The 144,179-nt window shown below is 48.4% G+C and overlaps 1 protein-coding gene and 1 pseudogene across 1 annotated transcript; one reads left to right on the top strand and one right to left on the bottom strand.

Annotated features, from left to right (window-relative positions):
• The first annotated feature begins 32,214 nt into the window (after positions 1-32,214).
• Positions 32,215-103,242, top strand: LOC120393463 (annotated as a pseudogene).
• A 15,998-nt stretch (positions 103,243-119,240) lies between these two features.
• On the bottom strand, positions 119,241-120,031 carry LOC120393403 (olfactory receptor 1009-like). The gene is made up of 2 exons (XM_039517898.1): positions 119,924-120,031; positions 119,241-119,831 (listed from the first exon to the last, which is right to left on the bottom strand). Exons 1-2 carry the CDS (start codon positions 120,029-120,031, stop codon positions 119,241-119,243), a joined length of 699 nt encoding a protein of 232 aa, XP_039373832.1.
• Positions 120,032-144,179: the final 24,148 nt, after the last annotated feature.

Below are 144,179 nucleotides of genomic sequence, written 5' to 3'. Positions count from 1 at the left end.
TTCCCAGATAGTTTATGAATAGTTTAATGCAGTTCTTTATGGAACCCTGTTGTTTACCTCTTTCCATTGTGAAAGCTGACCATTTATTCCTACCCTTTGTGTCCTGTCTTTTAACCAGTTAGTGCTCCATGACAGAACCTTCTCTCTTACCCCATGACTGCTTAATTCGCTTAAGAGCCTTAGGTGATGGGCTTGGTCAAAGGTCTTCAGAAAGTCCGGGTACACTATATCCATTGGATCACCCTAGCCTACATGTTTGTTGACCCCCTCCAAGAATCCTAATAGACTGATGAGGCATTATTGCCCGTTCAAAAACCATGTTGACTCTTCCCTAACATATCATGGTCATCTGTGTATCTGATAATTCTGTTCTTTACTATAGTTTCAACCAATTTGCCTGGTAATGAAATTAAGCTTACTGTTGTAATTGCCAGGATCATCTCTATGTCGTTTTTCGAAATCAGGGTTATATTAATTTTCCTGCAGTCATCTGATACAGAGGCTCATTTCGGTGATAGGTTACATACCACAGTTAGTAGTTGCGCAAATTTCATATTTGAGTTCCTTCAGAACTCGTGCTTGAATAACATCTGGTCCTGCAGTAAAGACTGATGCAAAAAAATCCATTGAGATTCTTCCCAATGGCCTTATCTTCCTTGAGTGCTCCTTTAGCACCTCAATTGTCCAGTGGCCTCACTGGTTGTTTAACAGGCTTCCTCCTGCTCAGGTACTTAAAAACAACTTTCTGTTTATGTGTCTTTTTTGCTAATTGCTCTTCAAATGCTTTTATGGCCTGCCTGATTCTATTTTTACACTTGGACTTTCTCTTAAGCTTGGTTTTCCTCTGCTAGCCTCAGGACTTGCTCATGCAATACTCCAGGTGCCTATGAAATGCTACCTCACTTTGAAAAGGCTGCCCCGGGTCACTGTAAACACTTCCTGGGTTGCATCACTCCGTAGGAAGGTAAAATCTCCACGGAGTCTGAACTAAGGTGGAGTTGCTATAGGAGCTCACAAGGGGGCACAGGGGGTGCTGGAGCTCCACCACCCAGTCCCAGAGCAACTGAGGCTGCATGTCCTGCCCTTGGGAAAAGTGGTGACCCTTTAGACAGAGTACTAACGAAAACAAGCTTGCAAGTACAGTGATTTAGAAATAAATTACTATGTGAATTGTTTCAAAGACTATGACACTATCAATAGTGTTTTGTTAATTCATCTTGCTCTGAAGGGAACATTTTCAGTTCAGTAAAATAGCAGGGAAAAAGACCTAAAAAGTTCTTTAAAAAAACTACCCACTGCCCCAGATCCACCCAAGACTTAGTTCTTTGGTCATTTCCATTGAGATAGGGAGGACCTGGGTTGGGTTATTTAGGGAGAAATAAATGGTTTGACACTGTTAAATTTTTAAAGGACATAGTTTTAAAATTAATTTTAACTCAGCAATTAATTAACAGATTCACTAGCAAATTCTCAGAAAATTCATTCTTTAGTTAGGGTGTAGTGCTGTAAATACGAGGAGGACGTGGCTTAAATATCTCCAGAGTCAACAACTGGACACAAGTATCAGAGGGGTAGCCGTGTTAGTCTGGATCTGTAAAAGCAACAAAGAATCCTGTGGCACCTTATAGACTAACAGACGTTTTGCAGCATGAGCTTTCGTGGGTGAATACCCACTTCTTCGGATGCATCCGAAGATGTGGGTATTCACCCATGAAAGCTCATGCTGCAAAACGTCTGTTAGTCTATAAGGTGCCACAGGATTCTTTGTTGCTTCAACTGGACACAGACAGATTAATAGGGGAGTACAAGGAAACAAGGAATTAATATGGTCAGCATGAAAGGCAGTGACCTCAGCACACCACAGTGAATCTCTGCCTAAGTGGAAGCAAACTCAGCCTTATCTGTGGCACTTCCTCCATGCTATCCAGTACATACATTGCACTTTGAGCCACATGGAAATTTGTTTCAGTGTTGCAGAAAAGTTAGTTTGTCATTTAGTTCTGCTTTACTGGTTAGAAATATATTGATAATTTTCATCTCAGTTGCATATATGTCTATATTTTGCACCAAATCCTGATCTTACTAAAGACAAGTGACAAAACTTCAATTGACTTCAAACTACCTGAACTCTAATAATGCATATGCAGAAGGGGAAAGAGTTAAGATTTCACCTGTATGTTTTACTTTGCTGTTTCCTAACTCTTGTGTAACACTGGTAAAACTGTTTGTCATCTATGTAGCCCCTTCTTTGTTTAGGACCAGAATGTGGTATATTGCTACCCAGGTCGAGTCCAGCTTCCTCTGATGTTTCATGGGGAAAACAAAGGAAACCAAACCCCAAATATTTGGGCGGGACATTTTCAGTGTGTGGTGAAATTTGGAACTAAAACCCTACAGATTTTAATAACATTTTTTCCAAACCCAAAATATTTACGTAGAGAGGAGAGATGCTGTTGTTTTGTTTTTCTGAAAACTGTGATGTTCCTGGGGGGGAGCCTCCATGATGTTTCCCACAAAATTAAAATTTAATTATTAAAATTAAATTAATTATAATTTAAAATTTCTAACCAGCTCTAATGCTGCTCCATGACTCATCAATGTATATGAATGGTGCAATCTGAGGATTAAGTTACTTCCCAACAAGAGAGACTGTCTCAGAATCTTGTCCATCATGAATAATTTCTGCATTGTTTGCTTCCTATTATTTTAGCTTTCCGTCCTGCTAGCTACATTTCACTTTAGTGGTTAGTCAAATAAGATAAAATAGGGTTACATTAAAAAGAAAATGTTTCTATCTCAGGAAAATAAAGTGGTTTACTCCATTATTTAGCTCAGCTTGGTTCAAATATAACCCTACCCGCTGATGAAAGCTAGCATTTACCGAAAGGCTTCAAAGGGTTTACATTAGTAAAAGGATGGATTTTTAAGTTGAAGTGTTTATTGCTAGTTTATAAATCCAATACAGATTCCCTGGAGTTTTCAGATCTCTTGATGACAGAATCGCACAATTAAGTAACTAAGACTCATGTTGCAGACAGCCATTTTGGGTACAGAATAACTGTCCTCAGATATATTGTTCAGTTGGGAGTGGGGGTGCGAGAAGAGATTTTTACTCATGCCCACTATTTCTATTCCTGTTTTCTTGCACAGGGATAATGGATCTTCCACATTTGGATGGAAGAAGATCCAAAATAAAGCTCCAATTTCTGATTCTATTCTATATAGACTTACATCACCATAATATCTGAGCATCTTCCTGCTGTGTATTAAGTGACACAATGCGCAATTCACGTCGCATTAATATTCTGTGCAGAATTTCCTTCACCTCCCCCAGATTTGGTAATGCAGAGCTGCTGGCTGCCACTAGGGGCAGCTGGACCCAGAAGAGCCCAGCTCGCAGCTTGCCCATAGAAGATGCTGCCAGGATAGAGAGATGGAGATGAAGGGTTCCCGGCACACCCTGAAAGGAGGAGGTGACATGCAGGAAACCCCATATAAGCACAGGGCCCAGCGTCGGGTTGTTTCTCCCTCTGGATCCCTGGGCTTTGGAAAGGAAGGAGTGCAAGTGTCTGGGCTTGGAAGGCTGCAGCTGGGCTCGGGGGGACAGTAGGGGCACAGGTGTCTATGCCAGGGGGGCCCTGTGGCTGGCAGGTATTTTGAAAAATTACCCAAATAATTGAAACCAGTGTGATTATATAGTGCTATTTTGACAAATTAAACATGCAGAATTTTAAAATATTGTTTTGGTGCAGAATTCCCCCAGGAGTACCCCATGGAGAAATCTCTGTACAGTGGAGTATATTGTTGTGGTTGAGGTTATTAATTATTATTATTTATTATGAGCTGGTTTACACAGCTGGAACACCAGAGGATTTCAGTGTAGTTCCTCTTGATTTGCGTCTGTTTATAGCTGTTTAAGAGAGACCTGAATCAAATCTGACTTCAGATTTCAATTTTCAGTGTAACGGCCTCGAAACCCGCCTGTCACAAGCACCCCCTCTCTGGCGGATAAGTGCCTACAGTCACTCAGTTTGGAATGGGGCAGAACCCACTGGTTCAGATTCTCTCTTTAGAAGGAATTTGATCTGCAGAAGCATTTGGATTCACCAGTCTTTTTATGAAACACTGAATAAACACATAGAAATTGCCAGATTGGATCAGACCTGAGCTCCATCTAGTGCAGTATGTTGTCTCTGATACTGGCTAGTACCAGAGGTTTCAAAAGAAGGTGTAATAACCTTCAACAGGCAGATGTGGAACAATCAGCCCTTCCCCACATCCTGCCATGATCTGTAATAATTAGAGATTTGTTTAAGCCCTGAAGCACGATGTTTAGTATTCCTTAAGCATCCACATGATCCATACACTGTGCCATATAAAGCTGTCAAATCCCTCCAGTTTCTTTGCAGTGCTGCTCTAACAGCTTTCCTAGGATCTACAGACATTTCCCAACTTCTCAACTCACCCAGAACAAAAGCTCAGACCAGCAACGTACTGAGCACGCTAGCCCCAATCCAAAGAAACATAAGCACAAGCTTAACATGCTTTAGACTGTAAGAAGCCCTGTTGAAATCAAGGACCCTGGGGCTCTGGTCTCAGTTTGCACGTCCAGTCACTACTGTAAAACTAACAACACTGAACTACGGGCAAGTTTCAACCACATGCCAGGCTCCTTCTAGGATCCTTTGATTTTATATGTCTGACCCAACAGGGCTCCCCCCTTCAGGAATGGAGAGATTGAAAAGTTCGGAGGAATCACAGCCTAACCCCTAGGCCCGCTGCCTTTCAGACCCATGATGCCCAATTTGCTCCCTTCTGCCTCCTACTGCTGCCACCCCCTTTCCGCCCTCTCCCAAACACAGAGGAGTTTTCATCTCACTCCCCTGCCCCCAACACAGCTCAGCCCCAGGGCCAGGGAAAAGCAATTCTAAAGGCTGGGGAGCCGGCTGTGTGGCCTACAGAGGTAACAGTATCCTAGAGCTGAGAACTGTGCAGGCAGAGGAAGGGGGCAAAAAACAGGACCACACCCAGCTACCAGCACCAGCCATCTTAACAGAAAACATCACCCAACCCATGAAAGAGTCATAGGACTGGAAGGGACGTCGAGATGTCATCAAGGACAGGCCCCTGCACTCATGGCAGGACCAAGCACCATCAAGAACATCCCTGACAGGAGTTTGTCTAACCTGCTCTGAAAAGTCTCCCCTTATGGAGATTCCACAACCTCCCTAGGCAATTTATTCCAGTTCCTACTACCCTGATGATTAGGAATTTTTTCCTAATGTTCAACCTAAACCTCCCTTGCTGCAATTTAAGCCCATTGCTTCTTGTCCTTTCATCAGACGTTTTCTAGATCTTTCAACATTTTTGTTGCTCTTCTCAGGACTCTCTCCAATTTGTCCACATGTTTCCTGAAATGTGGCGCTCAGAACTGGACACGATACTGCAGTTGATGCCTTATTAGAGCTGTGTAGAGCTGTATTAGAGCTGTGTAGAATGGAATAATTACTTGGCCTGTCTTGCTTCCAACACTCCTGCTAATGGTGGATTGTCTGTCACTTGAAGTCTTTCCAACTGGGTATCTAGCTAAAAGATGTGTGAGAGCTAAAAAAAAAAATAATTACAGGCTTGATACAGAAATTACTGGGCAAGGTTTTGCTATGCAGGAGGTCAGATTAGATGATCATATTGACCTCTTCTGGCCTTAAAACTGTATGAAAATCAGTTTTACACAATCAGGGGTGGTAAATTGTAAGGCATTATTAGGCACTAATTGTAAGGGTAGGGTGATTGCTTGGCATCTACGCAGAACAAAGTTAAAGTTGTTTGTTTGCTGTAACTGTGCTTTTTCCATAGTTAAACATGTCTGGATTTCTTTTAAGCCTAACTTTGACACCAAATTCACTGAGTCCTCCCTACGGAAGGAAAGACTGAACCATTCGTTTTCAGTGACACTGCTCTTGAGACTTCTCCCTGTGGGTCAGCAAAACATCAAGAGCTTTCCATAAAACTAAGCAAAGGCAAATAACCAAATCTACTAAGCATGTTAGGGCACCAAGGAGGGCATTGTAATGAGCCCCTCTGTGCCTGCCTTGAGACTACAATTGGAGGTGTGACTTCAGGCACGTGATCTCTAAATGACACAGAAATTAATATATAAAGGTTGTTGGTGCCCTAACATGATCCCTTAACGATAAGGAGTGATTGGACACTCTCTTCCGCCAGTAGCTGTGATACAATACTTCTTTCTTTCAGTGGAGGTGGCATAGCTATTTTCCTTTGGTTCTGATTCCTGGACATAACTGTCCATTTTCTCCATGTACTTGGAAATGTGATGTTAGTGCAGTCAACAGTTTTGCAACTTAAGACAGACATTGTTTGTTTGTTCATTCTTCTGTCTCCGGATAAATTGCAGTGGCAATGGACATGGTTCATGGAAGACCCTGAAAGGTCCAGATGGATATTAGGTAAGACTCCAGTATTATACATAGAGATGAACCTGAGTTACACACTTCAGATCTGGAATCAGATTCAGATCCGACTTCTTCAACCTTTGAGGATTTTCAGATTCTGGGCTTTGGTTCCAGCCAATTATAGAGATAAGTTCAGGGTTGTAAAATTTGTATTTATTGCTTTTTAGAGGTCAATGCCCCACTGTACTAGGTTCTCTGGAAAAACATAGTAACAGAGAGTTCCCGCCCTCAAGAGCTTACAGTCTAATAAACAAGACAGAAGAGGGTGGGCGAAAGGAAGGATTATTATCCACATGTTACAAAGAGGGAATCGAGGCAAAAAGGGAATCTTTGCTTTGTCCAAAATCACACAGGGGGTCTGTAGCAGAGCCAGGAATTGAAGGACGATCTCAGTCTAATGCCCCTAGTGCCAGTCTGACCGTTACCCAGTGTTGTGTATGCATGTGAGTGGGGGAGGGGGGAGGACGGACACTTGGAGCCAGTGGGTTCTGGTGTGGCTGATCTCTAACCATAAGGAGGAAATAACAATAATTATTTGCACTGCAGCAGCCGCAGTCATGGTCGTGTTTGTTTGAAAAATGTAACCACTGGGCAGCATTGGAAGGGCGGAGGTGGTAGATGACATTGCAATAGCAGATGAGCCTCACTGTGTTAATAGACTGGAAAGGTCCTTGGATTGAGAACATGCTGTTTGTGTTTGATGAAATGGGGAAGGGGGAGCCAGAAGAAGGAAGCAAATGGAGACAGCCTCACTTTTGAGGTGTTCCATAGTTTTGCCTTCTTACGATACCAAATTCTGAACTATAAAAATCATGCACAAAACAGAATTACACTTCCCTGCCCCCTCTCTAAACGCTGGGTGTGTTATTTTTTAAACAATCTCAAGATTTTAAGCCAATTGCATGATTTTTGGAGGCCTGATTCATGGTTTTCAAATGCTTGGGATTAGCAACACTGCCAGGGGATGTGTTATGAAGCAGCAGTAACCAAGTGACTGTGACATAACAGACATTGTGGTCATCTAAAAGGACTATCTGGAATAGTGTGAGCAGATGTCCCGATTTTATAGGGACAGTCCCGATTTCTGGGTCTTTTTCTTATATAGGCTCCTATTACCCCCCACCCCCGTCCTGATTTTTCCCATTTACTGTCTGGTCACCCTAATCTGGAAGGATCTAAAAAGTATGAATGCTTTCTAACTTACCCTCAGCGAGCAGACACTATAAAGTACCCAGCTCAAACCCAAACACATACCAGGTATATTTCATTGGAGAAAATTTGTGATAATGTACATGAATCTGGAAACTCCCTATGGAGAACTGGATGCCTAATTCCAGTCAATTTTATGGAGACTTGTATGTCTAAATCTCCTAGACAGCCTTGAAAATCTCAGCCCTGTTAAAAAGTGAGTGTAAATCTAAAGCTCCATCCCAACTCTTCCCAGACATCACAGCGGCTGGTTTCCTGTAAGATATTCACTACCTACATTCAAGACCAATGGTGTCATTCAGATTTAATTCATGCCATGAAATTTCCTTCTTCCATGCTGCTCACTCTTATTATCCCGGCAGGTATGGTTTCATGCACCCCTGTATAAATGGCTAAGCATTAACTTGAGCATGAGTTCGAACCCTGGGCTTACATTGCATGGTAGATGTACTGTGAGGTGACTGGTGCTTCGAAAATTCACTCTTGTAATTTGCCATAGCCAAAAGATTTAGCAATGGCCAGTGATTTTGGTAGCCTCTGTTTATGCGTGCCCAACTTAGGTCCCCTCGGTCCTGATTTCCAGAAACTCCACCACTCCAGCTGAAGTCAACGGGAGCTGTAAGTACTCAGCACTTGAGAAAATAAGGCCCAAGGTCTTTTACATTGAGATCCCAATAACAGTGGCATTCACAACCAACGTTGTGAAAACGTGTCTGTATATGTTTGGTCACCTAAACTACCTGCTCTTTAATTGTGTGACTCCTAAACTCATAAAGAGTTGTGTGGGGGACTTTTGGTGTGAGTACTGAAGAAATATTACATCTGACTGAGCATTCATGACATTCTCCCTTTCAACAAACACAGCTTTGAGTATAGTATCACACACACAAATGTCTCTCAAAAAACAGATGAGTTGGGCTGTGGATCTGATTGAAGCAAAATCACAAAATTTAATTGAACAAATATCTGTCAATGTTTTTGGACATTAAAACCAGACCTGGTTATTGCTCATGAATCCATTGTTGCAGTGTGAACTTTTCCCTTTTATTCAGTAATTCTAAACAATATTTAAATCAACCTCTTATATCTTACACTGAAAAAAACAATTTTAAAGTATTTTATTATAGGCACAGGGGAGCAAGCCATCATTTAATAACTGACATGGCCTTTTTATGCACATAAGGCCTCTATTCAGGAACACATCTCTCTTCAAAGCAGCACTTAAATACATGTTTAACTTTAAACATGTGCTTAAGCCCCACTGAAGTCAAAGGGAGAGATACTTAAACATGTGCTTAAGGACTTTCTGAATCAGAGCCAATGGGCAGGTCTACGCTACGGGGACAGGTCGATCTAAGCTACACAGTTTGAGTTACATTAGTTGCATAACTCAAGTTGATATAGCTTTGATATACTTACCACGGGGTTCACATTGCACTGGGTCGACAGAAGAAACTCTCCCGTAGACTCCCCTTACTTATCTCGTTCTGGTGGAGATAGAGGTGCCAGAAGAGGAGAGCTTTAGAAGTGGGTTGATATCACAGAAAAAATGATTCAGGATATTGGAGTCGCAATAGGATAATCTTAACAAACCGCTCGTGTGTATCACGGAGTTCAGGAAGGCCCATAGATATGAACCAGCCACCAGCTGCAGGCAGTGCTTTGGCGACATGATGACCATATACAGCAGTGGGTTACAGATGGCACAATATCTGAACGAATACTTTGCCTCGGTCTTTAATGAGGCTAATGAAGGGCTAAGGAATAGTGATAGAGGGACCGATGGGAATGAAGATATGGGGGTAGACATTACGGTATCTGAGGTAGAAGCCAAACTTGAACAGCTTAACGGAAGTAAATCGGGGGGCCCGGATAATCTTCATCCTAGAATATTAAGGGAATTGGCGAGGGATATTGCTAGCCCGTTAGCGATAATCTTTAATAAATCCCTAAATTCGGGGATTGTACCGACTGACTGGAGATTAGCTAATGTAGTTCCTATATTCAAGAAGGGGAAAAAGTGACCCGGGAATTATAGGCCTGTTAGTATAACTTCTGTAGTATTCAACGTCATGGATAAAATCTTATAAGAGTGAGTTGTTCCGGAGATTGTGGCCGATGGATACTGTGATTGATTACTGCATTGATTTTCGAAAGTTAGATAGTGCAAAAACTACTTGATCTCCTTCTTTGAGAAAGTAACAGATTTTTAGACAAGGGAAATGCGGTGGATCTAATATATCTGGATTTCAGTAAGGCGTTTGATACGGTACCGCATGAAGAATTACTGGTTAAATTGGAAAAGATGGGGATCGAAATGAAAATCCAGAGGTGGATAAGGAGCTGGTTAAAAGGGAGACTGCAGAGGGTAGTATTGAAGGGGGAACTGTCCGGTTGGAGGGGGGTTACCAGTGGAGTTCCTCAAGGCTCGGTTTTGGGTCCGATTTTATTCAATCTATTTATTGCTGACCTGGGAACCAAGAGTAGGAGTGGGCTGATAAAGTTTGCGGATGACACCAAGTTGGGGGGTATTGCCAATTCGGAAGAGGATCGGGATATTCTCCAGGGAGATTTAGATGACCTTGTAAACTGGAGTATTAGTAACAGGATGAAATTCAATAGTGAGAAGTGTAAAGTTATGCATTTAGGGATGTCTAACAAGAACTTTAGTTATAAGCTGGGGACGCACCAGTTGGAAGTAACGGAGGAGGAGAAGGACCTAGGAGTCCTGGTTGATCGCAGGATGACTATGAGTAGGCAATGTGATGTGGCCGTTAAAAAGCTAATGCGGTCTTGGGTTGCATTAGGCGAGGTATTTCTAGTAGGGATAAGGAGGTGCTAGTCCCGTTATATAAGGCGTTGGTGAGACCTCATTTGGAGTATTGTGTGCAGTTTTGGTCTCCCATGTTTAAGAAGGATGAATTCAAACTAGAACGGGTACAAAGAAGGGCCACTAGAATGATCCGAGGAATGGAAGGCCTTTCGTATGAAAGGAGACTTGAGGAGCTCGGTTTGTTTTCCTTAACCAAAGAAGGATAAGAGGAGATATGATTACACTCTTTAAATATATCAGAGGGATAAATACCAGGGAAGGAGAAGAATTATTTCAGCTCAGTGCTAATGTGGACACGAGGACAAACGGATATAAACTGTCAGTCAGGAAATTCAGGCTTGAAATTAGACGAAGGTTTCTAACCATCAGGGGAGTGCAATACTGGAACAGCCTACCGAGGAAACAGTGGGGCGAAGGACCTCCATGACTTTAAGATTAAGCTAGATAAGTTTATGGAGGATGGTATGATAGGATAACGGGCTTAGTCAATAGGTCAATTAAGTGCCACACTGGTAAATAGTACAATGGGTCAATGGTATGATATAACCTTTTCCAGAGGGTTTGGCTGGAGAGTCTTGCCCGCATGCTCGGGGTTCAGCTGACCGCCATATTTGGGGTCGGGAAGGAATTTTCCTCCAGGGAAGATTGGCAATGGCCCTGGAGGTTTTTCGCCTTCCTCCGAAGCATGGGGCAGGGGTCGCTTGCTAAGGAGTGGGTGGATCGGCTTATGTGGCCTGCATCTTGCAGGAGGTCAGACTAGATGATCATAATGGTCCCTTCTGATCTTGAATTCTATGATTCTATGATTCTATGATTCTATAACGGTCATATGCCATTACTGCCAGCAGAAGGCACTGAGAGATGACAAACAATATGAAGCTAAAATATTGGATGATGCACGCTGTATAGGAAATAGCTTTCCTCTCTGCTAAGAAGCTCATCAGCATCTTGGGAGTGATGACTGTGGAGTAACAGGCATCCACAAGAGACAAATTCTTGAGAAAGAAGTACATGGGGGTGTGAAGACGGGGGTCGATCCTGATTAAAACCATCATCCCCAGATTCCACACCAGGGTGATAACATAGATCACTAGGAACACCACAAAGAGGGGGACCTGCAGCTCTGGAAGATCTGTCACACCTGTGAGAATGAACTCGGTCACTGCTGTACAATTTCCTCCAGCCATTCATTCAGCCTGGGGCGCTAGCTGCGGGAACAACCATAAAGGAAGGCCTTAGTTCTTATGCAAACGGTGTATGCTAATATAAAGAACTGTGGTCATATGCGTAAAGACCCTTTGAGTTGTGGAATGGAACCAGGGGTGGCTCCAGGCCCCAACACACCAAGCGCGTGCTTGGGGCGGCAAGCCACAGGGGGCGCTCTGCCGGCCGCCGCAGAGGGTCCGCTGGTCCCACGGCTTCGGTGGACCTCCCACAGGTGTGCCTGTGGAGGGTCCGCTGCCTGCGGGAGGTCCGCTGTAGCCATGGGACCAGCGGACCCTCCGCAGGCAAGCCGCCGAAGGTAGCCTGCCTGCCGTGCTTGGGGCGGCAAAATGCCTAGAGCCGCTCCTGAATGGAACCTGGAACAACTGATGGGAAAACCCAGGACTCTTTCACTTCTTCTAAGGGAGAAAAAATCCTTTATCTCTAGGAAAGTGCATTACCCTGCCATTTAGTCTGATTTACACATTTTGACCCTGATTCTGCTGATATTTTAATTTCATTTATTAGTGTAGCCCCACAGACTCAGTGGAATGCCTCGCATGAATAACATTAAGGAATATATTCAATTTTGTGGGACTGGTACCTTAGACAATAGTAGAATCCGTGGATCTCTATTACACCTGGGAACAATAACATGGTTAGGAGGAACGCATAGTTTGCATCGCACTCTCTTGTTATTGGTTGACATACTTTCATTGAGAAAATATTTCAAAAATGGAGCTTCCAAATTTATCCCTTCTGGACACTGCAGCCATGCAATCCTGTAGCTTCTTGTTCTTCGGCCGCTGAAAAATTACCACACGTACACGTCTAATGATCAGACTAAAAGCGTGTAGCCAGGGGTGAATATTTCTGAGAAAATTAACAACAGTGAACATATTTTTAGAAACATATTCATAATAAGAAAAAATATTCTATGTATAGATTGATCTTTTAACCTGTCTTTATAGGGATAAGAAACTGCCTGTAAACCTGTTTCATCGTATGTCAATATCCTCAATGCACCTCTTTCCTCACCCCATGTCACAATAGCGATTGCCAAATCATACAATTGTTAATTGTACTTAGCTCATGTCGCACATTCCACTTTGTGAAATTATGGGGATGGCTTGGTTCTCATTCCTAACACCCTGGCAAGATGAAAGGTAGTAAACGTCCAGTGCGATCATGAGGTATGTATGTGTAGTATGCTTTTTGTGGCCAAAGATCAAGAAAAAGTATGTATGTGTGTGTGTGTGTCTGTGTGTACATATTTATACACATGACATACATGCAGCGATGTGTCATTTATTTCTTTACCCACTCTTTGATTCTGGCCAATTAGCATGTCAGTCAGTCGGCATTCAGACAAATATTATGATTAGGCAACTTCAAAGGCAGCTTGCTTAATGTGCAGTTCTACACAAAGTACCAAGGAAGAAAGATCTGACTTCTTTCATCAAATGCATCCAAGCAAACAAAAATAGGTCATTTAGGGCTTGATCCTCAGGTATTTATGTGTGGTATGTTTTTTTGTGGCCAAAGATCAAGAAAAAGTGTGTGTGTGTGTGTGTGTGTGTGTGTGTACATATTCATACACATGCCGTACGTACACACACATGTCATTTATTTCTTTACCCACTCTTTGGTGTTGGCCAAATAGCATGTCAGTCAGTTGGTATTCAGACAAATATTACAAATAAGTGGGCTGTAGTCCACAAAACCTTATGCCACTAGTACTCGTGATCTTTTTGCGGATAGAGACTAACACGGCTGCTACTGTGAAACAAATAAAATGATTATTCAACTTCAAAGGCAGCTTGCTTAACATGCAGTTCTACAGAAGATAGAAAGGAAGAGGGACTTGACTTATTTCATCAAATGCATCCAAGCAAAGAACAATAGGTCATTCAGGGCTTGATCCTGCGTGGAGCTGAGCATTCTTCCCTCAGTCCAGCAGAACATTTAAGCAGGTGCATAACTTTTCATAGAATCATAGAAATGTAGGACCTGAAGAGGTCATCTAGTCCATCCCCCAGCGCTTCTAAACCTTTCATCATTTTTATTGCTCTCCTCTGGGCTGTCTCCAATCTAGCTCCATCTTTCCTGAAGTGGAGCACCCAGAATTTTAAGCATGTTGATTTCAATGGGGCTGCTTACGTTCTTCAAGTTGCTTAAAGTTAAGCATGTGCTTATATGTTTCTTTGGATTGGGGCTAACGTGCTCAGTACCTTGGTGGTCTGAGCTCTTCTTCTGGATGAGCTGAGAAGTTGGGAAATGTCTGTAGATCCTAGGGGTGCTGTTCAGAAGAAACTGGAGGGACTTCAACAAATCTCTAGCTATTAGAAATCAGGGTGAGATGGGGGAAGGGCTGATTATTCCACACCTGCCTATTGAAGGTTATTAAACCTTCTTTTGCACCATCTGCTACTAGCCACTATGAGAGACAAGACACTAGATGGAGCTCAGGTCTGATCGAATCTGGCAATTTCTGTGTGTTTATTCAGTGTTTCATAAAAAGACCGGTGAATCCAAATGCTTCTGCAGACCAAATTCCTTCTAAAGAAAGAATCTGAACCAGAGCTCAGCTAGTTACATTATAGCAAATTTCTGCTATTTCCTACCCCCACTTTTAAAAGAAGTGCAGGATTGATGACCATAAACACATTTTTAATGCTAAAAGAGCTCTCCTGCCTGTTCACAGATCTCAGATCCTAAAAAAATCTATCTATCCCTGCACACCCTTCTCATCTATCTATCTATCTATCTATCTATCTATCTATCTATCTGCAAGCGAAAAGTGCTCTCAAAAGAGGCTGTAGAATTCCCCTCTCTATAATTCAAGGAAAGATGGAGTTAAAAACATCAGAGAAAAGACTAATGTAAACACATTCTACATAATGCTCAGTAGAGCATCTGAGCTGACCATATCAATGAAAGCCCATCCGATTCACAGAAATGATTTATTTTCATTGGACTGAGCCTTTGTAGACATTATCTCTGCTCGGCAAAGGAGTGATGTTCTACAAAGAGTTAATGAATATGCATTCCAACTTGCCGCGCTCGACACAACCAAACCTCCACATGGCACTCAGAGAAAGAGCTGAGCCTTACACTGTGCCTTGAAAACTCAGAGTTTGGATGTGTGTACCCAGGGAAATGACCTTCAGGTTTAGAAGACTCCTCTGTGAGAATGCTCGACCATCAGTCCTCACATATTTAATCTTGGCCCCATTGAAGTCTATGGCAAAATTACCATTAGTTTCAATGGCCCAGGATTTCCTCTTAGGTGAAATATCTGCTGCAATTTAGTGGACTGCTGCATTTGGCAGTAGCTGTGCTTGGGCTGAGTTTCTCATGGTAGAGGTCCACTCCAAAAGGTATGGACTATTAGAGACAATTCATGTGAAAGATTCAGAACAATCTCTTTTCGGTTCCCACATGGCTGCATTATAGATTCAAATAATCAACAAGTTGACTTCTACAAATTTCTGCCTTGAGCAAGATGACCTGAAAAGTGCTATTACCTGATGTAACTAACAAAAGGAGATTTCAGTTCTATTGTAGTGGAAATAGTGTTCACTCCTACCTTCTGAGAGATGTCGTCTTTCTTGATTTCAAAGTCTAGGATGGAAGTGTGTTCATGTTTGGCATAGCATCATTTGGGAGAGGATCCCTGTAGCACCTTTGAGCTCTGATCATCAAGACAAGCACAGGCAGACTCGTTAAAATACAGCATATTTCTCTAGGGGACAGGGGATAATCACATGCAGATGCATTATCTTTAAAAGTTTTGCAAAGGTTTTTGCCATTGGGGGATATGGGCTCTGTGGCTGATGTAGAACCCATCCCTTGCCTCCCCGACCCAGCACCTGCTATAGGAGGCATGTTGGAGCAATCCAGGGGAAGGACAGGGTGTGGCCAGACTGCACTATTTTGTGGTTCTACTATGCTGGTGTAGTTACCCTGAGTAGATTTAACATCATTCTCATCATTGATTCCCAACGGGCTGTAATAGTGTGGTGGAGAGCATGACTTGGTCCCTGGCATGCAGCATCCGCTCCAGCAATGGTACCTGTCATGTTCCATCCTGTTTACCGGAACAGGGTACTACTTGCAATGTATGTTGCTGGTTTTCCAATTTATTTGAATTCTGAGAGCATGACCTTGTGTCTGTGAAACTTCACAGCTGGATTGACGAGGCAGCAGGCATCCGGCCATGAACTCTTGCTAAGTGTCCCTGGAGTGATGTGAATGGGAGAGGCCAGGATGTGCCTTTTGAGTCTTGCCAGGGCTCCTGGAGAATCCTCCTAATTGTCCCCTGACTGGTGTAGCCCCATGTCCCATGACTGACGGGTGATCCCTCTTCTTGCAGGCTCTGCACAACCGCTATTCGCGGAGCCTGGACACCATCCTCAGGGGCCGCCTAACAGAGACCCCCACCATGGAGAAGCTGCAGCACCTCCTGGAGGTGAGTAGAATGGACGGTCTGGGGTGGAATTGCCCCTGAACCCTGTGGGAGGGCAGCAAAGGAGAGACTAGAAGAGCCACGTTTCCATTGTGTCCTCCCAGCTTGGACCCAGCCGGCCACATGTTCCCAGAGCTGCCAGTGCAGGGGGAAGGAGCTGGGACTGTCAGCCAGAGCTCTGCACAGTTGCATTAAGCACTAACAGTGAGCACCAGGCCTGGCTGGGGCCTGAGAGATTGAACCCCCTTTTCAAGCTCTGCGACCAGGGCTCGGCTACTCCACCCTGAGCACAAAGTCTCAGCCCCTTGGGGAGGGGGAGAGGCTGGTTTGTAGAGGATGTACGCCTGCCCGCTGACCCTCCCCTGCCTCCTTCTTCCGCAGCACGTCCATCGCTCTCTCCTTTCAAACAACACCCAGGAGAGAGCCAGGGCCGTCCAGACCAGCGCGGCCCTGCTCCAGTTTGCCACCTCCCTGCCTGGATTTGACGTAAGTGACCTCTGACCCCAGCGTCCTGCAGAGTCAAGTTCCTCATCCCCTGGCTAATTGGTCCCCCCGGGTCCGTAAGGGACTGCGTTCCATAGGCCGCTCGGTGGCAGGGTCGTGCCTGGCCTCAGGGCCCTTGTTATTCTGGAGCCGCGAGGCAGCGAGTGCTCAGCGAGGGCCCTTGCCTGCTCCCTTTGCTCCGAGCTCCCTTGGGGGCAGAGAGGAAGAGGGCTGTCGCTCCTCTCCCCCAGTGCCTCCTACAGAGGGGAGGGAGCAGAGCTCAGGTCCAGGGGCGCTGGGGAGCTGAAGGGAGAATGGTGATGGATTCCCCTCTCCTCCTCCTTCCACCAGACCTCCTCCACCTTCTCCAAGGCAGGTGAATTCGTGCTGCAGCTGGGTCTCTGGATATCCCACTCAGCCAGTGACATCAGTCGGCATGCCAAGGGTGGGATATACTGGCTGCACAAGCTCCTGCTCCAGAAGAGGGGTAAGAAACCCAGCTGGGCAATGGGACCCCAAGGAAATGAGCCTCTGGGAGACTAGCTCCAGCTGGCCATTGGGACGCCTCTAGAACTAAGGCCTCTCTGCTTAGACCCGCTGTAGCGGGAAAGAGGAACCCCAATAGAAACTAGGCCCCTCCTTTGAGACTCCCTCTGCTGGGCAATGGGACCCTACAGAAAGAAGCCCCCTCCTCTGAGACCGACCCCAGCTTAGATGGTGACTCTTTCTCTCCCCCTCTCTCTGAATTAGGGAGATGAGTGTGAAAGTGCCAGGGAAATTGGCTGCTTTATCTCATAGCCCGGCTCTGTCCCCCAGCCCAGGGAAATCAGCCCACCCCCGTACGGGGCAGCCAGCTCGGGAGCGGACAGGAATGGAGCTGTTGAGACACATGGAGGGAAAGAGCCCATCCTGAGGGCAGGGGCAGGAGCAGGCACCACAGGGGACGGACACAAAGCTTGTAGGGTGTCACTAGTCAGGTAGCCAGGGCCAGATTCTGACTTCAGTGGGTGTGGGGGGTTCTCAGTATTAGACACCCCCATGAACAGGCACCCACTCCCAGAGCACAATGACCGTAAGGGTCACATGGTTACGGTGATGGCTGAAACAAATCCCCCTTCTGGTACTAACCCGCCTGGCATGGACCCTGCGATTCCATTGGGCCGTGGATGCCAGGAGGAGCCTGGCCAGTGTGCACCCAGAAGGAAACAGGCACTGAAAGCGGAAGGCCAAACCTCCCCAATGGGTGTGTCTTTCTCCCCCAGGGCTCAACACCAGAGAGGCCCCAGACCTGTGGTGCCGGGACGGGCTCCATGACCCCGAGCGCCTGGGGTATAGAAACCTGGCCAGGGTGGGAGAGGTAAGGACTCTCCGCCGGTGCATTGCAGCAGCTCAGGTGTGGAGCTGTCTCCCCCTGCAGTGAGTGCGTCATGGACACAGGGCAAGAGCCTGCTCCTTATTTCCACAGAGTATGTGAGGCTCCTTGGAATGTCCGTGGGGTGAGGCGTGGGAATGAACCAGATCTAAAAGACCCCGAACCTCTAGTGGGTGACCTGCAGGAGCTATCGCTGCTGGGAGCAGCAGGGGTCCTGGGCTGTGTGTGTGAGCTGGGTTCCAGAGCACACAGACACATTCCCAGCATCTCATGGCACCTGCGGTGAATCCTGCTCCATAAGAGCTATTTGAGGCCTCAGTGCCTGCAGCCTCCTACTGACAGGGGTTCCTGGTCCATGGGACCCCAAAGGTTGGCTGCCCCAGGACTCTTCTCCACCTTGTGAGACACTCGAGGGATTTGGAGCCTGGTTCTGGGCCATTGCAAGGGCTCTGGTTCTTTTGGTTTTAGGTCTTTGGAGAAATATTCAGCGAAGAGCAGAAGAGCAGTTTCCTCCAGGCGGGCCTGCTGGCCATCCACCACCCCCTCCTCCGCGTCAGCCAGGCTGGCCTGGTGCTGACGTATTCCATCTTGGAGGAAGCCGGCCAGCTGCTAGAGGATGAGGTAACCAAAGAGGGGTCACCTGGGGAGAGACCCCCAGGGCCTTTCACCTCCAGGCCATTGAAAATCACTCCCATCCCATCCCCATGCACTGACCAGGGAGCAAGGAGAGGGTGACCCCAAGCAGGTGCCATTGGTCGGTGCCAGCTTCTCCCCTGAGCAGCTCAAAGCAGGGCAGACCCAGCTCCCCAGCAAGGCTATTTCCTAACAGGTGTCACAACAGCACGACACGCTGCCATTGCTCATGCTAGGGGCTGCCAACTCCCCTAGCCACCTCTGTGAGCCTTTCATCCCCCTCCGGGCCTCAGGCCGGTTCCTAGAGCTCTGGTATCATGTTATCCCAGCCCCCACCGGCTCTGGGAGAACTGGAGGAGTCAGTCAGCAGAGGCTGCATAAGTGCCCCATTCACCAGAGCCACTGCCCATGGCATCACGTTAAGGACATGGGGATCCCTTGGGGAAAGGTGTCCACTTCCTCTCACCCCCCGGCACTACTGCCCAAAGCCTCCAGGCCCCTCAGCTGGAGGGGGTGAGGGTGGCTGAGGGGACTCTGGGGAGCGGAGCTGAATCCCCAGATGGGTGGGGAGGTAGAACAGCTCTCGGGGGGGAATCTGAGAGGAATGGGGGAAGGAGTTCATTCCACAATGGTGGGAGAGGGGATGGAAGTCACTAGAGAAGAGACAAGATTTCGTCTCGGGGGTTGGGCGGGGGAATCCGTCCTTCAGACATGGGGAGGAAATTTTGCTGGCTCCCGGTGCCATTAATACCCTTCGTTCTCATGGGTGTCGGAGTCTCTGATTGATCCTTGTTCCCTTGCAACAGGAGGACATCACAGCCCACATAATGGCCCAGCTATTTAATATCAAGGTCTTGGGCCAGGTGCCCGACGCCCTGCAGGGGCTGTGCTCCGTGGGGCAGCATTGAAGGCCCCCCCCTCGCATGACCAGCTCAGACCCCCTGCCGCAGGTACTGCTCTGTCTCACTATGCCTCGGGGGAGGGTCTGTGGGGAGCGGCCATAGAGCCCCCCGCAGCACTGAGAGAAACCAAGGCCGAGCACCTCGCTCTGGACACCCTGCCCCACCCCAACTCCTGGAGCTGGGGCCAGGTCAGATACTGGTTGGGAAGAATCAGGCTGTGGGGCTGGCCCAGAAGTGAGAGCATCCGCAGAACCAGGGGTTATGCTCAATAGCCATTGCAGTCTGGGAGGGGTGGCCTGACATGGAGCCCCTCCCCCGTCTTCACTGCTCAGACCTTCCCATGGGATTCCCTGTCACCCCTGAGGCAGTGAATGTCCGACCATCCCCCACCCGGGGCCCAATCCACCCACCTGGTACCTGAACCCTTCCCAGCCAGGATGGAACCCCTCCCCGAACACCCTGGGGCAGGGGAGCAGCCTCCCCGTCTGGCAGGTGGGAAGTGAGATGCAGAGGAAGGGCTGTGGGCCTGGTCACACAATCCTGGGTGTAGATCTGGGAAGTGGACTGAGTCCCGGCCTAGAGCCTTTCCCCCAGGGGCACCTTCGCTTCTGCCCTTTATTCTCCCCTCCGGCTAGGGCGTCTGTGAGTGTGAAATGAACAGGGAGGGTGACGGGGTCCTGGCACACAGCCTGGATGGGAGCTCCCTTTGGCTTGGACCCCAGGCTCAGAGACATCTTTGTCATCCCTCTGTCCTTCTGTTATTGCTAGGAAGGGAGTCCCCTGATGAGGGGTCTCCAGGCCTCCAGTAAGTCATCCTCATTCCCGCCCGCATGTACCCCCTGCCCTGCCCTGCCCTGCCCTGCCCTCCGGTTTCTCGCTGTTGACTCTGGCTGGACTCTTGACTCCGGACTCTGGCTATGACTTTGGTGTGACCCTTCTTGGCTCCAGATTTGGGCTATGAACCCCGGCTCAGTATTCTCCTTGCCTTTCTCTAGCCTCGCTCCAGGCCCTCCACCCACCCCTTCCAGCCCTGCCTCCTCCTCCTCCTGATCTTCCCAAAGCCCTCTGATTTCGACCTTTGCGTGGATATGTACTTTGCCTCGTACTTCTGACCACCCGGCTTCGACCTCCGGCCTGGACATGGACACTGGCTCCGGTTCTGCCTGCACATACTCAACACCTGGCAGCAGTAGACAGGCCCCACCATTAATCAAACCCTAACCCCGCCCCATGACCCCTTAGTCCCTCCCACCTGTCACCGGAAGTCCTGCCCCATGGGGGTATTACTTCGTGGTCAAGGTGGCCACATGACTGGAAGCCAGGTGTGTCATGTGACCCCTCTAAGAATTCCTCCCACCACCCTCTACCAATCAGGATGGGTTTCCTCCCGGAAGGACCACCCCAAGAGGAGATTTGACCAATCAGGGCAAGGTCTGGGGTGGGAGGGTGACCCATCCCGACGTGTGTCTTGTGACCCCTCTAAGAACTCCTCTCACTGCCCTTGACCAATTAGGATCGGTTTTGTCCTGACAGGACCACCCCAAGAGGGGATCCTGACCAATCAGGGAGAGTTCTGGGGCAGGGTGACCCGTCCAGGAGTGGGCCGTATGACCCCACTAAGAACTCCTACCAGGGCCCTCTGCCAATCAGAGTGCAGCACCATCACCTCATAAATCCCAGTGCTGGACGGACGAGGCCATCTCTCACCAAGGACCCATGGTTTAGAAATCGTGGGAAGGCTGCTGAGAGGAAACCTGGAGTCCTTCATCACCCCCGTGAGAACTTCGGACTCTGTCTTCTCCCCGAGGGTCTTTGACCATCCGCGGAGAAAGCGCTACATCAGCGACAGTGCCGAGGAGGAGGAGGGAGCGACCGAGGGGAGCCCTTCGGCCCAGCCGTTGATGGATACGCCAGAACCCGAACCCAAAACCCAACTGCTTGTGAGACACCCCGATGAGCATGGTGGCCTCTCTTTGTTCACCCCCTTAGAGGTGGAATGCGATTGCGGCTCGGGGGAGTCACCGGCGCACAAGGTGAACACAGGTAAAGGAATGATTAAGTCAGGGGTGAAAGTAACTTCCAGGACTTACCGGTACTGCTGGAGTCCTGAGTGGGCATGGCCTCAACCAGAAGGGGCGGGGCCTCTCAAGATCTAAAGATCCTGGAGCATCGGCTGTGGCTGGGAGCCCCAGGGCCTTTAAATTTCCCCGGCAGCTCTGGCAGCTGGGTTCGAGTGTGGATTTAAAGGGCCCGGGGCTCCCATGGCTGTGGGGAGCCTGAGCCTTACCCGGCTGGAGCCAGGATTTAAAGGGCCCGGAGCGCCTGCCGCTGCAAAGAGCTCTCAGCCCTTTAATTCCCTGCCCCAGTCTGGGTGCTGGAGCTGCGTGGAGGGGAATTAAAGGGCTCTGGGATCTATGCAGCCATGGGGAGCGCTGAGCCCATTAAATCCCGACCCCAGTGCAGCTGCTGGAGCTGTGTGGGGAGGATGGGGGAGAGATTTAATGGGCTCTGGGTTCCCAGCAACCGCCGGAGCTCTGAGCCCTTTAATTCCCGGCCCCAGCCCAGCTCCTGGAGCTGCGGGGGGGAATTTAAAGAGCTCTGGGCTCCCCGCAGCCGTAGGAGTTCTGAGCCAGAGATGAAAATAAGCTGGTACGGGCCAGTACAGCGTAGCGGCAAGAGCCAGTACGCTGTGCTGGACCGCACCGGCTTCCTCAGCGGGGATTTAAAGGGCGCAGAGCTCCGGCGGCTGCGGGGAGCCCAGAGCCCTTTAAATCCCTCCTCCCCTTCCACCGCAGCTCTGGCAGCCGGGTGGGGCAGGGAATTAAAAAGCTCGGTGTTCCCTGCAGCGACAGGAGCTCTGGGCCCTTCAAATCCCGGCCCCAGCCCGGCAATGGTCTGGCTCCCCACAGCCGTGGCAGCTCCGGGCCCTTTAAATCCACACCCGAACCCGGCTGCCAGAGCTGCGGGGGAATTTAAAGGGCTCTGGGCTCCCTGTAGCCGCGGGAGCTCTGAGCCCTTTAATTCCCAGCCTCAGCCTGGCTTCCGGAGCTGCGGGGGGTATTTAAAGGTCTCTGGGCCTTAAAATCCTTTAAAAAAAAGGCCTTAAAATCCTTTAAAAAGACCTTTAAATCCTTCCTTCCCTCCCACCGCAGCTCCGGCAGCTGGGCTTGGGCTGGGAATTAAAAAGCTCGGTGCTTTAAATCCTGGCCCCAGCCTGGCTTCCGGATCTGCGGGGGGAAATTAAAGGGCTCTGGGCTCCCCGCAGCCATGGGATCTCTGAAGCAGAGATGAAAATAAGCCATTACGGTCCAGTACAGCGTACCAGGAAGAGCCAATATGCCGTGCCGGACCGCACAGGCGTCCTCAGCAGGGATTTGAACGGCTCAGAACGCTGGCGTCTGCAGGGAGCCCAGAGCCCTTTAATTTTCCCCCGCAGCTCTGGCAACTGGGCTGGGGCCAGATTTAAAGGGCTCGGTGCTCCCCGCAGCCGTGGGAGCTCCGGGCCCTTCAAATCCACACCTGAATAGGGCTGCCGGAGCTGCGGGGGGAATCTAAAGGACTCGGGGCTCTGCGGTGGCCTGAGCCCTGAGCCCTTTAATTTGCCCCTGAGCCCAGGGTTGATTTAAAGGCCCTGGGGCTCCCAGCCACAGCCGATGCTCCAGGACCTTTAAATCTTGAGAGGCCCCGCCTCTTCCGGTTGAGGCCACGCCCCCTCAGGATTCCAGCAGTACTGGTAAGTCCTGGAAATTACTTTCACACCTACTGTGAGCCCTTTAATTCCCGGCCCCAGCCCAGCTTCTGGAGCTGCGGGGGGAATTTATAGGGCTTTGGGCTCCCCGCAGCCATAGGAGCTCCGAGCCAGAGATGAAAGTAAGCCGGTACGGGCCAGTACAGAGTAGCGGCAAGAGCCAGCCGGCTTCCTCAGCGGGGATTTAAAGGACTTAGCGCTCCGGTGGCTGCGGGAAGCCCAGAGCCCTTTAAATCCTTCCTTCCCTCCCACCGCAGCTCCGGCAGCTGGGCTTGGGCTGGGAATTAAAAAGCTCGGTGCTTTAAATCCTGGCCCCAGCCTGGCTGCCGGATCTGCGGGGGGGAAATTAAAGGGCTCTGGGCTTCCCACAGCTGTGGGATCTCTGAAGCAGAGATGAAAATAAGCCATTACGGTCCAGTACGGCGTACCAGGAAGAACCAGGTTGTCCTGAGGAGCCATGATTTCTCCAGGAGCTGGGTAAAGGGCACCAGGATCAGCCTCTCAAAGGTAGGGGAGGGTCGTGTGAGGAGAGGGTCTAAGAGAGGAGGGGCATGGGCTAGGCTCTGTATTTGGGCTTGGCAGGGATCGAGAGAAGGGAGAGGGCTGTTAGAGGGCAATGCGAGGTGGGAGGGGGTCAGAGATGGGGGCAAGGCCTGAAAAGTTCAGCTGCTTTAGATCAACTGTGCCAGAGAATCACTGGTTGAAGTGACTGAAAACTCTGAGCTGGGGCTGGCCAAAATCCTCCTCCTCAGATGGGAACATCCCAAAAGTCTGCAGAAGCTCAGCCTCTGAGGTGAACGTTGTGGCCTTAACCTCTCTCTGCTCTGTACCTCACAGGATTCCAGCCGGCTGTTCCAATGCAGGAGGAAAACTGTGCCACCGAAGTCTCCCAGCACCTGTGCAGTGAAGCGCCACTTACCCCCGCTGTGATTCACAGACCTTGCCCTGGCTGTCTGCACAGGGCTGAATTTCACCCCTTCAGAGTGTAAGGAAATAATTGGCTGAAGGCCTTTTTCTTTCTGGACATCTGTCTAGTGGGAAAGAACCCATGTCTGGTGCTTCAATGATGCAGAGAAGTGCTGATGCATTGGTTGATTTCCCCACCTTTTAATCTACTCTCTTCTTCTCTTTTAACAGGTATTCTAAGGGCCCCCCATGCGTCATATGGGCGTTCTTGGGGGCGCAGATTGCATCAGACCTGCACCTGAATAAATAATAGGGACTGAAATATGCAGACACTAAAGTTCTGCAGCCAAATTCTCAGAAACCTTCCTCTTCAATGTAAGATCAGGATTTTGGTTTAAATTTATTTTTATTTAAAAAAAATTGCTAAGCAGATGCTACACTGTAAGAAGAGGAAAGAGAATCAAAAACTGAAAGATTGTTACTAAAACCAGTGAACAACTGCAGAGAATGGAGACCCGGCAAAGCAGACAAATTAATACTGTGAGTAAATAACCTGAAAGCAAATGGGGAAGAAAACCTCATCTGGGTAATTGTGGCTCTTGGGGCAAAAATCAGGTTCCTGGTACGTAGCCTGGCTGAGATCATCCCTTTTACCTGAATCCCAGACCTGGAATTCCAATGTCATTCTCTGTGTGGTGTCCTTATTTTATTCCTAGGGAAAGGATCCCCAAAGGAGGTGTAAGGATCCGGGACTCTAGTGTCTGCCAGAAGCTTCAGCCACCTTCACAGGTAGAAGTCACTGGCTTTCCTACAATGCCGCTAGTGCTCTTCCTGCTCTCCAGATCTGCTCCCTCCAGCAGGACAGAGACACCCCTTAACTCCCCGAGTCCTGATTTCCTGCCATTCAAGGGGCTGAGGGTTTGCATTGCCCCCACCCCAACCATCTGAGACTTTTCCTATGGGAATCTCCCTAGAGCAGGGGAGAAATCTGTTCTTCCGTTAGAACCAGTCTGCTCAGTAAATCCACCCACACTGACCTCATCTCAGATGCTTTGTTTATCCAAGATTAGTGGTATCTTAGGAAAACCCTTAGCGTGTTGGGGTGTGAGGTGGAGCAGGGGATGCAGGAGCACCAGCAGATTCCCCTGAAGAACACCACCCTGTCTTTCTCTGGTCAGGTTAGAGCTCACCGTCCATTGCAGAGGTAAAGACTGGATGGGAGCTGCTGGATTGACCTTGATGTGCCATGTCAGGACCTACATCTCAGGGGTGGCCAGCAGCAGATGTAACACGTGTGTCCAGGAATGGGCTAAATAACCTACATTGAGAGGTAAGTAAAATCATGACCACATGTAGACATCACAGGAATTGGTGGGGATTGACCCAGGGTTCTTCAGCACAAGCCCCTCTCACTCACTGTCAACAAATCCAGCTCCACCCACTAGACCACACCCCATTCCAGAGCCCCAGAACCCAGGAGCCCTGATTCTCAGACCCAAGCCTCACATCACAAGGCCAAACCTCCTCCCATTATGGGCGCTGCAGAAGGGACCATTGGCAAAAAAATACCCTCTGCATTCCCTCTGTCAGAGACTGCGGCCACGGGTGACAAGTGAATGAGCTGAGATCTCCCCTGTGGGAATCCGAGGGGCTGCACATTTGGGGTTTCACAGGGACGGCCTCTGGCAGCCATTGACAGAGTGTTCCTGGGAGGAGATTTTCCATCTCTAACAAAGGGTTTCTGTTCCCCCAGATCTCAGCCGCTCAGCAGAATGCGGGAGAGCCGAGTGCTGATGGGCTAGAGGGTCCCAGAAGTTGCTGTGCAGCAGGGGCAGTGTCTGCAGTCACCGTGGGCCACACCCTGTGCTCCAGACAATCCAGGCTGGTTCCCTGGATTGCAAAGGGGACTTTGGCTTGTGGAATTGGTGCTGGTGCCTGTGTCCACAACTGGGATGTTTTTCTGAGGCTACTCCATGGTCCATGAAGCGCCATGAAAGCAAGAGGAGAATGGACATTAGAGAGAGAGCCGGGACCTCTGCAGAGCTGCTGCAGTCAAACATCCACAGCCAGAAGAGAGACGATGGGAAACGCGCTTCACTGGCTGGCCACAGCCGCAGCAGCTGTCTCTGAAAGCTCTGCTCATGCTCCAGCCAACAGAGGCAGGACGAAGAGCCACACAGGGAGAGCCTGGGTTGCAATTAGCAAGTCGCGTTTTTTTCAGTGGATTATGCTGCCCTGACCATCTATTTCCTGCAATGTGCACATCCAGCCTCCCTAGCTGACCTCAATGGGAGTTAGGTTCTCCGTGCCCACAGGACAGGGCTGGCCTTACCATGAGGTGAACTGAGGCGGCTGCCGCAGGTGCCAAACTGTGGCAGGGCACCACTAGGACCCAGAGCGTAGAAAATTGTGTCTGGTGCTGGTGCATATGTTTTCTCTCTGCTGCAGATGCACAGAGATGGTGGAGTGCTGTGCTGGAGGAAGGGGGCACAAGAGACATAACAGGCAGGCAGGAGAAAAGGGGAGAGGGAATAACAGAAAGCAGCAGGAGCTGCAGGGAGAGAGAGGAGGAGGAGCCTCTAATGTTCCTCTCGAGCACCCCCAGGAGTCTGGACTAACACCAGCTTGTCAGGGAGCTTCCTATTTCCTGCTGCTTCCCTGAACCCGCTTGAGGAGAACAGGCAGTCAACTGAAGTAGTAGGAGCCGAGTAGGCCCTTAAGATGCTGATATCTTCCCTCATTCAGACCCTGCAACCAGCCCGCTTATTTGTCCCCTGCCACTCTAGCTGGCACAGAACAGCAGTCATGAGTGAAAGAAGAAAATGCCCCTGTGAGGCAGCATTCAGAAAAAGAAAGAAAGCAAAGGAAGCTTTTCTGTCTAAGCAGGAAGGAGCTCTCCTGAGATACATAGACAAAAATGTTCATGGTGAGCCTTCTGGCCCCAGTGAGGATGTGAGTGGTGAGGAGATGCCTGATCTTCCAGGTAGTCAGAGTGCAGGAGACCTGGCAGCTACTGCAGCATCCATATCTCCATCCCAGATGAATGTAACCATGCACATTCCTGAAGAAAAGTATAGCTCAGAGAAGAGTGTGGTGGAGGCACAAGAAACAGCTGCTGCTGAGTTTAGTTCCTTAAATCTAGATGATCCAGGACTGTGGACCCACTTGAGCAGTAGCCTGAGGGACTTCCTTGTACTGCCTAGGCCACAGCAAGTGAAAAACTTCACATTCCCCAAAGACAATGAAAATAGAAGTTTCCATCCAACACATTCCTGGTGTGAAATCCCCAATGGTGACAAAGTGGAGAGGCCATGGCTTATGAACTCAAAACCCCAGAATACTGCATACTGTTTTTGTTGCAAACTCTTCTAGTCTAATGTTCCAGCCACACTGAGTTCTACAGGAACAAAGGACTGGACAAATCTGGCTAGAAATGTGGCATGCCACGAGAAGGCAGCAAATCAGCAGAGAGCATTCCACAGGTGGAAAGAGCTTGAGATGAGCCTAAGGTTAAAGGCCACCAGAGATGATGAGCATCAAGAGAAGATTGCATCAGAGTTCTGAAAAGGTTTTTTGCCATTGTGAGGGGGCTTGCTACCCAAAACCTAGCACTGCGCGGCACTTCAGATCAGCTGCATGTGCCAAACAATGGAAACTTCTGCATAGAACCTCCTCACCACACAAGTTCCCCAACCCACCACCCTTTCTTTAATCATAATAATAATTCATAATAAATAAATGACTATTCATCAGAAGAAAGAAAGAACATTCTAGTTCTTACATCTCCTGCTTTCTTTGTATGTGTCAGTCTTCCTTAGATCATAGGGGCTTTGTATCAGGGAGTGTCCTTACTTTCCCTGTCTCGTAAAGCGCACACTAGTGACACTGACCAGATAAATAATGGAGACATCACATGCACACAAAAATAACCTAGCCCTTTGTTATGGAGACTGTTCTCCTCAGTAAAGCATGCTATAAACATTAGGAAATGCACAGAGGACTAAAAGGCTGCAAAGTGAAGCACTCTCAAGTTAGGAAGTACCAGAATGAGCATTGCCTGTGCAACATTAACTCTGCAAGAAATGAGGCAAGGATCCTACAGGCCAAAGACTCCTTCAATACACAACCCCAGAGCATAAACCCCTGTGCACTGAATAAGGAAGGGGTCCCGTGGGAAAAAAATACTATGGGATCATGTCATTAAAGCCCGCATCATCCTGCAAATGCACAAGAGGACGGAATTGAGGGTGCCAGGGCAACACTTCTTTGGACATTTGCTAACCTGAGAATGCTTCACTTTGTAACCTTTCCATCCTGTTTAAAAGCCTTGACTTTGTATTTCCTAATGATTTTATTGATGAAAGCAAATGTGAGTAACATTAAATGAAGGGTTTTTGTTTGTTAATTTCCTTTTTTTTTAAATAGAAAGAAAATCTTTCATCTCTGTGCTGTGTAACGGGATGACCCCCCCACACACCTGCTCCAGCCTTGAAGGGGTTGGAAAAGCCCTGCAGAGGGCTGGGCAAGGTAAAACCCTGGCTGATTGGGGGAAGTGGCTGCAGCTGGGGCCATGCCCCAAACTGAGCGACAGGGCCTTATAAGAAGGCCAGGGACGCTGAAAGGATCAGTCTCTCTCTCTCTCTCGCTCGAAGGGCCTGGGTGGAGCTGGGCTGGGGAGCTCCTGCCTGGAAAGCCCCAGGCTGTGGCCTAGCATAAGGCCAAGAGGTCCTGGGGTTTGCAGAGGGCAGCCCAGGGGTAGGCCAAGGCAGCAGGTCCAGACCCTCCTTGCTGGTGATGAGTGGCTGATCCTGCAGCCTGCCCCAGGGTGTGGGGGCTAGACGATGACTGGCAGTAGCTGTATACTGATGCGAGGTGGGGATAGTGGGTTGGAGGTTCCCCAAGGAGGGGAGACCCTGAGACTGAGGGGTTACTGCCAGGCAGGGCTGGCTCCAGACATCAGCCTACCAAGCAAGTGCTTGGGGTGCACCTTGGGACCGGGCGGCACTCGCGGGGCGGGGAAGGGTTGTTTTTGTTTTGGTTTGGCTGGGCGGCACTGGGGGGAGGCGGGGCTTGGAAGATGTGGTGCCATGCTGGGGGCGGGGACTTGGGCAGCGTGGCGCTCGGCTGGGGCAGGCTTCAGGTGCGGGGGACTGGGGTGGTGCGATGCTCGGGGGGGGCGGGGTACTTGGGCGGTGTGACGCTCGGGGGGGGCGGGGAGGCGCGATGCTCGGGGCGGGGGCGGCGCTCTTTGTTTTCGCTTGGGATGGCAAAAATGTTAGAGCTGGCCCTGGCCACGGGACTTCCGTGCTCGGCCGGGGGAGCGGGACCGCGAGGTTGAGGCGCTCCAGCAGGGAGAGCGGGACTGTGGGGTTGAGGTGCTCCGGCTGGGGGAGCGGAACGGCGGAGTTGTGAGGCTCCGGCTGGGAGAGTGGGACCGCGGGGTTGCGGTGCTCTGGCCGCAGTAGTGGGGCAACAGGACTTCCGCGCTCGGCCGGGCGAGCGGGACCGTGGGACTTGCTGCGCTCCAGCGCGGGGAGCGGGACGGCAGGGTCCCTGGGTTCTGCCGGGGGAGCGGGGCTGCGGGATTGTATAGTTGAGATTATTTTTTCCAACGTGCATCGCTTTGCATTTGTCAATGCTGAATTTCATCTGCCATTTTGTTGCCCAGTCACTCAGTTTTGTGAGATCCCTCTGTAACTCCTGGCAGTGTAATTTGGACTTAACTATCTTGAATAATTTTGTATCATCTGGAAATTTTGCCACTTCACTGTTCATTCCCTTTTCCAGATTATTGATGAATATGTTGAACAGCACAGATCTCTGTACAGATCCTTGAGGAACCCTGCTGCTCACCTGTCTCCATTGTGAAAAAAACCTGATTGTTTATTCCTACTCTTGTTTCCCATCTTTCAACCAGTTACTGATCTATGAAAGAACCTTCCCTCTTAGTTCAGGGCTAGTTAGTTTCCTTAAGAGCATTTGGTGAGGGACATTGTCAAAGGCTTTCTGAAAATCCAAATACATTGTATCCACTGGATCCGCTTTATTCATGGGCTTATTGACTCCCTCAGAGAATTCTCATACATTGGTGAGGCCTGACTTCTGTTTACAAAAGCCATTGACTCTTTCCCAACAAATCATGTTTATCTATGTGTCTGGTAATTCTGTTTTTTTACAATAGTTCCTTCCAAATTGGCCTATAATTTGAAGGGGTTGCCTCTAGAGACCTTTTTTGAAAAATTTGCATTACATTAGCTGCCTGACAGAATAATCCTTGGGTTGTAGAAAGCAGGTATAGCGAATTCCATACTATCCTCCTGCCTCCATGTAGGGGGTGTGAAGAAGCATGGAGATCTATGTCTGGGGCAGAGTGCATGGTGTGCCACCTATCCTAGGCCAGCACAGCATCTGGGCTAACCTAGGCCTGTGAGGAGTGGGTGTGAGGAGCCCGTGCAGCACTGAGAGCTGAGATCAGGCTGCTTCCATGGAGAGATTCTGTGAGCTGGATTTTGCGGCCCCTGCTACCTGTGAGTGCTGAGTAGCCCCACAGCGATCAATAGAACTGTTCGTGTCAGTCATCGCTCCCCACCCTGAGCAAGGTCTGCACAATCCAGCCCTTTACGTGCAGAAAGGACATTGCTGTCCCTGCCCAGAGCTCGCACGCAGGGTGACTGGGGTGTGGGGGGAGCAGTCTAGGCTACAGACTGCACCAGTGCTTCTCCTCCCCTCCCCCAAGTGAAACACACCCACTGGCAGTAAGTTCTGGCAGGGCAGTGACAATGACACAGATCCTGTGGGCTCTGGCAGGCAGCTGGGAAAGACCCCAGTGGTAGGCAGCACAGTGACAGGGACTGTGGGCTCAGGCATCATGTCTGCAAAGAGAATTAGCATGTCCTTTTCTCTCCTTATTTTCCCCATGGGTTCACCCATGTTGCATTAACTACAGGAATGCGGGCAGAGCTGAATGCTGTGAAAAAGATAAAACCCAATCTAGACATAGAATTATAGACAAGGTATCAAGTGGGAGCCACTGCACCAACACGGCTCTGGCCTGGCTGCCCTGCCACTAGCTGGGTCAGCAGCCAGGAACAGATGAGAACCTGGCCCTCCTAAGAGGGATCCCACCATTCTGAGACTCCATCATCCTGGGATCCAATGTGGAATTATGATTCTGTCCCAATCGCTCAGTCACTCTTTGTTGTATGTTTCTTCCTCCCACCCTTCCAGTTTTACACAATCCCACAGCTATTGACGGCTTTCTGTGTCCATCTCCAACATTTATTTATGCCAGATGTTCGTTTCTGTGTCAGTTTGGCTGGAGTCCAACCAAGCTCATGAATCAAGAACTGATGCTGTACTTCAGAGTTTGTATTTCTTGCCAAAGTTTGTTCTGTTCTTGTGCACAAGAATTTTCCCATTGTCCAAGGCTGGGGGAGTCCCAGCCCACTTTCTCAGGGTCCCAGTTTCTTATTCATTATGGTCAAAAAGCTTGTGCAGGCAGAATGATAGTTTGGGCAGCTAAAAGAGGGTTCATTTACCCTTCTCTGGGTGCTCATGGCTTTATCAGAAATGTGCTGTAGGTGGCCACAAAGAACTGTGAAGATTCATTTGGGAGTGGAAAATAAAGAAGCAGGACAGGGAGATGATTAATGGTCAATCACCCAGTTGCATGTGCCTGGACAGATGCTGCTGGCTGTTCTAATTATGCCTGGTGCACGATTAATTTAGCAGGCACAAGTGAAGACATTTACTTCTGTCATAAACAGATAGTTAAGGGTTAATGTCTCTTTTACCTGTAAAGGGTTAAGAAGCTCAGTAAACCTGGCTGACACCTGACCAGAGGACCAATAAGGGGACAAGATACTTTCAAAACTTGGTGGAGGGAAGTCTTTTTTGTTTGTGTTCTTTGTTTTAGGGGTTGTTCGCTCTCGGGACATGAGGGACCAGACATCCATCCAGGCTCTCCAAATCTTTCTGAATCAGTCTCATGTTTCACATTTGTAAGAACCTAGTCAGGAAGGCATGTTAGTCTTATGTTTGTTTTCTCAATCTGTAAATGTTTCTTTTGCTGGAAGGATTTTTACCTGTTTGCTGTAACTTTAAACCTGAGGCTAGAGGGGATTTCTCTGGCTATATACATTTAAATACCCTGTAAGCATTTCCCATCCTGATTTTACAGAGATAAGTTTTACCTTTTTCTTTTTCTTTAATTAAAAGCTTTCTTTTTAAGAACCTGATTGATTTTTCTTTGTTTTAAGATCCAAGGAGTTTGGATCTGTGTGAAGCCTCTCAAGGCAACCCAGGGAGGGAAAGTCTGGGGGGAAAAGGATGGGGGAATGGTTAATTTCTCCTTGTGTTAAGATCTAAAGGATTTAGATCTGTGTTCCCCAGGGAAGGTTTTGGGGGGAATGGAAAATGTACCAAAACACTATATTTTTTGGTTGGTGGCAGCGCTATCAGATCTAAGCTAGGAATTAAGCTTAGAAGGGTACATGCAGGTCCCCACCTTTTGGACGCTAAAGTTCAGAGTGGGGGAGGAAACCTTGACAACTTCATAGCCACTCACTTGCTCTCACAGCTACAACAGAGCCACAGACCCTATTACGCATTGATTAAAATACCCCCAAACACACACTTTGGGTCTGAGTGAAACACATAGAGCTGAGGTGTGCTTGGCCTGGGCAGAAGATGAACCTGAGCTTTATCTGGCTCTGAGCAAAATAGAGTTAGAAGAAAATATACATTTTAAAAGCAGGTCATGTGGGAGAGGGGAGGGCTGGAGATAGTAGGGGGCTGTAGCCCAAGAGCCACTTGACTAAATGAGTCCAAGTTTCAACCAACAACTCCACCCTAGCAATTTTCAGGTCAATCTGCTACTGCACATGGATTTTAAAATGCTTGGAAAAATCAGCTGTAAACTGCAACACAGGCTTAGCTATGGGGCAGCTCTTTTCCCTCCATAACTGAAAAGGGGCCTCTGGGAGAATCCTAAACTACGTTACAAAGGGTGACTATAGGTGAAGAGCCATTACACGCCCAGTGGGCACTTGTGCAGCATTCCCACACCATACGATTGTGTAAACAGAAATTTGGAAAGTCTTGAAAATAATCCTGGGGAGTGAGGAAATTGTAGGGATAGTCCAAGAACTATTGGAGAAGTTATTGGCCATGAAATCTGAGCATTCTATGCATGCAGAGACAGAATGCGATAGGCCCTGTCTGCCTCCAGGTGTTGCTTGGTGACTGATAATGCTTAGCTGAAGTGTAACTAGCAATGAGAGTGCCAAGAAGGTGTCACCCACCTGTTTCCTTATGCTCCTTGTCTCTTCTTGGCCTCTGGGGGTTACCAAGTATGTTTGTCTTGTGATTAAAAAATGTTTCTTCACTCTGAGGAGCCTACACTGGATTTTTTTAGTGTATGAATTCATAGCAATTGAAGCAGGCCATGCAGTAGATTATCCTGCTAATCCTGGATTGGTTTATATGGTAATTCCTCTGTTGCGAGGCAAGTACAAATTCTGCCCTCAGTTACATCTGTGTAATGCCTCGGATGCATAGAAGTTATGCCTGGACAAGACCCATGATCTTCCTGCCAGTGCAGGGTTGTTCCTGCAAAAGGCAAAGGGGCTGCACAGGGGGTAACTCAAGGTGGAATTTGACCCTAACACACTCTGTGTGATTCTCCCCTGCACGGCCCCATCCTCAGACAACTGCGTTTGAGCAAAGCTGGTGTGACAAGACTATTAAACCTTACTAGGGAATTTCACTCACTCTGTAGGCCTAATACTGCTGCCATTGGAGTCAATGCACATCTCATTGACTGCAGAGGGGCAGGAATGGGCTGTAACGTGTGTGTGTGTGTGCAAAATTCAAACTGGCTTAAACTGTTGTGGTCTTATTTAGCCCTTCCTTGCTACACCTGCAGAAGGAGTGAGGCTTGGAGGGAAGGGTTAAAAGGGGATTGCCCAGCTAAGGTAAGAGCTGGCTGAGAGGGAGCCTAAACCCCTTGCTCCCAGAGTGAGAGAAGTCTGCCCGGGCCCAGGACCTGACTAGAGATAGCTGCCTGCCAGAGCCTCGCTGAGGGAAGGGAGGCCTCCTGTGGGGCTAGTGTTCGATTGTTACCAGTGACTTGCCTGTGGGTGCTGAGCAGGCTGCAGGTGCCCCTCCTCATGTAACAGCCAAACACAGAGCTGACTAGGGACCCAACAGTGCTCTGTAGCAACAACTTGAGCAACCGGGTCACCCCAGCTTTGTAGGTCTGAACCAAAGCCCACCAAAGTCGAACTGAGTCTTTCCATTGATGTTAATGGGAGTTGAATTCAGTCATATGTGACAAAGGTACCTCAGGAGTAACCTTCAAGTCACACCTGCATCAGTCTCTTCTTAGGATGTGACTGGGCTGGTTCGGCGCTTACTTTGAAGATGGTGTTTTCCTCTGACTCTAAAGCAGAAGCCAGGGTGAGTCAGGGTGTGATGGTCTCGATCTTGGGCTGTGAGAGAACATCCCCATCCCCAGAGTGTCCCATGTTCTATGCAGTCAGGTTCCTCTTCCAAACAGAGCATGTGGCAACACCAGAAGATAGGAGATCCTAGCTGCATTTTGTAATGGTTACAGAGTAGGGTGACCAGACAGCAAGTGTGAAAAATCAGGACAGAGGGTGGGAGGTAATAGGAGTCTATATAAGAAAAAGACCCAAAAATCGGGACTGTCCCTATAAAATTGGGACATCTGGTAACCCTATTACAGAGTGTGCCCTGTTCCATGGCTGCCCCTCTCCCTGCGCACCCTGCTGTGATCTGTGTCCCTTTTTGTGCTCCCCCACCCCCATGGCCCTTTTTTGTAAATGATTGTTGCCTGGCATGTGGTCGGCAATGGGAACATCTTTGCCTTTGTGTGATATGGCAGGTCACCCCAGGATCCTGTTTCATTGCAGGCAGCATGTGACAATCACTGAGTGGTGCAGACAGGAGATGTGGAGAGAGCAGAGAGTGGCCAAAGCAGCTGAATGGATTAATGGGTGAAGTGGGGCCCCTCGAGAACTGGCTGGGATTTATCAGGAGGGGAGTGATGTTTTCACAGGGCACAATGTGAATACTGCATGGTGCAGATGTAGGGGTTTTCCACTGCATGTGCCATGGCAGTCAAAGCTTTTGCAGAGAGAGACCTTTCCCCTGCCTACTTTTTCAGCATTTGCCTTAGGAGCTGCTTGGGCTGGTTCTTGCTTGAAGCCAGCAGATCCCTCTCACCCCTGGTCTACTCTCGTGTTCCCCATGTAGCAGTAACAGGGCCCTCAGTTCAGGGATTATAACATCCCTTCCCACTGCACCCGAGGCAGCGAATGAACAGAGGGGAGCGCGGGGTGTTTGCAGGGCCCACATCTTTGGCTCTTTCTGATCCCCAAAGGGGCTTCTGTCTGCACTTATGTATTTCTGGTGTGAAACCCACTGGAGAATCAGGATGGCACAATTTAGGGGGTTGGCTCCATGAGAGAATGCTACAAGGTTAATTTAAACCAGATTTCAGAGAGGCTGGAATGCAGGATGATGGGTAAGTCTGATGATGAAGGGCTGGACTGGGAGTTGAGACTATTGGGTTCAGTTCCTTCCTCTACCAGTGTGACCTTGGTCAAGTCACTTTGGCTGAGGTCCATGAAGATATTCAGGATCCAAATTTCCATGGTAATCAATGGATCTGGGCATTAGTCCATCTGTGCTTCAGTTCCTCATTTGTAAAAGGAGGATCCTACTGCCCTACCTCACAGGGGTGTTGGATGAGAAACCAATAAAAATATTGTGAGTTGCTCAGATACTAGGTGGACCTGCTAACATTTGCAAGCAGAGAACCAGTAGTTTCCATTTATAGATATGTGTGTAAATATGTCAGGGGCCTCACGACCCGCAGCTTCCGCCGTTTGCCTCTCACCCCTCAGTCCTCCCATGTGTCTCTGCTGCCTCATGGTACCCATACCTGCCTGGCCCCCTCCATTTACCTGTTACAGCTCATGTGCTTCTGCTGCCCCCTCCCATTCTGTCCTTCAGCCACGTGTCTTTGCAGCCGCGTGCTGGGGGAGGTGTGGAGCAGCACTGCCCCAGGGTGAGGTCAGGGAGCAATTCTGGGTTTGCAGGAGGAGCATCACCTTCATATTGGTGCACATAATAAAATGCATGTGGTGGGGCTGGGGATGAGGAGTTTGGGGTACGGGAGAAGGCTCAGGCCTGGGGCAGGGTGCGGGGGGTGAGGGCTCTGGTTAGGGGTGAAGGCTCTGGGGTGTGCTTGGAATGAGGGGCTTGGGGTGCGGGAGGAGGCTCCAGGCTGGGGCAGAGGTGGGGGTGCCGGCTGGGGGGTGGAGCCTGGGATGAGGGGTTTGGGGTGCAGGCTGCCTCAGGGCTGCAGTGGGGAGAGAGGACTTCCCCCAGCCCTCTCTCATCGCACTAGCTCGGGGCCAGGGGAGAGGTGCCTCTTCCCCACCATGGTAGCTCCAGAAGGGCCGGGCCAAGGGAGGGGCTCCTCTTCCCCGGCCTTGGCAAATCCGGAGCTGGTCCATGCTGGGGGAGAGGCATCTCCCCGCTGCAGCCCTGAGCCCCTGCCTGGGGCTTAATAGGCAGCTGCATGGCCATGCATCTAAGGCCTGGTCTACACTGGGGGGGGGTTCGAACTAAGGTATGCAAGTTCAGCTACGCTATTCGCGTAGCTGAACTCGAAGTACCTTAGTTCGAAGTACTTACCCATCCTCACGCTGCGGGATTGAAGTCCGTGGCTCCCCCATCGACTCCGCCACCGCCGTTTGCGGTGGTGGAGTTCCAGAGTCGACGGGAGCGTGTTCGGAGTTCGATATATCGCGTCTAGATGAGACGCGATATATCCAACTCCGAGAAGTCGACTGCTACCCGCCGACCCGGCGGGTAGTATGGACGTACCCTTAGAGGGAACTTAGGTTGCAACACCCCATCAGAACACCCAGGAGGAAAATGAATAACTTTCTATTCAGTGGTTTGTGCTGAATGAGGCCTGGGGCCACACATTGAGTCAGCAGGACAAAAACACAAAAGAACAGCTTACAAGAAGTGGAAGATTGGACAAATAACCAGGGAGGAGTATAAAAGTATTGTTCAGGCATGCAGGTGTGAAATCAGGAAGGCCAAATCACACTTGGAGTTGCAGCTAGCCGGAGATGTTAGGAGTAACAAGAAGGGTTTCTTTAGGTATGTTAGCAACAGGAAGAAAGTCAAGGAAAGTGTGGGCCCCTTGCTGAATGAGGGAGGGAACCTAGTGACAGAGGATGTGGAGAAAGCTAGTGTAATCAATGCTTTTTTTGCCTCTGTCTTCACAGACAAGGTCAGCTCCCAGACAGCTGCACTCTGCAGCACGGTATGGGGAGGAGGTGACCAGCTCTCTGTGGAGAAAGAAGTAGTTCGGGACTATTTAGGAAAGCTGGACGAGCACAAGTCCATGGGGCTGGATGCGCTGCATCCGAGGGTGCTAAAGGAGTTGGCCGATGAGATTGCAGAGCCATTGGCCATTATCTTTGAAAAATCATGGTGATCGGGGGAGGTCCTGGATGACTGGAAAAAAGCTAATGTAGTGCCCATCTTTAAAAAAGGGAAAAAGGAAGATCCAGGGAACTACAGGCCAGTCAGTCTCACCTCAGTCCCTGGAAAAATCATGGAACAGGTCCTCAAGGAATCAATCCTGAACCACTTAAAGGAGGGGAAAGTGATCAGGAACAGTCAGCATGGATTCACCAAGGGCAAGTCATGCCTGACTAACCTAATTGCCTTCTATGACGAGATAACCGTCTCTGTGGATGAGGGGAAAGCAGTGGATGTACTATTTCTGGACTTTAGCAAAGCTTTTGATACAGTCTCCCACAGTATACTTGCCAGCAAGTTAAAGAAGTCTGGGCTGGATGAATGGACGGTAAGGTGGATAGAAAACTGGCTAGATGGTCGGGCTCAACGGGTAGTGATCAATGGTTCCATGTCTAGTTGGCAGCCGGTATCAAGTGGAGTGCCCCAAGGGTCGGTGCTGGGGCTGGTTTTATTCAATATCTTCATTAACGATCTGGAGGATGGTGTAGACTGCACCCTTAGCAAGTTTGCAGATGACACTAAACTGGGAGGAGTGGTTGATACGCTGGAGGGTAGGGCTAGGATACAGAGGGACCTAGACAAATTAGAGGATTGGTCCAAAAGAAATATGATGAGGTTCAACAAGGACAAGTGCAGAGTCCTGCACTTAGGACGGAAGAATCCCATGCACTGCTACAGACTAGGGACAGAATGGCTGGGCAGCAGTTCTGCAGAAAAGGACCTAGGGGTTACGGTGGATGAAAAGCTGAATATGAGTCAACAGTGTGCCCTTGTTGCCAAGAAGGCTAATGGCATTTTGGGTTGTATAAGTAGGGGCATTTCCAGCAGATCGAGGGATGTGATCATTCCCCTCTACTCAGCACTGGTGAGGCCTCATTTGGAGTACTGTGTCCAGTTTTGGGCCCCACACTACAAGAAGGATGTGGATAAATTGGAGAGAGTCCAGCGGAGGGCAACAAAAATGATTAGGGGGCTGGAGCACATGACTTATGAGGAGAGGCTGAGGGAACTGGGATTGTTTAGTCTGCAGAAGAGAAGAATGAGGGGGGATTTGATAGCTGCTTTCAGCTACCTGAAAGGGGGTTCCAAAGAGGATGGATCTAGACTGTTCTCAGTGGTAGAAGATGACAGAACAAGGAGTAATGGTCTCAAGTTGCAGAGGGGGAGGTTTAGGCTGGATATTAGGAAAAACTTTTTCACTAGTAGGGTGGTGAAGAACTGGAATGGGTTACCTAGGGAGGTAGTGGAATCTCCTTCCTTAGAGGTTTTTAAGGTCAGGCTTGACAAAGCCCTGGCTGGGATGACTTAGTTGGGTTTGGTCCTGCTTTGAGCAGGGGGTTGGACTAGATGACCTCCTGAGGTCCCTTCCAACCCTGAGATTCTATGATTCTATGAAAAGGATCCTGACTAGCTGTCCAGCCAGCAAATAGGGAAAAAATGGGATGTGATCAAGTGACGTCAAAGACTATATCATGGTGCACATGCACAAGGGGGCTGAACTCCTGTCCCATGGGCATCCTTAATTCTGGCATTTCCTATCTTTTAAGTGCTTGAATCAGTAACCTTATGTTCTTGTAAAACAGGGATTTAATATTTGTTTTAATTTAATTTGATATAATATATGTGTGTGTCATTCCTGAGGGGGAGGCCGAGGGAATCTGTGTGGGCTGGAGTTGTGAGAAGAGACTGATGGATGCAGTAGGGGACCAACCACCAGAGAGAGTGACCATAACACCTAAGTCACTAGCCTCAACATGTGAGTGTCTCTAGGGCAGTGGTTATCATGTTCACTCTATGTGCAGGGCGGATACAAGCAAATGCAGCCCTCTGTAAAGCTATGTATTTAGGGACCCGTATATGGGCCATCCCTTGGCAGTAATACTAAAGCTGACTTACACCAGCTGAGATCTGCCCTCAGGCAGAAACCCCTCTCTCTGCTTCCATCCTAAGAGGAGTCGGACCAATGGATTCTGGTTTCCATTTTTCTTACTTCTTTGCTGAAATGAACAGCGAACCTCTTGTTTCCACTTCTCAGCTGGGACAAAGGCTTCTGGCAGCTGCAAACAAAAACAAAAACACAAGAAATTCTTAAAATGAGGCAACAAAGCCCCAAATGGTGGCAGGTGGTGGGGTGTGAGCCAGCATGGGAGCTCAGAGTTGCTGCTTATTTGATCTCAAAGAAAATTGCCCCAGAAAGACGACAGAGACTAAGAATTTCACTTGGATGTATCAGAAACGTGTCCTCCTTCTTCCATTTAACAAGCAGCAATTTCCTTCTGAGTAACTGTATGAGTGACTCGTAAAACTTTCCAAGCTCACTTTTGACGCTTATGATATTTGTGGTCCACGAAGATCCAATTCTGCTTACTTCGTTTTTGTCAAAAGTTCTGTTTTCATGATTTTTTAAATATTAAAGATAGGGATTCTTTCCCCCACTCCCGAATAGGATGTAAGCCTCAACTCCTGCTGATATCACTGCTATTTATGTATCAAGATGATGCAAAGTCCAGTCCCCATTCTGTCTGCTGCTCGCTATTATACGTGGCTTGTCTTGGTTAAAGTTGCTACGATATTTTCTCCCAACATGGAGTGTGTGGGAAGGGAAAAGTGGTGAACATGTCTATGGAGTTCATAACCTCACTATTCAGAGAAACAAGTTGCTGAAGCCAAAGAGGTGAATCCTAAAGTCAATAAAAGAAATAAAAACCAACACAGTATACATACATGGACTAAGAAGGCTTTAAATCATACTGGCTGTGGTATGAGGGTTGTTAGAGAAATTCAGAAAGTGCTGAAGTTCAGTTTTAGCTGGAGATGTTTTAGTTTCTTTGTATTGCACAATAAACTTTGAGCAAACAGTTTCCTGTTCCTCTTCCTATGTTTTTTTAATATATATATATATATATATATATATATATATATGTGTGTGTGTGTGTGTGTGTTTGAACACAAAGAAGACGGAGCGAAACACATCAAACCAGGGCCTTCAGATGATGTTGATGAGAGCGTTCTGACTAACAGTAAGTCCATCATTTTCTGCATTTTCTCTTGGGATAGGCTAACTTTAATCTGAGCTAGTTGTAGTTTGTACATGTGGGTGGTGAGACCTGTCAGATTGGGTTAGTGGCAGCGGGGCTCTGGTGGCTATTTAAAGGGTCCAGGGCAGTAAAGGCAGCGGGAGCCCCGTCCCTTTAAATAGCCCCCATAGCCCCACTGCTACTATCCCAGGGCTCCAGCAGAAGGGCTCTGGCAGCAAATTAAAGGGCCCGGGGCTCCAGCCGGTGCTGGGAGCCCCAGGACCTTTAAATTGCTGCTTGGGGAAGCTGGGCCGCACTGGTACGGCGCACCTGCTCTTGCCACTACGCCGTACCGGGGCATACCGGCTTACTTTCACCTCTGCCCGACCCCATCCACCACCACCCCGACAGACCCCCGGAATGCCCACGCCTACCCAACCCTTCCCCGTCCCCTGACCACCCCCCCAGAACCTCCGCCCCCTCCAACCGCTTCTTGTCCCTTATCAAACCCCTCCTCCCAGCCCCGGTCCGGCCCCCTTACCATGCTGCTCAGGACAGCGTGTCTGGATGCCGCGTGGCCCGCTGGAGCTCACAGCCCCACCCCGTTACCATGCTGCTCAAAGCAGCAGGAGCTGCAGAGCTGCCCAGGAGCGGTCCAGAGTGCTGGTGCCGGGCTCTGCAAGAGCAGGGAAGGTAGGGGAGGGGCTGGGGGAGCCTCCCCAGCTGGGAACTCAGGTGGGCCAGACGGGTTGGTCCCACGGGCTGGATGTGGCCCACGGCCCGGAGTTTGCCCACCCCTTTAACAACCAGTTCTAAACCAGCTTCTAAATTTAACAACCGGTTTGTGCGAACCAGCTCCAGCTCACCACTGAACACACCATATGTCAGAAGTTACCACTGCTCCACCTCACTTTGCTCTGATATTCAATATACCCAGGAGGTTCTCACAAGCTAACGCTGGATCTCAGGATGCAGGGCCTGATATTCCAGGACTGTATTTTCTGGGTTTATATTTTTGAAATGTTAATTAAATTAGGGTGTCCCACCTCTATTTTCAAACCCAGTTGGCTGATAAATACTATTACCATAGCCCCTATCTTCCTAAAACCTCACTTGGCTTTACAAACATTAGCTAAGCTGCACCTCACCCTGTGCATTAGATCAGTAGGATTATCTCCATTTTACAGATGTGGCTACAAGCACAAAGAATCATTTGTGAGAGAGAAACACTGAGGAGTTATGAATCCCAGTGACCTTCTCCCACCACTAGCTTACTTCTTTCCTCAACATGGGAATAATTGTTGTTATTAATGATCCAATTAATGATTAACACCAAGATTTTACATTGCGTTTTAGCTTCTCTCTTGATGCCCAGTGATGGGAAACCAAAGCAGCAGAATCAGTGACTTTCTCTTACGAGCTCTCAACAACCTTTCTCAGGAAGATTTGAAAAGATTTAAAGACAAACTGTCACATTCTGACTTTGAGGGGAAAGGTAACATCCCCCGAGGTCGGCTGGAGAATGCCGACAGGATAGATACGAAGAACCTCCTGATGGAATTCTATAGTGGAGATGCTGCAGTAGATGTAACCATAGAGGTTTTCAGATCAACCTTCAAGATTCAGCTGCAAAACTCAGAGAGGAAAGAGAGAAAGGTAAGAAACCTAAAGTTACTGTAAAACCTGGGAGTCTGCCCCAAGAATCTGCTCCAGGGCGGCAGCAGCAGGAACAGGAGAAACAGGCTGATAGCAGGAATGACAAATTCTGAATCCAAGCAGGAAGCCAGGGGGACTCAGAGCAGAGATGCCCACAGTGGCCCAGATTCTCTCACCTACTCCACTCCCTTTTCACCACTCAGCTGGCACAAAGGGAGCAGAGACAGCCTGTAACACTCCCTCTGCGGAAATCCCCAATGTGGGGGAGTCCCCAGTGGGTGTAGAGCCAACAGAGCGGTGCAGAGGGAGTGCCATGGGCAGAGAGAGGTGCAGAGAAGGAGTAACTGGGATGCATCCCTAGCTGGGGGATCATTCTTTGGTGACCATTAGCAGCTAGTGCAAGTAAGACCAGCCCCCAGGCTGCTCTAACCTGTGCCAGAGCTGGGACAGAGAACTGAGGATCTGTAACTGGTAACTGGTCACAGCAGAGTATGTTATCCCCAAACAGCTGGTGGACAACATGAGACATTCCGGGGGTTCCAGGCAGGATCTTTATTATCTCCAAGGCTATATTTTAATGCAAGAAACAAATTCAGTGCAGTACAAACAGCCAAGGAACCAGCAAAGCTGCAGAGCTGCAGTTCCAGAGGCTCCAGGGTGCTTTGCAGTGTCCCACAAGAGTGTAAGAGCCAGTGCCAATGGGGAGCCAGTCTGTAGTGGAGCAGTGTTAGATTCCATGTGCTCAGTGATGGAGCTAAACTCAACCCTGTTACAGTCATTCCTGTTCCACTTCCCTGCATCCTACGGTGCCAGTGGAGCCCAGCTGGGCTGGTTCTGCCTGGGGTCCCTGGGATGGAAGCTCTGGGGCTGGCAGTGGGGCTCTCCCTAGAGGCCTCTGGAATTCACTGCCCTGGACAGTCCCCCAGGGGGAGAGTTTAGAAGCCTCCAGAGCGCAATGCAGGGGGCAGTTCCTTGGTTTAGACTGAGCTCCGGACCTGTGCACAGGACCTAGTACAATGGGCCCCCGATTGGGGCTCTACATCCTACCAAAACTCAGTAATAAAATAATAATTATTGAGGGGTGGGGAAAGGGTTCTTTGTTCCCCTAAGTTAGTCACAGATGCTTGGCAAAAGGAGTGGCAATATTAAGCAAACATATCTGGTTACCTGTGCGACTTTTAATCCAGGCAGCATTCTACATTCTATCAATAACTGAATCTAGTGAGAAGCTAGGGGGTGTTGGGGGGGGGAGGCCCCAAATGGTAGTTATCCCAAATGAACAAATTCCCTCGGGCTGCCCTTAGTGTCTGTTTTAGATCCCTACATTTTAAAGGCTCTCCTGGGCCACCTAGCCCATCCCTGACCGAGGGCAGAATTCTCCTTTGCATGGACCCTTTAGTTGTTTCACCTAATCTGTGTTGGAACATGAGTGTTTGTGAGGGATTCCCTCTCCCCACAGACACTCCTGAATTGACTGTTTGTCCCAGTGCCAGTTGTTCTGTGTTTCTCTGACCACGTGGCCGGCTCATCATGTAAAGTGCAGACTAGTCATCAGTGGAACCAGGCAGGGGGAGGTCCAAGAAACTGAGCTCCCTTCACAGTATTCCCCAAACTGGACTTCATACATTGACGGCTGGTAGCAGTGCTCTCCTTGGTGATTACTTCATTAACACAGGATGCAATTGCATCATTCTGTCACTTGCTGCCTCTGTACAGAACAGAAACACACTTGCATTGAAATACACTCTACATTCTTTCACTGTGTAATTTCCCTTTCAGAGTTTCATCAGAGTCAAAACCCATCAGAGTTGTCGGCAAAAGGTATGTGATGGCTACTCAGGAAGTTACCTAAGGACAGCGGTTCCTGCTTACTCAGTTGGATACGTTCACAGAACTATTGCTGTGAAACAAAAATGAACAGTTTACATGGTCTATAATTCCCCAGGTTCTTTGTTCCATCATTAAAAAGATATTTGCCCTTCTCCAGCCCACTGGGACCTCATCCGTCCTCTATGAGTTTTCAGAGATATTGGTTCAGAGAGTGCTTCATCTAGTTCCTTAAGTATCCTAAGGTGAGTTTTTAGGCCCTGCTGACTTGAATGCGTCTAACTTATCTAAGTAGTCTTTACCCTGCTCTCTCTCTATTCTGGCTTTTGGGGTTTTCCTCTTGTTATTAATAAGAATTGTCTTAGCATCTGGTCACAATTAACATATTTAGTGAACACTGAAGCAAAATAGGCATTAAACACCTCAACCTTCTAGGTATCATCCATTATTAGATCTCCTTCCCTGCTAAGCAGTGGACCTGTGCTTTTCTTTGTCCTTCTCTTGCTCCTGTTGTATTCATACAGCCTTTTATTGCTTTCTATGTCCTTTACTAGGTGTAACTCATTTTGTCCCTTAGCCTTTCTGATTTTGTCCCTACATCTTTGTTCAATCCTTTTGTTCTCATCCTAAGCAATTTGTCTGTCTTTCCACTCTTCGTGTCATGGTCAATCCCAGGAATTGCAGCCATGATGGGGAAGTTTGCACCTTCCATTTCATGTGCTCTTCTGTTCCTTCTAGCAACTGTCAGACAAACTGTGTACAAAATGGGGTGGCAGCCTCATGCCATTACAATGAACCAATCAAAATCCTTTGGTGATTTCAATTATAAACATTTTTCCTATTTCTAGAATCTCTCGGCTCATTGTCATGCCAACCTAAGACTTTACCAGGAGCCTTGCAGACCCCTCAGTACTGCTTTTCTAGCTTAAATAATCCAGTTTGTATCAGTTGTTTTACAAACAATTTTATATAATGGGCTGAGTGGGACTTTTATTACCTTGGGCAACTTCCAATACAGATGTGTGCAAAGAGTCCCTCTGGGTTAGTACTGAGCAAATGTACTAGCCTCATGCTGGAGGACACTCTGCTGTAGGGGCAGGGGCGGCTCCAGACCCCAGCACGCCAAGCGCATGCTTGGGGCAGCATGCTGCGGGGGGTGCTCTGCCGGTCGCCGGGAGGGCGGCAGGCGGCTCCGGTGGACCTCCCGCAGGCGTGCCTGCGGAGGGTCCGCTGGTCCCGCGCAGCTTCAGTGGCCACGCGGGACCAGCAGACCCTCCGCAGGCACGCCTGCGGGAGGTCCACCAGAGCCGCGGGACCAGCGACCGGCAGAGCGCCTCCTGCAGCATGCTGCCCTGCTTGGGGCGGCGAAATGTCTAGAGCCGCCCCTGTGTAGGGGCACCATCTCTTAAGTGAGGAAGGTAACTGGAAGTACTCAATTGTGGTAATTAAAGATCCTGTGATGCTCTCTCTTGTAAACCCATGTGTCCTGACAAATTCTAGTTTATGAAGTTACATTCTTTCCACCTACATTCCCAGTATTGTTTCAACTGCATATGATATTCTCTTCCACTGTTGACCTATCTTGTTGTGTAGTGTTCCTGTGCACTGTCAGACAGTAGCTGGGTTTCACCAGAGAGGTGGTTGCATTTCACTGGGGATGAAGTGATGCCTACAGTCTTTACTCAAATGAATACTTTCAGTGGGGCGACCGTATTTGAATAAGGGCTGCAGGATCTCACCCACAGTTGAGTGATTTCAGGATCCTTTTTGAAGAAGGTTTCATTATAAATGTGAAGAACCATTATTGTTGTTACAGTAGAACTATTTTAAGAGATTAGTCTGTCTGTTTTCTGAACTTTCAGTTCAATATTTCTAACGTCTCATGTTGCTGATACAGGTTACAAGAAGAAGTATAAAGAAGATATTAAAAAGAAATACAAGCTAATAAAAGACATGAACAGTCGTTTTGGTGACTATATGATTCTAAACAGAAGATACACAAACCTCATTATTGTAGACAGACCTCGTCAGGCAAAGGAGAGAGAACATGAAATAATGGCCATGGGATGGAGACATGCAGAAATCATGACTGAACGAGCTAGTTCTGCAGTTACACTGGCCACTCTCTATAAACCTGATAAAGATGGACAAACACCACAAGTCGTTGAGCTGCTGGGATTGGGAAAACAATGACTGCAAGAAAGATCATGTACGGTTGGGCAGCTGGGGAACTCTATAAGAAAAAGTTTGATTATGTTTTCTACATAAACTTCAGGGAAATGAACCTTCTTAATGAGCAGGGAAGTGTGGCTGATATGATTTTTAAAAGTTGGCTTAATACAAATGCACCAGTTAACCACATTCTAGTGAATCCAGAAAAACTCCCGTTCATAATAGATGATTTTCCTTTGATCAGCCTAAAGATAATCTGTGCACTGACCCCTGGGAGAAGAAGCCAATGGAAATCCTCCTGAGCAGTTTATTTAGGAGAACAGTTCTTCCTGAATCCTACCTGATGATCACTACAAGACCAGCTGCTCTGGAGAAACTCGGGCAATGTTTGGAATGCTCACGTTATGCAGAGATCCTGGGGTTTTCCGAAGCTGAGCGGGAGGAATATTTCCACAAGTTCTTTGGAAATGAAAACCAAGCAAAACAAGCTTTACGATTTGTGAAAGCAAATGAAATTCTTTTCACCATGTGCTTTGTCCCCTTCGTATGTTGGATCATCTGCACTGTTCTGAAACAACAGCTTGAAAAAGGTGAGAATCTCACACAAACTTCAAAAACAGTCACTGGAGTGTATATCTTTCCAGTTTAGTCAAGCCTCTCAGCAACAATACAAAGCAACACTTATATGGAAATCTGAGGGGACTTTGCTCTTTGGCTGCTGATGGAATCTGGAAACAAAAGATACTGTTTGAGGAAGAAGAAATCAAGAAGTTTGGCTTAGATCGAGAAAACTCTCTCCCTCTCTTTTTGAATGAGAATATTTTTCAAAAAGAAACTGACTGTGAATGTCTCTACAGCTTCATTCACTTAAGCTTTCAGGAATTTTTTGCAGCTTTGTTATATGTCCTGGAGGAAGATGAAACAATAGATTCAGGGATTCCCAAGAAAGATGTGAAAACGTTGTTAGAAAACTATAGAAACTCTAAAAATTATTTAATGTTAACAGTGCGATTCCTGTTTGGGTTCTTAAATGAAGAAAGAATGAAGGACCTGCAGGAAAAATGTGGGTGTAAACTTTCACCTAAAATTAAGGCAGATTTACTGAAGTGGGTTCAAGCAAACCAACAAACAGATTTAACCTTGCCCTGTGTTCATGAGGGGATTTATCAAAGTTATCAGCTTGAGTTGTTTCACTGTGTGTATGAGATGTATGAAGAAGATTTTGCAGTTAATGCATTGGATCACTTCACTGAACTGAAATTAAATCAAAATAAATTTACCCAGATGGATCAAAGGGCTCTTTCATTCTGTGTAAAGCATTGTCGTAGTCTGGAGTCACTTTGTATATATGACTGTACATTTAGTTTAGAAGACCATGAGGAAGAACTCCCAAGACGACAAAAGTGGCTACATCAGTAAGTATTATCTGAGCTGAAAAATCTGTAGTTTCTTTAACAGATTAAATGTTGCTTTCCCTCTGTCTTGATAACTACTAATTGGCTGAATGATCCACCTGAGACCAATTCTACTGTTACTGTAAGCTAATGATACAGTTATCACACTACTGAAAAAAATGACCTTTTTAAAAAAAAATCGTAATTGTTTGGTCTGCTCTATCCTCTCAATGACTGAAATGTTTGCTGTACTGTTTTGTGTACAGATAAGAAAGGGGTGAGACAAAAGAGCGGGGGAGGGAAACCTGCTTTGTGTCAACAATTGTACAAGAACGGTTGAGAGCTGCTCACTGAGACCTTCCATGATGAGGAAATCACTAGGAAACAAAACAAGCTTCCACATCCCCGGTGTACAACTAAGGCACCTTTTATAGTAGTAAAATTGCATCCACCCTAGAGATTGTACTGGTCCAAACATTTTGGTAAAAATTTGTCTCCTAACCAAAATAGTTATAGCAGTAATAACATTGTGTGTTGATCAGGCCTCAACTGAAAATCAGCATGTAGTTTTACCGTGCTGTTGTGTGTAGAAGGCAGTGTGTTTGAACAGTTCGCTGATCAAATAAAATTCAGAACAAAACCAAACTTGAAATTTCCCACAAAATTCTGAGTTTCAACCAGCCCTAACTGCAACCAGAAAACATGTGTCTTCACCAGGGGCAGCTCTAGGAATTCCGCCGCCCCAAGCAGGGCGGCACGCCGCACGGGGCACTCTGGTGGTCGCCGGTCCCGTGGCTCCGGGGGACTTCTTGCAGACGTGCCTGCGGAGGGTCCGCTGGTCCCACGGCTCTGGTGGACCTCCAGCAGGCATGCCTGCGGGAGGTTCACCAAAGCCGCGGGACCAGCGGACCCTCCGCAGGCACGCCTGCGGGTGGTCCACCGGAGCCGCCTGCCGCCCTCCCGGCAAAATGCCGCCCCAAGAGCGCTTGGCGCACTGGGGTCTGGAGCTGGCCCTGGTCTTCACCACCAAACTATGCTGCAGCACTTTAAAATAACAAAGAACAATTGTTTTCGCTAGAACTCTTCACCACAATTTGCTGCATGTGGATAAAACTAAAATTATCATTTAAAAAATCAGTAGTACATAGGATCTTAAAAAATATTTCAGAAGCTTCTTCCTATCAGTATAATTAGATTTTAACAAAAAAAAAGGTGCATTCAATAATTCGTGGTGTGTCTCAGTGTCGCTATTAACAACTGCTTGGCAGGTCTCCAAAAACAATCCTAACCCGACCTACCATGCCGCGCACATCTTGCAAGACATAACTAGTGCAATCTTCCACATAACCAGTGCAATGTCATGCAGAGAGTGTAGAGGTTTTTTTGTTTTTTTCTGGGTGAGGGAAGATTCCACAATAGTGAGTAGCTTAGCAGATGGTGCATTGAGGTACCAACTAAAAGCTTGTGAGTTCTAATCCCAGCTGTTTCTTGGCTGCTCTTGATATTTCTCTGCCTTTTTCATCCCTTATTAACATAGGCCTCAAAACCCTGCCTTAGGGGAGGTATAACTATCACCTACCCATTTTACAGCCAAGATAACAGAGCGATTGGCAAGTTCACATCAACAGAGCCGAGGATAGAACCCAGGCCTCTAATAGCATGGATCTAAGCCTCATTCATTTTGCCAACCTGCCTATAAGGTGAAAAAAGCCAAAATATCAATACATTCAGACAGAGTGGCTCTTTGTTCCTGTCTAGTAGATTAGAGGTGGGCAAACTTTTTGGCCGGAGGGTCATATCGGGGTTCCAAAACTGTATGGAGGGCTGGAGAGGGAAGGCTGTACCTCCTCAAACAGCTTGGCCCCTGCCCCCTATCTGCCCCCTCCCACTTCCCACCCCCCTCAGAACCCCTGACCCATCAAACACCCCCCCACTCCTTGTCACCTGACCACCCCATCTCTAACCACCCCCCTGGGACTCCACCCCTATCCAACCCCCCCTGCTCCCTGTCTCCTGACTGCCCTGACCCCTATCAACATCCCCGCCCCCTGACAGCCCCCAAGCCTATCCAACCCTCCCTGTTCCCAGTTCCCTGACTGCCCCCCCAACCTCCACCCCATCTAACTGCCCCATTCTCCCTGTCCCCTGACTGCCCCCCGGGACCTCCTACCCCTTATGTAACCCCCCTACCCCCTTACCATGCCACTCAGAGCAGCAGGAGCCTGCAACCACACCACTGCGCTGCCCAGCAGGAGTGGCAGGCCAGAGCGCTTGCAGCGCGCTGAGGCTGCGGGGGACGGAGGACAGCGAGGGAGGGGCTGAGGTCTAGCGTCCCGGCCAGGAGCTCAGGGGCCGGGCAGGATGGTCCCGCAGGCCGGATGTGGCCCACGGGCCGTAGTTTGCCCACCTCTGGACTAGATCATAGAGCGAGCAGTTCACAGATCTCTAATAGCCTCTGTACTCATGGGAGTGGTCCTTTAAATCAAGTGACAGATGCTCATGTGTTGAGGTTGAGAGCCCAGGACCACTCCCTGCAGATCAGCGCTGGCCAAATCAGGCAGGAAACAGATCTGACCCTGATCTCTCACATTTCAGGTCAGTGTCCTAACTACCCAGTTACAGAATCAGTCTTGTTCTCTCTGGCCCAATGAATACTTAAGGATTTGCACAAAGTGGAATAGCTCCAACAGAGAGAAAAACACTAACCATAGGGTTATTAGCCATTCTGCAATGAGAGCGCTCTCTCTCTCTTCCTCTCCCCAGAGGTATTAAGGAATGTTTGTTGAACATTTTCTAACCAGTTCTACTGAAGACAACCCAAGCAGGAGGGTTGTTGCAATGGCTGTGCTGTCTCTAACCAGCTGAGCGTAGACTCCTGAAGAGAATCCAGTCTAACAATCCTGAAACCCAACAGCCTAGTGCTAGGGATTCCCCGCTAATAGGATGTTGGTGGCCCCAGAATGAATTGAGATTGGTCAGTTCCAGCTCCCACTTCACAAACTCACCACCATGTGATGCACTAACTAGTAAATGATCACGTTTAGTCTAATGGGCAGAAGTTAGTAAGCAGGAGTCATGTGCACCAGCTGCCCAACCATTGTCAAGTGTTTTGCAGGATTCACAGCAGAGGTGAGTTTTAAGGCGGGATCTGAAGAAGGCTATTGCAGAGGAGTAATGGAGTTATGACCTGGCTCCCTATTGACCCGAGTCGAGTTAAACATGGTTGAACTGACTCTTTTCAAAGCATTATATAGTGCTGACCCCAGCTGAGAGCGAGAGAGAGAGAGCTCCAGTCCCTCCATGACAGTGACTTGGCCTGGTGGCTTTATTCCACAAGAAAAAGCAATCTGTTGACAAGGAAGGAAAGGCTCGTCTCTGCAGGAGACTAAGTTGTCACAGCTGTGGGGCCACAATGGTGGAACTCACTGCCCAATGTAGAATCATAGAATCATAGACTTTAAGGTCAGAAGGGACCATTATGATTGTCTAGTCTGACCTCCTACACAACGCAGGCCACAGAATCTCACCCACCCAGTCCTGTAACAAACCCCTGACCTATGTCTGAGCTATTCAAGTCCTCAAATCGTGGTGTAAAGACTTAAAGGTGCAGAGAATCCTCCAGCAAATGACCCGTGACCGATGCTCCAGAGGAAGGCAAAAAAAACCCCAGGGTCTCTGCCAATCTGCCCTGGATGAAAATTCCTTCCCGCCCCCAAATATGGTGATCAGCGAAACCCTGAGCATGTGGGCAAGACTCACCAGCCAGACACCCAGGAAAGAATTCTCTGTCGTAACTCAGATCCCACCCCATCTAACATCCCATCACAGGCCATTGGGCATATTTACTGCTAATAGTCAAAAATCAATTAATTGCCAAAATTAGGTTATCCCATCATACCATCCCCTCCATAAATTTATCAAGCTTAGTCTTGAAGCCAGATATGTCTTTTGCCCTCACTACTCCCCTTGGAAGGCTGTTCCAGAACTTCACTCCACTGATGGTTAGAAACCTTCGTCTAATTTCAAGTCTAAACTTCCTGATGACCAGTTTATATCCATTTGTTCTTGAGTCCAATTGGTACTGAGCTTAAATAATTCTTCTCCCTCCCTGGTATTTATCCCTCTGATATATTTATAGAGAGCAATCATATCTCCTCACAACCTTCTTTTGGTTAGGCTAAACAAGCCAAGCTCTTTGAGTCTCCTTTCATAAGACAAGTTTTCCATTCCTCAGATCATCCTAGTAGCCCTTCTCTGTACCTGTTCCAGTTTGAATTCAACCTTCTTAAACATGGGCGACCGGAATTGCACACAATATTCCAGATGAGGTCTCACCAGTGCCTTGTATAATGGTACTAACACCTCCTTATCTCTACTGGAAATACCTTGCCTGATGCATCCCAAGACCCAAGTTTTTTTTCACGGCCATATCACATTGGTGGTTCATAGTCATCCTGTGATCAACCACTACTCCAAGGTCCTTCTCCTCCTCTGTTACTTCCAAGTGACGCGTCCCCAGTTTAAAACAAACATTCTTGTTATTAATCCCTAAATGCACTTTTCACTATTAAATTTCATCCTATTACTATTACTCCAGTTTACAAGGTCATCTACATCTCTGTATTGGCAATACCTCCCAGCTTTGTGCCATCCACAAACTTTATTAGCACATTCCTGCTTTTTGTGCCAAGGTCAGTAATAAAAAGATTAAGTAAGATTGGTCCCAAAACTGATCCCTGAGGAACTCCACTAGTAACCTCCTTCCAGCCTGACAGTTCATCTTTCAGTATGACCCGTTGTAGTCTCCCTTTTAACCAGTTCCTTATCCACCTTTCAGTTTTCATATTGATCCCCATCTTTTCCAATTTAGCTAATAATTCCCCATGTGGAACCATATCAAATGCCTTACTGAAATTGAGGTAAATTAGATCTACTCCATTTCCTTTGTCTAAAAAATCTGTTACCTTCTCAAAGAAGGAGATCAGGTTGGTTTGGCACGATCTACCTTTTGTAAAACCATGTTGTATTTTGTCCCAATTACCATTGACCTCAATGACCTTAACAACTTTCTCTTTCAAAAAATTTGCCAAGACCTTACATACTACAGATGTCAAACTAGCAGGCCTGTAGTTACCTGTATCACTTTTTTTTCCCTTTCTTAAAAATAGGAACTATGTTAGCAATTCTCCAGTCATATGGTACAATCCCTGAGTTTACAGATTCATTAACATTTTTGCTAATGGGCTTGCAATTTCATGTGCCAGATCCTTTAATATTATTGGATGAAGATCATCTGGGCCCCCTGATTTTGTCCCATTAAGCTGTTTGAGTTTGGCTTCTACCTCGGATGTGGTAATAGCTACCTCCATATCCTCATTTCCATTTGTTATCCTACCATTATCCCTAAGCTCCTCATTAGCCTCATTAAAGACTGAGGCAAAGTATTTGTTTAGATGTTGGGCCATGCCTAGATTATCCTTAATCTCCATCCATCCTCAGTGTTTAGTGGTCCCACTTCTTCTTTCTTTGTTTTCTTCTTATTTATATGGCTATAGAACCTTTTAATATTGGTTTTAATTCCCTTTGCAAGGTCCAACTCTACATGGCTTTTGGCCTTTCTCATTTTATCCCTACATGTTCTAACCTCAATAAGGTAGCTTTCCTTGCTGATCCCTCCCATCCTTGTAGGCTTTCTGTTTTTTCTTAATCACCTCTCTGAGATGCTGGCTCATCCAGCTTGGTCTATAACTCCTGCCTATGAATTTTTCCTCCTTTCTTGGGATGTAGGCTTCTGATAATTTCTGCAACTTTGACTTGAAGTAATTCCAGGCCTCCTCCACCTTTAGATCCACAAGTTCTTCAGTCCAATCCACTTCTCTAACTAATTTCCTTAGTTTTTTAAAGTTAACCCTTTTGAAATCAAAAACCCTAGTCACAGATCTATTCTTGTTTATCCTTCCATTTAGTTTGAACTGAATTAGCTCATGATCACTCGAACCAATGTTGTTCCCTAAAACCATTTATTCTATGAGGTCCTCACTACTCACCAAAACCAAATCTAAAATGGCATCCCCTCTTGTTTGTTCTTCAACTATCACTAGCACTTGTCCTCCAATCTATATCTGGGAAGTTAAAGTCTCCCATGATCACACAATTTCCATTAGTATTTACTTCATTAAAAACATTAAAGAGATCTCTATCCAGATAGATGTAATAAGAATGAACCGCCTGCCCCCCCCACACACACACTGCCTCAAAACTAAATACAAACCCTACGTCTCTGACTGAGTTTTCCCACGAGAACCAGCTCTCACCAGCACCGTCACGTTACACATGTTCTTTAAAAATAATCCCAGTGATAACCTCGCTCTTTCCTGATGGAGGGGAGATGTCTTGTGGAAGGCACTGGGACACCACAGTGTTGGATTACCTTATAATAATCTGAGTCTTCAGCATAAATTTGACTGTCAAAACCACATTTTGAATGAAATTGCCCAGTGTCAAGGTGTAGGTGGAGAAAAGGAGAGGCCAAGGATGGAGCCCTGTGGGGTGCCAATGAAAGATGGAGGGGGGTGAGAGGATGCAGTACATGAAATGCTGATGAGAGAGGTAGGAGGAGAAGCAGGAGAGAACAGACTCCTGAAAGTTGAGGGAAGAAGAGGTTTCAAGAGGAGGAGAGTAGGCAAAGGTGTTAAAGGCAGTGGAGAGGTTGACGAGAGGGAGGACCGAGTACCTGAACTCTGGCTAGGGTGAGGTTAATAAAAACAAAGATGGAAGCTTCAGTGGTGAGGAAGCCAGACTGGACAGGGTGACAAAAGACAGGGATTTGGCCTGCTCTCCTTTTACCCACCATCTGCCTCAGCAATACCATCAACCATCCCATCCTATCTTCTGATCTACCTTGTTCCTAATACCCTTCCATTCCTCATGGTTTTGCCCCTCAAACTCTGGTCCATTTCCTTGGCAATTTATGTGTGATTTATTTGCCCCCATGATAAAAAACCCTTCCCGTGACCCCACTTGTCTCTCCAACTATCACCCTGTCTCCCCGAGTCCTCTACAACTGCTGTTTAAGAAAGACCTGATTATTAGAGCTGGGCAGATAATAATGAAAAATTCACTCAATGAATGTTGCCTTTTTCACAAATTATCCAAACAATTTTATTTTTTTTAAATATTATTTTTTTCTAAATTATTCATTTTGATTGGACACACAGGTCATAGATATTTTGGTTCTGTGAATCGATGAACATAAAAATGAGAACCAGATTTCTTGTATGAATGCTCAGGATTATAAATACAAATTTTGCTTTCACAGGAATATTCTGTAACAGTGACTTAAACGTGTTACTTCAACAACATTCCTGTCTGCAAATTCCCTTTGCTAGACTATTTGGAAAGTGCAAAATAAAACACAGTGGAAATAAATTCACTTTAAAATTCTTGAATTTTAGTTGATTAATTATTCATCCAGCACTATTTCTTATACAGATGCTGCTTTTTAAAATTAACGTACCATTTTACACATTCTGCTGTCAGGAAACAATCAGCTCCATTTCTGGTTCCTCCTAGGGATGTAATTTCACTAAGCATAACCCTAATTATACACTATTGAGTAACAGTTGTCATATTTACAATTTTAAGCAAATACCTTATATTTGGTTTTTAGCTTTGTGGGCAAATTAAAGACAACATTCCTAGTTAAATAAACATGATAATTTCTACTGTATCTCCAGAAATGATACTGCAGTTACTGCCTGACACACAAGCATAAAACCTCTGGAGACATTCCCATTTGTGTGAGTAGTTAGAACTGGTTTTAATATTCAGAGAATCAGAGTACCACAAGTTCATAAAATGAATGGATTAATCTTAGTCGCATGTTTTCTATTTGACTCCGTATACTTAAAATACATATCAAAGTACTAGATGTAGTTTTGAATTGGGGGACTTACAACTAACTAACTGCAGAATAATCTATATGCACCGTATCACACTGTCCAAGAGGCTATTTCAATGTTCAGGAAATAGAATTAAAATCTGTCTTCAGAGAGCAATATAGAACATTTCTATTTTCTCCTTTTCAAGGAAGCAACGTCAGGATAAGCCACAGCATTCGTCTATTTACCTGCTCTGTCAAGCACTGAAGGATCCAAACTGTAAATTAAAGAAACTAGAGTAAGTAACTATTCTTTCTTTTTAAAATCCTCTTATTACTGCTGCTATCCCAGAAATTCTACAACAGTGCAGCTCTTCACCATGGTTGGTACAGTGACCACATAGAATTGTGTAACTTCTGAGGATTGTGTTTAAATTTGCAGTTAATACATGTGGGGTTGGCTTAGTCAGCCTAGTGCTGCAATGACAGTTAACCCAATTACCTTACCCACAGATGAGCCTGAGAGACAGGGCTAAGTAGTGTGGCCAGGGGAAATTTTTGAGATCAGGAAAGACTCAGGAAGTAGGAGAGAGAAGCTAAGGTATTTTAATCCTAGATATTTCTAAGGTGCCTGTCACTAGAGCTGGGTGAAATTTACACAGTGATTAGTTGATTTGGCAAATAAAGCAGTTTCGGGTCAACTGAAACTGTTCACAAATTCAGGTCATATCTGATGAATGGTTTTGACTGAATAAAAATGGGGGGAAAGTTTCCAAAAAAGTCAAAATATTTAGTTTAGACATTTTTGAACCAAAATTTCAAAGTTTGTGTCAAAATGATGTTTTGTTAGGAAAAATTAGCTCAGTTTAATTTTAAAAAAATAGAGTTAAACAAAAACAAAACCTGAAAACTAATAATTTTGTTTAGGGTAGCACAAAACATTTCATTAGAGTCCAAGCTAATTTTTTCCTTTGTTTTCATTTAATCGGGAAAAATTGACTTTACTGTTTCAAGTGAACCCAGATAAAATATTTATTTCATATTATTGAGCTCAGGCACTGAACCAAATAATAAACTATTCGTCCAGTCCTACCTGTCACCAGGGTATCTAAGCCCTGAACATATCTATTTATTTAACATTTTTGTACCATATTGGATTTCATTTCTTCCTGACTCACAGGTATGGTTTTTTGGGAGGGGATTGATTTCTTTCTTTCTCTCTCTCTCTGCTCCACCCCTCAACTCTCTTCCTTCTTTCTCTCTCCTCTTACTACACCATCTCCATCTCATGCTAGTTGGTCTAGTTATTCCTTAGTCCTGCCTTGAGTCCAGGGGACTGGACTAAATGACCTATTGAGATCCCTTCCAGTCCTACACTCCATGATTCTGTGCTGATCCTGGAGTTGTTCCTGGAAAAGTCTTTAGCAAAGAGGTGATCTTGCATTTTGCTTTGACCATGGCCAGGCCAGGCCTCAGTCTGATCCCCTCTGACAAGGAGTTCTACTGCAGGGCTCTAGCTGTTGAGAATTCTCTGCCCCAATGCCCAAGAGTCTGAGCCTGGGCTCCTCTAGTTGGATTGTCCCTGTGAGCACAGCTCTTCTGCAGGGTGCTGGTGGATCGAGCGGTTTGAGACTATGTCTGTGCTAGAGAACTTTGACCTTACCAGCAGCAGCACATCTTCCTAACACACCTGTAACACTGCACAGCCACGTACTTACAGCGATGCACAAGAGATCACATCACCTTTGGATTTTAATAGAATGCAATGACATATTGTCACCTACCATGTCTCTCTCCACTGATTCAGCACAAGCACTGGCAGAGCAGCTGCAGTGGGGCAATAAATATTCCCAGTGCAATCCGACAATGCCCCGGACAGCTCGGATAGCTCAGAGTACTGGCATCATCGTGACAAGCTGCTCACTGAAGCTAAGCAGGCGATTTCATAATGTGGATGAATTAACAAAAGGTGATGCAAAATTAGCAACAGAAAATTGTTTCCAAGTTCCACCCAGCTCTTCTACTTGTACCCCTGCTGCATGCCAGCCCCAGAGCATATGAAGGGAGACTGGCCGGAGACTGTCCCGTCTTTGCTCTGTCTGGCCCCAAACATTTCCCCCACTTCCCCACCCAGGTTAGCAATGCCAGAAATACACTGCAACAACATCTGAATTTCAACTTTAAAACAGAAATCTTGGTTTTATTTGGTCCCTTGAGGATTCTTCTGAAAACCATAAAAGGGAAAAGCAGCAGATAGTGACATTGTCCTGGTGCGTGGTGCACGTACATTCGCACACATTGCATGGTGTGTTCACTGCCTCAGCAGCAACTTCCATACTGCTGAGATCTGCAAATAAGAACGCCGAGCAGGATAATGAACTAATGAATTAACAGCCAGACGAGCACTACCCTCTGCACTCCCACACCTCCAAGTAACTCCATGTATTTTCCCGTGGTTCTCCTTGCTCCCATCCTCCCCCCGGGAAGCTGCACGTACCCCAGGGACACCACAACAGAAGGTGAGGAAGAACTCCGAAGTCTCTGGGCTACATGGAGGAGGGGCCCTGAGTGATATTCTCCCTCTGAGCCCAGAGCACGGTCATCTCAAGCTCCCAAAGAGCTACCTGCAAGGGAACAGCTAGTTGAGCTCCAAAACAAACCACAAAACGAGATCTGAAAACATAACAAAACAATCAAAACAACTGAACAAATGACTAAAATCCAGCCCCTCACGAGCACAGACACCCACAGCTGCTGGTGCTCTTCATGATACATCCTGGCCCTGCAGGCCCACAAGCATCATGGCAGAGGGCAGTGGGAGCTGCTGACCGCATCACATCTTCTGCAAGTGAGAGGATGTTCCATTCACAACATATGTGCAGATTTTAGGGCAGGACAGAACCATTTAAAGGAGCAATGCCGCAAACTAAAAAACTGAAGTGAGAACATACACTATAAGCCATAGATGTTATGCTCCTGGTTCAGGGAGCTGTGTTAAGAAGTGTGGGTCAGATGCAACAAGCCACAGGCCTGCAGCACTTGCAGAGCGTGCTGTTTGTGGACATAGTGCATTGTGTGCATACAAAAGAAAATGGCTAATGTGGCTGCACTGCATCATTGTAGCTTCCAGTTCAGTCACACTGCTGCAAATTGCAACATGGAGTTTTCTAGTGCACATGCCAGATTGGGACCAATTTCTGGCATTGCAAATTAGTACCAGGACTTTGAATTTGGGGGGATGGGGAATGGGAAGCCAGATGAGTTGCTGGAGCATCAGACAGAGTGATATGCTCACTTTGGTCGTTGTAGATTAAGGATTGATCTGCTGCCTTCTGAATGGGATGCTTAGACCATGCCAAGAGAGAGTGAGTTGTGGCAGTCCAACAGAAAGGTGACATAGCCATGGACGACAGTGGCTAAGGACTAGGGAATAGACGTGCGGAAAAGAATTAAATGGAATATCATTTTGTGTTTCCAGGCCCCAATGGCTTAAAGTAATTCCATGTTGGGGGGGAAAAAGTTGGTCTCCAAAAGGGAGGAGGCTATAAATCCACTACAGAAATTCATGGACTCATAGATTGTAAGGCCAGACGGTACCATTACATCATCTACTCTGACCTCATGTATAACACAGACCATTACATTTCACCCAGTTACCCCTGCACTGAGCCCAGTAACTTGGGTTTAACTAAAGCATCTTCCAGAAAGGCATCCAGTCTTGATCTGAAGACATCAAGAGATGGAGAATCTACCACTTCCCTTGGTAGCTTTGTTCCAATGGTTAACCGCCCTCACTGTTAGAAATTTGTGCCTCATTTCTAATTTAAATTTGTCTGGTTTTAATTTCCCACCACTGGTTCTTGTTATGCCTGTCTCTGATAGACTAAAGAGCCCTGTTGCACCTGTTGCCTGAGTAGAGCTGGGAGATGATTTCTGGTGTGAGTATGAGGCTATTGAGCTGGCTCCAGGAAACCTTCATTACTAGCCATGACAGCCCTTCCCAGTTGTTTAGGTGAAAGGGTGTCAGGAAGCTGGCAGTGTGTCTTTTATTTTACCATTTGACATTTCTCTACCCCAGTTACAAAAAGAAATTGCTATTGTTTGAAACGTATACAGTTCTTCCCCATAACACACCTTCCTTCTCCCTCCCCCACCTCCCTCCTCTCCTGCATTCCCCAGGCCCATAAAACCACATGGCCCTGTGATGGGGTGTACAACCCACACACCAGCCAAGAAGGGGCTGACAACTTGTAGGTTCAATCAGCCCCACCTTGCTACACCAGGAGTAGGTGACAGGCCTAGAGTGAGGGGCTAAAAAGAGAGAATCAAGCTGAGTGGCTGGCTGGCTGGGAAAGGGAGTAGCTCGCTGGCTCTCACTCAGTGAGAGAAACCTGTCTGGAGCCAGGAAGCTGGGTCAGACTGCTGCAGATCAGGGCCTCCTTGAGGGAACGGCAGCCTGAAACAGGGAGGCCAGGTGTGGGTTAAGTAGAAAAAACAGAGCAAATAGAAGGGCTTGGTCCAGCCATAGGCTGGGATGGACAACTCACCCTTTTGGTTTTGTGTTATGTGTGTTGGAACTTGGCTATCCTGGAAGAGGCAGAACTTTGGTGTGAGACTTAACTGGGATGTTAAGTCACCACAGACCGGATCACATTAGAGGTAGCAGCTGACCATTGAAGATCTTGAAGGGAAACAGAAGCATGGTGAATTGTACCATGGTGGACCACAAGGGGTTGCTGCGAAGGCTGACCCGGCCACAAGCCCTTATTCACCAAACCCCATATGGCTCTGAATTCCCACCAACCCTCTGCAACTCCAGAGTGGCCTTAATTCCCCTCAGCCTTCCTCAAACCTCAGTTGACACGGACTTCACTTAATCTCCTCTTCACCCTGTTGTCCTACTGCTCTACAGCCTCGTGGCCCCACACCTCATCCAGCTCCCCAGTGGCCTCCATGGCTCCTTCTCTCCCGCACCCTTAGAATTTTGGGTGAGGGTGGTGAGCTTTCCCCTCCCCTCCGTTTTCTTCTGAGGGCAGCCAGCTGGTCCAACCCCCATGTGTTTTATAGGGCCTGACATGTGGATCCATTGTGCTCCAGTCCTCTGGGCGCAGGTACCAGGGATCTTCCTTTAGGGAAGTGTTGCTGCCCTTACCCAACTTTTCATCTTCCACTGGCAAAAATGAGGTTGCTTGCTAGGCTCCATCTCTGCTTTTTACAAGCAAAGCTGGTGAGGCGGGGAGGGACTTAATCCCCAACAGTGTTTTCCAGGATCTCAGGTTGTTCCCAGGGTGGTACTACAGGGTCCAGACAGTTTGGGTTTGCACATTTCTCTGATTTCCAATCCTTGTTCAACTGACTTTAAAGTAGAACCTGAATTTGTAATTTCCAGGCTTAGGGATGACAGTTTAGGATTTGTTTTTAAAAACCCAGCATTTTTTAATCTCTTTCTACAAGGCTGGGGGCAGGTCACAGTAACTTCAATGTCAGCATGACAAAGCCTTCTGTCCAGGAACTGTTTATATGTTGGCTGTGAAGGAAGAGTTTGCTACACAATGGAAGCCCAAACACTGAAACCTCAAACTTTGCCAACAACGGCACATGTACGGGGCATCACAGCCACCTTTATCCACAGAGCAAATTCTTGCCGACACCAATCCCAATGTGATCTGTGAAGCTAGGCAAATGCACTGCCCTTTTCTACAGCAGACTGAGGGTGACCAGAGGAATATGCATTGATTTCTCACTGCAAAGTAAAGGGAATGGAAAAACTCTGTGTAAAAATAAACAACAGTAGAACCTCAAAGTTACAAACACCAGAGGTATGAACTGACCAGTCAACCACACAACCCATTTGAAGCTGGAAGTATGCTATCAGGCAGAAGCAGAGAAGAAAAAAAGAAGCAGCAGCAAACACATTATGTGACTGTGTGTTAAATGTAATCTACTAAAAAAATAAAGGGAACGTTTTAAAAAATTGACAAGGTAAGGAAACTGTTTCTGTGCTTTTTTCATATAAATTAAGATGGTTAAAAGCAGCATTTTTCTTCTGCATAGTACAGTTTCAGAGTCAGTTGCTCACTCATAGTAAACTATTAAGTCAGTGTTCAGTGGTAAACTTTTGAAAGAACAACCATAACATTTTGTTCAGATTTACAAACATTTCAGAATTATGAACAACTTCCATTCCCAAGGTGTTCGTAACTGTGAGGATCTACTTTTGTAAAGAGAATTAACTGTAAAAATGGGACCACTTCCTCCTGGCCTTTTGAAGAGCTTTTGAAGAGGAAATTGTGTGATCATGGGAAACTTTAACTTCCCAGATATAGACTGGAGGACAAGTGCTAGTAATAATAATAGGGCTCAGATTTTCCTGGATGCAATAGCTGATGGATTCCTTCACCAAGTAGTTGAAGAACAAACAAGAGGGGATGCCATTTTAGATTTGGTTTTGGTGAGTAGTGAGGACCTCATAGAAGAAATGGTTGTGGGAACAACCTTGGTTTCAGTGATCATGAGCTAATTCAGTTCAAACTAAATGGAAGGATAAACAAAAATAGATCTGTGACTAGGGTTTTTTATTTCAAAAGGGCTAACTTTAAAAAATTAAGGAAATTAGTTAGAGAAGTGGATTGGACTGCAGAACTTGTGGATCTAAAGGTGGAGGAGGCCTGGAATTACTTCAAGTCAAAGTTGCAGAAATTATCAGAAGCCTGCATCCCAAGAAAGGGGGGAAAATTCATAGGCAGGAGTTATAGACCAAGCTGGATGAGCCAGCATCTCAGAGAGGTGATTAAGAAAAAACAGAAAGCCTACAAGGATGGGAGGGATCAGCAAGGAAAGCTACCTGATTGAGGTCAGAACATGTAGGGATAAAATGAGAAAGGCCAAAAGCCATGTAGAGTTGGACCTTGCAAAGGGAATTAAAACCAATAGTAAAAGGTTCTATAGCCATATAAATAAGAAGAAAACAAAGAAAGAAGAAGTGGGACCGCTAAACACTGAGGGTGGAGTGGAGGTTAAGGATAATTTAGGCATGGCCCAATATCTAAACAAATACTTTGCCTCAGGCTTTAATGAGGCTAATGAGGCTAATGAGGAGCTTAGGGATGACAAATGGGAATGAGGCTATGGAGGTAGATATTACCACATCCAAGGTAGAAGCCAAACTTGAAAAGGGGGCTAAAGCAGGGAGCCCAGATAATCTTCATCCAATAATATTAAAAGAACTGGCACATGAAATTGCAAGCTCATTAGCAAGAATTTTAATGAATCTGTAAACTCAGGGTTTGTACCATATGACTGGAGAATTGCTAACATAGTTCCTATTCTTAAGAAAGGGGAAAAAACGTGATCTGGGTAACTACAGGCCTGTTAGTTTGATATCTGTAGTATACAAGGTCTTGGAAAAAATTTTGAAGGAGAAAGTAGTTAAGGATGTTGTGGTCAATGGTAATTGTGACAAAATACAATATGGTTTTACAAAAGGTAGATGGTGCCAAACCAACCTGATCTCCTTTTGGAAAAATTTTTAGACAAAAGAAATGCAGTGGATCCAATTTACCTTGATTTCAGTAAGGCATTTGATATAGTTCCACATGAGGAATTATTAGCTAAATTGGAAAAGATGGGGATCAATATGAAAACTGAAAGGTGGATAAGGAACTGGTTAAAGGGGTGACTACAACGGGTCATACTGAAAGGTGAACTGTCAGGCTGGAAGGAGGTTACTAGTGGAGTTCGTCAGGGATTGGTTTTGAGACCAATCTTATTTAATCTTTTTATTACTGACCTTGGCACAAAAAGTGGGAACGTGCTAATAAAGTTTGTGGATGACACAAAGCTGGGAGCTATAGCCAATACAGAGAAGGACCAGGATATCATACAGGAAGATCTGGATGACCTTGTAAACTGGAGTAATAGTAATAGGATGAAATTTAATAGTGAAAAGTGCAAGGTCATGCATTTAAGGATTAATAACAAGAATTTTTGTTATAAACTGGGGACGCGTCACTTGGAAGTAACAGAGGAGGAAAAGGACCTTTGGAGTAGTGGTTGATCACAGGATCACTGTTAGCCACCAATGTGATATGGCTGTGAAAAAACCTAATGCAGTCTTGGGATGCATCAGGCAAGGTATTTCCAGTAGAGATAAGGAGGTGTTAGCACTGTTATACAAGGCACTGGTGAGACCTCATCTGGAATATTGTGTGCAGTTCTGGTCTCCCATGTTTAAGAAGGATGAATTCAAACCGGAACAGGTACAGAGAAGGGCTACTAGGATGATCTGAGGAATGTCTTATGAAAGGAGACTCAAAGAGCTTGGCTTGTTTAGCCTAACTGAGAGAAGTCTGAGAGGAGATATGATTGCTCTCTATAAATGTATCAGAGGGATAAATGCCAGGGAGGGAGAAGAATTATTTAAGCTCAGTACCAATGTGGACACAAGAACAAGTGGATATAAATTGGCTATAAAGTGGATATAAAGTTTAGACTTTAATTAGATGAAGGTTTCCAACTATTTCTGACTATTAGTGGTAAATATGCCCAATGGCCTATGATGGGATGTTAGATGGGGTGGGATCTGAGTTACTACAGAGAATTCTTTCCTGGGTGTCTGGCTGGTGAGTCTTGCCCACATGTTCAGGGTTTAGCTGATCACCATATTTGGGGTCAGGAAGGAATTTTCCCCCAGGGCAGATTGGCAGAGGCCCTGGGGGTTTGTCACCTCCCTCTGTGGCATGGGGCATGGGTCACTTGCTGGAGGATTCTCTGCACCTTGAAGTCTTTAAACCACAAGTTGAGGACTTGAATAGCTCAGACATAGGTCAGGACAGTGGTCCCCAACCTTTTCGTCTGGCGGGTGCCAGATGAAGGACCATGGCGGTGGTGGAGCACCCGCCGAAATGCCGCCGAATTTCTGCGGCATTTCGGCGGTGACGCCTCTTGATGACGTCTCTTGTCGGTGGCAAGTGACGTCATCGAGAGGCATCGCTGCCAAATTTCTGTGGCATTTTGGCAGCGACGCCTCTTGGTGATGTCACTTGCTGCCGACAAGTGATGTCATCGAGAGGCGTCGCCGCCGAAACGCCTCAGAAATTGGGTGGCATTTTGGCGGGTGCTCCACCGCCGGCCAGGATGTGGGCGCATTTAGATGCCCCTGCGGGCACCATGGTGCCCGCGGGCACCGCATTGGGGACCCCTGGGTCAGGGGTTTGTTACAGGAGTGGGTGGGTGAGATGCTGTGGCCTGTGTTGTTCAGGAGGTCAGATTAGATGATCATAATGGTCCCTTCTGACCTTAAAGTCTATGAGTCTATGAGCTAATGTGTCAAATTGGTTTCAAATGAAACAAAGGTGTTTTTTTTTCTAAAATGTTGGTTGGCATTTCCAAGGGCTTTAATTTGCCCCAAATAGAACATCAAGTCCCTGGGGAAAGGCCCCACTCAGATGGGCATGCAGGCATGAGGGAAAAAATTATCAGGATGGATAGACTAGTAAGTTCAAGACACACTGGGGAGGAATCTCAGAGGAGTCTATACTATCACCTTAGCTTTGTAAAATGTGACACGATGGACCAGTCACATGAGCCTGAAGCTTGTTCACTCTGAGCCAGAATCACTGTTGGTAGGAAAATGATTTTCCGTGTAAGGAAATTAAGCTCCATTAACCAAGTGATTCAAAAGGAGGTTTCATCAGCTTTATCCCATGACACCGGGGAATGGAGGTGTTACAACTTGGCCCAGTACCACTCTGGAGGATTGTCAGGCTGTTGTGAGTGGGGCCCAATCACTGGGTGACACCTGCTTCTAAGCCAGGTGAGCCTGGGTGTGGTCTAGTCCCTGTTTCCAGGTCTGGATCTTTGGGGTCATTCCTCAGCCCTCTTGTCTGATGTCCTTCCTTGGAATGTGAGGCGCTGCCTTCCCATTGCCCTAGGCCCTGAAATCAGTGTCTAAGATCTCCCAAGTCCCACCTCCAGTCAGACTCACACCCTGCTCCAGCGCTCCACCTGGGTTGTGGGTTCTCTGGGCTTCCAGCTTGTCACCTTCAGGGATAATGTGGCAGGAAAGCAAGGAACACAGGCTTGGCACAGGGGCTTATTAATCAGAGACTTTGTCTTCAAAGCACTCAGGGGTTACAGGTCTTTGAAAAGCAACAGAAGTCCTGAGATCCCTCCTCCCTGAGTCTTATTGGGTCCTTCCCACGAGTCCAAGGCATGTCAGGGTTTCAGGCTGGACAGAGTCCCTCTTGCCCTCTCTCGCTACTGTACATCCTGCTTATATGTCATGATGGTCATACCCATCCCCTGAACAGAGCAGCTCTGGGGTCTCTATCACCTTGCCATGTGACCCACTGGGTTGCCCCTGCACCATCTCCTAGTCATGCTTGCCCTGCCTGTGGCCCCGCTGTTCCATGGGGGTGGGCCAGAAGTTGAGACAATCACAGTCAATGACTCCAGAGCATAGTCCTGATGGCTTCTCAATGACAGTCCTTCAACTGCCTGTTAAGCACCTTTCCTGCTCAGGAAATGCTGTTCACTGGCTTGTCCTGGGCAAGTTCTGACATGTGTTCAACAACTAATACAAAATGGGCTTTGTAATTGTGTACGGTCACACACACACACACACACACACACATACACACACACACCTCTCTGACACAGGATTTCAAAACTGTCAAGCCCTGTATGAACCGGATAATTAGGGCTGCAGGGATGGGACTTCCTGAGAGGCTGATGAAGGAGTCAGTCAAACTGTTTTTCTGTGAGGATAATAGAGGGTGTTATGTGGACCTGTTTGCACCCTGCCAGAACCCCTTTCCACGGGTAGATGGTTGATATGACTCTAGGAGGACATGAGCCCCCTGCTCCTGCATGTGGCCTCATGCCCAGTCAGCCCAATGCAGTCGGCTTTGGCCATCTGAACCAGAGCTGAGAGCCATACCTGGCCTGGGCAGTATGAGGCTGTGAGGGTTATAGAACCCTTGTCTCTTCTGAAATGTGCCAGTGCCTGTGTCACCAGGAGCTGGTACCAAGGTCCACAGGAGCATTCTTCTCCCGGAGGTAGAGAGAGCCCCCCTTGCTAACATTATCTATTCTTCAGGCTATCAGCAGAAGGCTGGTAGGTTCTTGTTCAGGGATGTGGCAAAGAGAGACCCCCCTCTGTCTAGTGCCCTCTGAGACTGGGCTCTCTAGGGAAATTCCAGCCTTTTCTACTGTATGATCAAGAGAGGGGTGGGACTTGAGACTTGGTAAAGTGGAACCATCCCTGAATCCTGAATGTTTAAGTCTACCATAGATGGTGTCTTATTTGCTGAGCCCTCAATTGAAAAGATGCAGCAAGAGAGAAGAAAAGGCTCCTCCCATCCACAAAACTATAATAGACCTTCCAGTGCAGCAGCAGGGGCATTAATTCCCAGTGAGATTCCCTTCCCCACCCCTGTCTTTTCTTATTATCAGATGCCCAAGTGTTTCTGCTCAGAGATAGAAAACACTCATATGTGGAATACAGGATCAATGAGATCTACAGATGCACATGGATTGAAATCCACACATGATCATGTGATCTCCACCATCCATTACTACAGCTCTGTGATTTCCCCCTCCCCACTCCCACTCCCAAATAAAAGAATCTTTCTAGAAACCCACAGCAGGGACTGGACAGACAGAAGGTCTCATTTTCCTCTCTGCTTACCTGTCTCCTGCAGGTTTTCTGATTGCCATTTGACAGCTGCTTGCTGTGAGGATCTCTCCTCTATTCTTGGTACCAAACAGACCTTGGTTGAGTTGCGCCTGGCAGGAAACAGCCTGGGAGAATCAGGAGTGAAGCTGCTGTGTGAGGGACTGAGGCATGCAAACTGCAAACTGCAGAAACTGGGGTGAGTATTTACCCTTTTTTTTCTGTAAAGGAATCCATGGAGTGTGAGGATGGTGTAAGATGTTGGCTCCCTGCAGGTACATGAAGGGGGTGTCTACATTGCAAAAAAGACCCACAGCAGTGAAGTCTCAGATCCCAGATCAACTGATCCAGGTTTATACTACAGGACTAAAAATAATAGCATAGATGTTCCTGCTCAGGCTGGAGCATGAGCTCTAAGATCCACCCCCTGAGCAGGATTCCAGACCAAGCAGGAACATCTACGCTGCTATTTTTAGCTCTGTAGCACAAGCCCTGCAAGCCCAAATCAGTTAATCCAGGCCCTGGGACTCGCTGCAGTGTAGACATACCCGAAGAGGCTGAACACTGAGTGTCCCTCCAGCCCCTGGTGTCTCAGTGGCTCCCAACAGTCTGCTAGCCTGTCACATTCAGTAAATGGAATTTATCAATAAAGATGGGCACATATTGGAGCAGTAGTTCCAATCCCCCTGAATCTGAAGGATAAATCATCATATATAAATGATTCCTAATGTGTCCCTGGCATTTAAAACTATTGCAGAATCTTAATCGCTTTGATAAAAGCCCCGCTTTATCATCATTTTAATTATTTTTAAAATAATTTTACACTTGTTTTGATTTACAACTAATAAAAGCACAAGAGGCCCCAGGAGCCTGATGACCCTATATCTCCCAGTCGTCCCTTATAGATACATTCCCATGCTGAGAACGATGTGCGTCTCAGGGGAACTGTGGGAGGGATTCTGTCTCAGGAAGGAAGACTTTTTCCTGTAACTCCTTCATGTGCCAAGGGAGGGGAATTTGCCTGCAGCTAACCCCCCTTCAGGAGGTACAGCATGTTCTTTTGTTTTACCCAGTCACCTCTGCTGGCCATTACATACAGGTGTATTTTATCATGGCTCCTTTCTGCTCTTCCCTGCATCCTTTAGTGAGTCTTCTGCCCCTAACGTAGGGAAAGAAGAAGGAGACTGTGTTTATGGGGGGGGGGGGAGGGGCTCAGCACAAGACACAAGGAGAGGGAGGTGTCATCCCTTTTTGACTTGAGCATTTAGCCAAAATTTGGGGTCCTGTGTATTGTTTGCTAGAAGGAGAAATTGGTGATGGATCCAGGTATCTTTGATCTTTGATTCAGTTTTGTTTATGAAGACTGCACACAGTCCCATTTCCTCAGACACAGGAAGAATCAAACAGGAAGTAGTTTCTTAGCTCAAAGCTCACGCCTCTTTCAGCAACACAGAGATGCCACAAGCTCTCTCTGGGCTTTTTCTTAGGGAAACATCTCCAGTGCTTGTTCGGCTGCCTTGTTCTGCCCTTCTGTCTCTCGCTCTGTGGTATTTCTGTCTGTTCTTTTCTCGCACACAGACAAAATCAACCCACTGCCCTGGGTTTATCAGATCGTCATGGAACCCCCTTGTGCCACATGGTAAGCTCCTGCTCCAGCCATGCACATGGCCTGTGTGAAGCCAAAACAGAGGCCTGTATTGGCTTCAGCAGTCTATTCTATAAAGTAGCTCAATTAATTTTTTTACATCGAATAAAAGGCAGCTATTATTACGCCCAACCTATAAACAAGGCTTCCTGTGGTCTCCCCGCCCCTTGTGCACCTTTTGAGTAGCCGTCTCAGCGTGTGAACTGTAACATTCACTGTTTTCAGCTCCTGCCTGGCTGAGGTGTGTCTGGCCTGTGAGGTACTCGCAGTAGGAGGTGAAACTATTCTCAGCAGAGGGAAGGCAGGAGTTTGGGTAATAGAAAAGCATTTAGTCACTATTGTCACAATAGCACTGCAGTAGCTGTTCTAATAATAGACGAGGCTCTCTGGGTATGTCAGGTACATGTGACATTCCAGCAATTGATGGGCCTAATTTTTCAGTAACCAATATGCCACTTGATAACCATGTCATAGTCTTAGAGAAGGTGGCCACAGTCTTAAGATTCATTAGGGAGGCAGGACTGACTGTAAGCCCCGCAGAGTGTTCATGAGAAAGGTACATAGATGCTCCAGCATGTAAGGCCGGGGTGTCAAACTCACTTGAAGAGCGTTGAATTCTATGGTTACCTATAGTCCATAGGTCAGGCTATAAATACTATATTCTCTCTGTGAGGCACAGTGGAATGCCCCCCTCATGACAGAGATCCAGCCGAGAATATGGCCTTTATGTAGTAACTAAATGTTTTGTTACTATTTATTGTTTGTTTAGTGCTTTATTATTGCATTCATCATCAGTGGAAAAATCTGTTCACCTTTAAACCCATTGCTTTTCTGCCTTTGGTTTCTCTTCCTTCTCTATCCTCCCCTCTCTGCTTTCTCTTCTGCTGTCTCCTGTGTGTTCTCTGTATTTCCTTCCCTGCAGCAACTTCCAGTTTCCAACCCAGCAGGCTTCGCTCCCATCCCCTAATCCCCTCATTCTACCCGCTACAATGATAATTGATTCAGTAGTTGATGTTGGCACTGAAATCTCACTGGCGAGCAATAAAGTTGATAGTACAGTCAGATTACTGGGGGACAGGAGAGTTCCCATTCCTGAGTGATTGCTTCAGGCTCTCTGCAGACTCAGGCTGACTTCAATGTATCTGTTACAAACTTGGCTCACATTGGTGATCTCTGTTGCCATGAGGGCTGGAAACTTCCTTTTGTCTGTCGGACACTAAATCAGCCTATAGGCCAGACCCCAGTCTATGTTACTTATGTATGAAACTTCTGGGGGTCTGAGCCCCTCTTCCTGCCTCCCATGTGTAAACCATAATGCTAAATACCTGATGGAGTGGGCGATGAGAATTCCCACTGAGATGAATGGAGCAGTTCACACCTCTCTGAGCCTACTATGCTGCTGATAGATGTGTAGAGCTCCTTTCTCTACACTAGGCCCACATTTGGGGTTCCTCACAGCTACACCACATAAGAACGGCAGTGCTGAGTTAGGCCAAAGCTCCATCTAGCCCAGTATCCTGTCTTCCAACCGTGGCCATTGCCAGGTGCTTCAGAAGGAATGAACAGAACAGGTCATCAAGTGATCTATTCCCTGTTGCCCATTCCCAGCTTCTGCAAATAGAAGCTAGGCACTTCCCCTGGCCCCTCCAAGCTCACCGAGAACAGTTTCACAGCTGCATTTCGGGATTCACCAGCCCACTTGAAAATGCAGCCACCCACTACCCTCACCTTCAGCTTAGCTGAACACACACTTGTGGAACACAGGCTAATGGACATAACAGATGCCCGTAGAAGGACCCCAGTGTAAACTTTTCTTTTACAATCCCACTGCTACCAACACCAAGGTTAAGATTCATTGCTGAGCTTTTAAGAGGTGCAACAAAGATCTCACATTCCAGAGGGAGGGTGGAGCTAAGTGGATTTAAACCACCTTTATGCCTCTGAGATCCCCAGGATGTTAATGGACAGCTCTGCAGCTTACAACAGATGAGAATCCCAATAGCTCGTAAAGCAGAGTAATTGTTTTAAAGGAAAAGAGACTTTGATTCTGGAAGAGTGTGTCCCACAGGGAGCTATTCTGGTCAATGTCCTTGTATAGACAAGCCCTCAGTATCTATCCATCATGTTTAAGGCCTGATCTACACTTAAAATTTAGGTCAACATAGCTACAAGGCTCATAGGTGTGGAAAAGTCAATAAAAATAAAAATAAGTTAAAAATTCAACCACTGGTGTAAATGCAGCTAGGTTGATACAAGAGGATAATGTATCTTCAGTTTGTCTATTTTGGTCATAGTCTCCTTGATCTGGGTGATATTTCTTTCTAAAGCACTGAGACTTTTAGTCTACAAGAAAGAGAAACTATAATTTACAACTGGCTTCCTATACAATTCCATTATTCTTCATTTTCCTCACCAGTCTCTATGCATTTGTTTATTGATATGTTGCAAATCCTTAGATTAAGGGTCATGGCGACTATGGTAAATGCTTCTTGGCTTTCCATGCTGGAATTTCAATTGAGAGGAGAGGACTGGATAGTCAGATGTGCTCATTCTCTTATCTGTGCATCTATCTCCTGCAGATTGAAGGCTTGTGAAGTCTCAGCTGCTTGTTGTGGGGAGCTCTCTTCTGCTCTCAACACCAACCAGCTGCTAACAGATCTGGACCTGAGTGGTAATCAACTGGAAGCCTTGGGAATACAGCTGCTGTGTGAAGGACTGAAACAGCCAAACTGCAAACTGCAGAGACTAGTGTAAGTATTGACCAGTTTCCTTTATGTAAAGACCTTGGCAGGAGGCGTGGATGGGGTACAATAAACTTCCTGCAGGTATGTGGTGAGGTTAAAATCTGAGTCTCTCCTATTAATGCCTCAGTTGGGGATACTTTCTCCCCACCCTCAAACATGTGAGAGCAAGAAGGAGGCACTACCCAGGAGGACCCTTGCAGTGAAGGAAAATCACCACCTGCAAACCAGGACAGCTCTGATCCCTCTATGAACAATTTCTCCTTCTCTGCAGTCACCCCCGCATCCACTTCTCATTCCTCTCTCCTGCTCTGTAGGGTAGGTGGTGGGAGGGACAGGAACAGTCTCTATTCCTGAAATGACATGCCCTCCTAGAGCACCGTCTAGCTGAGGATCTCAAAGCACTTATAGAACTGAGGGAATTCACCTCCCACCCCATTGAGCCAACTGGAGACAAAATAATATAAGATTCATTTAAGTCAGTTCCTGCTGCCTTGATCCCCTCCTGCTCCTCCCTCCGTCCCTGATCCTCCCCCACCATTCAGGCTTGTGACTTCCCTGTTGATTTATACTTCCTCATATCCCCTCACCTACACCCAGGCTCCCATTGAATCTTCTCAGTTCTCCATCCCATGTCCTCCCGTCATCGTTCAGCCTGTTGAAAGCAGTTTTTGCTGCACACAACATCCCTATACTAAGGTGCTCCTCCACCCCATCTCCAAATTTAACTGTTGAATCCAACAAGAGTAGGCTTTGTCCCCATTCTGCAGACCCTGACAGTAAAAAGCTTCAAAAATCCTCTCGCCTGTGGACAGGAGGAGGTTCTCCATCAGCCTTGACATGCCATGTCTGTTCTGTGTCTAGGCTTAAAACCCAGCTGGATATTGCCAATGGACAAGTGAAGTTGAATGCAAATGTTCAGTAACTGCTTGACTAGATTGCTCAGAAATAGGAGACCTGATGATACTGGGCATTCACTTGTAAGGCTTCAGAGGGGTAGCCATGTTAGTCTGGATCTGTAAAAGCAGCAAAGAGTCTTGTGGCACCTTATAGACTAACAGACATTTGGGAGCATGAGCTTTCGTGGGTGAATACCCACTTCGTCGGATGCATGTAGTAGAAATTTCCAGGGGCAGGTATATATAAGCAAGCAAGAAGCAGGCTAGAGATAACGAGGTTAGTTCAATCAGGGAGGATGAGGCCCTCTTCTAGCAGCTGAGGTGTGAAAACCAAGAGAGGAGAAACTGGTTTTGTAGTTGGCAAGCCATTCACAGTCTTTGTTTAGTCCTGAGCTGATGGTGTCAAATTTGCAGATGAACTGAAGCTCAGAAGTTTCTCTATGAAACTTATAAGGCTGGTTGTATCAAGCAATGGATTCTTAAGTCCTGGCCAGGTTACTGCATTCTCCAGGTTGGGGGAGCAGATTTCTGTCCTCAAAAGCAGACGATGACAGTATTTGTTAGTAGGGGTTCTAGATGCTTTTGCTCAGAGCCATTCCTAAGGTACGGTGAATCGGGGAGACCGCTCCGGGCCCTGCACTTTGGGGAGCCCTGTGGGCCAGTGGAATTGGCCAGCGCAATCAGTCCCAGAAGTGACGGGTCAGTCCCGGAAGTGATGGATTCGTTACATCTGCCCCAGGCCCCACACCCCCTTAGGCTCTTGCTGCCATGCACTAGCCACAGAGATCAAGGATTGGAGTCATAGACAGAGGCTCAGATTTCCTCTAGCATATCTAGGATTCCAGTTTTGTGAATGAACAGAATTCTGAGGAGGGTTTTGTGTTGTCCCTGATGGCCATAGAGGCCATCCTGGATGTGGAAGATCTTCTCTGTGAAGTGGGTACAGTTCCTCATGCTGAATGGTGCTGGGCTCTGGAGCTAGGCGGCATCTAGGTTAGCAATGTTATTGACAATCCAGAATAGTTCAGTGGGGTGTGACTTGGGACTTGTCTACACAGCCCTGCAGTTCAGACCACAGGGGTGTGAAGTGTAGCATGCACCAAACTTCTGTGTTGTAACTCCCCCATATAGACAATGCAGGTGCAAACAAAAAGGTACCTAGTTCGTGCTAACATAGTCCTGTTTGAAGAGGACTATGTTAACACAAGCTAGGTACCTCTTAGTTTGCACTAGGACCATCCACATTGGGGAGCTGCATGCACCAGAATGCTGTGCTGTTGCAATTCACACCCCCATAGTCTGAACTGCATGGTCCAGCTGCATAGATGAAGCCTTGGTGGTTGCTACGGAAGAGAAGAATGAGGATCTCTTGGTCTTCTCCATGGCCAAGGAGCAGGCAAAGAAAACTTTGTTGTTCAGATACTTTGTTGTATCTTCTTGAGTGTTCTCAACACTGGCACTTGGGTTTTCTTGCCTTTTTGCATCATCTGTCACAGGAAGAAGAACCCACAAAGCTCTGTGAGGGCCATATGGGAAGGAAGTGCTTCAGAACCAAAGTATTCATGGCTGTGGTCAGTCAGTGACTGTGATGTCTCACTGGTTCTTCTAGTCCTTGGCTGCTGGGCTAGGGCATCAGTGCTTTGTGAGTCTAACTGAATCAATGAGTTCTCTAGGATGGATTATGATGATAAGACCTTCTTGCCTGGAAATTAATTAATTAATAGGCAGAAGATTAAAAACAAACACAAGGAAGTATTTTTTCACACAACGCACAGTCAACTTGTGGAACTCTTTGCCAGAGAATGTTGTGAAGACTGAGACTAGAACAGAGTTAAAAAAAATAACTAGATAAATTCATGGAGAACAGGTCCATCAATGGCTATTAGATGGGAATGGGTGACAAGGGTTGGATCACTTGATGATTACCTGTTCTGTTCATTCCCTCTGGGGCACCTGGCATTGGCCACTGTTGGAAGACAGGCTACTGGGCTAGATGGAGATTTGCTCTGACCCAGTATGGTTGTTCTTATGTTCTTTCTCTTTTGGAGGTGGTAATCTGACTGACATCGAGGAGTGATCCACGTTCATTATAAAGGTCAGGATGTGACCGGCTGTGTCTGTGATAATCCAAAGGAGAACAGGGCAAATAGAAAGTTTTGTGCATTGGATCAGGTGTATTGTCAGTGTGAATTGTTAAGCCTCCAAGAATGAGGAGCCTCAGGAACTGCATCACCATGTCAGTCAATGTCTCTGTCAACTCCTCCAGAAAACTTGAGCTCTCTGTAGGTAATAGATCTGTGCTATTGGGATGTCTTATTGCGCTTGTCATTAGTCTCTCAGATTAAGTAGATGCACTCAAAGGATTTTGTTACAAAGGAGCTTCTTTTGCATTTGAAGCTGGGTGGCAATAAAATTGGGTCTCTGCCCCGGGAACTGCCTAGTCTGGGTCTGTAGGGCACAGTGTCAGCTGGAAGGCATGGAATGATCCAGGTCCCAGGCTGCAGTGTCAGATAGCCAGGCTCTGGGGATGCAGACCAGGTCAGGGATTATTATTAATTATATATATATATATTATAAGGATCTAATTGAAGCTGATAAACATCTTTTAAGCCACTAACCTTGCTTTGTTCAACACAAGCTTTGATCCTGAGGTGTTCCTGTGTCTGTAGTAATTTTGCGTGCTGTGGCTGAAACTCAGTTGCACTGGATTGGTGGCTGGTGCCTAGAGTAATGCTTTCCAGAGGCTGGCTTGTATTTCTTGTTTGTCTTCCATGTAAATCTTGGATTGGGGTGGGAAAGTCTCATATTCATGAGAAACTCCCACAGTCTTTTGCCCACACGAAGGCTACGTCTGCACTCAGAGTTGGGAGTGCGATTCCCAGAGTGACTAGACACACTTGCACTAGCTCTCATCGACCCAGCATGCTAAATATAGTGATGTAGCTACGGTAGCGCGAGCAGTGGCATGAGCTAGCTGTTCCAAGTATGTATCCATGAGGGGGGTTGCAGGAATTCACCTCCCCACAGCTCTTCATGGCCTTTGCATTTTTGCTTGGGTAACTCCGGGCCCTGGGTAGTCAGCTTCCTGAATTTCCCAGACACAGTTCCTCAAATCAGACACTGTGCTTGGACCCCTAGTATCTATTCATTGATAAGTAGCTCTCTGCCCTAGAAGTCTTAGGCTTTGTCTGCAGTTGGAGCTGGGAGCTCACATACACACATTCATGCTAGCTCTGATCTTTGCTAGTGCACTAAAAATAGTAGCGTAGCTGTGGTAGCACAGGCAGCAGTGATCAGTGGAATGAACTAGCCACCGCCACCCAGACATCTTGACATCTGGTGTTCATCTGGACTTCTGTGCTAGGATAATTTGCTAGTGCATCCGGTAATGTACTGCGAAAACAGATGTGCATCAAAACCACAGGACCCTTAAATATATATGATTATTTCAGGTAGCTGCAAGCATGAAGTATTCTAAAACCTAGCATCAACACTGGGGAAAAACTTGTGGAGGCAGTGCTAGCAATTCTATAATTAAGTTTGCATTCAGATTTGCAATTAAAGGAGGACTGAAAACCCATTATTTTACAGTAAAGATTTTGAGGTAAACAAAAATCATGTTATTCCTCTAATCTCTGGACAGATGACTCCCATACCCACCTACCATTCCTAACCAAGCTACAGAGACCCCATTGTCCTATGGAGTCATGTTGTCTGATATATATGTAACCCTTCTGCCCATCTGAGTTGGCAGCAACAAGGGCCTGGTTCAGTATCCAGGGGTTCCGTTTCAATAACATAGTGCAAAACTGGCTTGAGCCCCCACCCAGTGACCTGGGACAATTACACAGCACCCCCCGGGTGCCTCTAAGAGGCAATACTTCCCCTCTCACAAGCACAGAGTCTGAGTGTAGAAAAATCCTTTTAATAAAGGAGGGAAACAATGCAGCATTATGTTGGGGAAACACCACAAACAGGATTCATAACACAAACCATGAGCAACAGACCCACCCTCAAGTAAGTTTGGCAGTGTCCTTTTCCCCTGAGGGTCTTAAGTCCAGCAACCCGAAAAATCACCCAAAGTCCCACACCCCAAAGGTCTCTGTCCCTGGTCAGTGCAGCCCCAGAGTTCAAAAATTTATCTGCAGAGTTTTACCTCCCAGCCTGGGTGGAAATGGGGGGGTGCAGGGGGTGTTAAGGGGCACCTTACATGATCTGAGGCTGACTGCCCCGCCTTTCCGTGGGGTTCTGTTGCAGCCTTCACCGCAAGCCGTTCCACCAGCCGCTCCGCTCCACCAGCCATCCCACCAGCCGTTCCACCTGTCCCATGAAATGCTCCACTCGACACTCCACTCCACCAGGTGTCCTGCAAACTGCTCTGCGCCATCAGCCACTCAGCAATATATTTTCAGCCCCTCCTCCCAACAACATTCAGTAATTTTAGCTCTTCAGTGACTTCAGCTTGTAGTAGGGGAACCTCTGTGCTGGTGCACCATTGGCCCAAAGTGAATTCAGCTCAGCAGCTTGTAACCAGATTTCTAATAAAATCAAAATTAGCTCTTATATAATTTAGATGATATTTTTACTTCAAGGTCCAAGAGACACAGACAAGGTTTTCATCTGAAGTCCAAAAGACCAAAAACATCAAGACACTTGATCACAGCCTTGGATGGCTATGAGACTACTTACCCTTGAGCAGAGGGTTGGGGTTACCCAGCCCCCCCCCCCCCTCAATTCACTGTTTTGGAACCCATGTCCCTTGTCTAGCGAATGCTACTTAGTTGATGGTCAGTCCCTTTGTCATAAAATAGTTCCACTGTCGTTGATTCATATAGTCAGGGTAACAACAGTTTATTCTTCCTGCCCCGATAGCAGAGAAACTGGGGATCCCACAGCAGCTAAAGTGACCATTTGGGCAGCTGTGGGCTCATGTTAGGCGGGGTGGGTGTGCCTATGCAAACAAGATCAGCCCCTGAAGTTCTTTTGCACAACTCGCCAGAATTCACCACCAGATGTCAGGGTAGAGCTCATCCTGACTCTGCTTACACATAATATTGTTGCCATCATATGACTTTATCACAAATTTTTATATTTGATGTTTTTTCTTAAAGTCACAGCTCCTGGAATCATGTGAATAAGTGAGCCCCTCGCTTTTTAAAAATGAAAGCTAAGTTTCTAGCCCTTGTGGTTGCAGAGAGAGCCTGAAAACCAGTCTCAAAAACCAGAAGACAAAGAAAAAGAACCAAAAATGTATTTGTAAAAAAAATCCCATGAATTTTAAGCTAATAGTGTGATGTTTTTGGAGCTTGACTCATGATTTTGGAACTTTTGGGGTTGGCCACATGCCATGAGTGCGTATTTTACTGCAACATTTTGGCATCAGACTTAATATAAAATAATGTAACAGAGTTCCACTAGGTCAACCCTTTACTATTTTTAGTTTTTCTCTGCTTGAAAGTTTTCTTCTCTCCTTTTCTCTCTGACTCTTTTTTCCTCATTGTTTTGTAGTGTCTGTTTTTACCCTCCAATTAACCTCTCTTCTGACCTTTTTACCACCCTCTAAACTTCTGCCTCCATCTTCCCCATTTTCCTCCTGCTAACCCTCTCCTAGAGCCTTCCTGGAAACACCCCTCTTCCTCTCTCTCTCTCCATCTTTATAGTGCAAGCAGTGGGGCTAATATAGGATGTCACACTCAAACCTGGTTCTCATTGGTCAAGGGATGGGGCTTAGGACAGAGTCTAGGGCTGGATTCTGGCTCATTCCCCATGCTGATTGGTCAGGGAAAGGAGATGCTGGGTTGGGCCACCTGCCAATTGCTGTGATGAGCCTTGTTCACTCTCTGATGTATCTGCCCTGCATTTGTCTCTCCTGCAGGTTGAGATTTTGTGGTCTCACGGGCACTTGCTGTGGGGATCTCTCCGCTGTTCTCAGCACCAGACAGAGCCTGACAGAGCTGGACCTCAGTTATATTTTTTCTCTGGGAGATGATGGAGTTCAGCTGCTGTGTGAGGGACTGAAACATCCAAATTGCAAATTACAGATACTAGGGTAAGTAATATTTGGTGTCCTCTGTGTATTTTCAAGTGACCTCTATGTAAAGCACTTTATAGGAGCTATAGCTGGTGTCTGGTGTCTGCCCCTTGTAGGTATAAAGAAGAGCTGAGAGTTCAATGTCTCTCCAGTACCATTGTCAATGGGTCACAACATGCACCCAGCTTGCCCTGTTTGGAAAATGGAAATATTAAGCAAAAGTGGGCCCACAGTAGACAGCTGGGAAAATATTTCAATTTTTTTAAACCAATTCTTTAATATTGGGCTTTAAAAAAAAGAGAGAGAGAGAGAGAGCACTCTCTTACCCTTCCACTAACAGCCCATTTTACATATAACTTTAATGACTTTGACATCTTTATATTAACTTTAAAACTTGTGACACTTTTCTGCACAAATTTTGAAGCCTTCCACATTGGATGGTGAGCTCTCTTGAAAATCTGCCCCAAAAGCAACAGCAAAGTGAATGTCAAAATCAGCTACCTTTTACTGCAGCTGCTGTCTATCATTGGAGGTTTGGGGTTAGAGCCACAAACCCCTAATCCAGGGACCCCCATTCTCTCCCCAGAACATCAGACTCATGGATGGAGGGATGAGATGCTTCTGTCCCCATCTTTCCCCACCAGCCCCCAAGCAGGGCTTCAAAACTCTGCCTGTCAGTATGTAGGTGGACAGGACTCATCTCAAAGCTCTTTGTTTTTTCTCCACCATCAGTGACGATTGGCCTCTCCTCCGCCACAGCCCTGCAGAGAGTGATGGTGGCACCTCTCCCTGGTGGCAACTGCCCCATCTCTCCCTCACAGCTCGGAGGAGGGTGGGAAATGAGTAACTCACTGAGAGTGATATGGGGGGGAGCGGGAGGGAAGATACACAACTGAAGTGTGTCTGCTTCACTGCTGTGCTGCTCTGACAGATCTGCTGGAATAGTCCATGGAATAGTCTCCCCCCGGAAGGGGTGGAAGCTCCATGACTTGGGCCATCATCACAGTAGACTAGACAACTCACGGGGAAATACTCTGTAGGGAGCAGGGCACAAGGTGAAATAATGGCCTTGTGAACCTGGTGCAGTGCCCACCCCCCACCAGCTTTGGATCTAATGTGCTGCAGAGAAGGGATCTCTGGAGACTGTGTTAGTGACAGATCACTCCTACATCACCACCCACCACACTCTGATTGACAGCTGCCTCAGAAGGAGGCAGCTTGTGTCACTCACTAGCAGGGCTGGTGCAAGGATGTTTCGCGCCCTAGGCAAAACTTCCACCTTGCGCCCTCCCCCGTCCCTGAGCCTCCGCCCTGAGGCACCCTTCCCTCCCCTCCCCCCCATGGCAGCTCCCCTCCTCCGCCCTGAGGAGCCCCCCCTGCGACAGCTCCCCACCCTCCGCCCTGAGCCGCAAGCCTGGGAGGCGGGAGAAGTGAAGCAGCCATGGCGTGCTCAGGGAGGAGGCAGGGCAGGGGTGAGCTGGGGCGGGGAGTTCCCTTGCGTGCTGCCCCCCCCTTACTTGCTGCAGGTGGCTCTCCCTGCCCTCCCCTGCCCCAGCTCCCTCCGCCTAAATGCCGGTGGCAACCAGGGAGACTGAAGATCTGGCCGCCACGGTTGCTGCCGAAGAAAATGCCACCCCCCAAATCCTAGTGCCCTAGCGGTCGCCTAAATGGTTTCACTGGCCCTGCTTACTAGGTTGGGGTATCTGCACCCAGCTCCTTTGATGCCATCATGGCAGGACAGTGAGCTTCTGCATTGGAAAAGGAGAAAGTGAGCGTGTCAGTGAAATAAACAGGGTCATAGTAGGGTTTGTTTAAGGCCAGAGCTATTTGGTTACTTGTAGCTGCAGCCACATACTGGCCACAGCCTGGGAGAGAAAACAAAGCGCAGGGGCAGGATTCTTGGTCAGACCTTCTGGGACAGACACAATAACTTGCAAGGCGGCTGCCCAAACCCCTGGTCAGGAGGAAGAGGGATGTGGGGTCCCTGCCCAGACAGAGGTGACAGCAACAGGAGAGTAGCTGAGAACTTTTGGTGTTAGCCCCGGATGTAAAGGCAGCTTCTCCTCTTGTCCTGGGATGTAGGAGCTTGCAAAAGTTGACAGCTTCCTTGTCAAGAGCCGAACTGAACCGCTTTCAGGTTTTCAACGTTGCCTTAGTCAAGAGGATTCTAGAATAGGTGACCACCCTGCAGAACTTCATCCATGTACATCTCCCAGCTGCTGTCGCACTAGGCACAGTGAGCGACCTGGCAGTCACACGACCCAACAACAGTGGCAAAAAGTATGGAGAAGTCAGCTTCAGCCTCTCTGTTTGGAGAGACTGCAGGACCCTAGGCTTTCTGGGTCCTTGGCTCAATAACCAGCTCTCCTGGTCTGTCCAGGTTCCCATCCAGTCTCTTCTCAGGCATCTGGGAAGCCAGGCAGCCCTGGAGCCAGGAAGGCAGCTAGGGAATCATTTTGGTTCTCCCCAAATGGAATTTTTCTGGAAGTCCTTTCCCATAAAATACTTTGAATTTTTGTCCCAATTTGGGGCAGAACATTTTCAAAAATGCAAATTTTTTTTGTGGGAAGGGATTTCCATTTTCAGGCAACTTCTCATCCAGGTCCAGGTGGCCTGTGGGGAGGGAGGGTGCTGCTGCCAAAACCAAAGAGTGTGCGGCCCAGCTCCCTCCGCGCAGGGCAGAGCTGCTGGGAGAAGGAGTTTGCTGTGGCACAGAGGGAGCAGACTGGGTCCATGTGTGATGTGTGATGCAGTTTTGGGACTTACCCTGTGGGACGACTGGGAGCAGAAGAGTCTCTGTCAAAGCTTCAGAGCTCCAAGGAGCCATGGCTGGGCAGGCAGAGCAGAGCAGCACTTGACAGGTGGGAACCAAGAACACAGGCCCCTTTGTGCTGGAGTTAGGGAGGGTGGAAATGGATCTGCTGGGACCCTATACACACCATTAACCCCACTTCAAATATCCCTGCTCCCTGTTTCCTGGCCTCTCTCTCCCTCCCCCCAAACCTTCCTACATTTGTTGTCATTAAGCCAGGATACTCCACAAACTACATCTTTGTCTAGAAATGATTACGGCTGGGTGAGTGGGGCACCTGCTCAACACAAATCCTTAAAAGCAAGGAAATGACAACTCCCAGGATACCGGTAACTGTATCCCAGTGTCCACTCAGCACATATCCACTGACTGCAACACACCACATCATCACAGGGAACTGCCTGCTATCTGAATGTCAAATAGCATCCAACCTTCTACTGCTGTATGGTTAATAGCTGTGTGACCCACTGGAAACTCCCTCTCTACAGGCTGGTCCATGCATAGGATAAATAGTTACTACGCCATCTCAGGTGGTAGCAGTCTGTTCTGTGTACTTGAAAGTCTCTGATCCAAACCTGGCTGCTGCCCTGTGCAAGGGTCCTTTGGCTACCATTGGACTAAGGTCTTGGTTTTTTCTAGTTTTCTTCTTAAACAACTAGTTTATTTAATTCACCCAGGGAAGAAACAGCCTTAAAAACAGACGTTTAGTTAAAAATCATTAATCTGCTCAGTCACGGTGCTCTGTAAAGCAAGACCCAGGTGTTCCACATTCCAGTCACTGTCACACATTTCTATTGTGTCTGTCACTCACGGGCAGGTTGGGGGCTGAGAGGTTTGGGGATTCCAGTTGTGCTAGACAGAGGCTGTAATGGGGAAAAGGTGCTGTATCCTCAACACTGTGGGGGGTTGGTTGGTTATGAGAACGATCAGGTAGTTTGTCTTCTGGGATTAAGGGTGTCTGTTCTTACAAGGGACGGGTAATGGATGCTCATGGCCCTGGGGAACACTTGGGGGCTGGAGAGCTTATTCTGGCTCCATCTGCTTAAACCAGAAGGGATCCAGAGCGCTAGCAATGAAAATGTTTGAACTATTTTCCAGCCACAACCTTCCCCCTCCCAACCCACTAAAAGTGACCCCACAACCTGTCCCCCTCCCTTCACTTCAACTGACCAGTCACTTGTGGAGTGATGCATAACCGACATAATGGGCCAGACTGTGCTCTCAGCTGCTCTGTATTTGCAAGTCTGCCTTTATTGACTGCAAGGGATGCTCCAGAGTTACACCAACATGAACGAGAGCTAAACCCTGCCTGACAGGCGTGCATGGAAGAAATCCACACTAACGGCCTTCTGTGTTTTTATTCCCCCTGGCCTCTTCCCACAGCGCTGTCGTCTCTCCCTGCACTCCCACAATAACAAATCTTTCTAGACTCACACAGACATCTGTGAGGGGAACACAGTGCATGGGTCAGAAATGAATCGTTTTCCATTCTCTCTTCATTTCATGTAGGCTGGAGTGGTGCAGACTCTCAGCTGTATGTTGTGGGTTCCTCTCCTCTGCTCTCAGCACCAGCCAGGCCCTGACAGAGCTGAACCTTTGGGGGGCGAAGCTGGGAGATTCAGGTGTGCAGGTGTTGTGTGAGGGACTGAGACATCCCAACTGCAAACTGCAGAAAATACTGTAAGTACTGGCTGGTCTGCTCCAGTCTGTGCCTGCTAGCATGGTAGCTCTGGCTGCTGGGTTACCGAACTGTAATGCTTGTGCTCCCACCAGCCCCAGGCCCTGCACCTTCCACTCCATAGAAATATACGGCTGAAAGGGACCTCGAGAGGTCATCGAGTTCATCCCACAGTGCAGAGGCAGAATTAAGTAAACGTAGGCCATCCCTGACAGGTGTTTGTCTCACCTGTTCTTAAAAACCTCCAAGGATAGGGATTCCACAGTCTCCCTAGGTAACTTGTTCCAGGACTTTACTCTCCTTATAGTTTGAAAGTGTTTCCTAATATCCAACCTAAATCTCCCTTGCTGCTGATTCAGCTGATTACTTCTTGTCCTACCCTTGGTGGACATGGAGAACAATGGATCACCATTCTCTTTATAACAACCTTTCACATAATTGAAGTCTGTTATGTTGCCCCTCAGCCTTGTCTTCTATAGACTAAACATGCCCAAGTCTTTCACCCTTTTCTTGTGGAGCTTGTTTTCTAAACCTCTTTTCATTTTTGTTGCTCTCATCTAGACTCTAATTTGTCAACATCTTTCTTGAACTGTGATGCCCCAAACTGGACACAGTTCTCCAGCTGAGGCCTCACGGGTGATGAGTAGAATGGGACATTCACCTCCCATGTCTTACCTACGATTCTCCTGCTAACACACCCCTAGAGTGATATTAGCCTTTTTCCAAAAAATACATCACACTGTTTACTCATATTCACTTTGTGATCCACTATAATCCCCTGGTCGTTTTCTGCAGTACTGCCCCCTAGCCAGTTATTCCCCATTTTGTAGTTGTGCATTTGATATTTTACCTTCCTAACTGCAGAACATTGCACGTCTCTATTTAATATGATAAATTTCAGACCAATTTTCCAATTAATCAAGATCATTTTGAATTCTAATCCTGTCTTCTAAAATTGTTTGTAACCCCTCCCCAGCTTGGTGCCATCTGCAGATGTTATAAGTGTGCTTGCCACTCCATCATTCAAGCTGTTAATGAAAATATTGAGCAGTTCCGGATGCAGGACAGACCCTTGAGAGACCCTGCATGATATATCCTCCCAGGTGTAGTTTCAGGCCAAATTTGCAGGACCAGCAAAGCTCTGAAGACTCAGCTGCAACAGCAAATGTCTTATTGAGAGTCGGGAAGAGGCAATGTGAGCAGCAGGTGTATGGGGTGGTACCATGGTCCTAGCACTGTACGGCAGCAAGACTCTGGTAATCAGGAAGGATATTTCAGCAGAAGCAAATCTCAATCAGCAAAGCAAAACAACTTAAACACATCAAATCATAAACCACCCCAGCCTGAGGCTCGCTCAGCCTGGATTTGCAGCCATCTCAACCCACAGCCATTCTGCACCCACTGGCTCCCCAACAGCTGTTTTTATAGCCCTTTCCCTGAGCACCTGTGCAAGGACAGATTGAAGGAAGCCAGAATTAACCCCTTACTTGCTGAGGACCTGGGATGTCCCTAGCCCCTAAATATTTGGCTAGTGTCACATGTGGCAGGAGCCATCCTTCCCTCCCTCCAGAATGGAAATGAAACCCTCTCCAGACAGATACCGACACCAGTGAGGGAACCACAGCCAACAGGGAGGAAACAAGTGATCACTTCCCTCTCTGTGTATTTGTCTCTTGTAGGTTGGGGAGCTGCAGCCTCACAGCTGCTTGCTGTGGGGATCTCGCCACTATTCTCAGCACCAGCCAGAGCCTGACAGAGCTGGAACTGGCGGATAACAAACTGGGGGATTCAGGTGTGCGGCTGCTGTGTGAGGGACTGAAACACCCAGACTGCAAACTGCAGAAACTAGTGTAAGTAACCGCTGGCTTCCTGCAGTCTGTGCTTATTAACAGTGACCTGAGCTTTGTCTACTGAGGCATCTGTACTCCTGGCAGCTGAGGAAAACTGTTTTCTATCCTGAGAAAACTTAATATTTCCCCCGTTCTGCATTGTGATCCCACTGGTTAGGGCACTCACCTGAGGTGTGGGGGGCACAGGTTAAAGTGACTGCTCTGCCTGATTTGGGAGGAGACGAAGCTGGGCCTCACACAGGCCAGGTGAATGCCCCAACCACAGGGCTACTGGCTATTCTAGGCTTGCTCTGTCTGTAGTTTTGCCTTGAAAATCCAGCCTGGCTAAGAAAGACCTTCCTGACAGGACTTCCATCAACACCACGACGTTCCCACAAAAAGTGTGTGACTAATCTGCATTTTCTGATGGAAAAACTATTTCACTGAAAAAAATCCCAAATGGTTTATCTAATGACCACCCAAAAACACCTACTCTCCTCCTGCGTACAGCTGAGAGACCCCACCACACTGTAGATTTGTCGTATTTTACTAGACAGAAGTTGGGTCACACGGAGCCTCTTCATGCCCCATAGATATTTTCTGTAGGTCCTCTGTTTATTGTACTCACTAAGGTTTGGTCCACACTAGAAAGTTAGGTCGACCCAGCTACGTCACTCAGGGGCATGAAAAATTCACACACCCCGAGAGAGTTAAGCCGACCTAAACCCCAGTGTAGACAGTGCTAGGTCACTTACTGAGCATAGCATCCTGCTGGGAGCACATGGCTCCAGGATCTGCACTGGTTGCCCATTGGTCTCTGGGTGGAATTTAAGAGGCTGGTTCTGATCGATAAAGCCCTAAATGACCTGGGACTGGCCTACCTGAGGGATTGTGTCTGCCCCAACTGCAGTCAGCACGGGCACCTGAGCTGATTCCCCCTTTGTTATAAAAGAGAAGGGATGGTTGGCCTCTGTGAGGGCTCTGGGACTTTCCCTTTCCCGCAGTCCAAAATACCCCACATTTAGGGACCTTCTGGGCATGCTGCAATGAGCCTGTTTGATTGGGGTTTTAAAGAGGGTTGAGAAGGTGTTTTCTGTAGCTGAATGGATAAGTTCCTATTAGAATAATTAATTTAATGCTACTGGGGTTTTGGTTGTAGCTCTAATTGTGTGTTAGAGGTCTAGAGCAGGGGTGGGCAAACTTTTTGGCCTGAGGGCCACATCTGGGAATAGAAATTGTATGGTGGGCCATGAATGCTCACAAAATTGGGGTTGGGGTGTGGGAAGGGGTGAGGGCTGTGGTTGGGGGAGCGGGTTCTGAGGTGGGGCCAGAAATGAGGCATTCAGGGTGCGGGAGGGGACTGTGAGCTGCAGTGGGGAGTGGGGTGCAGGGGAGTGAGGGCTCCGGCTGAGGTTGCGGCCTCTGGAGTGGTGCTGGGGGATGCGGAGTTTGGGGTATAGAAGAGTGCTCTGGACTGGGATTGAGGGGTTTGGAGGGCGGGAGGGGACTCAGGGCTGTGGCAGGGGATTGGGGTGCGGGAAGGGGTGCAGGCTGGGGTGCAGGTTCTGGAGTGGGGCTGGGGATGAGGGTTTGGCATGCAGGAGAGTTCTCTGGGCTGGAATGGAGGGATTCAGAGGGCAGGAGGGGATCAGGGCTGGGGCAGGGGTTGGGGTGTGGGGAGAAGCTCAGGGGTGAGAGGAGAAGCTCAGGGGTGCAGGCTCCAGGTGGCACTTACCTCAAATGGCTCCCAGAAGCAGCAGCATGTCCCTTCTCCAGCTCCTACACAGAGGCGCAACCAGGCAGCTCTACACGCAGGGCCGGCTCCAGACACCAGCATTCCAAGCTGGTGCTTGGGGCGGCATTCTGCAAGGGGCGGCAGCCCCCCTTGTTTTGCCCCAAGCAGCGTGCCGAATTGCTGCCGTGGGCGGGGGGGGGCAGTCTGTGTGCCCTTAGGGCGGCAGGCGCATTTCCGCTGTCCGGGGCAGCTTCAGCTAAACATAGACGCTGCCGCCGAATTGCCGCCTCCGCGGAAACGCGCCTGCCGCCCTAAGGGCACATGGACTGCCCCCGCCGCCCAGGGCGGCAATTTGGCGCGCTGCTTGGGGCAGCGAAAACTGTAGAGCCGGCCCTGTCTACACGTTGCCCCATCTGCAGGCACCGCCATTGCAGCTCACATTGGAGCACCGGAGGAGGACATTGGAGTGCATAGGAGCCGGAGCGGGGCTATGCCGCTGCTTCCAGGAGCCACATGGAGTGGCCCCCAACCCCGCTCCCCAGCTGGAGTGCCAGAGCGGGGCAACGTGGCTGCTTCCGGGAGCCGTGTGGAACAGCCCCAACCCTGTTCCCCGGCTGCAGCACCAGAGCAGGGCAAGTCCCAGACCCCACTCCCCAGTAGGAGCTTGAGGGCTGGCTTAAAATGGCCTGCGGGCTATAGTTTGCCCACCCCTGCTCTAAAGCCTCATGTAGGGGTCTTTTTGTAATCTGAATAAAAGTGAAATGATTTCTCTATTGCTTCCAAATTAAGAATCACTTTAGAACAGGGGTCGGCAACCTTTCAGAAGTGGTGTGCCAAGTCTTCATTTATTCACTCTAATTTAAAGGTTTCACGTGCCAGTAATACCTTTTAATGTTTTAAGAAGGTCTCTTTCTATAAGTCTATAATATATAACTAAACTATTGTTGTATGTAAAGTAAATAAGTTTTTTAAAACGTTTAAGAAGCTTCATTTAAAATTAAAGAAAAATGCAGAGCCCCACAGACTAGTGGCCAGGACCTGGGCAGTGTGAGTGCCGCTGAAAATCAGCTCACATGCCACCTTCGGCACACGTGCCATAGGTTGCCTACCCCTGCTTTAGAGTTACACACAGGTATCAAGAAGGGGAAATGCAAAGGATGGGGCATAAACAAGTCATCATTTTGCTCTCTGTATATCTTCGTGTAACCCCCAAGGAGATTCCTGGAGCTCTGTCTGCTGGCAGCTCAGGGAGGAGGAGCCAAGGCAACCTCAGAGTCTGCCCAGCAACCAATAGGGAGTGGAGATGCCCCTCCCAGGGAGTTGAGGAGAGGGAGAAGCCATTTTGAGGGGAGGCTGGAGCCAGCCAGGGAAAAGGCCAAACAGGCTTTGAGGGGAGCTGGTGAGTCCCAGGCCTGCAAGCAGGGTTCCCCCTGAGAACTGGCCTCTAGGGACCTGACACCAGATTCCCCAGCTGGGTTTTCCTTCCTCACGGATGATTCCCAATTGTTATGTTTGCTGAGAAATTTCCCCAGCCAGGCTGGGTTCGCCTCCAGCTCCCCTGGTGAGACCAGTCCCCACATGGTCAGCGCTGCTAGTCCAGGGCTGATTCCTGCCTGAGGAGGATCCCTGCCAGCGGACAGCAGCCCTGAAATCGTCCAGCGTCATCCTCAACCCTGAAGATCATTTGTGGAGTTCGTGAGTGCCTTGTCTTTAGTTAGTTAGTCAGGGAATTTGTTTTGGGGACCCTCTACTCCCTGAACTGTGTCCTCAAGCCAGGGAGTGAGGGTTTGAGGATTTTATAATTTACCGCTTATTACACCTGTGGAGGGATTCACCACCTCCTCCCACTTGTGGGTCTTTTGGGCTGTACTGAACCCAGTCAGCCCCACTGCTACACCTCTGCAGAGAATTGTATCGGTCATCAAGGGCCCCAGCAAAGTACGCGTACCAACAGGACACTAGTTTTGCATTTGTTACATCCAGACACGGGTATTTTAAGTGTGGGCACCGGTGACCCTAAAAATAGTGTTTCCCCTGTTATGTTGTATTGTTGCCTGTTTAATATAATTGTTGTGTTGAATATATTTTTATGTGTTGTGTTATTTCTTGGAAGTCTCCAACTATCTGGCAAATAAGTGGGGATTCCTCTGTAGTTAGAATTTTCCGCCCAAGCTGCCCTGGTGACTCTGCCAGGAAGGAGCGAGGGGGGTGGAGGCACCGCCAACTAATTTCATAACCAAAAAAGATTCACCCTACTGAGTGGGTGGCGGGATCCAAAAGAACCCAGACCTGTCCATCAGAACCTGTAAGTAGATTGCCAGTAAAGGAGGTAATCAGGTGGAGAGGGGCGCTACATTGGAGGCACCGCTGGGATCCCGTCTTTTAAACTCAGACCTTATATACACCCCTGCTGTCTTCCTGGGAAATTACGTAAATTCCCAGTATGGATTACCAGAAGAGGCTTGTGACTTGGTGTGAGCTGGAGGGGGCTGACCCTGAACGCCACTTCCTGCTCACGAATGTACCCACTGAATGGGACATTAGAAAAATTGAAGAGGAGATTGCTAATGTTAAAGAATGGGGAACTTGTGTGGTTCGGAGTCAGATGCAAGGAAAAGGGGAAGCTACTTTATCCCTTCTTGTAGAGAGCAAGATTATACTGTCTACTGTGGTGACTCCCCATGTAATTCTGCCAGATGGAGAGAAGGATGGATGGAAGGTGACCATACAAGCACAATCACGTTTTCCCTCCCCACCTGCCTCACCATCTGAAACTATCAATGTTCAGTCCAAATTGAGAGACTTTCTTAGGCAGGAAGGGAAGACCATGAGTGAATTAAGGACTCTTTTAGGAAGTAGTCCTGTACCTCACCCCAGTTCTACGGACCAAATAATTTTTGCTATGGGACAAGCAATAGGGGAGTCCATAAAGACAGCATATGAATCGGGCCCTTACCGAAAGCTGAAGTTCTTTTCAGGTATTAAACCAGTGCCTGTAGGGGAAGATGACTATGACACTTGGAGGCATCAACTAAATCAGGTGATGCAGGAATGGCAATGTAGTGAGGCTGAAAAGAGGAAACGTGTGGCAGAAAGCCTGCGAGGACCTGCAGGGAATGTAATCTATGCATTAAAAGCCAGCAAGCCTGTTGCCACTGTTGATGACTATCTCTCGGCGATGGAGGATGCCTTTGGGAGCCTAGAGACAGGGGAAGACCTCTATTTTCAATTTCGGTCCTGTTACCAACAGCCAGGTGAAAAACTGTCTTCCTATCTTCACAGATTGGAACCATCCCTTCAACTGTGCATCCGCCGTAAAGGCACTGAGAGGAGCAAGGAACACCGAGTACGACTAGAACAGGTCATACGAGGTGCCATTTATGATGACTTACTAATTATGAAATTGAAACTCGTGGACCGATTGGACAGCCCTCCAGAATTCCATAAATTGCTGCGAGAAGTCCGAGAGGAGGAGGAAAAGAGAACTGCTAGAGAGAGGAATAAGATCTCATTGAGCAGGACTGTTGCTCCTAACAAACCAAAGGATGACCCTTGCCTGTCCACCACTGAGGACCTCCATCAACAGCTTAATACCTTGACAGCACAGCTCACTGAATTTATGACAAGTAAGATGCCTCAGGGGTCACCTAGCGAAATTCTTCCACCACCTTTGATGGAAAAGAAGTACCCTCCTTTTTGCCCAGGGAGAGAGGACATCAACAGAGAACCTGTAAAGAAGACCTTGGTGACCCTCCCAAGGAACAAGAGATTCTGCTACCGATGTGGTGAGGATGGGCACATTTCCACCCAGTGTGACAACCCGAGGAACGAAGAGAAAGTAGCACAACGAAGAAGGAGCATACTGGGAGCCGTCACAGGCAGAGCTCCACTAAGTTGTGCTATGAACAGCCTTCCTGGAGCCCATTCCCAGAGGGATTGATAGGCCCGGAAGCAGTAGTTAATGTGATGGTAGAAGGAATTCCTTGTAGGGCCCTGCTCGACAGTGGATCTCAGGTCACCATTATTACTAGAGAGTTCCATCGGCAATTCCTGCCTCAAGTGAAGATCTATCCTCTAGAGGGACTGGCAATATGGGGCCTTAGCAATGCTAGTTATCCGTACGATGGGTATGTACTAGTGACTCTAAGTTTTCCTGCAGAACTGGCTGGATGTCTCCAGGAATGTGATACTCTGGCTTTGATTTGTCCTGAGACGCAAAATTCTGATGGCATTCCCATATTGATTGGGACCAACAGCAACATGTTCCAGTCTTTGGCCACTCTTTGTGGTCGTTTGGGCCAGAAGACCCCAGGCATGGTTTGCCCTCCAGGGCGAGAGCCAAACCTGGGCAAATCTAGGATGTATTATGACCATGATAGCATCTGTGGAAAACCACTGCAACCGATGCTCTCGGTGTGTTAAGCGGAAGACCCTGCCAAAATGGGCAGCGTCTATGGTGAACATCACTACAGATGCACCCATGCAATTGGTGTGCATTGACTTTTTGTCATTGGAGCCTGATAGAAAAAACCACTCCAGTATACTGGTAATTACTGACCATTTTACAAGGTATTCCCAAGCATATCCCACAAAAGACCAAAAAGCTAGTACAGTGGCCAAAATTTTATGGGACAAATTCATTGTACATTATGGTTTCCCTGCCCGAATCCATTCTGACCAGGGAAGAGATTTTGAAAGCAGACTAATTCATCAACTGACAAAAACCTTAGGAATAAGGAAGTCCAGAACCACTCCTTACCATCCTCAGGGAGATCCACAACCGGAGAGATTCAACCGGACTTTGCTAAACATGTTGGGAACTCTGCATCCATCCCGAAAGACGAGATGGAGTGAGCATGTCAGTTACCTTGTGCATGCTTATAACTGCAGTAAAAATGAGTCCACTGGATTTTCTCCTTATTATTTAATGTTTGGTAGAGAAGCAAGGCTACCGATTGACTTATGTTTCGGGATATCCTCTGATGAAGCTAGCGAAACAACTTATCTCCAGTACATTCAAAATCTTAGACGTGACTTGCAGGAAGCTTACAAACTGGCCTCCCAAGCAGCCAGGAAAAGCAACCTTGCCAACAAGCAGAGATATGATAGTCGGGTCCGTGAACAGGATCTGCAGGTAGGAGACAGAGTCTTAATCCGAAATCTAGGTCTCACTGGAAAGCACAAATTAGCTGACCGGTGGAATGGAGACACCTGCATAGTGGTTGATAAGCTACCAGACTTGCCTGTATACCGCCTTAGGATGGAAAATGGAAAAAATGTTTGTAAGACTATTCACCGAAACCACCTCTTGCCAGTGGGGCAGTTAATAGGTGAAGAGAACAATAGGGAATGTGGTCCTCCCGTAGACCCATTACTCGCTCTAGACTAAGGAAGCAAGTTTCTGCAGAAAGAAGCCTTCCTGCACAACTTGAATCTGCTGAGGAGGCAGACAGCGAGTCTTTAACCTCCCTTGGAGAAAATGATCCTCATTCACAAAGTAGCAGTGAGGAGGAATTCTTCCCCTATTATCCAACACCTTCTATGCTTCATGAGCTGTTACCTGAGGTAGAAACTATTAAAGAGGGAGAATCTGGGCCTCCTCTAGCTCAAATTCTTAACCCTGAAGCTGCACCATTTGTCCCCATCAGTCAACAATAGAGCATGATAACCCCTGCCTGCTGGCACCGCCTGAAGAGGCAAGTGGTTTACCAGCTAGTACGGTTCCCCCTCTAGAGGATGTGGGAGAAGCCATGCAACCGGCAGAGAGGGAAATCATTGATTGTCCTGCAGCCATTACTGATGAGAGCCCTGAGAATGAAGAAGCTCCTGTACTTCGACGTTCAGAACGAGAGCGAAAGCCTGTACAGAAGCTCACTTATGACGTTCCAGGGACCTCCACCTCTGTCCCTTTGCACTTAGTAAACAGATGGGTGCGGGTTGCCTATTATTGTTTCTGTCTGATAGTTAACAATGGAGACTCCAAGGTTAAGTCATTTATGTCAATATAGTAAGAATGTTATTAATGTACATTGAATAACAATTTCATGTTATTTTAAATTCATATTGTATGTGGACACGGCAATACATACTTATTGGTAAATTACATTTATTGTCCATTAAGCAATGTTTATTATTACCTGATGAAGAGGACCTTGCATGCTGTTTTGTGGTTAAATGACCCTTGCCGAGGACGGCAAAGACTTTCACCCAGGGAGAGTGTAACCCCCAAGGAGATTCCTGGAGCTCTGTCTGCTGGCAGCTCAGGGAGGAGGAGCCAAGGCAACCTCAGAGTCTGCCCAGCAACCAATAGGGAGTGGAGATGCCCCTCCCAGGGAGTTGAGGAGAGGGAGAAGCCATTTTGAGGGGAGGCTGGAGCCAGCCAGGGAAAAGGCCAAACAGGCTTTGAGGGGAGCTGGTGAGTCCCAGGCCTGCAAGCAGGGTTCCCCCTGAGAACTGGCCTCTAGGGACCTGACACCAGATTCCCCAGCTGGGTTTTCCTTCCTCACGGATGATTCCCAATTGTTATGTTTGCTGAGAAATTTCCCCAGCCAGGCTGGGTTCGCCTCCAGCTCCCCTGGTGAGACCAGTCCCCACATGGTCAGCGCTGCTAGTCCAGGGCTGATTCCTGCCTGAGGAGGATCCCTGCCAGCGGACAGCAGCCCTGAAATCGTCCAGCGTCATCCTCAACCCTGAAGATCATTTGTGGAGTTCGTGAGTGCCTTGTCTTTAGTTAGTTAGTCAGGGAATTTGTTTTGGGGACCCTCTACTCCCTGAACTGTGTCCTCAAGCCAGGGAGTGAGGGTTTGAGGATTTTATAATTTACCGCTTATTACACCTGTGGAGGGATTCACCACCTCCTCCCACTTGTGGGTCTTTTGGGCTGTACTGAACCCAGTCAGCCCCACTGCTACACCTCTGCAGAGAATTGCATCGGTCATCAAGGGCCCCAGCAAAGTACGCATACCAACAGGACACTAGTTTTGCATTTGTTACATCCAGACACGGGTATTTTAAGTGTGGGCACCGGTGACCCTAAAAATAGTGTTTCCCCTGTTATGTTGTATTGTTGCCTGTTTAATATAATTGTTGTGTTGAATATATTTTTATGTGTTGTGTTATTTGCCAGATAGTTGGAGACTTCCAAGAAATAAGTGGGGATTCCTCTGTAGTTAGAATTTTCCGCCCAAGCTGCCCTGGTGACTCTGCCAGGAAGGAGCGAGGGGGGTGGAGGCACCGCCAACTAATTTCATAACCAAAAAAGATTCACCCTACTGAGTGGGTGGCGGGATCCAAAAGAACCCAGACCTGTCCATCAGAACCTGTAAGTAGATTGCCAGTAAAGGAGGTAATCAGGTGGAGAGGGGCGCTACATTCATATCCTACAGACTGGGGTATTGTGATCTCACAGTTGCTTGTTGTGGGGATCTGTCCTCTGTTCTCAGCACCAGCCAGACCCTGACAGAGCTCGGCGTAAGGTGGAACAACCTAGGAGATTCAGGAGTGCAGCTGCTGTGTGAAGGATTAAAACATCCAAACTGCAAATTACAGACACTGCAGTAAGTACCAGATGGTTCCCTTTAGTCTGTGCCTGTTAACACTGTAGTTGGTGAGTTACACTCTGTTTATCAGGGTCACAATAACCTGCATAGAACCCAGCCATGGACCAGCCCCACTCTGCTCCCAAGGCAAAGAACAGAGACTCACTGATATCTTCATTGGTCACATTTTGCTAGTTAAACAACTGAATAATGAGAGAACTGCAGAACATAGGGCTAGAAGGGGCTACAATGATCAGCTGCTCTAACTCCCACCAAGATGCAGGAGTTCTGAGTACTGCAGTGGGCTCAGTCCCTGGGCCCTGTTCTGCAGGCAAAGTAGCTAGGTAATTGTCCTAAAGGGGCAGCCAAAGGTCCCTCAATACAGGGTAATCCTTAGGTGGTGCAAAGCAGGTCTAACCACATTTTTGGCACCCTTCCACAGCATCCCTCCTGCCTCAGCATAGGAAGGGCAGAGAGGTTAGGAGGGGCAGGGTGGAGCGCAATGACGCTTCACCGGATCCTAGCCTGGCACAGCAGCTGGAGTAACTTAGAGCAGCCCTGAGATTCCTCTTAGTTATACCAGAGGCTGTTTTGGCCCCCATCTGGCCCAGGATCAGTGCAGTAGGAAGGTGGGTTACAGCCAATATCTTCTCCTCGAAGTCTCTCAGCAGTACCAGATGTGAACTTGGTGCAGCCGAGGACAGAATCTGGTGGCTTTTAGCAAACCACAAATGCAGCATATTTTGACATTAGAAAACAATGATTTTACTCACTCAGGCAGTAACAACCCCACATGTGTCCACACTGCCCTGAACTGGAGCTGTCACTCCTGCTCTCCCAAAAGAGCTGGAAAGAAAAGGAAATTGAACATGGCTCTTTTCTCCCAAAAGGGCTGTAAACAGTAAATGTGAATAAATATCAACATTAATGTGTTTCCCACAAAGGGGCTGAGACTCCCCTCTGATCATTACCCATCATTTAACAGAATCATAGAAGATTAGGATTGGAAGGGACCTCAGGAGGTCATCTAGTCCAGTGGTCCCCAACCATTTTGTGACCAGTAGCACATTCATGTTTTCAGAAGAGCGTGGCAGGCGCCAACAATTTTTCAAGGCTTATTTTGTATTTGTACATTAAATAATACAAAAAACATATTTAATATTACATAATATATGAATCCAGAGAGAAGCCGGAGAAAAGCCACAAGGACAGAGAACACCGATGCCTGCAGCCCTGGAGTACTCTGTCCCAGCAGGCGCAGGGCCCCAGATTCTCTTCTCTGCTGGGCATTAGGTGGGCCTCGCACCTGCCGGGGACAGAGAACACCAGCGCCTACAGCTCCAGAGTTCTCTGTCCCCGGCAGGCGCGGGGCCGCGGCTTCTCTCTGGCTTAAGCTGCGGCCCCGCACCTGCCAGGGACCGAGAACACCGGTGCCCGCAGCCTGCAGCCCCAGAGTTCTCTGTCCCTGGCAGGCGTAGGGCCGCGGCTTCTCTCCCCTGCTGGGAACTAGGCAGGCCCCGCACCTGCTGGGAACAGAGAACACCGCGCCCGCAGCCTGAGTTCTCTGTCCCCGGCAGGTCCCCTGCTGGGCACTAAGCGGGCGCATATAAATGCCTGGGCGGGTGCCATGGCGCCTGCAGGCACCACGTTGGGGACCACTGATCTAGTCTAACCCCCTGCTCAAAGCAGGACCAATCCCCAACTAAATCATTCCAGCCAGGGCTTTTTCAAGCCAGGCCTTAAAAACCTCTAAGGATGGAGATTCCACCACCGCCCTCGGTAACCCATTCCAGTGCTTCCCCACTCTCCTACTGAAATATATTTCTTAATATCCAACTTAGACCTCCCCCACTGCAACTTGAGACCACTGCTCCTTGTTCTGTTATCTGCCGCCACTGAGAACAGCCCAGCTCCATCTTCTTTGGAACCTCCCTTCAGGTACTTGAAGGCTGCTATCAAATCCCCCCTCACGCTTCTCTTCTGCAGAGTAAATAAGCCAGTTCCCTCAGCCTCTCCTCATAAGTCATGTGCCCCAGCCTCCTAATCATTTTTGTTGCCCTCCTCTGGACTCTCTCCAATTTGTCCACATCCCTTCTGTAGTAGGGGATCCAAAACTCGATGCAATACTCCAGATGTGGCCTCACCAGTGCTGAAGAGAGGGGAATAATCACTTCCCTTGATCTGCTTGCAATGCTCCTACTAAAATGCAGCCCAATATATCATTGGCCTTCTTGGCAACAAGGGCACACTGCTGACTCATATCCAGCTTCTCATCCACTGTAATCCCCAGATCTTTTTCTGCAGAACTGCTGCATAGCCAGTCGCTCCCCAGCCTGTAGCAGTGCATGGCCAAATCTGCATTGTCACCCCAGCTACTGATAACACAGCCCAGTCAGCAAGTATGTCACTGAGAACGGGCTGTGGGCTGGCACCCAGTGCCCTTTCTGGCATATCCTTCTCATGGCAGCTAATTCAAGGCTGGTCTGCAACCCCACCGGCCAGAGCTCAGCCCTGTCATCTCTGGTCTCAGCATCCCTGTGCATTGTCCTCCTGTGTCACTAAGCCTTAGCAATTGCCTCTCGCCTCCTGCTTGCAGGCTGCTCCACCCCCACATGTCCTGGTGCTGCTGCTCCCAGCCCGCCAGCCACAGCCTGCTTCTCTGATCAGCTCTCCCCTTCCCACCTGCCTCCTTGCCCTGGCTCTCAGGATACCACTGCCAGGCTTTCTGTCCTTGCTACCTGCAGCCTGCTGCTCACCCCCACACACACTGGCCCTCTCGCTCTCCCAGCCTGATCCCTTCTGTCCACAGGATGTCACTTCTCTTTCCTCGTCATTCTGATTAACACAGCGCCCCCTACTGGTGAGATGCTAATCTAGGTTCTTCCTCTACCAGAATAACCTAGCCCAGTGATCCCCAACCTTTTTGTGACCAGTAGCATATTCATGTTTTCAGAAGAGCGTGGCGGGCGCCAACAATTTTTCGAGGCTTATTTTGTATTTGTATATTAAATAATACCAAAAAACATATTTAATATTACATAATATATGAATCCAGAGACATGCCAGAGAAAAGCCACAAGGACAGAGAACACCGGTGCCTGCAGCCCTGGAGTACTCTGTGCCCAGCAGGCGCAGGGCCCCAGATTCTCTTCTCTGCTGGGCAGTAGGTGGGCCCCGCACCTGCCGGGGACCGAGAACACCGTGCCTGCAGCCTGAGTTCTCTGTCCCTGGCAGGTCCTCTGCTGGGCACTAGGCAGGCACACATAAATGCCCTGTCGGGTGCCATGGCACCCACAGGCACCACTTTGGGGAACATTGGTTTAGTCCTTTCTCTTCCTACCATTCTAGCAGGGAACCAGTAGGGAACCAGCAGGTCATTACAGTGTATTGTTAGGACCATCCCACCCATTAGAAATAGCACCTGTAATAAGATGGCCAATGTTTGTATGGTGGGTCCTGCACTTTTCTTGGGAGGGGCTAAGACACTACCCCTTGCCCCTGCTCTTGGGTGCCAAGGGCCCCACTAGTGGCCCAGGAAGGAGGTAGAGGAGGGAAGCGGGAAAGGGGTCTGGGTTTTCTCCTCACTCTGAGTCCCTCTCAACCTCTGCAGGTTTCTTACCCTCTTCCCCCTTGGGTGGGGTTATCCTCAGTCCTTAGATGTTGGAGGAGGGAGTCTCCCTTACTTTGGTTCTCTGATCTCTCAAATCTCACAACACACCTCCAAGCTCTAGTCCTCTCTCCTTCCTCCTTTTCCCCTGACAGTCTGAAGCAGGGGGTTTCATTAGGTTCCTGATGGGGCCTTAATTGACTACAGGTGCTACAATTAACCTGTAGCAACCCTCCCTAGTCTACAGGGAACCACACCTTAATTAGCCTGAGGCTACCACTCTACCCCTGCTCCCAGGCCCTCCTGTATCACACACCTCAATCTGCCTGTCCCTTCAACTCATCTGAACAATCGCATATAGAACACATAGTAACTGACACAACACCTGCACATGGTAAATTATTCCCTCCAGGGCTTATAGTGTTTAAGAGAAGAGGGTGTGTTTCTATGGGGATCCCACAGGGATCGATTGGCCCTATGCTTCATAACATTTTTATCAATGACCTGGCAGACAACATAGTATCACTGATAAAGTTTGCAGATAACACAAAAATTGCAAAAGGGGAAATAATGTAGAGCACAAGTTACTGCTACAGAGCGATCTGTGTTGCTTGGGAAATTGGGTGCAAGCGAACAATATGTACATTTTAATACAGACCAATAGAAATGTGTGCATCTAGAAACAAATAATTTAGGCCACACTTACAGGATGGGGAACCCTATCTTGGGAAGCAGTGACTCTGAAAAAGACTTGAGAAGTACGGTGGATAATCAGCTAAGCATGAGCTCCCAGTGTGTTGCTGTGGCCAAAGGGCTAATGGCAGGGCAGCTCTAGCCATTTGCTGCCCCAAGCACGGCGGCACGCGCGAGGCGCTCTGCCGGTCGCCAGTCCCGCGGCTCCGGTGGACCTCCGCAGCGTGCTTGCAGAGGTCCGCTGGTCCCGCGGCTCCGGTGGACCTCCCGCAGGCGTGCCTGCGGATGCTCCACCGGAGCTGCGGGACCAGCAGACCCTCCGCAGGCATGCCTGCAGGAGGTCCACTGGAGCAGCCTGCTGCCCTCCCAGCGACCGGCAGAGCGCCCCCCGCGGCGTGCCACCCCAAGCACACGCTTGGCATGCTGGGGCCTGGAGCCGCCCCTGGCTAATGGATGTATAAAGAGAAGAATCTCGAGTAGGAGTTGAGGTTATTTTACCTCTGTATTTGGCACTGGTGTGATGATGGCTACTGAAATATTGTGTCTAGTTCTGGTGCCCACAGTCCAAGAAGGATGGTGATAAATTGGAGAAGGTCCTGAGAAGAGCCATGAGAGTAATACAAGGATGGGAAAACCTGCCTTATAGTGACAGACTTCGATCTACTTAGCTTAAGAAAGAGAAGGCTAAGAGGTTACATGATCACAGTGTACAAGTACCTACGTGGGGAACAAATATTCGATAACGGGCTCTTCAGTCTAGCAGAGGAAAGTATAACAGGATCCAATGGCTGGAAGCTGAAGCTAGACAAATTCAGACTGGAAATAAGGTTCAGTGAGGGCAGCTAACCACTGGGACAATTTACCAAGGGTTGTGGTGGATTCTCTGTCACTGGCAATTTTAAAATCAAGATGGAATATTTTTGTCGACAAGCTCTGCTCTAGTTCAAACAGGAATTGTTTGGGGGACGTCCTGTACTGCAGGTCAGACCAGATGATCACAGTGGGCCCTTCTGGCCTTGGAATTGATGACTAATCCCAAAGGCTCCTCTCAGAGCACTGTGGTTTACTGTGCATGCCTAGAATGAAGACTGCTGATGCCAGCGAATGGGGCAAAAATAAGCAATCACAAATCTTTGTATCTCTCTGGTTCCTGCAGACTGAGTGGTTGCCATTTCACAGCTGCTTGTTGTGAGGATCTCGCCTCTGCTCTCAGCACCAACCAGACGCTGACAGAGCTGATCCTGGGAGAGAAAACAATGGACAACTCAGGTGTGAAACAGTTGTGTGAAGGACTGAAACACCCAAACTGCAAACTGCAGAAACTGGGGTAAGTTACAAGTGGGCTCCTTTCACGAGTGTTCCTTTCACATGGGGCCAGGCTTTCTAAAGTGCTCAGCATGCAGTAGCTTGTGACTTCTATGGTCAGATTTTCAGAAAAGCCAGCAGCACCCTGGGTAAATGGGACTTCAGTCCCCTTGAACATCCAGCCCCAGTTGTGGGTGCTGAGTTCTTTGGAAAATCTGGCACATAGTGATGTGATTTAAGCTCTTTCTCCTGGGGTCACAATGTTATTGTCCATGCACCCAAGAACTGGCACCTAGTCTCCTCCTGCAGAGAAAGGAAGAGAGATCCACTGCTGTGATACCAGTAGAGCTGGGTGACATTTTTTGCTCAAATAGTAAATTTGCAGAAAAATGCACTTTCAGGATGAAAATATTTGCAAATGGATGTTGCATCTGATGAATAATTTTGGCAGAATAAAAAGCTGGCTTTTTTTAAACAAAAGATTTGTCTTGTCACTTTGAAACAATGTTTTGTTTAGAAATGTAGCTAATTTGATTAATTTGTTTTTGAGGGTAAAAAACACTTAAAAAGAAACTAAAGAAAACCACAAAAAGACCCGAATTTTTTTCAGATCAAATAAATTTTCATTTGGCACCAAAAAAATTGTTTGTTTGATTTCTTTTAACAACAACAACAACAAAAACCCTGAAAATTTGAGGTTTTGATTCAAAATGAACCTTTTCTTTTTTTTTTCTTCAGTTCAGCCACCAATCTGAAAAATGTATTATTCATGCAGCTTGACTAGCTTAAATATGGGATAATAAAGTGGCTGAGCACTTCAAAGGCAGCGTAGCTTTGTGTTAGAATTAGGGTGATCAGACAGCAAGTGTGAAAAATTGGGACAGGGGGTGGGGGGTAATCGGAGCCTATATAAGAAAAAGAGCTAAAAATCGGGACTGTCCCTATAAAATCTGAATATCTGGTCACTCTAGTTAGAATCTCAGTTATTTTACTCAGTAAGCAGGACTGAGAATACGAGTCAGGGGTGTTTCACAATTGAATTAAAATAGCCCTCCATGCAAATGATAATTTACCACCATTTCAACAAATAATTCTGGGACAAAGCCAAACAAAGAAAAAAAGAAAAAGGAAAAGAGGGAAAGGATACAAAGTCGACACCTAATTGTTTTTGTTTAATTTCTTTTTCTATCTATGATGGCAACCCCGTTTCTTCACTCTTCTCCTCCTCATCTTGGTTGTCTGTCTATTCAGTAGCTCATACAGATATTGGTAGGATTGGAAGGTCCAGCCGGCACCTTAGGCAACTGACATCTGCCTTTTCTTCCAGAACAATGTCAGGCAGTTTTAAACTGTTTTAAAGATCATCTTAGTTCATAAAAGCTACCAGAGTTTCAGCTTAAGCAGCATTTAAATCCAGCACAGCCGGACAGCCGGACAGCTATAAGAGAATGTTTTGAAATTTCTATACCACTGGCCTGAAGGGGAAAAGGCAAATCTATAAAAGAGAGAGAACTAAAAGGACCAGAAATAAAGGAAGATAAAAGACTGATGGGAATTAAAAAATGGAAGTAAGTTCTGTGGAGCATTGAGATAGCAAATACATTTAAACAACGTCCAGATTTCTACACAGTCCTAGACATCCCCCACACAGCCTTTGGTTCTGGGATGTTACAACCAAAACACATGATGGCAGCTTTCAAAATGATTTAGATTTAGAACAATAACTTTATAGATTAATAACAATTCAGAAACAAATAAGTTCGCTGAAGTCTGTTTTCTTGCTTGCTATAAATGTCACATGCTGGCATCTCCCTCCCTCTAAGTGGGCCGAGAGTTCCACATGTCACTCAACAGCAGCCTCTTCAGCAGGCAAGGACGGACCTGGTCAGACTCCAAAGGGAATCCAGTGCAGATGGTGACTGCCGGGGTGGACCAGAAATGTGTGGGATGGGGAAAGAAGATGGGCCCAAATAGTTATGTCTGAACATTCATTGCAATAGTCTTTTGTGTCCATTCCAGAGATGATTTCACTGAAACCAATGGTGTGCGGCTAACTCTGCTTCAAAGGGACTGTGTTCTCAGGCATTATGTCTAACACTTTTTCTTGACTTGTTTTTCCCCACAGCTTGAGCAGTGTCAATGTAAATGAAGACACACAGAGAGAGCTAGATGCTGTGAAAAAGAGGAAACCTGATATGGTCATACATATATGGAAGAATTGGTGAGCAGGAGCCATTGCACCGACACTGCTCTGGCCTGGCTGTCGGCCTGCTAGCTGGGACAGCAGCTAGGGACAGGACCTGCCTCTTTTAAGGCATCTCTGGCATCACCAAGGACTCTGGATGCATATTCTCCTGCTGGTGTTAAGAGTGAGAACCTCACACTGTGGGGAAAATACGCTCCCGTTTTGTGAGCTTGTTGAATTTACACATTCAGCCTCCACAGGCGCAGGACTGGAAGAGACTGTCAGGTCTGTGAGAACCAAAGGCTTATTATGTGGAGCTGGTTAGGCTTTTTAGGTTCACCCACTGATATCTGCCCACATCCTCAAGGTTGTAGACCCCTGTTGCTTATTGAAAGAAATGTTTGGTTTCAGTTTTATAAATTGTATTAAAACTATTACACCAACAAACTGTATCACCAAAGTGAAGCTACTAATCGTACTACAAAACTAAATGAAGCACAGAGCAATGCAACTATCCAAACAAAATCAAACCCCAATTAAATTAGTCTCAGTGTTAAATCAAAACTATGTCACCAAATTAGTTACCTCATCAGATTAATAAGAACTGATTATTTGTTGTATTAATCCTAAAAAGGATCTAAGAAGGTGACTGTTTGGGTTATGAATCCCAGCTAAAGAATTTTACCCAATCAACCAAATCTATAACTTGGTGCTGGGTCACTCTCTTAATACTGTAAGGAGTTTATTATTTAATGTCCGAACCACAAGCTCAGAGCCAATTACAAAGCTTTCTCCTGACATTTCAATGTGTGCTGGTGAACACTTTCCTCCCCTCACCCAGAGCTATTACAGTGTAGGCTTTGAAAAAACACACTCTGCTAAGCAGCAGTTTGACATCTCTTATTTAGCAATTTACAGCTGACAGCTTTGTTTCTCAGGCCTCAAACACACACAGACAGAACATACTTCAGCGAATGTCTTTGAGACTGTTTTAGGGCTACTTCTATCCGGGGAACTTTCTTTAAGGCGCCTTCCTGGTGTAGATTCTACTGGCGCTCGTACGCACATGCTGCATGTATGTACAAACCCAGGCTCTCACACCATCAGATTAGAGAATAAAAAGGGCTGGGACATCTCCCAGTTAATAAAACCAAGGCAAAAATAGAAAAAAGGGAAAAACAAGACATTTAACATAATGCCCATGCTTGTGCTGGGACTTATAAAACACAAAAGTCTGTACACACTAAAAAAACCCTGACTGACAGAGCAGGAGGGGGAAACACTAACCCCCCTACCTTTTAGGCTTGATCCTGCTATGATCGAGGGTATATTCACCTATGTAATTTATATATATAAATTTATATATATTTTTCCGACAGACGGGTAGGAGCACTGAGGACTCTAATCTTCTCCCTATTGCCCAATATCTCTATGACCGGGGGTGTGCACAACTGAATGATTGATCACTTTATACGTATGATATACCCTTTAGCAGTATTTTCAACAATCACGGTGCATGTCCTCCCCCTTTTGCAATTCTCCAGCAACAAATGTTATGCTTAGAAGAAGCACACGGGATTTTTTTTTTAGGGGAAAAGGCAATACGCCGCGGATATTGGAGATACAACAATTAGCATATGCATTTAATTACACACATAGACACACTGTCCCGCTAGTCAGTGTTACAGTTACCAGTTCAGAGGCTGTCTCAGTCTAGTGGCCAGCTAGGTTGATTACAAGTAGGGAGGACCCAGGTTCTGTAGGTCACAACACGATGCTCTAGGGAAGTCTTGGCAGCATGAACCCAAAATGTTATGGCAAAGAACCCTGTTTATATAGAGATTTTTGTTTTATTGAGACCAATGAGTTTTTCACCATTACGCTGTAATTAATTGCTGTTTGACAAGGGCTTGTTTTTTTAATTTTTTTTTATTTTTTATTTTGTTTTTTATTAGTTTTTTGGGGAGTTACCCCATGCTGGTTTTGATTAGTTATTTTGTCCCGGTTGATAGGTACCTGCCTTATTTTTTAGAGTTGTTAATTTGTCCTTTTTTGACATTTTAATAGGGGCATGTGGCAATTTTTTGGTATCCTTACGTTGTTTTGGGGATTTGTTTTAGAACATTTGGTTTGATAATGGCCTTGACAGTTATTTTTTTACATACACATTTTTTATTTACACACAAAACAGGATTGATTTACACAGAACATTTGAACAGGAACATTAAATTACAATGCAGGAGAAAACCATTATTGCATTCTTTTATTAATTTTAAAATGCTAATTTTAAACCTACAACAAAGTGGTGACCCCAAAGGTCTATTACTGCCTTGAAATTAGCTTTAGACACAAGATTCTGGCTGATGCAATTTTTACCAAAGGCCTGTTAGGCCATTCCTTTCTGCTTTCCGAAATAGTGGCTGGCAGAATATTGTTCAATTATTTATACATTAATACATTTAATACATGCTACATTACCAGTCTTTATTTTTTTGTAATTATACAAAATACAAACCTAAGATTTTACTACTACAAGGCCACACAGGCCAAGGCCGGTCAGTGGCTGTATAGGCAGGTGCCTAAACATCTGTTGGTAGAAGGATTGAGACAGAGGGGTTCTGAGGGTGGGAGGGGGATCAGGGCTGGGGCAGGGGATTGGGGCATGGGACCGGGTGCAGGCTCTAGCTGGGGGTGCAGGCTCTGGGGTGGGGCAGGGGATGAGGGGGTTTGGGTGCAGAAGGGTGCTCTGGGCTGAGATCGAGGGGTCCAGAGGGTGGGAAGGGGTTCAGGGCTGGGGCAGGGGTTGGGTGGTGGGGAGAGGCTCAAGGGTGCAGGCTCCAGGTGGTGCTTACCTGAAGCGGCCCCTGGAAGCAGAGGTGCAGCCAAGTGGCTCGGGACGCTGCCCTGTCTGCAGGTGCCATCCCCGTAGCTCCCATTGGCCATGGTTCCTGGCCAATAGGAGCTGCGTGGGCGGTGCTTGGGGCAGGGGCAGCATGCAGAGCAGTGCCCCCTAGCTGCCCCTACATGTAGGAGCCAGATGGGGGCCATGCTGCTGCTTCTGGGAGTCAGTGGCCCGATCCAGCTTCCCAGCTGGAGTGCGGAGTGGGGCAAGCCCTAGATCCTGCTCCCCAGTGGGAGCTCGGCGGCTGGATTAAAATGGCTGGCGGCCCAGATCTGGCCTGCGGGCTGTAGTTTTCCACCCTGCTCTAGGCAGTCCTTCACACCGACCCCAGGGATAGTGAGCTTCAGGGTGCGAATCACGTCTAAAGCTGGGCCCCTGAGGCTCTCTACTAGACATCTTCACTCTTCTGTGCCTGGTATGGCCCACTCCTGCAGCATTTCAATGGTATGTTCCAACCAGGGTTCACACTCCTCTTCCCCAGGTATTGTGATGGGATCCCCAGCAAATAACCTTAACTTACGATAGGAGCTTGATGTAGCATGGAACAGCACAACCTTTTCCAATGCTTGCCCCAGTGCTTTTCCCCAATCATCGGCCAAGGCTGCAGCCCCCAAGCTAGGAGCTGCTGAGTCAGAGCCCAACAAACCTGACTTATTAGCTATTATACAGAGTACTTTCCTCAAATATAAACACAATTGTTTTCCCAACTTAGTGAATCACTCACCAGGTGCTTACAGCCCCCAAAATGTAACCCTTCCGCTAGGTGGAGCCAGGTTCATAGAATCATAGAATCTCAGGGTTGGAAGGGACCTCATGAGGTCATCTAGTCCAACCCCCTGCTCAAAGTAGGACCAAACTCAACTAAATCATCCCAGCTAGGGCTTTGTCAAGCCTGACCTTAAAAACCTCTAAGGAAGGAGATTCCACCACCTCCCTAGGTAACCCATTCCAGTTCTTCACCACCCTACTAGTGAAAAAGTTTTCCTAATGTCCAACCTAAACCTCCCCCTCTGCAACTTGAGACCATTACTCCTTGTTCTGTCATCTTCTACCACTGAGAACAGTTTAGATCCATCCTCTTTGGAACCCCCTTTCAGGTAGTTGAAAGCAGCTATCAAATCCCCCCTCATTCTTCTCTTCTGCAGGCTAAACAATCTCAGTTCTCTCAGCCTCTCCTCATAAGTCATGTGCTCCAGCCCCCTAATCATTTTTGTTGCCCTCCGCTGGACTCTCTCCAATTTATCCACATCCTTCTTGTAGCGTGGGGCCCAAAACTGGACACAGTACTCCAAATGAGGCCTCACCAGTGCTGAGGTTGAATATCTAGGGGTTCCTTTCCATTGATCCAACACCCCTTGAGGGTATGCAGCCATTTGTGCACACACATGCCAGCATATTTTACAGAGCTCAGACATTTGAGCCCTTTTTTTTCCCAAGGTTCTTTAAACTGAAAGTGACTAGCTCCTTTGGGACAGGTTAAGCACAGTCCTTTTCTGTATTCCCACAATAATTGCAAACATTGGTAACTATATTTCACTACCCCTGCATTCAGGACTAAAATAATTTGTGACCCAACACCAGCTAAATCCATTACAATGAGCAAAACACCGGTTCATCAGCTGAATATCTATTAAATCTAAGCAAAGCAGGAGCAAACTGTATTTACCTAAACACACCCAGGGTGTATCACCTAGTCTTGGGGACTTGCTGCTCTTCAATTTATCAATTTTCTGCAACACTTCCTCCTTTGTTATTTCAGGTTGACAGTTCCTCATCTTTCTTCCTGCAGGTCCCCCCAAAGAGATTCCCCACCCTTCTTCTCTAAGCAGCCCCCACAAACTCTATCCTGCAATTCTCCTCTGTCCCCTCAGCTTCCCAGGATTCTAAACTTCCCCTCCCACTCCAGTAGTTATGGATTGTGCTGCCCCCACGTGACCCTCACTTTGCACTGGGGCAGCATGTGCTCTGGGGACTCACCCTGGTGTCACTAATGTAGATGATCTCTGAGCGAATGTCTTAATGGAGATGGGCCCTTAGACACAGCTCTGATGTCCCCAATGAAAATATCAACCAATGATTTTAGCAGAAACCACAAACTCCCAGCTCTAGTGATTGGTTTTCCCTTTGAAGGCATCTTCACACCACAGGGTTACAAAGCTATTTATTGTTTATAGTGAAAACTCCCAAATCATTGGTGATCGGACATTTAACTGCCAGAGTCACAAGTGCTCGTGTTTAACCAGTCAGTCTGCAAGAAACCCTTTAATGACTCTGTGCAGAGCACCAGTGCACAGAGCAGAGCTAATCCAGTCAGAGAGTTACATAGTCCTCTGTATGTGGCACTGGAAAACTGTGGAAAACATACTGTCATAGAGAAGGTTAAGGGGTGGCTTGATCAGTTTATAGGTACCTACATGGGGAACAGAAGTTTGATAACAGAGGTGTCTTCAATCTAGCAGACAAACGTGTAAGAGGATCCAATGGCTGGAAGTTGAGGCTAGATAAATTTGCACTGGAGGTAAGGCACACAGTTTTAACAGGGAGGGTAATTAACCACTGGAACAACTGACCCAGGATTGCACTGGATTCTCCATCACTGGCACGTTTAAAATGAGGAGTGGCTATTTTTCTAAAAGACTTGCTCTAGATCAAGCACAGCTATTGGACTCAAAGCAGGAATTAATTCAGGGATGTTGTGTTGCCTTCTGCATGAGGTAAGACTAGATTGTCACAACAGCCCTTTCTGCCTTACATCTGTGAACTGTGAAACCAGATATTGGGGAATGCCAGTGCCCTGGGGGGTTTAAGGGTGGGGCAGTTTCTTTCCCAGGAAAATGGGAGACAGAGCTAGGGGCAGGGAACCATGGGCCTAGGTTGTTTATTGGGAAGGATGGGACATCCCCTGAACACACGGAAGCCCTGTCCTTGCCCTGGTCTCTACCTATGAATGATTGGGCCTGTGACTGTGATTTCCCTCCCTTGTGTAACTTGTGGGCTGGCTCAGTGGAGGCTACTGTTTGAGGTGCTGGGATATGTGCACAGAATGACAGGGTATGACATGGAGGGGTGATGTGTGATGTCCCTGAATGAATGGGTGGAAAATGAATGGGTGCATGGAGCATGCTTCTCCCCTGGATCTGCACCAGCACAGAACCCACATTTTAGCATGCAAAGATCTTGCCCCGTCCCTCCTAACAAGCATTGGCTGTGATCTGTGGCCGGGGGGGGGCTCACTTTAGCAGCTGATCAACTGCTCAGAAGTTTAGCCACTTTTTGATCCCTCTCCCATCTTCTTCCTACACCAGTCCTCATTGAGTGTCACATGCTGCCTGCAATCAAACACCGTCTGTGGGGATGATCCTCTATATTGCACAAAGCAGAGAGATTGGGATTGCCATGGACTATGTGCCAGGCAATTATCGTGTACAGAAAAGGCAGGGAGGGAGGGGAGCATGAAAAGGGACACAGGTCTCAGCAGGGGCACAGGGAGCAGGACAGCCATGCAGCAGGGCACACTCTCTATCCTTTGCAAAATGCAGCTTGGGTCTCCCATCTTCAGGTGCCACCAGATGCTCTTTGTCTGCAGCTTAGAAGAGGTGCCCTCAGCCTGCCAGACTGCACAGAACATGGGACACCCTGGCCATGGGGATGTTCTAACACAGCCATACATACAGTGTATGATAAAATATGTGTATCTGAAAAAGTATAATAGATTTGAAAAGTATGAACATAGACTAGCTTCCTTGCTTCCTTATACAGCTGTTTTTTATGATGTCAATAATAATAATTTCAAATGATGATTTGTAAGCAAAGTCTAAATGAGCTCTCCCTGACAGCTAGTGATGAGCTGGGGCTGCGGGGATAGGGTTCAGGGCCAGATTATATTTACATTCATACCTAATCTACCTAGGTATCCAGCAAACAGAGCTGTGTTGTCCAAGTGATTTTCACTGGGGTTGGGTTACAAACCACTTGAATGTGGGGGTAAGGGGATGAAATGTTGTTCTTATTGTATGAGTAAAGGGCAATAGAACTGTACTTAGCCTGTGATGATTTGAAGGCATCAAGAGAGAGGGTGGGGACCTGTCCCTCTCCACTGTTTAAAGACAGAGCTGATTAGGCTCCATAGATAGTCTTTTGTTCTGTTAAGTGACATTGCAGCCGAAATCACTGACAATCAGGTCTAAGTGCTTAGTCCTGTTGTGGGGACAATGTTCCTGTGGGTACAGTGTTTTTGTGTAAGAGACAGCCCAGACTGCACTAGCAGCAAGGTTCCCACACTGAGAGCTCAGCTGAAATCACTGAGAGCTGGTGGAACCTCAAGAGACCAACTCGCAGAGGTCACAGTGGTAGGTGACAGCAGAAGGTGACTGTGCAGGGCCATTGGCAACAGAGTGGTGGGAGTGAACGGTGGCACAACGAACAGCCATGGCCAGAGCAAACTGTGCCTTCTTGCCCCCCACCTGGAAGGTGTACTCACGTGAAAGCACCTCTGAACTCTGAGTCTCCACTGACCAAGGACAACACCGGTGAGTGGAGTGCGGTGGAGAGGAAAAGTGAGGGCATGTTAAATAAACATTTGTTTGTTGGACTATATTTTAGTCACTTTGCTCCAGAATGCTAGATTTGTGACTGGGAATGGAAACTTATATAAATATGTTTCCCAGTAGGCCAAGATTTTTAAAATGCAGTATTTGCCAAGGTTGTTATCTCACATTGTTGCTATCTTGGGAGGTCATTATGTTGGGGAGTTTCTGTACTAAACATTTTTATTATAATTAATTTTTACATAAGAATGGTCAGACCCATGGTCCATATATTCCAGTACCCTGTCTTACAACAGTGGTCAGGGCCAAGTGCTTCAGAGGGAATGAACACAGGTCATCATCAAGTGATCCATCCCCTGTTGCCCATTCCCAGCTTCTGACAAACAGGCTAGGGACACTCAGAGCATGGCGTTGCATCCCTCTCATCCTGGCTAATAGCCACAGATGGACCTGTTCTCCAGGAATTTATCTAGTTCTTTTTAAAATCCTGTTATAGTTTTGGTCTTCACAGCATCCCCTGGCAAAGAGTTCCCTGGGTTGACTTTATATTGTGTGAAGAAATACTTCCTTTCGTTTTTTTTAAATCTGCTGCCTATTAATTTCATTGGGTGACTGCTAGCTCTTGTGTTATGTGAAGGATTAAATAAAATTTCCTTATTCACTTTCTTCGCACCAGTCAAGATTTTGTAGACCTCTATCATATCCCCATTAGTCATTTCTTTTCTAAGCTGAAAATTCCCAGTCACTTTAATCTCTCCTCCTGTTTCATACCCCTCATCATTTTAGTTGTCCATCTCTGTACCTTTTCCAATTCCAATATATATTTTTTAGGATGAGTGACCAGATCTACACACACTATTCAAGGTGTGCACGTACCATGGATTTATATAGAGGCAATATGATATTTTCTGTCTTATTATCTATCCCTTTCTTAATGATTCCCATCATTGTTTGCTTTTGTGACTGTTGCTGCACATGGGTGGATGTTTTCAGAGATCTATCCACAATGACTCCAAGATCTCTTCCTTGAGTGTTAACAGCTAATTCAGATGCCATCATTTTGTATGTGTAGTTGAGATTGCTTTCCAATGTGCATTACTTTGCATTTATCAACATTGAATTTAATTTGCCATTTTGTTGCCCAGTCACCCAGTTTTGTGAGATCCCTTTGTAGCTCTTCGCAGTCTGCCTGGGACTTAACTATCTTGAATAGTTTTGTATCATCTGCAAATTTTGCCACGTCACTGTTTACCCATTTTTCCCAGATGAATATGTTGAATAGGACTGGTCCCAGTACTGATCCCTCAAGGATACCACTATTTATCTCTCTCCATTCTGAAAACTGATAATTTATTCCTACCCTTTGTTTCCCATCTTTTAACCAGTTATTGATCCATGAGAGGATCTTCCCTCTTACCCCATGATGGCTTACTTTTCAAAAGTCAATTTAAATTAAACACATTTTTTTTAAATTATATATTTTTTTAGAAATCTAGATCTGTTATGTGTTTTGGTGTAACTTGCATTTTCCTTATGTTAAATTTGTATTATCCTAACAAAACATTTACTTTCTTCACTTTCTTCACATCAGTCAAGATTTTAAAGACCTTTAGCATATCCCCCCTTAGTCATCTCTTTTCTAAGCTGAAAATTCCCAGTCATTTTAATTTCTTCTCCTGTTTCATACCCCTAATCATTTTAGTTGCCCATCTCTGTACTTTTTGCATTTCCAGTATGTCTTTTTTGGGATGAGGTAACCAGATCTGCACACAGTATTCAAGGTGTACATGTGCCATGGATTTATATAGAGGCAATATGATATTTTCTGTCTTATTATCTATCCCTTTCTTAAAAAAGCAAAGGTTTCAGAGTAGCAGCCGTGTTAATCTGTATTGCAAAAAGAACATAAGCTTTCGTGGGCTACATCCGATGAAGTGGACTGTAGCCCACAGCTTATGCTCAAATAAATTTGTTAGTCTCTAAGGTGCCACAAGTGCTCCTGTTCTTTTTAAAAAAGCAAACAGAATGTTGGGAATCACTGACTGCCGCTGCACACTGAGTGGATGTTTTCAGAGAACTATCCACAATGACTGCAAGATCTTTCTTGAGTGTTAACAGCTAATTCAGACTCCTTCATTTTGTATGTATAGTTGAGATTGTTTTCCAGTGTACATTACTTTGCATTTATCAACATTAAATTTCATCTGCCATTTTTGTTGCCCAGTCACCCAGTTTTATGAGATCCCTTTGTAATTCTTCACAGTCTGCCTGGGACTTAACTATCTTCAATAGATTTGTATCATCTGCAAATTTTGCCACCTCACTGTTTACCCATTTTCCAGATCATTTAAGAATATGTTGAACAGCACTGGTCCCAGTACCGACCCCTCAGGGATACCACTATTTATCTCTGTCCATTCTGAAAACTGGTAATTTATTCCTATCCTTTGTTTCCCATCTTTTAACCAGTTACTGATCCATGAGAGGACTTTCCTCTTACCCCATGATGGCTTACTTTTCAAAAGTCAATTTAAATTAAATACTTTTTTTTAAATGTATTTTTTTTAGAAATCTAGACCTGTTATGTGTTTTGGTGTAACTTGCATTATTCTTATGTTAAATTTGCATAATCCTAACAAAACATTTACTTTATTCATATCTCTTTTATATATCTCATTAGTCCTGACACCCCACCCTGTAAATTCGAACACCCCCCCTAATTTCAGTTCCTGGAAACCACTGCCCCCCATGACAAACTGAGGAAGACCTCCCCGAGCTGTGTCAGGAACCAGAATCTGAGGCTTGTCAGCTACAATGCCTCCTCACCAATATCACTTCTTGCTCTGGTGCTTAATTCTCAGTTTTAAGATCCAGGGCATTTAAAATACTGTGCACTGACTTGTCCTCCTTATTGCAGCAAAAACTCCAGCTGGTTCTTCAGGGTCACCGGCAGTGCAAATCTGCTTCCTCCACCTTCATAGATGACCAAATCCCTCCATTCAGCAGTATGTGATCCACTGGGCCTTGCAGGACGATTGGCTAGTAAACTTTTCAGTTCACTGACTCACCTGCCCAGCGCGAGGGACAAAGTATTGGGCTATGGGTGCCATCGATGGCCCTGCACAGTTCGGAAACCCCATTCTCTGAAAACCAATTAGTAGTGCTGGAACTTTTCTTATGACACCCACCTGTGGGTACATCAGTGTTCACTGCCTCACAAACCTGCACAGCCACAACCCTGACAGTGGATGGGTCAACCCCAAAGTGGTTTACAATGGACCTATAGCTGTCTGGTGCAGCCAGCGTCCACAAGGTAATAGTATCAGAGGGGTAGCCGTGTTAGTCTGGATCTGTAAGAGCAGCAAAGAATCCTGTGGCACTTATAGACTAACAGACGTTTTGCAGCATGAGCTTTCGTAGGTATCCGACGAAGTGGGTATTCACCCACAGCTCATGCTGCAAAACGTCTGTTAGTCTATAGGTGCCACAGGATTCTTTGCTGCTTTACCTAAGTAATAGCCACCCACTTCTGAACTGGTGCGGCTTCCTGAATCAAGTGTTCTGGTGCTGGAGAGTTGGCACAAGCTCATCACAGAGCTCCATGTAGGTCTATTGCCTCATTCGGCACACAACTTACACCTTACCATAGGGTGCTGGTTCTCCTTCACCAGATGTGACAGTCTCTAGAAGGACGCACCGTGACAATACAGGCATTCACATAACTATACCATGTGGGCAGAATTGACTTGTCAGTGCCCCACAGGGTCAGCCATCTTCAATGTGTCAGAAAATGCTGGGGCAGAATTCCATCCAGCAGCTTGCTGAGCACCCACTTCACTGCATAACCATTTATCCCTCAGTAAGGAATGGGAGACGAACCAGATCATCATCCAATTGCTCCATGTCTTCTACCCAGTTCTGTGGGGAGTGACAATCAGAGAGTGACATGATCAAGAACTGCCACAGGCAAGCATGTGAAGGTGGAGGACAGTACCAATATCCCACAGCAAAGCGGTTCTTGTAGTATCTCCCTGTGACACACAGAGCCCTGAGATACCACCCCTGAAGTGGCAGAGCTATTGCTGTGTACTTACAGTGGCAGTGTGGCCACAGGGCTATGCATGTACACAGTGTTATACCTGTTTCCATCAACGCATAGGTGGGTTCTTGGCCATGAGTATGTGACGCAAATGGGGGCATAGTCTTAGCGTGAGGGGAAAAAGCTCTCGCCAACATAAGCTCCAAATCAGACCAGTCACATTAAAAAAAAAAAAAAGGACCAACGTGGTGATTACTCTAGAGGTCACTTTCCCACATAAAGCTGAATCCAAAGCCCAGGAAAAGATTCCCTTTGATTCAGTGGGCTTTGGAGCAGACCCATAAAGCCAATTCATGCGCCACTGAAGTCAATGGGAGTTTTGCAGTCAGGGCGGGCTTAAGCCAGTGCGGGGCCCGATTCTTGGGGCATGTACTCTCCGGGTGGCACTTCGAATTTGCGGGGTTCCGGCCGAGGTAGCGGGGACGCGGGACTTGACGCGCTCCGCCGGGGGAACTGGGCCGCGGGGTTGCGGTGCTGCGGCCGGGAGAGGGGGACCGCGGGATTGCAGGGCTCCGGCCGGAGTAGCGGGGCCGTGGGACATGCGGCGCTCCAGCGTGGGGAGCGGGACCGCGGGGTCCCTGGGCTCTGACCGGGGAAGCGGGAGGGCGGAGTTGCGGGGCTCCAGCCAGGAGAGCGGGACCGCGGAGTTAAGGTGCTCCGGCCGGGAGAGCGGCGCTGCGAGGTTGCGGGGTTCTGGCCAGGGTAGCGGGACCACAGGTTTGCGGGGCTCCGGCTGGAAAAGCAGGGCTGCAGGGCTCCGGCCGAGGTGGCAGGGCTGCGGGAGTTGCCGCGCTCGGCCGGGGAAGCGCGACCGCTGGGTTGCTGAACTCCGGCCGGGAGAGCGAGACCATGGGGTTGAGGTGCTCCGGCCAAGGGAGAGGGACCGCGGGGTCTCTGGGCTCCGGCCAGGGGAAGCGGGACGGCGGGTTGCGGGGCACCGGCCAGAGGAGCGGGGCCACGGGATTGCGGGGGGTCCGGCCGTGAGAGCGGGGCAGCGAGTGTTGCCGCGTTCGACTGGGGGAGTGGGACCGCCGGGTTGCGGGGTTCTGGCTGGGGTAGCAGGACAGCGGGAGTTGCGGCACTCGGGCGGGAGACTGTGACCGGGGGGTTGCGGGGCTCCACCCGGAAGAGCAGGTTGCGGGCCTCGGGCTGATGGCGGGCCACCAGGACTTGCAGCGCTCGGACAGGGGAGCGGTACCGTGGGGTTGCGGGGTTCCAGCTGGGAGAGCAGGACTGCGGAGTTGCGGGGCTTCCGGCTGGGAGAGCGGGTCCACGGGGACTGTGGGCTCTGCCAGGGGAGCGGAACAGCGGGGTTGCAGGCAGGGCCGGCTCTAGACCCCAGCGCGCTTGGCGCGGGGTCCCGCGGGAGAGCGGCAGGCAGCTCCGGCGGACCTCCCGCAGGCATGCCTGCGGAAGGTCCGCTGGTCCCGCGGCACCGGTGGACCTCCTGCAGATGTGCCTGCGGAGGGGCTGCGGGACCAGCAGCCCCTCCGCAGACATGTCTGCAGGAGGTCCACCGGCGCCAGGACCGCTGACTGCCAGGCGCCCCCAGCGGCGCCTGCCCAGGGGCACGGAAATCCTAGAAAGCCCCTGCTGCCAGGGGCAGCACCCCAGCTAAAGGGGCACCAGGTCCAGGGAGGGGCACGGGGACCAGACGACAGGTGGATCACTGGCCTGCAGAGGGTGCTCTGGAGCTGGAATGAGCTAATTCTCAGAAGTCACCAGCAGGAGGCGCTGCAGGGTGAGTCTGCACCTCTACAGGCTGTTTAAAGGGACGCTCTTACTCATGCGTTGGTTCAGTCTATATTTTATTGCCATTGTTATCTTGGTGAAAATCCCTGTTTCACCACTCAGTGCTGTGCTGATCAGAGTATTGAAAGTCATTAAATTAAACTGCATTAAAACAAAACTCATTTCATGCAACTTCAGGGTCAGTGAAAGTTCTCAGCTATAACATTTCCTAAAGAAGCCAACAACATATCTACCCAGAATACACATTAATGATGATTCCACCCACATGATAATTAGTTGCTGAAATTTGATTCAAATCCTGCATGGCATGTTTAGAAACAAGGGTTCCAAAAAAAGGAGAGACCTCATTAAACAGAAAATGTTGATGCTCTGATGCATTTGTGGTTGTATTAAAATTGAATACTGTAACTTTAAATGTTGGGCAGGGTTCCTGGGCGTGCTTGCATGCTAGGGAGCTCGGTAGGGCATAAGAACATAAGAACGGCTGCACCGGGTCAGACCAAAGGTCCATCTAGCCTAGTATCTGTCTACCGACAGTGGCCAATGCCAGGTGTCCCAGAGGGAGTGAACCTAACAGGCAATGATCAAGTGATCTCTCTCCTGCCATCCATCTCCACACTCTGACAAACAGAGGCTAGGGACACCATTCTTACCCATCCTAGCTAATAGCCATTTATGGACTTAGCTACCATGAATTTATCCAGTCCCCTTTTAAACATTGTTATAGTCCTAGCCTTCACAACCTCCTCAGGTAAGGAGTTCCACAAGTTGACTGTGCGCTGCATGAAGAAGAACTTCCTTTTATTTGTTTTAAACCTGCTGCCCATTAATTTCATTTGGTGACCCTTAGTTCTTGTATTATGGGAATAAGTAAATAACTTTTCCTTATCCACTTTCTCAACATCACTCATGATTTTATATACCTCTATCGTATCCCCCCTTAGTCTCCTCTTTTCCAAGCTGAAGAGTCCTAGCCTCTTTAATCTTTCCTCGTATGGGACCCTCTCTAAACCCCTAATCATTTTAGTTGCCCTTTTCTGAACCTTTTCTAGTGCTAGAATATCTTTTTTGAGGTGAGGAGACCACATCTGTACACAGTATTCGAGGTGTGGGCGTACCATGGATTTATATAAGGGCAATAAGATATTCTCCGTCTTATTCTCTATCCCCTTTTTAATGATTCCTAACATCCTGTTTGCTTTTTTGACCGCCTCTGCACACTGCGTGGACATCTTCAGAGAACTATCCACGATGACTCCAAGATCTTTTTCCTGACTCGTTGTAGCTAAATTAGCCCCCATCATGTTGTATGTATAGTTGGGGTTATGTTTTCCAATGTGCATTACTTTACATTTATCCACATTAAATTTCATTTGCCATTTTGTTGCCCAATCACTTAGTTTTGTGAGATCTTTTTGAAGTTCTTCACAATCTGCTTTGGTCTTAACTATCTTGAGCAGTTTAGTATCATCTGCAAACTTTGCCACCTCACTGTTTACCCCTTTTTCCAGATCATTTATGAATAAATTGAATAGGATTGGTCCTAGGACTGGCCCTTGGGGAACACCACTAGTTACCCCTCTCCATTCTGAGAATTTACCATTAATTCCTACCCTTTGTTCCCTGTCCTTTAACCAGTTCTCAGTCCATGAAAGGACCTTCCCTTTTATCCCATGACAGCTTAATTTACGTAAGAGCCTTTGGTGAGGGACCTTGTCAAAGGCGTTCTGGAAATCTAAGTACACTATGTCCACCGGATCCCCCTTGTCCACATGTTTGTTGACCCCTTTAAAGAACTCTCTCTATATATAGGGCAGCACACAATCGGAGTGTAGCAGCAGCCAGTCAGCAGGTACCCAGTGAGTTGTGCCTCTCTGTTATAGGCAGTAGCCTGCGTTCTCTTCCTCTGAGTTTTGGGTTCTTACGTGTTGTTGTTCTGGCTCCTAAGAAACAAATTAGCAAGACTTTGCGAACATCCAGCAAGAGTATTTTATATTTTCTTTAACTTGTCTGCTTGTGTGCCACAAACCGTGAAAGGCACAATCTCATCCAAAATAAAATACACTTATGAAGCCAAATGTCCTTTTGAAACAAAAAATGGAACCATTTCATTCTGGTCAGGTTGATCTTACTGAAGCACTTCACTTTTCCTTTCCCTTTCACAGGGAGGAGCCTAAATTAGGTTTCCCTAAATCCATGATTGGAATAGTGATGCAAAGCCTCACTAGAAGCCAAGCAGCTCGGAAAGAATGGGATGATCGCAATATAGTAGAACCCTGTTTATCTAACCCTCCATTATCCGGTTCTCCGTATTAACCCAACAACCAGCGCACATCGGTCCAGAAGTGGGCAATCTCTCCTATGGTCACTAGATGGCGATGCAGCCTGGCACGTTCCCATTCATCCCATTATCGATGTTTTGGTTAACCAATCTGGCCCTGGTCCCAACTTGATGGGATAAAGGGGGTTCCGCTCTCCTTGTGAGCGATCATTTGATGCAGGGGATCTGCTGCTGGTGTTATTCCTTGTTGAAAAGTACAGATTGCAAAACTGATGGGAGGGGCCTTCTGAGGTGGTAGGGAGGGGTCAGGCTGTTACCTGCAATGTACACAGGCCCCACAGCAGGGACGCAACTCGGACTGTGCATATAAACAGCTTAAAAGTGCATCACAACAGTGAAGCCATTGTCAAGATGCTATTCTGTGCAGAGGATTGTAAGACAGCCCCTGTTCCTGATCTGAGGCCTGAATGCAATAGGGATATCCCACTCGAGAGCATTGAGGTGTGTGAAGGGGTCACCCTAAGTGAAAAGACAGAGGTCATGGCTGGTCTGCAAAGTGACTGGCAGGTATGATCAAGCAGGCCAGGCCTGACTCAGAAAAGTTGCCTAAAATGAACACTGTGGGATCACAACCTGCACCCAGCAAAGCATCCCACAGAACTGGTACATTGCGGCAGCAAGTTCATAAGGAGATGGCAAGCCTGCTTACAACACTCCTTCTCTTACCTCCATATTACAAGTGGCAAACAGAGGGAAAGGGGTTTTAAAGGTATTTAGGCCACATAAATCCCATGGATTTCAACAGGAATTAGGAACTGAAATCCCTTTAAAAAATCGGGCCCAAAGTGATTTGCTCAAGATCACAAAGGAAGTCTGCAGCGGGGGCGGAATTTAAACTCAGACCCCTCAAGTCTTAGGCGAGTGCAATAACCTCTGGCATCCTTCCTTTCTCCTGCGTGTGTCTAATGACGTGTTTCTGTCTATCTAACCCCAGACATAACCATGTCTCTGTCTATCTAGCCCCAGAGAAAAACATCCGTCTGTCTAGTGTCTACCTGTCTGTCCTTAAACAGAACCACCTGTCTGACTATCTAGCTATAAAAACACCTCTCCATGTGCACCTCCCTTTATTTAATTGTACAGGGATTTCAGGTGGGGGCTGTGGGAACTGAGATAATAGTGGTGGCAAACGGAAATAATTACAGTCTGAGCATCTCCTCTTTATATCATCTGCTAAATTAAGCAACGTAGTTCAGAAGGTAGTGGAACAAGCAGGGGGAGGTGTCTATATTGCAGAAATCACATATCAGTGCATAAAGGAGAAGCTGTAACACAGTTACTGGACACTGTTTTTCAAGGGACATGGTGCCTTCCTTCATTATGAGGCTCAAGTTCCATTTCCATATTGTTTTCTCCTGTAAATCATATGATGATATGCAGAAATTTCTGCATAATGACTTAATGAGTGAGAACTAGCTCATATCTGCACTCCAGGACTGATCAGAAAAACCAGTCCCCATATTTACATACAGCGAGGAATAATTTTCTGGTGTATTGTCCTCCTCAGGGTGTCCTTCACCTCCTTGTTCCTCAGGCTGTAGATCAGGGGGTTCAGCAGGGGGATCACAAGGGTATCGGACACGGCCACCATTTTCTCCCAGTCCACTGAGCTGCCAGATGAGGGTCGTAAATATGTAAAGATCAGGGTCCCATATAAGAAGGAAACGACAGTCAGGTGGGAGGTGCAGGTGGAGAAGGCTTTGTGCCTTCCTGCCGTGGAGCGGATCCTCAGGATAGCAAAGATGATGTAAGTGTAGGAGATGAGGATGGTGAAAATGGTGCCTATTGTTTCTATGGCTGCAAAGATGAAATGCACTCGCTTATTGATACGAAAGTCAGAGCAGGAGATTTCTTGGAGTGGGCGAATATTGCAGAAGAAATGATCGAGGACATTGGAGTGGCCAAAGGACAGACTGAATACATTGACACAGGTGCTTAGGGAAGAGCCAGCCACCACCTGGAAGCAGACTTTCTTGGACAGGATGACATAATAAAGCAATGGGTGGCAGATGGCCACAAAGCGATCGTAGGCCGTCACAGCCAGGAGGCAAAGCTCATTGTTGGCACAGAAGGAGAAGAGGAAAACTGAACCACACACCCAGGGAAAGAAATGTCTTTACTTGTCACTAGGGAACTGAGCATCGCCTTGGGGGCAATCACAGAGGAGGAGACAACATCTAAGAGGGACAAGTTGCTGAGGAAAAAGTACATGGAGCTGTGGAGTTGGGAGTCAACGCTAATCAGCACAATCATCCCGACATTCCCCACCAGCCTGCAGAAATAAATGGCAAAGAAGAACACAAAGAGGATGTTTTGCAGCTTTAGACTGTTAGTGATTCCCTGGAAAAGGAAGCCAGTCACTCTGGTGCAGTTTCCGTGAGCAATTTATCCAGTCACTGTGCTCTGTGCCAAAGAAGAGGCAGAGGAGGATAGAAGCAATGGGTACCACAACAATCAATCTGATGTACAGTGGAGACTCGTGTTCTCTCTTAAGAGATGCCGAAACAACGGAAATTCAATTTCGTCAGAGATTCCAAAGCCCATTTTGATTATCTAGACCAGTGGATTTTTTTCTCATTTGTGGATGAATCCAAAATTTTGAATGGAGGTGGAAATTGTAGACACAATCTGTGGAGCCCTAGGAATCCATGGCCCACAGGTTGACAAGCCTTGTGCTATGGTAACAACCACCTCTGGAGGAGCCCTTAGATACAGTCTGTGGATCCCACGGTGTTCGCAGACGATAAATTCAACCCCCCCAGTCTAGTCCAATTGCTGGTATAACACAGGTCCTAATTTTTTTCCAATAGTTTTCATTGTAAAGTAGAGCATGTCTTTTAAACAATCATCCAATCTTGAATTAAAAATCGTCCGTAAACTGAGTATCCACCACGACCCTTGGTAAATCATCCCAAGAGTTAATTACCCTCCCTGTTAAGAGAAGCTTTTTATGTCGAGCTGGTCAAAATTCCCACCTGTCCCCTTGGAAAGTGTTGAGCTTTTATGAATAAAACCCCAAATCCAAACTATTTTGGGGCTGGTCTATTTTGGCTGAAATCTGAAGTATTTTGGTTTTGAAATGGAGCAACTGGGAGATGTAGTCGAACCAACAAGACTGGCCTATAAAGGAGAATGGAAGCCTGAGGCGCTTCAGCTGGACAGATCAGCATGTGGACCGCTCAGTGCTGAAGGTGTTTGAAAACAGGTCAGAGAAACACCCATCGGGATCTTTCCTTAGTGTTACTTGGTCTTGCCCCAGCATGGGGAGCCTGACTTGACTCCATGAGGTCCCTTCCACCCTACATTGCTAGGACTCCTGAATAACAATATTTGTATTGATTATTGTGATTTTATTTTATTTTATTTGTTGTAAAAACACTGACATTTCCATGGAAAAGTTCAATGCAAAAGAGATTTGTTTGTTTTTGTGGGAGGAGGGGAATTTTCATCTATCTCCTAGGAACGTAGTGTTCCCACTCACTGTAGGGGGTCTGATCCAAAACAGATTGACGCCAAGGGAGTTTTCCATTGATTTCAGTGCGCTCTGGGTAAGGCTGTTTGTTAATATCAGATTTAATCATCTTTCCAGCTAGCAGAGTGAGAAGCAAGGCAAGGTAACACTCAGTGTATTTGAACCTTCTGCACTCCCTAATGCAGGACATCTTCAAGGCAAAGAGATTAGTAAAGTTCACACCGAATTATAAATGTACATGAACTAAGAGAGGAAAAAGCACGTCCTCTTTTTCTGAACTATTCAGTATGAGATTTTGAATACACTGAAATCAGGAAATTGAAAGCAGGGTCTAAAATCCCAAGATGTTTGTGACAGCTTTACCTGCCTTTAATTGATTAGTAGAATCCTAGAATATCAGGGTTGGAAGGGACCTCAGGAGGTATCTAGTCAACCCCTGCTCAAAGCAGGACCAAACCCAACTAAATCATCCCAGCCAGGGCTTTGTCAAGCCTGACCTTAAAAACCTCTAAGGATGGAGATTCCACCACCTCCCTAGGGAACCCAGTCCAGTGCTTCACCATCCTTCTAGTGAAATAGTGTTTCCTAATATCCAACCTAAACCTCCCCCACTGCAACTTGAGACCATTGCTCCTTGTTCTGTCATCTGCCACCACTGAGAACAGCCGAGCTCCATCCTCTTTGGAACCTCCCTTCAGGTAGTTGGAAGCAGCTATCAAATCCCCCCTCATTCTTCTCTTCTGCAGACTAAACAATCCCAGTTCCCTCAGCCTCTCCTCATAAGTCATGTGCTCCAGCCCCCTAATCATTTTGGTTGCCCTCCGCTGGACTCTTTCCAATTTTTCCACATTCTTCTTGTAGTGTGGGGCCCCAAACTGGACAGTCTCCAGATGAGGCCTCACCAATGTCGAATAGAGCGGAATGATCACATCCCTCCATCTGCTGGCAATGCCCCTACTTATATAGTCCAAAATGCCATTAGCCTTCTTGGCAACAAGGGCACACTGCTGACTCATATCCAGCTTCTCGTCCACTGTAACCCCTAGGTCCTTTTCTGCAGAACTGCTTCCTAGCCATTCGGTCCCTAGTCTGTAACAGTGAATGGGATTCTTCCGTGCTAAGTGCAGGACTCTGCACTTGTCCTTGTTGAACCTCATCAGGTTTCTTTTGGCCCAATCCTCTAATTTGTCTAGGTCCCTCTGTATCCTATCCCTACCCTCCAGCGTATCTACCACTCCTCCCAGTTTATTGTCATCTGCAAACTTGCTGAGAGTGCAGTCCACGCCATCCTCCAGATCATTAATGAAACAACATCCATAACAAAATTGCATGACCAGTCCACTGGCCAACTCAGCCAATGCAAAATGCAGCCAGGCCCACCCAACCATCTCTCTACGTGGGCTCCTACCTGAAATCTCTTTAAAGGTAAAGTTATGGAGCCAGATCCTGAGTAGCTATAAACTGGAATAGCTGGTGGACTTTTCATTCAAGCACTTTAATACTTTGAGTATCAGAGGGGTAGCCGTGTTAGTCTGGTTCTGTAAAAGCAGCAAAGAATCCTGTGGCACCTTATAGACTAACAGACGTAAGTGGGTATTCACCCACGAAAGCTCATGCTGCAAAACGTCTGTTAGTCTATAAGGTGCCACAGGATTCTTTAATACTTTCAGATCATTTTGGGTTAAAGTCTTGCAAATAAAAACATGGTGAACAATATATTTGCATGAATATTCAGTCATTTCCCTGAGATATGCATCTTCTGCGCAAACTGGTCTTCTTTCGCTGCTTTTTATTACAGCTCCTAGTTTTTTTCAGATTTGCCCATCTATGGTTATGAACAAGGTCACCAGTAACAAAGTTCTTGCATTTCTCCATGAGACTAAGAAACACCAAAGATAGGAATCAAAATTTCCATATGGAAATGGAAGCATAAAGTCATACTCATCTGGAAGCCCCATTTCCTAGTAAGGTGGCTATTTTGGTACTAGATTTCTACAATTCTTTATCTTATCAATGTGAAAAATTAAAACGCATGTGAGCGCGCACACACACACACACACACACACACACACACACACACACGTTTCAATTGTCCTGTTGGGACTAATCATGTTTCACCATAATAGGAACCCATCAGAAAACATCAAGAGAAAAAAACATTATATTAAACAGACAACTGAAAAATAAAGGATTTTTTCCACCAAAAGGAATATTAATATATTATTATATCCGTTATCATTTCCAGGTTTCAGAACTGCTCCTAAAACATCATCAACTCTTACCTTGTCGTAACAAAACAATATCGAGAACACTTTCAAATGCCGTGTTCCCTCCTAACTGTGATGTAATGTGGGATATAAAAGAAATTAATTCAAGAATCATTTTCAGGTGAATCCCACTAATACTGTAGCTATTTCGAGAAAGTGAACTGAATGACAATGGCAGAGAAAAAGAATTACTTTTAAAAGAAGGAGGTGAGCATTGTGGAATTTCCAAAGGCTGCTTGCTTCGAAGCAATTGACAATTGCAAATGCCCCCCCCCCAAGTCAGCATTTTAGAAATGCCAACCACAAACAATGCAAAGTCAACAATTGCAAATATAACTTTCTTGTTATGAAACTAAAAGGCCAGGTGTCACCACAGCCACCTGATCTATGGCGAGGGGTGCTTGGAGTGGTAGATTTAAGCCTCATATTAGCACTCTAGCACCTTTCCATAACTAAATCCGGAGCTATGCTATTTATAAGAAGTCAATTAAAACCACAAAGTAGGAATAAACTCTGATAAGTTCAATAACCAGCATTCTTGTTGAAATCAATAAGATTACGTTCACACTGGTTCACTGTATATTAACTGAAGAGATATGAATGAAGAGCAAAGTTAAGCAGCGAGAGCTGAATTAAAACTATGGGTGAGACCGTCATGCCTGCTCTGGCTTATTGCACAGCCTACAACAGGAGTTCTGCAGTGGGGAAGCAGAGGCAGCAAGTGAGTTTGGAAAAGCTTCCACCTCCAAAGGAAAGGACCTCAATGAATACTAAGTAAAACATCTCCCTCTCTCCCGTGCTCACATGCAGTATCTTATCATCCTGTACAACCTACAGCTACAAATCTCTATAATTTACCGTGAGTGAGTGGAGGCAGTGGGAGGATCAGCCTGTCCTTAGAAGATATTACTTTAGCAGAGTCATAAAGCAGCTTCCTCAAGAATACCCACTGATCTCCACCTAAAGGGCCACAATGAATTGCTGGTCAAACAGCATCAAGAAAGATGGTTCCCTTGGAAGCTAGGTGGGTCCAGAAGTTCCTGTTCCTTCTCCTGCTTCAAACTAAGAAGAAAACTCAACTATGCAAGAGAGATTTCATTCCATTGTTGGTGTGTATCCACCCCGAACCCATGAGACCTTCCATGGGGGCAGAAAATGGTGCACTGGGGAAGCCCATTCCATACTGTACTGTCTTTTTCACAATCTTCTCTCTCAGGGCTGTCAACTTGGAATATTTCACCAGCACAAAACCCACTCTGGGAAATTTTAAATGAAAATGTTTGATATGCAAATAAATGAAGCACATTTTTAGGGAAAAAAAAGAAAAAACCCTCCATTAAACAAGATTCTTTGAATCCAAAGGGGTAATTTTAAACAGACTATTTTCAGCTTCATACGCACAGCGTATGAAATCTTTTAACTCGTTACAGCACAATGGACCAGACACTTCAGTTGGTATAAATCACCGAAGCTCTGCTGATGCTGATGGATCTGTGACAACTGACGCCAGGTGATGATCTGTCCTGATATTCCCAAACTCTGACATGCAGCGTTCAGGATAGTTTAGGCAGTTGGTCCCATTTCACTGCAAGTTATTTTGTGAGAGAAAATGAAGACAACATTTTGGGGTCAAAAGCATCAGCACTTTGAGAGCAGAAAAACAATCTTTTCTCTTGGTCGACAGAATGGATTTTGAAGCTTTCATCAGGTATTAGAACTGAAAGAAAAAGAGATCACTCACCTTAGTCTTTGCCTCGTAATATTAATACTTGTTGCAAGACAGATCTCTCTTTCTTGAACTCAAATGGATTGTATAAGGGGTAATTGGAGGTGGGATTTATTTGTTCTGCCAACACAAGAGGACAGAATAGCAGGGTTGGAAGGGACCTCAGGAGGTATCTAGTCTAACCCCTTGCTCAAGGCAGGACCCATCCCCAAACAGAATTTTACCCCAATTCCCTTGATGGCCTCCTCAAGGATTGAGCTCAGAAGCCTGGATTTAACAGGCCAATTCTTAAACCACTGAGCTATTCCTCCTCAGGGTGCTGAATCTCAGGTCAGGCACAGGTGGGGTATGTGTCTCATTAAAATACCAGTTGCGTCTCCCGGCAGCAGGAGGTCGTTAGACACCAATATATGGTCTTCAAATATTGTTCAAGTTCTTAGACGTGTTGATGCTTCTCTTTGCCTTTCCCTCTGTTTCATGCAGTTCATGTATCTAAAAATCCCCCCTAGCAAGAAGCACGTCCAATCACAAATACACTTAGAGGAGCACGGCAAGATTTTAATCAATATCTGCCAGGATTAAAGCTGTGAAGACGGTTTCTTTCAGAGCAGCAGGACTAGACGTCTGTGTGTCGCTCAGCCAAAGGGCAAGGAGCATTCTGCTGCTCAGCGCTGAGCGAGAAGGAACATTTGCAGCAGCAGCATGAGAGGGTCCAGGAGTCCAGTAAAAAGTCAGGAAATGCAGCTGCACATGCCCGTCCGATTCAGATCTCGATTGAGCGCTGCCAAGGGCCTCCAGCAAAGAGCCTGTCTTGCCACATGCCATTTAGCTGAGCCCTGGCGGGATCCTTATCAGGCAGGATAACGAGGGTGATGCTGCAGCTGAGAACAGGGAAGATCCTGCCAATGTCCCTAAAGGCCAGGATGTGACCTCACATTAGATCAGGAGGACCAGTTTGGAGACGATAGCAGTGAAAACTCTGCAGAGGGGGATGTGCCTGGCCAGAGACTGGAAGTCCAGGTGGTTACTGCAGCTCTCTAACCCCTCCCTCCCATTGTTTTCTAGAGAAATTGGACTTTCAACACTGAGGATTTGGTAGATTATGGCCAAATAATTTACTGTCCTGGATATTACGCCCTGCATTGTAGTGTGTGTCTGGGGGGTAGTGCAGACGCCACAACATTTGCATGGCCTCCTCTCCCTTCCCCTCCCTTCCACCAGCCTCTGCTGGGCACAATCCCAAGTGGATGCAGGGCACTGGGGGGAAAGGTTTCGGAAAAGCTAGCTTTGCTGTTTATCCAAGAGTTCAGAGTATGGGCTGTACGGCTTGTGCTGAAGCCCATGGCCTGTAGCAAGTTCACGAATAGAAATCAGTGCCACCCTGTCTGTTTCACCACGGGCAGGCAGGTGGGAGATGGAGGGGTTCAAACTCGGCTTGGATCAATGCTCTCCATCCTAGCTCAGGCTTTCGTTGGTTTCCTTCGTTTCCCCCCAGTCCTGGTAGCTTATTCTGGGAAGTTTCTCAGGCAGCAGTAATTCTCCATGGCCTTTCAAGAGAACTGGGAGTGCAAACCTGCTTGGGCCTCCAGATTAGCCAGGTCCCTACCAAATTCAGGGCTCACTTTGACTAATTTACAAACCCTCTGGCCTTGAAATTGACCAACGTCATCATTTCGATGTTTCCACCTGACATTTCCTGGTATTGTAACCATGGGGGTCCCCACCAACCTGGGAGAATGGGGGAGTTCAGAGGTTGTTGTGGGGGGGGGGTCACAGCATTGCCACCCTCACTTCTGTACTGCCTTCAGACCTGGCTCCAAGGGCAGCAGCCAGCAACCTTTCTGAAGCTAGAGGAGGTTCCCAGATGTGCAGGTGGGTCCCTGCTGTTGGGAGCACCTCAGCTCCTACCGACTACTTGGGAGCACCTCGGCTCCTACCATTTTCGGGGCATCCAGAGAAATGGACCCCTGAGCCCCAGAAGGACCTGCAAGGGAAGCCCTGAGCCGCCGCTGCAGATGCCGGGCAGAAGCTCCGAGCCCAGGCACCCAGAGCGCCGGCAGGAGTGGGGAGGGGCATGGAAATCCTGAGCCCGGTGCCCCAGCACTGGCTGCAGCCACAGGGGGCCAGAAGCTCTGAGTCAGGGCACCCAGAGACGTGAGTGGAGCAGAAGCTGCCAAGGCCAAAGCCCTGAGCCCAACGCCAGGCTGATGCAGCGCGCTCACTTCTGCATTTCCTCTGCAGGTGTGTCTGATATCCCCACGGAGAGGAAGTCCTGTCCCCAGTCGGGCAGAGAAACAGCTAGGAGGCCCCTACTGGGTTCTCCTGGCCGGGGAGTCCAGCAGGACGGGGAGATCGTATTTTATGGGGCAGGGCTAATTCGATCTAGCCAAAAAAGGCACAACAAGAACCAACAACAGCCAGCTGAAGCCCGAGAAATTCAAATGAGACGTAGCCACACATTTCTGACAGTGAGGGAGACTAGCCACTGGAAGAAATTACCCAGGGGAGAGGTGGAGTCTCTGTTTCCTGGTGTCCTACCATCATAACTGGTTGGGAAGGTGCCTTTTAGTGACTTACAAGCAATTGGGCTTCATATGGTGCAAAGTGTGTGAAATTTCATAGCCTGTGAAATAGAGGCCAGATTAGGAGATCAAATTGTTTCATAACCTCTATGAAAAGCTCAGTGAGGAACAGACTCTGCTGTTTTACTGGGTGGCCTGCTTGCTCCCCAGAATCAATAATGAGCAAGTGGGGTGATCTGGGGTGCAGCTCAAACATCCAGCTGGGCTGGCCAGGGGCAGACATCAGGCCTGCCAGGGAAAGGTGGGTGTGGCAGTGACTTCACAAAGGCCTTTGGCAGGAACTCAGCCTATTGGGCAAAGATGATGAGGCGTCTGTGACCTCACAGAGCTCCCTTGCCAACAGCCAGGCAGGACAGGGATGCAGGGCAGGGGGAACCTCGGAGAGCCCTGTAGCCTTGCTGCAGCAAGCCTCCAGCTCGCGGTCTCTCACTCAGGACCAAGAGACGTTGGTGTGCAGGACATTCAGTGCGTGTGTTTTTCATTCCCGTGTGTATTTGGTTCAAAGACGTTGTCATCTGTGTAGAAGGTAAGAAAAAATATAGGTTCTAGATATAGATACAAGATAGGAGACTCTATCCTAGCAGATTCAAAGGCATCACCACCCTCCTAGGGAAAAAGTTTTTCCTGATATCCGAGCCTTCCACACTGCAACTTGAGAGCATTGCTCCTTGTTCTGTCATCTGCCAGCTCTAAGATTTCATGAGAATCAATCTTTCATTAGGAAAATAATTCAAAAATGCAAATACAAAACACTTTGAGTGAAATCAACCCCTCCTGATCTTTAGTGTCTGCGGTGCGGGCCTTGGGGGCCAGACTGAGACCCTCATGGGCTTGTAATAACACCCAAGAAGCCAGTAAAATAATTCCAGTTCTCTTAGCATCCAAGCCTCCTAATCCAAGGAACACCTGAGAGCTGGGGAGACAGAGGGTGCTGAGAATGTCTAACTCATGACTGAAAATACAGAGATGTGTTATTGGCTTTGGTTGGGGACAAGTAACAAATCTGTCGATTCTTACCCCAAACAATAATCGCCCATTGTCCTTTAGAGCACGAGGGCCCTAACGCGCCTGACTTGCTCAAATCTCTCTCCTGCTAGGGCTGAGAGAATTTTCTCCATCCCCCATGATACCGAGGGCAAGAGAAAAGAAGTGACCTCTCTTTGGTCACACAGCAAGGCCATGCCAGAGCTAGAAGAGAAGCATAAGAAAGAAGTTGTATCAAAATGTTTTGCATTTCAAACTAACCGATTTCTTAAACAAAGGCAATTTGATGTGTGGTTCGTGAACTGAAATGATACATTCTAGTCTCCACATGTTTCTAGACTGATGAACCAGTAGATCTACCCCTTAGTTTTTATCCATAGATTGAGGGAGGAAAACAAGTTTGCCTGTTTCGTGAATTCCCAATGGCTTTCTTGAATTTCAGCAAACTAGTCGATTGAACTGAACGATTTGAATAAACTGAAAGGAAGACAATATTTTCTGCACCTTTCAAGGAAGCTACTGCTGCCCGAAGCTGGGTTAGCATTTCAGCTAGCTTTGCTTCCAGGGCCTTAGCTATCACATCAGTGGTGCGACTGTCTGAAAAGCTTGGCAGTGAACATGTTCTACTGAATGTTATTTTTTCTCTTCTATTTAAATTATTTAAAAGATTGTCATAAATTGGGCCCTTATCAGAGGTTGTCAATTTCCAATATAATTATGACAGTGAGGGAGACTAGCCACTGGAAGAAATTACCCAGGGGAGAGGTGGAGTCTCTGTTTCCTGGTGTCCTACCATCATAACTGGTTGGGAAGGTGCCTTTTAGTGAATTACAAGCAAATGGGCTCAATAGGGCGCTAAGAGTGTGAAATTTCATAGCCCGTGAAATAGAGGCCAGATTAGGAGACTGAATTGTTTCACAACTGATGCCTCTATGAAAAACTCAGTGTGGGGTGCGGAACAGACTCTGCTGTTTTACTGGGTAGCCTGCTTGCTCCCCAGAATCAATAATGAGCAAGTGGGGTGATCCGGGGTGCAGCTCAAACATCCAGCGGGGCTGGCCAGGGGCAGAGGTCAGGCCTGCCAGGGAAAGGTGGGTGTGGCAGTGACTTCACAAAAGCTTTTGGCAGGAACTCAGCCCATTGAGCAAAGACAATTAGTTGGGAATTGGTCCTGCTTTGAGCAGGGGGTTGGACTAGACACCTCCTGAGGTCCCTTCCAACCCTGATAGTCTATGATTCTATGAGTGAGATGTCTGTGACCTCACAGAGCTCCCTTGCCAACAGCCAGGCAGGACAGGGATGTGGGGCGGGGGAACCTCGCAGAGCCCTGGAGCCTTGCTGCAGCAAGCCTCCATCTTCCCTTTACCAGAGAAAGGTTATGAGCAGACAATGGCTGGAAGCTGAAGCTAGACCAATACACACTGGAAAGAAGGCGAGGAGCATTTTTAACATTAGAGTTTGGAGCAATTCACTGAGGGTTGTGCTGGATTTTCCACAACTGGCCTCTTTTAAAATCAAGCTTGGGTGTTTTACTAAAAACCTGCTCTAATTCCTATGGGAATTCTTTTGAGGCACACTCTATGGCCGAAGTGAAAGAGAAAGTCAGACGACAGTGGTTTCCTCTGGGCTTGGAATTAATCTGTGACTCGCTGGGAGCGTTTGAAATGTGGCCATTTTGCTTCCCTCTTGTCCCTTCTTCTCAATTGGAAAACGGGCCACCAGAAAAGCCTGATTTCCACCCTGTGCCCCTTCCATTCGTGCTGTAAGCTGAAGGGCATTGTGACTTGAGAATGAATTCAGCCAGTCAGTGCTAACTCTCCACAGGTGATTTGCATAAGTCAGTAAATGAGCCTGCAGGTTTCCGTGGGAGCGATGCCCAAGGCAGGGCTCAGGCTTCGGGTTTACGCTCCGGGTTAGTGGAGTCAGGGAGCGACAGGTGGCTGAGTTACCTCTGGTGTCACAATGTTACTGCTCAGGTTCCTCTGCCTGCTGCACCACCTGGGCAATGACTGTCAAGGGGAAGGTTTTGTGGATTTGAAACTTAGAAACCAGGAAGCGCAGGAGAGGACTGGCTTAGAGAGTTTGGCAGTAAAATGTAGGTTTTGTGGCAATATCCTGTGCAATTGCCACTGGATCTGGGACGGAGACAGCATTCCTGCCCCTCCCACCACCTCTTAGCTGGGCCTACATAAAAGAGACTAGCTAGAGTTTTGCACACTTGTTTGTTTGAGACTGAGCAAATAAGGCCCAACAAATTACTGCTAGGATGAATTTTGCTGCCTCCTCTCCTTGACTAGAATACAAGCAGTTTCTGATTCTCTCAGATGAAGTAGTTCTTCTAAAATCAAGGGCAAGAACAGTCAGTGGCTTTTTCACAACCTAACCCCCCCTCCCCCACAAAAGAGATTTTATTTTTATTTAAACTGGGTTTTTTAAATTTATATTGAAAAAGCTTTTTTTTAAACTTATCCAGTATAAAATTTGAAATGATGACAAGTGATGTTAAGGACTCTAGTTGCTCCAGCCTATTAAAGTAATTTAAATAACTACATATATGAAGAAGTCCATGTTTGCTTCCAAGTGTCAGGGGAAGTCAAAGCACTGAACTGTTGGAAGTCATTGCCTAAGCACCTGGGGGTCCAGAAGTTATTGAAACACTCAGCCAGATTTTGGCAGCACTAGCCTCTTCTGCGGGTGCAGAAAGAATATTTTCTTCATTCCAGTTGATGCAGCTACTTCATTCAAATGTAAGAAACTGATTGGGAGTTGAAAAAGGATGAAGGCTTCTTTTCCCCTTGTAAAATATGAATAAAGGCTAGAGAGGAGGAGGTGTGAGCTACTACTTCTAAAATCTGGAAGGACGTTATGAGCAGGAACAATCAGTTCAGTGCACGAACTAGAGATACTTCTTTACCTCAGTTTGTTTGAAATGAAAACAAATGGTTCAGTCAACCTTTTTGTTTTTCTGTATCCTGCAAAACCAGCAAGTCAGCATGTTTCAATGAATCCCTATTCCTAGCATCATAGAAGACTAGGGCTGGAACAGACCTCAGGAGGTATCTAGTCCAACCCACCTGCTGCAGGCAGGACCAACTAACTTCATCATCCCAGCCAGGGCTTTGTCAAGCTGACCTTTAAAAACTTGTAAGGATGGAGATTCCACCACCTCCCTAGGGAACCCATTCCAGGGCTTCACCACCCTCCTAGTGAACTAGTGTTTCCTAATAGCCAAGCTAAGCCTTCCACAGTGCAACTTGAGACCATTGCTCCGTGTTCTGTCATCGGCCACCACTAAGAATTTCATGAGAATCAATCTCTCATTAGGAAAATAACTCAAAAATACAACTACAAAACATTTGGAATGAAATCAATCCACCCTGACCTGTAGTGTCTGGGGGTGTGGGCCTCTGAGGCTAGACTGAGATGCTCATTGGCTAAAACCACCCAGTGAGCCAGTAACAATATCCACTCCTGTTACCGTCCAAGCCACCGCAGTCCAAGGAACAGCTGAGGGCTGCGGGAGACAGAGGGGTGCTGAGAAGGTCTAACTCATGACTGCCAACCCAGAGATGTGTTATTGGCTTTGGATGGGGGACAAGGAGCAAATCCATCAGTCACTACAACAGGTCCCACTTGGAGCCAGGGAGACTGGGAATCGAGTCCTGCTGGCACTGCCAGCTCTGGCTTTCTGGAGGAGGAGGAAGCCCCCAGATCCGCTAGCTGACCCTGAGGCACCTTCTGGGCCCAAATGGAGGTGGCCCCGGGTACAGCTATGGAGTGTCCCAGGAGCGTTCCACTAGTGGCATTGTATTGTTTTCACAGCCAGTTTAGAGCTCTGGTTTCTACCCCTTGCCCTGCTGGCAGGGCATTGAGCGGCACCCGTTGCCGGCCACCTGGGTGCGGAGAGCGAGGAGGGTGAAGGGAGGAGCAACCCCGAGCATCTGCCATTCAGCATCATCTGATCTAGAGTAAGTAAGTGGAGTTCTCCAGAGCCATCCCCAGTGTGGTGGGAATATCCCACCACTAGGGCTCCCAGCCCGTCCCTTGTCAGGGTTTGTTCCCCAGGTTAAGGGTTCCTGTGCCCTGTGGCGGGATGTGTCGGGAGGAGAAATTGCCTCAGCAGAGGGGAGGTGGGCAGAGGAGCAGGCAGGCTTGTTAATGAGAGGCTGCTTTGAAGCCAGACTCATGGCTGCTCCCCACTCACTTCCAGGATGAGGCGAATCAGGCAGATGCTCAGGAGGAAGGCCGGGCAGGTGGCTCCACAGCCAGAAGACATCAGCCCACCTGCCCAGGTGGAGAGCGGCCCCTCTGTCCCCGCAGGCGGGAAGAGGCTTGTGGCCAGGGGAAAGGGAGGAGCTGCTTCGCCTGCTGGAGGAGGCGGAAGACAGCAGCTCCTCTAGCTGACCCGGAGGCACCTTCTGGGCCGAAACGGAGGTGTCCCCGGGTTCAGCCGTGGAGCAGAGAGCCAGGGGAGGGCAGGAGCCGGGGACGGCAGCTCTGGGGCTTCCTTTTCAGGAAGCCAAGGATCCAGGATCTGCGCCCCAGGGCCCAGCAGGAGCCGCCAACCATCGTGGCAGCTGAGGGGCCCTGCGCCAGCCCGACCCTGGCCCCAGAGGAGCCTCCCGCTGGCACCACCCTGGCCACGGAAGAGCCTCCCGCCGGCACCACCCTGGCCCCGGAAAAGCCTCCCGCCGGCACCACCCTGGCCACGGAAGAGCCTCCCGCCGGCACCACCCTGGCCACGGAGGAGCCTCCTGCCAGCACCACCCTGGCCAAGGAGGAGCCTCCCGCCAGCCCCACCCTGGCCACGGAGGAGCCTCCTGCCAGCCCCAGCCTGGCAACTCAGAAGCCTCCCGCCAGCCCCAGCCTGGCACTTGTGGCGCCTCCTCCCAGCCCAGAGCAGGAGTTCAGTGACAGCACCAGCTCTGTATTCTCCTGCGGGTCCAGCAGCTCCTCCGTGGGGTCTGGGAGCCCTGTGTTTCAAGGCTCCCTCTTTGGAGGTGAGGGGAGACCCAGGGGAAAGGGAGGAGGACTGGGGCGGTGGGGACTAGTAACACCCTGTGCCCATCCGACCATCCCCCAGCCAGGGCCCAATCCACCCACCCGGTATCTGAGCCCTTCCCAGCCAGGAAGGAAACTCCCCCCGAACACCCTGGGGCAGGGGAGCAGCCTCCCAGTCTGGCAGGTGGGAACTGAGATGCAGAGGAAGGGCTGTGGGCCTGGTCACACAATCCTGGGTGTAGATCTGGGAAGTGGACTGGGTCCCGGCCTAGAGCCTTTCCCCCAGGGGCACCTTCGCTTCTGCCCCTTTATTCTCCCCTCCGGCTATGGGGTCTGTGAGTGTGAAATGAACAGGGAGGGTGTCGGGGTCCTGGCACATAGCCTGGATGGGAGCTCCCCTTGGCTTGGACCCCAGGCTCAGAGACATCTTTGTCATCCCGCTGTCCTTCTGTTATTGCTAGGAAGGGAGTCCCCCGATGAGGGGTCTCCAGGCTCCAGTAAGTCATCCACATTCCCGCCCGCATGTACCCCCTGCCCTGCCCTGCCCTGCCCTCCGGTTTCTCGCTGTTGACTCTGGCTGGACTCTTGACTCCGGTCTCTGGCTATGACTTTGGTGTGACCCTTCTTGGCTCCAGATTTGGGTTCTGAACCCCGGCTCAGTATTCTCCTTGCCTTTCTCTAGCCTCGCTCCAGGCCCTCCAGCCACCCGCTCCAGCCCTGCCTCCTCCTCCTCCTGGTCTTCCCCAACACCGGCAATTTCGACCACCCAGCTTTGACCTCCGGCGCAGATATGGACTCTGGCTCCGGATGTGCCTGCACATAGTCAACACCTGGCTGCAGTAGACAGGCCTGTAGTGAGGCGGTCTGGCTCCCGGCCGCACCTGAGAGGGAGGAGCCAGAACAGCCGCCACAGTGGGGGGAGCCATTGCCGCCTGTCCCCGCCCCCCGGAAGTCAAGGGGCGGGACAGGAAGTATAAAAGCCCCGGCCCAGCGCTCAGTTGCAGCCCGGCGGCCGGAGAGGACAGACGCTCCTGACCGAGCTCCTGCTGGACCGAGCCTGCCCTGAGCCCGGTATCCTGAAGTGGACTGGCCGAGCCTTCCCCGAGCACGGTACAACGAGGAGCTATCTGAGCGTAACCCGGACCCGCGTCCTGAGGAGCAGCCTGAGCTAGACGAAATTCAGCACGACGAGGCCCATGGTGTGGGACCCAGCGCCGGACACGGTACTGAGCAGGTACCCATGGAGGGGAAATGGAAAGTAGCCGGGGTAGCTGACCCCAGTCTGGCTACAGCAGGCGTTGAGCCGATGTCGGTGTGTTGCGGTCAGGACCCCACCGACCCAGCAGCAGACTAACTGCTGCTGTTAGGGCCCGGGCTGGGACACAGTGGAGTGGGTGGGCCTGTGTCCCCCCTGCCACCCCACTCACGGGTGGCAGTCTCCCCCTCACCCCAGCGCTCAGACACAGAAGTCTGGACCTACCAGCTGGTTGCTCAGCTCCCGCCAAGGACCTGAGTCCTGAACTATTGCTGTGTGCTCAGCTCACGCCAAGGACCTGAGCCCTGAACTATTGCTGTGTGCTCAGCTCCCGCCAAGGACCTGAGCCCTGAACTATTGCTGTGTGCTCAGCTCCCGCCAAGGACCTGAGCCCTGAACTGTTGCTGTGTGCTCAGCTCCCGCCAAGGACCTGAGCCCTGAACTATTGCTTTGTGCACAGCTCCCGCCAGGACCTGAGCCCTGAACTATTGCTGTGTGCTCAGCTCCCGCCAAGGACCTGAGCCCTGAACTATTGCTGTGTGCTCAGCTCCCGCCAAGGACCTGAGCCCTGAACTATTGCTGTGTGCTCAGCTCCCGCCAAGGACCTGAGCCCTGAACTATTGCTGTGTGCTCAGCTCCCGCCAAGGACCTGAGCCCTGAACTATTGCTGTGTGCTCAGCTCCCGCCAAGGACCTGAGCCCTGAACTATTGCTGTCGCTCAGCTCCCGCCAAGGACCTGAGCCCTGATCTATTGCTGTGTGCTCAGCTCCCGCCAAGGACATGATCCCTGAACTATTGCTGTCACTCAGCTCCTGCCAAGGACCTGAGCCCTGAACTATTGCTGTCGCTCAGCTCCCGCCAAGAACCTGAGCCCTGAACTATTGCTGTGTGCTCAGCTCCCGCCAAGGACCTGAGCCCTGAACTATTGCTGTCGCCCCGCACCCGCCAAGGTCCAGAGGCCAGAACGTGTGCGGTGTGCTCAGCTCCCGCCAAGGACCTGAGCCCTGAACTATTGCTGTGTGCTCAGCTCCCGCCAAGGACCTGAGCCCTGAGCTATTGCTGTGTGCTCAGCTCCCGCCAAGGACCTGAGCCCTGAACTATTGCTGTGTGCTCAGCTGCCGCCAAGGACCTGAGCCCTGAACTATTGCTGTGTGCTCAGCTCCCGCCAAGGACCTGAGCCCTGAACTATTGCTGTGTGCTCAGCTCCGCCAAGGACCTGAGCCCTGAACTATTGCTGTGTGCTCAGCTCCGCCAAGGACCTGAGCCCTGAACTATTGCTGTGTGCTCAGCTCCCGCCAAGGACCTGAGCCCTGAACTATTGCTGTGTGCTCAGCTCCCGCCAAGGACCTGAGCCCTGAACTATTGCTGTGTGCTCAGCTCCCGACAAGGACCTGAGCCCTGAACTATTGCTGTGTGCTCAGCTCCCGCCAAGGACCTGAGCCCTGAACTATTGCTGTGTGCTCAGCTCCAGCCAAGGACCTGAGCCCTGAAATATTGCTGTGTGCTCAGCTCCCGCCAAGGACCTGCGCCCTTAACTATTGCTGTCGCTCAGCTCCCGCCAAGGACCTGAGCCCTGAACTATTGCTGTGTGCTCAGCTCCCGCCAAGGACCTGAGCCCTGAACTATTGCTGTGTGCTCAGCTCCCGCCAAGGACCTGAGCCCTGAACTATTGATGTGAGATCTGAACCGCCCAAGGACCTGAGCCCTGAACTATTGATGTGTGATCAGCGCCCGCCACGGACCTGAGCCCTGAACTGTGCTGTGTGCTCAGCTCCGCCAAGGACCTGAGCCCTGAACTATTGCTGTGTGCTCAGCTACCGCCAAGGACCTGAGCCCTGAACTCTTGCTGTCGCTCAGCTGCCGCCAACGACCTGAGCCCTGAACTATTGCTGTTGCTCAGCTCCCGCCAAGGACCTGAGCCCTGAACTATTGCTGTGTGCTCAGCACCCGCCAAGAACCTGAGCCCTGAACTATTGCTGTGTGCTCAGCTCCGCCAGGACCTGAGCCCTGAACTATTGCTGTGTGCTCTGCTCCCGCCAAGGACCTGAGGCCTGAAGTATTGCTGTGTGCTCAGCTCCCGCCAAGGACCTGAGCCCTGAACTATTGCTGTGTGCTCAGCTCCCGCCAAGGACCTGAGCCCTGAACTATTGCTGTGTGCTCAGCTCCCGCCAAGGACCTGAGCCCTGAACTATTGCTGTGTGCTCATCTCCCGCCAATGCCCTGAGCCCTGAACTATTGCTGTGTGCTCAGCTCCCGCCAAGCACCTGAGCCCTGAACTATTGCTGTGTGCTCAGCTCCCCCCAAGGACCAGAGCCCTAAACTATTGCTGTGTGCTCAGCTCCCGCCAACGACCTGAGCCCTGAACTATTGCTGTGTGCTCTGCTCCCGCCAAGGACCTGAGCCCTGAACTATTGCTGTGTGCTCAGCTCCCGCCAAGGACCTGAGCACTGAACTATTGCTGTGTGCTCAGCTCCCGCCAAGGACCTGAGCCCTGAACTATTGCTGTGTGCTCAGCTCCCGCCAAGGACCTGAGCCCTGAACTATTGCTGTCGCTCAGCTCCCGCCAAGGACCTGAGCCCTGAACTATTGCTGTGTGCTCAGCTCCCGCCAAGGACCTGAGCCCTGAACTATTGCTGTGTGCTCAGCTCCCGCCAAGGACCTGAGCCCTGAACTATTGCTGTGTGCTCAGCTCCCGCCAAGGACCTGAGCCCTGAACTATTGCTGTGTGCTCAGCTCCCGCCAAGGACCTGAGCCCTGAACTATAGCTGTCGCTCAGCTCCCGCCAAGGACCTGAGCCCTGAACTATTGCTGTCGCTCAGCTCCCGCCAAGGACCTGAGCCCTGAAATATTGCTGTGTGCTCAGCTCCCGCCAAGGACCTGAGCCCTGAGCTATTGCTGTGTGCTCAGCTCCCGCCAAGGACCTGAGCCCTGAACTATTGCTGTGTGCTCAGCTGCCGCCAAGGACCTGAGCCCTGAACTATTGCTGTGTGCTCAGCTCCCGCCAAGGACCTGAGCCCTGAACTATTGCTGTGGGCTCTCCACCCGCCAGGGAAATGTGCCCTGAACTGGTGCTGTCGCTCAGCTCCCGCCCAGGACCTGAGCCCTGAACTATTGCTGTGTGCTCAGCTCCGCCAAGGACCTGAGCCCTGAACTATTGCTGTGTGCTCAGCTCCGCCAAGGACCTGAGCCCTGAACTGTGCTGTGTGCTCAGCTCCCGCCAAGGACCTGAGCCCTGAACTATTGCTGTGTGCTCAGCTCCCGCCAAGGACCTGAGCCCTGAACTATTGCTATCGCTCAGCTCCGCCAAGGACCTGAGCCCTGAACTATTGCTGTCTGCACAGCTCCCGCCAAGGCCCTGTGCCCTGAAATATTGCTGTGTGCTCAGCTCCGCCAAGGACCTGAGCCCTGAACTATTGCTGTGTGCTCAGCTCCCGCCAGGACCTGAGCCCTGAACTATTGCTGTGTGCTCAGCTCCGCCAGGACCTGAGCCCTGAACTATTGCTGTCGCTCAGCTCCCCCCAAGGACCTGAGCCCTGAACTATTGCTGTGTGCTCAGCTCCCGCCAAGGACCTGAGCCCTGAACTATTGCTGTCGCTCAGCTCCCGCCAAGGACCTGAGCCCTGAACTATTGCTGTGTGGTCAGCTCCGCGAAGGACCTGAGCCCTGAACTATTGCTGTGTGTTCAGCTCCCGCCAAGGACCTGAGCCATGAACTATTGCTGTGTGCTCAGCTCCCGCCAAGTACCTGAGCCCTGAACTATTGCTGTGTGCTCAGCTCCGCCAAGGACCTGAGCCCTGAACTATTGCTGTCGCTCAGCTCCGCCAAGGACCTGAGCCCTGAACTATTGCTGTCGTGCTCAGCTCCGCTAAGGAACTGAGCCCTGAACTATTGCTGTCTGCTCAGCTCCCGCCAAGGACCTGAGCCCTGAACTATTGCTGTGTGCTCAGCTCCGCCAAGGACCTGAGCCCTGAACTGTGCTGTGTGCTCAGCTCCGCCAAGGACGTGAGCCCTGAACTATTGCTGTGTGCTCAGCTCCCGCCAAGGACCTGAGCCCTGAACTATTGCTGTGTGCTCAGCTCCCGCAAGGACCTGAGCCCTGAACTATTGCTGTGTGCTCAGCTCCCGCCAAGTACCTGAGCCCTGAACTATTGCTGTGTGCTCAGCTCCGCCAAGGACCTGAGCCCTGAACTATTGCTGTGTGCTCAGCTCCGCCAAGGACCTGAGCCCTGAACTATTGCTGGTGCTCAGCTCCCGCCAAGGACCTGAGCCATGAACTATTGCTGTGTGCTCAGCTCCCGCCAAGGACCTGAGCCCTGAACTATTGCTGTCGCTCAGCTCCCGCCAAGGACCTGAGCCCTGAACTGTGCTGTGTGCTCAGCTCCCGCCAAGGACCTGAGCCCTGAACTCTTGCTGTGTGCTCTGTTCCCGCGAAGGACATGTGCCCTATACTTTTGCTGTCGCTCAGCTCCCGCCTATGACCTGAGCCCTTATCTTTTGCTGTGTGCTCAGCTCGCGCCTAGGACCTGAGCCCTGAACTATTGCTGTGTGCTCAGCTCCGCCAAGGACCTGAGCCCTGAACTATTGCTGTCGCTCAGCTCCCGCCAAGACCTGAGCCCTGAACTATTGCTGTGTGCTCAGCTCCCGCCAAGGACCTGAGCCCTGAACTATTGCTGTCGCTCAGCTCCCGCCAAGGACCTGAGCCCTGAACTATTGCTGTGTGCTCAGCTCCCGCCAAGGACCTGAGCCCTGAACTATTGCTGTGTGCTCAGCTCCCGACAAGGACCTGAGCCCTGAACTATTGCTGTCGCTCAGCCGCCAAGGACCTGAGCCCTGAACTATTGCTGTGTGCTCAGCTCCCGCCAAGGACCTGAGCCCTGAACTATTGCTGTGTGCTCAGCTCCCGCCAAGGACCTGAGCCCTGAACTATTGCTGTGTGCTCAGCTCCCGCCAAGGACCTGAGCCCTGAACTATTGCTGTCACTCAGCTCTCGCCAAGGACCTGAGCCCTGAACTATTGCTGTGTACTCAGCTCCCGCCAATGACCTGAGCCCTGAACTATTGCTGTGTGCTCTGCTCCCGCCAAGGACCTGAGCCCTGAACTGTTGCTGTCACTCAGCTCCCGCCAAGGACCTGAGTCCTGAACTATTGCTCTGTGCTCAGCTCCCGCCAAGGACCTGAGCCCTGAACTATTGCTGTGTGCTCAGCTCCCGCCAAGGACCTGAGCCCTGAACTATTGCTGTGTGCTCAGCTACCGCCCAGGACCTGAGCCCTGAACTATTGCTGTGTGCTCAGCTCCCGCCAAGGAGCTGAGCCCTGAACTATTGCTGTCGCTCAGCTCCCTCCAAGGACCTGAGCCCTGAACTGTGCTGTGTGCTCAGCTCCGCCAAGGACCTGAGCCCTGAACTATTGCTGTGTGCTCAGCTCCCGCCAAGGACCTGAGCCCTGAACTGTGCTGTGTGCTCAGCTCCCGCCAAGGACCTGAGCCCTGAACTATTGCTGTGTGCGCCGCTCCCGCCAAGGACCTCAGCCCTGAACTATTGCTGGGTGCTCAGCTCCCGCCAAGGACCTGCGCCCGGAACTAGTGCCGTCGCTCAGCTCCCGCCAACGACCCGAGCCCTGAGCTAGTGCTGTGTGCTCAGCTCCCGCCAAGGACCTGAGCCCTGAACTATTGCTGTGTGCTCAGCTCCCGCCAAGGACCTGAGCCCTGAACTATTGCTGTGTGCTCAGCTCCCGCCAAGGACCTGAACCCTGAACTATTGCTGTGTGCTCAGATCCCGCCAAGGACCTGAGACCTGAACTATTGCTTTGTGCTCAGCTCCCGCCAAGGACCTGAGCCCTGAACTATTGCTGTGTGCTCAGCTCCCGCCAAGGACCTGAGCCCTGAACTATTGCTGTGTGCTCAGCTCCGCCAAGGACCTGAGCCCTGAACTATTGCTGTGTGCTCAGCTCCCGCCAAGGACCTGAGCCCTGAACTATTGCTGTGTGCTCAGCTCCGCCAGGACCTGAGCCCTGAACTATTGCTGTCGCTCAGCTCCCGCCAAGGACCTGAGCCCTGAACTATGCTGTCGCTCAGCTCCGCCAAGGACCTGAGCCCTGAACTATTGCTGTGTGCTCAGCTCCCGCCAAGGACCTGAGCCCTGAACTATTGCTGTGTGCTCAGCTCCCGCCAAGGACCTGAGCCCTGAACTATTGCTGTCGCTCAGCTTCCGCCAAGGACCTGAGCCCTGAAGTATTGCTGTGTGCTCAGCTCCCGCCAAGGACCTGAGCCCTGAACTATTGCTGTGTGCTCAGCTCCCGCCAAGGACCTGAGCCCTGAACTATTGCTGTCGCTCAGCTCCCGCCAAGGACCTGAGCCCTGAACTATTGCTGTGTGCTCAGCTCTCGCCAAGGACCTGAGCCCTGAACTATTGCTGTGTGCTCAGCTCCCGCCAAGGACCTGAGCCCTGAACTATAGCTGTCGCTCAGATTCACCAAGGACCTGAGCCCTGAACTATAGCTGTCGCTCAGCTCCCGCCAAGGACCTGAGCCCTGAACAATTGCTGTCGCTCAGCTCCCGCCAAGGACCTGAGCCCTGAAATATTGCTGTGTGCTCAGCTCCCGCCAAGGACCTGAGCCCTGAATTATTGCTGTGTGCTCAGCTCCCGCCAAGGACCTGAGCCTGAACTATTGCTGTGTGCTCAGCTCCGCCAAGGACATGAGCCCTGAACTATTGCTGTTTGCTCAGCTCCCGACAAGGACCTGAGCCCTGAACTGTTGCTGTGTGCTCAGCTCCCGCCAAGGACCTGAGCCCTGAACTATTGCTGTCGCTCAGCTCCCGCCAAGGACCTGAGCCCTCAACTGTTGCTGTCGCTCAGCTCCCGCAAAGGACCTGAGCCCTGAACTATTGCTGTGTGCTCAGCTCCCGCCAAGGACCTGAGCCCTGAACTATTGCTGTCGCTCAGCTCCCGCCAAGGACCTGAGCCCTGAGGTATTGCTGTGTGCTCAGCTCCCGCCAAGGACCTGAGCCCTGAACTATTGCTGTGTGCTCAGCTCCCGCCAAGGACCTGAGCCCTGAACTATTGCTGTGTGCTCAGCTCCCGCCAAGGACCTGAGCCCTGAACTATTGCTGTCGCACAGCTACCGCCAAGGTCAAGAGCCCTGAACTGTGCTGTGTGCTCAGCTCCCGCCAAGGACCTGAGCCCTGAACTATTGCTGTGTGCTCAGCTCCCGCCAAGGAGCTGAGCCCTGAACTATTGCTGTGTGCTCAGCTCCCCCAAGGACATGAGCCCTGAACTATTGCTGTGTGCTCAGCTCCCGCCAAGGACCTGAGCCCTGAACTATTGCTGTGTGCTCAGCTCCCGCCAAGGACCTGAGCCCTGAACTATTGCTGTGTGCTCAGCTCCCGCCAAGGACCTGAGCCCTGAACTATTGCTGTGTGCTCAGCTCCCGCCAAGGACCTGAGCCCTGAACTATTGCTGTGTGCTCAGCTCCCGCCAAGGACCTGAGCCCTGAACTATTGCTGTCGCTCAGCTCCCGCCAAGGACCTGAGCCCTGAACTATTGCTGTGTGCTCAGCTCCCGCCAAGGACCTGAGCCCTGAACTATTGCTGTGTGCTCAGCTCCCGCCAAGGACCTGAGCCCTGAACTATTGCTGTCGCTCAGCTCCCGCCAAGGACCTGAGCCCTGAACTATTGCTGTGTGCTCAGCTCCGCCAAGGACCTGAGCCCTGAACTATTGCTGTAGCTCAGCTCCCGCCAAGGACCTGAGCCCTGAACTATTTCTGTGTGCTCAGCTCCCGCCAAGGACCTGAGCCCTGAACTATTTCTGTGTGCTCAGCTCCCGCCAAGGACCTGAGCCCTGAACTATTGCTGTGTGCTCAGCTCCCGCCAAGGACCTGAGCCCTGAACTATTGCTGTGTGCTCAGCTCCCGCCAAGGACCTGAGCCCTGAACTATTGCTGTCGCTCAGATCCCGCCAAGGACCTGAGCCCTCAACTGTTGCTGTCGCTCAGCTCCCGCAAAGGACCTGAGCCCTGAACTATTGCTGTGTGCTCAGCTCCCGCAAGGACCTGAGCCCTGAACTATTGCTGTGTGCTCAGCTCCCGCCAAGGACCTGAGCCCTGAACTTTTGCTGTGTGCTCAGCTCCCGCCAAGGACCTGAGCCCTGAACTCTTGCTGTCGCTCAGCTCCCGCCAAGGACCTGAGCCCTGATCTATTGCTGTGTGCTCAGCTCCGCCAAGGACCTGAGCCCTGAACTATTGCTGTGTGCTCAGCTCCCGCCAAGGACCTGAGCCCTGAACTATTGCTGTGTGCTCAGCTCCCGCCAAGGACCAGAGCCCTGAACTATTGCTGTGTGCTCAGCTCCCGCCAAGGACCTGAGCCCTGAACTATTGCTGTGTGCTCAGCTCCGCCAAGGACCTGAGCCCTGAACTATTGCTGTCGCTCAGCTCCGCCAAGGACCTGAGCCCTGAACTATTGCTGTGTGCTCAGCTCCCGCCAAGGACCTGAGCCCTGAACTATTGCTGTGTGCTCAGCTCCCGCCAAGGACCTGAGCCCTGAACTATTGCTGTGTGCTCAGCTCCCGCCAGGACCTGAGCCCTGAACTATTGCTGTCGCTCAGCTCCGCCAAGGACCTGAGCCCTGAACTATTGCTGTGTGCTCAGCTCCGCCAAGGACCTGAGCCCTGAACTATTTCTGTGTGCTCAGCTCCCGCCAAGGACCTGAGCCCTGAACTATTGCTGTGCTCAGCTCCGCCAAGGACCTGAGCCCTGAACTGTGCTGTGTGCTCAGCTCCGCCAAGGACCTGAGCCCTGAACTATTGCTGTGTGCTCAGCTCCCGCCAAGGACCTGAGCCCTGAACGATTGCTGTCGCCCAGCACCCGCCAAGGACCTGAGCCCTGAACTATTGCTGTGTGCTCAGCTCCCGCCAAGGACCTGAGCCATGAACTATTGCTGTCGCTCAGCTCCGCCAGGACCTGAGCCCTGAACTCTTGCTGTGCTCAGCTCCCGCCAAGGACCTGAGCCCTGAACTATTGCTTTGTGCTCAGCTCCCGCCAAGGACCTGAGCCCTGAACTATTGCTGTGTGCTCAGCTCCCGCCAAGGACCTGAGCCCTGAACTATTGCTGTCGGTCAGCTCCC

Source organism: Mauremys reevesii, unplaced genomic scaffold (genome assembly GCF_016161935.1).
Source record: "Mauremys reevesii isolate NIE-2019 unplaced genomic scaffold, ASM1616193v1 Contig2, whole genome shotgun sequence".
NCBI lineage: Eukaryota > Metazoa > Chordata > Testudines > Geoemydidae > Mauremys > Mauremys reevesii.
Note: the sequence above shows the minus strand (reverse complement) of the source record. Positions and strands in the feature narration are given on the sequence as shown.

Coding starts and splice junctions, on each gene's coding strand:
- LOC120393403 (XM_039517898.1), bottom strand. CDS start 120,031: ATGATTGTGCTGATTAGCGTTGACTCCCAACTCCACAGCTCCATGTAC. Junction 119,832..119,923: donor CCTCTGTGATTGCCCCCAAG/GCGATGCTCAGT, acceptor GCCAACAATGAG/CTTTGCCTCCTGGCTGTGAC.